General features: G+C 39.3%; 8 protein-coding genes across 8 annotated transcripts in view; 1 reads left to right on the top strand and 7 right to left on the bottom strand.

The window, feature by feature from the left end:
* mogs (mannosyl-oligosaccharide glucosidase) overlaps window positions 1-4545 on the bottom strand; it is an 8228-nt gene extending 3683 nt beyond the window's left edge. Inside the window, exons 1-4 of the mRNA XM_056737371.1 lie at window positions 4483-4545; window positions 3809-4207; window positions 3505-3728; window positions 2298-2491 (exon numbers count right to left, since the gene is read on the bottom strand). Coding sequence (XP_056593349.1) covers window positions 2298-2491; window positions 3505-3728; window positions 3809-4154 — 764 coding nt within the window. The 5' untranslated portion in view covers window positions 4155-4207; window positions 4483-4545. The remainder of the gene's footprint in view (window positions 1-2297; window positions 2492-3504; window positions 3729-3808; window positions 4208-4482) is intronic.
* A 30025-nt stretch (window positions 4546-34570) lies between these two features.
* Window positions 34571-43120, top strand: LOC130436633 (von Willebrand factor A domain-containing protein 7-like). Its single transcript, XM_056767474.1, has 16 exons — window positions 34571-34720; window positions 35283-35555; window positions 36481-36574; window positions 37061-37174; window positions 38111-38297; window positions 38456-38625; window positions 38723-38835; window positions 38930-39046; window positions 39264-39476; window positions 39651-39783; window positions 39853-40005; window positions 40157-40249; window positions 40333-40601; window positions 41442-41735; window positions 42036-42331; window positions 43081-43120. The coding sequence occupies exons 1-16, from the start codon at window positions 34571-34573 to the stop codon at window positions 43118-43120; spliced, it is 2709 nt and encodes a 902-aa protein (XP_056623452.1).
* Window positions 43121-43220: 100 nt separating this feature from the next.
* Window positions 43221-47599, bottom strand: si:dkey-56e3.3 (zinc finger protein 773). The gene is made up of 6 exons (XM_056731139.1): window positions 47220-47599; window positions 46989-47086; window positions 46081-46183; window positions 45698-45801; window positions 45188-45266; window positions 43221-45096 (listed from the first exon to the last, which is right to left on the bottom strand). The coding sequence occupies exons 1-6, from the start codon at window positions 47476-47478 to the stop codon at window positions 44303-44305; spliced, it is 1437 nt and encodes a 478-aa protein (XP_056587117.1). The 5' UTR covers window positions 47479-47599; the 3' UTR covers window positions 43221-44302.
* A 2637-nt stretch (window positions 47600-50236) lies between these two features.
* LOC130411578 (mucin-2-like) lies at window positions 50237-66291 on the bottom strand. Its single transcript, XM_056736314.1, has 18 exons — window positions 66188-66291; window positions 65061-65110; window positions 64917-64956; window positions 53976-64269; window positions 53760-53881; window positions 53616-53677; window positions 53370-53470; window positions 53205-53268; window positions 52947-53098; window positions 52710-52831; window positions 52560-52621; window positions 52068-52168; window positions 51846-51897; window positions 51584-51756; window positions 51205-51326; window positions 51051-51109; window positions 50654-50894; window positions 50237-50481 (listed from the first exon to the last, which is right to left on the bottom strand). Exons 4-18 carry the CDS (start codon window positions 63268-63270, stop codon window positions 50386-50388), a joined length of 10824 nt encoding a protein of 3607 aa, XP_056592292.1. The 5' UTR covers window positions 63271-64269; window positions 64917-64956; window positions 65061-65110; window positions 66188-66291; the 3' UTR covers window positions 50237-50385.
* An 8857-nt stretch (window positions 66292-75148) lies between these two features.
* On the bottom strand, window positions 75149-82656 carry LOC130436628 (mucin-17-like). The gene is made up of 30 exons (XM_056767459.1): window positions 82511-82656; window positions 82274-82395; window positions 82124-82185; window positions 81848-81948; window positions 81680-81743; window positions 81423-81574; window positions 81186-81307; window positions 81036-81097; window positions 80760-80860; window positions 80592-80655; window positions 80335-80486; window positions 80098-80219; window positions 79948-80009; window positions 79672-79772; window positions 79504-79567; window positions 79247-79398; window positions 79010-79131; window positions 78860-78921; window positions 78584-78684; window positions 78416-78479; window positions 78159-78310; window positions 77921-78042; window positions 77777-77835; window positions 77260-77360; window positions 77038-77089; window positions 76776-76948; window positions 76396-76517; window positions 76242-76300; window positions 75845-76085; window positions 75149-75712 (listed from the first exon to the last, which is right to left on the bottom strand). Exons 4-30 carry the CDS (start codon window positions 81930-81932, stop codon window positions 75617-75619), a joined length of 2829 nt encoding a protein of 942 aa, XP_056623437.1. The 5' UTR covers window positions 81933-81948; window positions 82124-82185; window positions 82274-82395; window positions 82511-82656; the 3' UTR covers window positions 75149-75616.
* Window positions 82657-85384: 2728 nt separating this feature from the next.
* Window positions 85385-88100, bottom strand: LOC130436623 (uncharacterized; the record flags this gene model as incomplete). Its single annotated transcript, XM_056767448.1, has 11 exons — window positions 85385-85450; window positions 85539-85660; window positions 85776-85927; window positions 86033-86096; window positions 86201-86301; window positions 86477-86538; window positions 86627-86748; window positions 86864-87015; window positions 87566-87627; window positions 87716-87837; window positions 87953-88100. Coding segments are annotated over 11 exons (1173 nt in total), but the record flags the coding sequence as incomplete, so codon positions are not given.
* A 2725-nt stretch (window positions 88101-90825) lies between these two features.
* LOC130436616 (probable serine/threonine-protein kinase clkA) lies at window positions 90826-123876 on the bottom strand. The gene is made up of 12 exons (XM_056767435.1): window positions 123797-123876; window positions 123403-123558; window positions 96908-97216; window positions 95276-95776; window positions 93641-93853; window positions 92961-93217; window positions 92246-92389; window positions 92031-92152; window positions 91883-91944; window positions 91216-91367; window positions 90979-91100; window positions 90826-90891 (listed from the first exon to the last, which is right to left on the bottom strand). The coding sequence occupies exons 1-12, from the start codon at window positions 123874-123876 to the stop codon at window positions 90826-90828; spliced, it is 2184 nt and encodes a 727-aa protein (XP_056623413.1).
* Window positions 123877-126557: 2681 nt separating this feature from the next.
* Window positions 126558-141654, bottom strand: part of LOC130436611 (serine-rich adhesin for platelets-like) — a 26818-nt gene continuing 11721 nt past the window's right edge. The window contains exons 35-97 of the mRNA XM_056767420.1: window positions 141642-141654; window positions 141368-141468; window positions 141225-141273; window positions 140971-141125; window positions 140757-140878; window positions 140610-140671; window positions 140336-140436; window positions 140193-140241; window positions 139939-140093; window positions 139725-139846; window positions 139578-139639; window positions 139304-139404; window positions 139161-139209; window positions 138907-139061; window positions 138693-138814; window positions 138546-138607; window positions 138272-138372; window positions 138130-138178; window positions 137876-138030; window positions 137662-137783; window positions 137515-137576; window positions 137240-137340; window positions 137098-137146; window positions 136844-136998; window positions 136630-136751; window positions 136483-136544; window positions 136209-136309; window positions 136066-136114; window positions 135812-135966; window positions 135598-135719; window positions 135451-135512; window positions 135176-135276; window positions 135033-135081; window positions 134779-134933; window positions 134565-134686; window positions 134418-134479; window positions 134143-134243; window positions 134001-134049; window positions 133747-133901; window positions 133533-133654; window positions 133386-133447; window positions 133111-133211; window positions 132968-133016; window positions 132714-132868; window positions 132500-132621; window positions 132353-132414; window positions 132078-132178; window positions 131936-131984; window positions 131682-131836; window positions 131468-131589; window positions 131321-131382; window positions 131047-131147; window positions 130904-130952; window positions 130650-130804; window positions 130436-130557; window positions 130282-130343; window positions 130019-130119; window positions 129835-129862; window positions 129562-129734; window positions 129293-129423; window positions 127884-127945; window positions 127478-127718; window positions 126558-127387 (exon numbers count right to left, since the gene is read on the bottom strand). The exon at window positions 141642-141654 is cut by the window's right edge and continues 49 nt beyond it. Of these exons, the coding sequence (XP_056623398.1) occupies window positions 127298-127387; window positions 127478-127718; window positions 127884-127945; window positions 129293-129423; window positions 129562-129734; window positions 129835-129862; window positions 130019-130119; window positions 130282-130343; window positions 130436-130557; window positions 130650-130804; window positions 130904-130952; window positions 131047-131147; window positions 131321-131382; window positions 131468-131589; window positions 131682-131836; window positions 131936-131984; window positions 132078-132178; window positions 132353-132414; window positions 132500-132621; window positions 132714-132868; window positions 132968-133016; window positions 133111-133211; window positions 133386-133447; window positions 133533-133654; window positions 133747-133901; window positions 134001-134049; window positions 134143-134243; window positions 134418-134479; window positions 134565-134686; window positions 134779-134933; window positions 135033-135081; window positions 135176-135276; window positions 135451-135512; window positions 135598-135719; window positions 135812-135966; window positions 136066-136114; window positions 136209-136309; window positions 136483-136544; window positions 136630-136751; window positions 136844-136998; window positions 137098-137146; window positions 137240-137340; window positions 137515-137576; window positions 137662-137783; window positions 137876-138030; window positions 138130-138178; window positions 138272-138372; window positions 138546-138607; window positions 138693-138814; window positions 138907-139061; window positions 139161-139209; window positions 139304-139404; window positions 139578-139639; window positions 139725-139846; window positions 139939-140093; window positions 140193-140241; window positions 140336-140436; window positions 140610-140671; window positions 140757-140878; window positions 140971-141125; window positions 141225-141273; window positions 141368-141468; window positions 141642-141654 (6218 nt within the window). The 3' untranslated portion in view covers window positions 126558-127297. The remainder of the gene's footprint in view (window positions 127388-127477; window positions 127719-127883; window positions 127946-129292; window positions 129424-129561; window positions 129735-129834; window positions 129863-130018; window positions 130120-130281; window positions 130344-130435; window positions 130558-130649; window positions 130805-130903; window positions 130953-131046; window positions 131148-131320; window positions 131383-131467; window positions 131590-131681; window positions 131837-131935; window positions 131985-132077; window positions 132179-132352; window positions 132415-132499; window positions 132622-132713; window positions 132869-132967; window positions 133017-133110; window positions 133212-133385; window positions 133448-133532; window positions 133655-133746; window positions 133902-134000; window positions 134050-134142; window positions 134244-134417; window positions 134480-134564; window positions 134687-134778; window positions 134934-135032; window positions 135082-135175; window positions 135277-135450; window positions 135513-135597; window positions 135720-135811; window positions 135967-136065; window positions 136115-136208; window positions 136310-136482; window positions 136545-136629; window positions 136752-136843; window positions 136999-137097; window positions 137147-137239; window positions 137341-137514; window positions 137577-137661; window positions 137784-137875; window positions 138031-138129; window positions 138179-138271; window positions 138373-138545; window positions 138608-138692; window positions 138815-138906; window positions 139062-139160; window positions 139210-139303; window positions 139405-139577; window positions 139640-139724; window positions 139847-139938; window positions 140094-140192; window positions 140242-140335; window positions 140437-140609; window positions 140672-140756; window positions 140879-140970; window positions 141126-141224; window positions 141274-141367; window positions 141469-141641) is intronic.

Genomic DNA, 141654 nt, shown 5'->3' with positions numbered 1-141654 from the left:
TTAAAAACAAATTGTTCAGGCTTGTTCGATGCAAACTTACACAGAATACCGAAAGCACGGTATCAGGCCTGTAGCAGTGAAAATAGTGTAACAGAGACCAGCGAGAGAGAGCTGTGCAAGTAATCCAGACTACGCTACTTCAAAGGTTGCTCTTTTGACAACTATGGGAGACGCTCGTCACCCATAGTGGATAGACGCTGGTTCGAGATGCGCTAGGATAGAAGTTGGTCATTTTCACTAACAAACAGTATCAAGCCCTGTTTACAGGTATACGTTAATATTTGTTAACTTTATTATATTTATTAAAGTTGAATGATTTATGGCATTTATAGTATATATTAAATATAATTATTGACACCCCACAACAGACCTCACTACTTTTCAAACCCTGGCTACGGCCATGAAAGAACAAACCTTAGGTAATACTGGAGTCATGAGGATTCATGTGTTAAAACAGCCCAGCTTAACTACATGTTTGTTATATAATGTATTAATTAACGCCTCAAAGTAAAACTTACCAAATAGACCCTTAATAAAGAACAAGAGTTCTTCTGAGCATACAAATATTTTAACCTCAAAATTAAATAATAAATGTTGGGGGAAACGATAAAAAATGTCTACTTTTTGAGGCAGAGAACCACCCCTGGGTATTATAATTTTTCAGTATCATGATGTACAAAATGAGTTTAAAAATAAGTTTATCATTTTTTTAAAACAAGTTCAAACTGCGTTTAGAAGCAGACAACGATATTCTTGCACGTGACCTTATGTTTGGTGATTAGGAATCTTGCATTCATCCATGATTTAAATATTTTATTTTGTATTTTTCGATTTACTAACAAACAAAAAATACTTGAATACTGAACTTGTTTCCCTAGCCAAATTATTGACGATTTAATACAGATGCGTGTCATCACTGCATGGCTTTTACATCATTGTTTCAGGCTCTCGTTCACACAGTGTGCTTCAAGGGACTCATCCCATTAATGTTACAAGGTTTCCCTTTCAGGAATCATTTTTCGAATGCGTTTGCATGCACACAGATGGGGTTTAGTTGTACTTGGAAGTTCTAATTAGAAGCACTATCATCACAAACTCTTAGGAGCAGACGTGAATCAATACGTATGGCTTATTTTTTTCCGAATGTCAATACTCCTGACTTACTCTCCTGACATAAACTAACAAATCCCACGTTTCATGTTGCATCTATGTTATTCCCACTGAAAAAAATGTATTATGTGCCTTAGTAGATTTTATGACAATAAATTATTAAAATATGTATTTATATAACATATATAATTATGTTCCTGTTTTTAACAACAACAAAAAAAAACAGTTAAAAAAATGTAAAAATCTTGATCAAGATTTTAATTATTTTCTTTGAGTAATTTTAATTGAACAAATTATGTAAATCCAACTCAATTTGATTATGTTACACCCATTAAATTGGTCAGATTAAGTTTACTTATTTATTTCGTTAGTTTGTAGAAAGATTTACCTTGGCCGTTGACCTGTAGTTCCAATCACGCTTCGCATCTGAACGCTTTAGGAGATTAACTGTCATTAAGATTGTGTTTTTTAGTAAAAAAGAAAGAATTGTTTGTGCTTTTTGTTGATTTATCTTTGATACTATTTTTGGGTTGATAAGTTTTTTTTAAATTGTTACCTTTGATAAGAAGAGCGGTGCTTGTGCCTAGGCTGAGGGAGACACGATATTAGTCATGAAGTGTGTTTTTTCACTTATTGAGCAGTAACTGTGCTAATGCCAGTACAGAGACCACCAGTCTCTTCTAACTTGACTATTATTTTGTGATTTTTTTATATTTTAACATGAAAGTAAGTGATCCGTGAAGTCTGAGTTAGACACTTGTTTTTGAACAGCGTCATTTTTTGGTTTAGCTTAAGTAACATTTACGTGATATTTTAACAAAAACTAAATTTATTTAATACGTAGAAATTACTTTATTCTGGTTAGTAAGTTGTACTTGAATTATAGCAGCAAATTTTACTTAAAAAATGTTTGTGCAAATTTTTATGAGGATTTTATTAAGTAAATTCTACAAGTTACTTTTTTCAGTGCTCTTGGTAACTTTGTTTGATGCTGGACAGGGTTTTTCAAGCAGAAACACTTGTATGGTTTAACGGATATTAAGATATGAAGTGGTAATACTAACAGTTGGAAGTTATTGTCACGGTAAAGCACCAAACTGGTAATCGTTACATCCCTATTGTGTATGCGTGTACAGTGCCCAGTTTACTAAAAGCAATCCACATTTGTGTGTTGATGCACAACATACTTGGCATATTTGCCAGCAGCACCTTCCCCTGCAGTGGGTTTTCCAAAAGTGATCTTGAAGTTGCCTAGCTCTTCAGATGTTCCTGTAACAGAACTCAAGTGATTTTTCTCTTCTACGTGAGCTTGCAAGGAACCTTGAACGTCTGTGGCAGCGTAGAACATCAGTGAGATTACTGGAGCCGTGACAGCAGAGCTCTGTCAATCAAAGACAAAACAAACATGACCAAGCTCTTTGGATAATGAAACTAAATATTCTTTTTTGTTTGTTCATCAAAATTACCCTCAGACATTTTATATTAGTACGAATGTATGAGCTTCGAATTTAATGTTTAAATTTGAGAATTTTATGTGTGATTTTTTGTGGTTGAAATGAAGGCATTTAGGTGAGCAAACAACGCAACACCAATCATCACCTCTGTAATTACAAGACAATGCAATTGTTACCATCAATTATATGTTTTATAACAAACTGGTATACCACTTAAATACATAATACTGGTATTACTGGTTCGGTTGAGTAAGACTATAACCTAAGCTCTTCTTAATCACAAAATTACATTGTTTGTTCTTTGTTTACTAAAATGTGCATTCCAAAGTGAGTGGACCAACTGCTACTCAGGTGAAGACTTGGAAATATAAATGTTATCTTCCTTAGTCAAAGTGCTTAAAGTAAAACTACAAAAGTTACATTCCGCTAATTTCATGCTCTTAAATGGGCTCAAATGTTCATTCTTAAAACCTAAAAATGTTTAAAACGAAATATACTGTATATAAAATTAAGTATACAATAAATACAATTAGAGGAAAAAATGAATACTGACGTCATATCAGTTTTCTATCAAACCAAAGTTTTACACAGAGCATGTCGACATCACACCAGATCACAACCAGCTTAAATGTTTCACTTGATCCCAGTCAACCCCACAGAAATTAAATATTTTAGTTCACAGAACAAATGTATCATGAGGGTCAAATTTTACTATGGCATTAGAAACTGAAAACTTTTGCTTTAGTGTGATACTGCATCTGTACCACTAGGTTTCAGTATACAACAATAAAGCATAACTAAATCCACATGTAAAAGGCTCTAGCATCTGTTCATAAAAAACAACTAGCATCTGATTTGACGAGTCATATCTCATATATCTTTGCTTTACAATACTCTCCAGATTTATATATATCCTCCTAAAAAAATGCTTTCTACTCACATGTTGCTTTGCAGTAATTCTCCATGTCCAGTCACCACCGTGATCTCCACCCATACGCTTCACAAACTCTGTTGTGAGGGTGAAATCGCGGTCATGAATCTCCTGGACTCCAAAAGAGACGCCATCATGCATCAGCCATCCGTAGCCCTGCAAACGGTCCCCTTGCTCACAAGTGTGTCTCAAATTTCCATCAACATCAGCAAACTGACGCATCCACATTAAACCTAAATAAAATGAAAAATAGTCATACATCCCAATTTGAATGCGTAAAACAAAATGTAAGCATCAATGTGCAACACACTACCTGTTACAACAGATCTGGGACTTCTTGTTTTCATTCCAAAGTACACATGGGGGCGGTGTGAACCCCAAAATCTCTCTGGAGACACAGCAGGACTTGAGCTATTTACATTCAGAACCCGTGGAGATGGGTGCAAGGATACGACCCTCTTGGCCAAGGCTGAACGCATATAAAGAGCATAGAAAAACCAGATGAGGCTGAAGATGCACAAACCGATGGATATATTGATGAACACCTTTCCGATGTCAGTTTTATTTTTCTTTTCTCTGCGTGGTGGAGCAGGTGCTTTTTCTTCTCTTGGACTAGGCACTCCATCACCTGTCAATAACCTCTTACGCCGCTTAGTCATCTTTCCTTTGACCTAACCAAGCCTATCTGGGGATGACCGTCATTCAAATGCACCTGCAAGCCACAGACATAATTTGAAATGTAACTACATTACATAAGTTGTGTTATATACCACTGCATTTACTGTAATAATTGACACCATAACGTGACAATAACGTCATCTTAATGCACACAGCGCTCCAAATAGGCAATATGGCCAGCTGAACGCACGAATGAAAGATCGTCCGTAAATATACATATAAATATATACATATTTCACAAATGTAATACTAGTTTATTAATTTAATACGCGCGATTACTGCATTACATTTAATTTTGGTTGACGTTACCTTATCTACGTGTCGGTACACTACTGGACTTCATTATCAGCAGCATGGGCACTTCCGCATTTCCTCACAGTGAAGCTTAAGGAAAAGCACAAATCGACTTTTCTTCAAAATAAAAGACCCGAGCGGTGCATGGTTATAATTTAAAGATAAGTCTTTCAGTCCTTTGGTCTATCCTGATCAGAGGTGTCAAAAGTATTCACATTCATTACTCAAGTAGAAGTATAGATACGAGGTTTTAAAAAGAATTCTGTAGAAGTTGAAGTATCAACTCAAAGTTTTTACCAAAAGTACTGGTTTCAAAACTACTTGAAGTATAAAAGTAATGTGAGGAAAAAAAATCCCATTAAGGACAAAAGCTTAGGCCGCACCACAGGGGTCTATTGTGCACTACCCCACCTACTCAAAAACACATTTTTGTAAAGGCCATAAGACTATAATGTTATATTAAAATGTTAATGTTGAAAAATTCGGGATGCACCAGGCTACCTGTTTCAGCCGCATATATGCCCATTGAAAATGAACACATTTTAGTACAATGCAAATACATTAAAGAACCTAATGTGTGTACTACTGAGCATTCACATGAGTTTTATCAGGCCAGGACAAAAAAGAAGGAAGACCGCATGCACCCTCGCCCAACCCCATCCCCCTAAATAGTCTTTAACATGTTACTTATTAAATGTTACATGATTAAGAACAGGCAACTGTTTGTCAAAAATATATATTTTTCACTTAGCAACACAAACCTAAACTATTATAAATATTGACTGGCAATTTTGTAAATATCAGTTCAAATGTTTATTAGTTAACAGTCACCTAAACAATGTTGACATTTAGGCATTTGGAAGACGCCCAAAGCGACTTACATTGCTTTACCCTATACATTTTACATAGGTATTCGCAATCCCCTGGGGTCGAACCCACAACCTTGCGACGTTAACGCAATGCTCTTCCCACTGAGCTACAGGAAAGCTATATTGAATAAAATAGGTTGATGCTTTGAGCAAATATCATATGCTACTGTCAAATAAAATGGTATTAACAAATGGCACCCCTTGAATAGATTACATTAGGCATACTTTACATTTTATTGTTATCAGCAATAATTAATCAAACAATTGAACACAAAATGTAAAGAAAACAGCGTCCTCAAGAGACTACCATACACAGCCACTAGATGGCGCATTACGTCATTCGTACAGCGTTTGTCCGCATTAATCCGTATGTAATAAAAGGTTCATATTGCGGTATTTATACATTTAAATGTATGCATTCAGTAGAGCCTTCGACGCTTTTATATTAAACAGTGACTAGATCAGCCATTTGTATAGATTAAAGCCATTAAATCGAGGAATGGCCTATTTTAGTCTCTGTATATAGATAATATTAAGCATATCACATAGACGTCTCAACTTCTTGACTCGGGATTTTCTGTATACGTTACAACACCCTGTTCAGTTCCCCACTTAATAAAAAATGACACCACGCACTATTTTGAGTACCAAAACAGCTGTGTTTGGCGTTGATCTTTCAAGGACTCTCAGGATACATAAAGATAGCGCGCAAAAGTATTCGACTGATACTAACAAAATTTCAGTTTACCTCAATATACTTTTTAAATTAGACGGCGAGTTATTGAAAGCCATTAGGTAGTGGTAGTTACTTGGGTGCGCAGAGCATGCAACGCTACAAACCGAGTTGTTTTAATGGTATGTTTATACTTCTCATCCAACCACAATCAAATTCACTCTATCTGGATGGCACGATTTTTTTTTTTGAACGATGACATGCCAGGATGAAAATACGCCGAAATGAAATAGGAGTAACGAGGCTGTTTTTAAAAAGTAGAAAGTACAGATAATTGCATGAAAATGTAAGGAGTAGAAGCAAAAAGTCGGCTGCAAAATACTCCAGTAAAGTAGGCTATAGATACCCAAAATTTCTACATAAGGTTACTTAGTATTTGTACTTCGTAACTTGACACCCCTGCTTCTAATTTAATGAAAGAAAATATTAAGGTATATACTGGAAAGTAAAATGCAATATACAGTAATAAACAATACATTTCCATATAATGGAACCAACTGCTTATATTTATGTTAAGTCCTCCCCTTCAACTGTCAGTCTGCTGGCAGTTTCATTTCAGATTCAATGCAACAGCTGTTTTTACACATCCAATCAATTCGAATGAAAAATGCAAGCAACGCCCACTAATTTTCTCCTTCGAAATTCCTTTTCAAAAAGCCCTTTCACAATGACGTCATTCAACTTCTGCCTTTTCGAAAAGCATTGTATCGCATCTTCTTGTTTGCAACAAACATGAAATATAAGAACAACATCTCGGTTTACTTGGCTGTAGCCCTGAGAGGGTACGAGGGAACGAGATGCTGTGTTTCAAATGATGTTTTATAAACAAAGTTCGGGAGGAGCCGGAGCATATAATCAAACCCGGCTGGTTCGCAATCAGTAATCATGGCTTCCACCCTACCTGCTAAGCGAGCCAGCCCATAAATAAGCAAGACCTCTTACCTGCGACATCTCTTCTGTTTCTAACATGTCTGAGACCCACGAATCCGTCGTTAACGACAGTCCAATCCAGCAAGATACTCCGGCCCCTTCGAGCGCTCGTCAGCGTTCCATCCTCAGCCCGGAAGCTACATCCCAACCTGCAGAGCAAGAACGAGGCCGCCAGCAAAGCCGACCGACTCGTCAAGCCTCCAAACGCAACCGCTCTTCCGTACAGAGCCAGGTTAGGCTCCCTTCCTCCTCACCGGCGTCATCATACGCCTCGGCGCACTCAGCAATCCCAGCCATCGGGAAATGGACAGTCGCAGGACTTCGACTCGCACTGTCCAATCGGGATGTGAACTTGAGCAGCCGGCTAAGCAAAGCCGAGCTGTACGACATCTACGTCGCGCTGCAGTCAGAACACCTACTAGCCGGATCTTCCCCGCAACAGGAAGTTGCTAATGAGCCGGTTCAGGCTTTCAGGCCTCCTTCAGCCCGGGCAGGGCCTTCCGCCGCATCAGCAGGGCAAGTCAGGACAACCCCAGCCCGTCGCAGAAGGATTTCGGCCAGTCTGGGCTGCACGCCGCATGAACAGCACGAGCCGCTACATACTTCTCTCCCTGTGGCTCCCCAGGAAACTCGGCCCGCCCCCGCCAACTTCAACCACCAACATCCAACGAGCCTGCCTCAGCATGCGGTTCCAGATCGCTTCCAACTTTTTCCCCTCACATCCGCAAGCTCTTGGCCAGCGGCGCCAATGTCATCCACTAACGTGAGACCGCCTCCATTAGCGTCACAGGCCCCGGCTCAAAATTTCCCTTACCTCCCCCAGGGCTTCGGCCATCCCTCCTTCCCTCAAGCCCCCGCCCTGGATGCCGCCGCTGTCGCGAGGCCGCCTCCGTCAGCTGCTCCAGCGGCCGCAATTCCCTCCCTCCTCGCTATGCCTCAGGCCCACCCTCAATTTTCATTGGCCTCAGCAGCTCCTATGCGGGTGCCCATCAACGCCCCGGTCCTGGAACCGCCCCCAGTGTCCAGCAACATCAGGACACAGATTCTAGCAGGTGCGGATGTTGATTTATTTCACCTTTTATCTCCACTTTCACCTCCGCCAACGGATCGCCAGATCACATACGGCGATCTAGAATTCACATTTAAAAACACTTCCCACAGTCACTCCCGTACGTTGTCCTTCCCAGAATTTACAGTTGCATTTTCACGATTTTCCGATGTCATATGCACGGTGCTCCCTCACAGGAGACGCGAGCTTAGCGATTATCTTGCCATGGTCGCGGAGCTCGCACTCTCTTATGGGGGGGCCCATTTCTACACTTACCACAAGTTATTTTCGGCGAAATGCGCAATTAGGGTGGCTCAGTGGAACCAGTGCCCTTATTGGGGAGCACTGGACACTGAGCTATACCCCCACGCCCAGTCTCGCCTCATCCCGTTTCAACCGGTCACATTCCGCGCCTGCTAGATCTAAATACTTCAGCAGCTTCCAAAACGCGTTCGCACGACATTTGTATCAGCTTCAATACAGGACGGTGCACCAGGCAGAGGTGTCGGTACTTGCACGTGTGCAACCATTGCGGCGGCGCCCATGCCCGCCTTGTTTGCCCCGTTTACAAAGCTGCAATAAAAAAAATCAAAAAATTATTTCTCGACTCCTGTCAATGTTTTACATTTGTCTGCCGAACTATTACACCACCCTGACCCTTCCTTTACAGAATACCTTGTGTCCGGTTTCTCATCAGGCTTCAATCCTGGCATTGCGAGATCCATTTCCCACAGTCTCGTCTGCCCTAACCTTCAGTCTGCGCTAGCCGAGCCCGAGACCGTAGATCTCGTCGTCAAAAAAGAGATCGACGAAAGGTTTTTGATCGGCCCCTTTTCCGCACCACCGTTCACGGTTTTCCGCGTCAGCCCCATAGGCATAGCCACGCGGAAATTATCGGGAAAAAAGCGTCTTATATTCGATCTCTCATCCCCTCACGGAGCTCCCTTCCCAAGCATTAATAGTCTTATCCCGCTCGAAGAATTTTCGCTACACTACCACGACATTGAGCAAGCCATCACCCTGATTAAAAAAGCCGGTCGCGGAGCTTGGCTGGCTAAAGTAGACATCAAATCCGCGTTCAAAGTAATGCCGATTCACCCAGACTTTTGGCATCTATTCTGCATTCGTTGGCGCGAAAAATATTATTTTTCCGTCCGCCTCACCTTCGGATGCAGAAGTTGCCCAAAAATTTTTGACATGTTATCAGAAGCGATTTGCTGGATCCTATCCAACAATTACGACATCCCTTTTCTCATCCACCTTTTAGACGATTTTCTAATCATCTCGCCTCCTGACTCCGTCCCAGCCGCGCATCTCTCTAAAGTCCAAGACGTCTTCGCGAAACTCGGTGTCCCTGTAGCACCAGAAAAATCGGCGGGACCCAGCACTTCAATCGAATTCCTAGGCATCAAGTTAGACTCGCTCAAATTCCAAGCCTCCTTACCCAAGGGAAAAAATCGACAGGACCATTCTGATAGCCCAATCATTAATAGATACCCCGCAATGCACAAAACGCGAGCTTCTTTCAATACTCGGACACTTGAATTTCGCGATGCGCATCATTCCGCAAGGTCGCTCGTTCGTAGCGCATCTCCTCTCACTCGCTTCTTCCGCCCACGCTCTAGAGGATTTAATCCAGATAACCAGCTCATGCAGCGACGAGCTAAGTTTATGGATCAAATTCCTTAAATCATGGAACGGCATATCTTTTTTCTACAACGACATGTTGTCTCTTCCCGTCGACATCCGCCTTTTTACCGACGCAGCCCCATCTGTAGGTTTCAGGGGATTTTACCATGGACGGTGGTTCGCATCTACCTGGCCGCCCCAACTTGCAACATTACCGCAGCATCTCGCGTCATCAGCCCTCTTCGAACTATATCCATTGGTAGTAGCAGCTCAGTTATGGGGGAAAGAATGGTCCACCTCCAGCATATTGGTCCATTGCGATAACGAAGCAACGGTACAGTGCATAAATAAAGGACGTTCCCACTCGACCACCTTAATGCCCCTTCTCAGACGCCTGACATGGATTTCGGCACGCGATCAATTCATTCTAACAGCCAAGCATATCCCCGGGTCCAGAAATCAGATTGCTGACGCACTGTCCCGCTTTTCATTTCAGAAATTCAGGCAGCTAGCGCCGGATGCGGACCTCTATCCAACACCTGTACCTCCTTATTCAGAATTGATCTTCATCTAAATCACCCTTTAAAAGCCATGCTGGACGTTTCACTCGACGTCATCATTCAAGCTGTCTCCCCCAGGACCATACAGCATTATCTCACAGCCTGGAGAAACTTCAAAGTATTTCATAACATCTATAACCTCCCCTTCCCAGATTTCTCTCTCCTCTCCTATGACTGACGATCATTAACTTACACTGGTAAAACCCGTACTCAGACCCCAATTTCTGAGCCTCCCCAATTACAGGCTTTCAACCAAATGAAAAGGACGAGCAGAGACAAGACCACTTACCAAAAATGTATTTATTTAAGTTATTAAAAAAACACCTGGAGCTCAACATCAGTGATAAAATTTAATAAATATGAAGGAATCATCCCACTGGGCTTTGTTTAGACAGTTCCCCTGGGCCGGCCACCCATACACTGGCCACAGGCACCCAAAAAGAAAAGGAAAAAATATACTTAAAGAAACAATTCACAACAAATAAATTAAAGTTGGTTCCCTTCGTTCACGTTATGTCTTGGCTTAAACACTTCACCACTCCATTCAGAAAACAAAATAAATGCAAATCAAAACACTTCAAACCAACCAAAACCAAAAAGATATAATTAATTTAAACCCACTCAACGCCAATCAGATAACCCAAGGCCAAAAGAGCAACAGAACAAATAAACCACAATTACTAAATTCCGAAATAGAGCGGGATAAATGTAAAGCGAGACAACGAAAGAATACAACCAACCCAAATAAAGAGAGAAACAAACTAAATAGGTAAATAAACAATACCTAATAATAATAATAATAATAATAATAATAATACAATAAAGCAGCGTAACAAAACGAAATTTCAATTTCACTCTGTTACACACACATTTAAACCAAATACACAAACAATTGACTCAAATCAAATGAAAATACGCCAGCGACATGAGCGAGCCCCGATGGCACCAGAGTCAACGGCCACGGGTTTAGAGCGTATCCAACGTGAGCGTTGTATAGGCGTCGTATCCAACGTGTGCGTTGTACAACGTTCAAGGCAATCGCGAGCAGTCCATGCAATCACGAGCGTTCAATGCAACAAGAGAATCCCGCGTCCCAAACAGGAAACGATATTTTAACCACAGCAAAACAGCAGCTAGCAACTTCTGAAAAACAAATAACATTTTCGTTTGCTCCCTCCCCACTCCTCTCAGATTTATAGTCACACAAACCGGGTAAGGGAAACATGATATTACCTTTCACGTGCAAGACACTCACTCACACATGCTCACTAGCAATGTCTGGACGCACCCGACTAATCTAAAATTACATCAAGCAAGCACATTAATCAAACTTGTGAATTAAGTTAAATTCCTACGAACACCCATATTCTAGATTTATATTCCCGTCTATGATCCACCAGTTTAACAGAGCCTACCTTTCTCGTGGAGTGAAGGAGATTCAAGAGCAACACAAACAGGTCACATCGATGCAATGTCATGACGCACTTAACTCACCTGAATCTATATAGGTACGTAATTACCTGACGTACCCACCCACTTAATGTCCCGCTATTTTTAAAGGGGCCACGCAGACTACTCTTAAAAAAAAGGCCATCCCACTACAATCTACCCCAGGATTTTCAATCATTGTCCCAATGATTCACCTTCTACAGCCAAGGGCGGAAATGACAGTCCCTTCCTTGTCCCAGGAGGGGGTTCTCAACCGGTAGTGATAAACTAGCAGACACATCACCAATTACTGTCCTGGGCAAATTATAACGATTCGGATGTTTCCCAGCCGTTGTCCTAGTTGATCTTCGTAAGCCCTGTGCCCCCGAAGTAGAGGCCTCACTAGACGGTGAATTTAAAACGGATACCAGAGGGAAGGTACATTCAGTGGTCACCCTCGGAACAATTTCCACAGAGGCGTCATTTACAGGGGTAGGAGGTGAATGCTCAATAACCACCATCACAGAGTCCCCCTCACACAAATTTTCCTGAAAATCTTGTCCCTGTAAGCCCAGATCAATATGATAAGCCCGTTGTACAGTTTCAGGAGCCAGCTTCAACAGAGACCTATGCACATGTTTTACCCGAATGGGCTCATCCAGTGAAGATATACTATACACCTGACCACCTTCCTGAGGAGCTCTTACAATTTTATACAGAGCAGTTGACCAATGATTCTGAATCTTATTCCTGCCTCGAACTCCATGCTCACGCAAATGGACTAATTGGCCCTCTATCAGTGATTGGCCCCTTACTGTCTGATCGTACAAGTTCTTCCTATGTTCCGCCGCTGCTTCAAGACGACCTTTTACCCTTCCTGGGTTACTCTAAGCCCTTCCTGATGCTCAGCCACCCAATCTTCCACACTACCCCCGACTGGATCCTCAACTCCTGCCAGCAGAAAATCCACCGGCAACCGTGGAGTTTGTCCGAACATCAGAAAATGCGGAGACTCACCGGTGGTATGATGGCACGTGGTGTTATACGTGAAGACCACGTGTGCCAAATGCCGAGTCCAGGAACGTTTCTGTTCGGATGGAAGGGAACGAAGAAGATCGTGCAGTGTTCGATTAAACCTTTCACACTGTCCGTTACCCTGAGGATGGTATGGAGTCGTGTGAGATTTCTGAATCCCATACAGATGACACAATTGGGCAATCACTGCACTCTCAAAGTTCCTACCCTGATCAGAATGAAGTCTGGCTGGCACACCCAACTTATAAAACCATTCCTGTACAAGAACATTGGCTACAGTGGTTGCCCTCTGGTCCCTAGTTGGCACAGCCAATGTGTATTTGGAGAATACGTCTGTTATAATTAAGACATTTTCCCGTCCATCACTAGATGGTTCTAATAAGGTGAAATCAACAGCCAATATTTGGTTGGGCTTCGATGCTAACAAGTGGCCCATGGGAGCACGAGCCACTGGATAACTGGACTTTGAAATTGTACACTGCTGGCAGTTCTGACAATGCTCTCGAACATAGGCACTCATACTTGGCCAATAGCATCTCCTCCGAATTATCTCATAGGTCCGTTCCCTGCCTTGATGGCCATGCCCATCGTGTAACTGCGCAAACACCTCATTCCACAAAACCTCGGGTAATACCAATTGATCTACCTCCTCTCCACCATCAGGAAGATGGAGGTGGCGGTACACCAATCCCTCCTTGACAAACAATCGGCCCCATTGTCGCAAGAGCTCCAACCCAGACTTAGACATTGACTGTCGCTCCACCTTCGACGGATACTTACTTCTGGAAAAAAATGCAAGAAATACCCTCAATGTTGGATCATCCCACTGCATCTGCCGGAGCTCTTCCTTAGAATGAGATGGGTAGGCGACATTAGCATCCTGCTCTGCGCCTACCAACTCACCTTCCTCCTCTTGGCAGATGTCAACTGTGCAGAGTGTCTTGGGCAATGGTGTACTAACGGACTTTGACGGAATGCAAGCGCAATACTGCCTTGACAATGAGTCTGCATTACCATTAACCCGACCAGGGCGATACTTGATTTCAAAATCAAAAATTGCCAACTGAGACACCCAACGCTGCTCAGTTGCACCCAGCTTGGCTGAATTCAGGTAGCTCAGTGGGTTGTTATCTGTATAAACAGTACACTGATGGCCCAGAAGGTAATCCCTAAACTTTTCTGCCATCGCCCATTTAAGGGCAAGAAATTCCAACTTCATGGAACTGTAATTCTCCATATTCTTCTCCGTAGGTCTAAGCCCTCGAATGGCATAGGCCAATGGCCGTAACCTCCCATCTTGCTCCTGACTAAGCACCGCCCCTAGTCCCAAATGGCTAGCATCAAGAACAAAGGGCTTGGCAAAATCAGCATAGGCCAACACAGGAGCGGTCACCAATTTCTCCTTAAGAGACTGGAACCCTTGCTCACACTCTGGGGTCCAACAGCTCTCTATGGGTCTGCCTGAGCCCGCTTTTTCTTTGTGCCGACCAACTCTGCTACCAGGCGATGCAGAGGGGCAGCCAGCTTGGCAAACCCCGCTACGAAGCGCCGATAGTAACTTACAAAGCCCAAAAATGATCGTAACTCTGCAACGTTAAGAGGTCGCCTCCATTCTGCCACCGTACTAATCTAACCGGGATCAGTGGAAACTCCTCTTCTTGACAGAACATGCCCCAAGTAGTGAACCTCCTGACGGAAAAAACAGCATTTCTCCAGTTTGGCCTTTAAGCCCTCCTGCTGTAAGCGGTTAAAAACCAACTCCAATCGCACAAGATGTTGAGCTACGTTGGTCGAGAAGACAATGATATCATCCAAGTACAGCAATAAAGTTTGGAATCGTTGATCCCCAAACATGCGCTCCATCAACCGCTGGAATGTACTTGGGCCATTGCACAACCCAAAGGGCATCCGATTAAATTCGAATAGCCCAAAGGGTGTGCAAAAAGCGGTCTTACCCTTGTCTTGCTCTGCCACTGGAACCTGGTTATAACCACTTACCAGATCAACAGTTGAAAACCACTGCGCCCCAGAAAGGGCATCCAAGGTCTCCTCAATACGGGGCAATGGGAAAGCATCCTTCCTAGTCCTCTGATTTAACTGTCGGTAATCGACACACAACCGTATTCTGCCATCCTTTTTCTTAACAATGACTATAGGGGAAGCAAAGGGACTACTACTTTCCCTAATCACCTGACTTGCAAGCAATTGTTGCACATGTTCTTTAACCGCAACATAGTCAGAGGGAGGAATACGACGATATCTCTGTCTTATGGGAGCAGAATCCAATAGTGGAATCTCATGTGTAATCAGGTTGGTACACCCTAAATCAGAATCATCTGTTGAAAAAACAGATCTATATTTCCCCAACAGACCCTTCACCTGACTCTGCTCCTCTACAGAGAGGTGCGAGAGGTCCATTTGCTGGATCACCTCTTCGACCCCATCAACACTTCCAACTTGCGAGGAAACTACAACTTGTTGGTCATTGGCAGCACCTGGACGAGTAGCAATAATCTCTCCTGGCCAGCTCATGGGCTGGACCTGGCACAATGTTCCCACCACTTGCCGTGGTTGCAGAACGACATCAAGTTCACCTCTGTTAACCATAGGGACTTTAGTGATACCACCTCTTACCGGAACCAGGGCTACAGACGCCAACAAACCGGATGGAAGTGGATTCCCACTATCCAAAGGCTCGTAAAGAGCCATAGACAAGAAGCCGCACTGCACAGCACAAGTATCTGGGACAAATTGAAGGGAGTTGGCCGGAATGCGGACCCCATATCTACCCCTAACACGTACAGGCCCCCCACTAAATTCCGACCTCTGAGAACAACCCATCTGGCAATATTGCATTGCTAATGTCCATGCTGGAACTTCTTTAACTATAGGGAGATCAAACAACTCTGGGCCATGTTGATTAAACAGCTCCTGAAAACACTCACCTATAATATTCATTCCCAATAAACCCGGCAACCCCGACATAGAAAGGACCTGCGGAGGGTCTCTTACAATAAGGACACCCTTATTGTGAATGTGTCTACCCAATATAACAAAATCCAACTCCAGGTACCCTACGAAGGGGATAGATAGACCATTAGCAGCCCGAAGCTGCAACCATCCACAATCATTCAACCGTTCCTTACCCAAGGGTTCAAAATGTGCCAGGAAGAAGCTCTCTGTGACAGTGGTTACCATGGAGCCTGTATCCAATAAGCATGGAACGTTAACCCCACCCATATTAACTATGACGGAGGGGCATTTACCCAACAAAGTGGAAGGTCCACTACGAGCAAGTGCATGAGCACCTGAGCCAGGCCCTTTCCCATCTGAACTGTGGCTCCTCAGTTCAGAGGGTTGCAGTATTCCGCCTGCCCATTAAGAGGCAGTACATTAATATGTGACAAACGACCCTGTTGATCTCTAGACTGAGTCTGTCCTAATGTACAATTTCGAGCAATATGACCAGGCTGATTGCATCGCCTACAAATTATAGGGCCAAGCCGCCTAGGATGGCTTCCTACACTCTGAGACTGTAGTTGCCGTAAACTTTGAGTCAATTCATTAAGTTGTTCCTGCTGAGCCCTCATCATTCTCTTCAGTTCTGTGAGCTCTGAAACATTACCGTCCGATGGGCCAGAGGAATCTATCTGTCCCTGTACTCTATACTGCAAGGCAGAGGAAGATGGGACCGAATGACTCCTCTCCCTCATCTCATAATGAAACCCCTCCTCCACCCATCTAATGGCTTCTTTACGAACATCCAAGAGGGTGGAGTCAGGGTCCAAGCGAACAAAACGTTTGAGCTCCCGCCGTAAGCCACTATCCAGCACATGCTCTATAAACTGGTCTCTAAGTAAAACCACTGAATTAGTCATACCTCCTGGGGCCTGCTGTACCACCTTATCCATTAGTGAAAAAAGGGCATGGGAATACTCTTGCAAAGACTCACCCTCAAGCTGCTTACGGGAAAAGAAGTTTTGCTGTAGGGCAATATAGGACTGTGAACTCCCATAAAGTTCCTTCAGGATGGAAAATACCTGTTCTGGTGTTTCTCTATCTTCCCTTGCCCTATACTTAATCTCATTTTTGGCAGGACCCTCTAAATGATCTAAAACAAATAAGGTCTGTTCAACCAGAGGTAGATGTCGAACCCGTAAGCAAGAGTGTATCTCCTCCACCCACTCAAACACATTGTCTTCCCCTCTACCGCTAAACATACGCCCCCTCCGTTCCCTAGGGACATAGACCACTCGTTCAACTATGGGGCTCGGGGCAGGTAGAACATTCGCAGTTGAGGGGCCCGCAGCTCCCATCGCCTAGCCTGCTTGCTGTTGGTGCAACCGCTCATTTTCTCCCCTCAATGACTGCACCTGTCTTCGCAACTCCTCCAATTCAACTTCCATGTCTACAAGCTTCCCCACAAAAACAAAACAAAAAAAAACAAAACAAAACAAAACCCTTACCACTTAACCAGAGGTTCCTCCACTACCATACTCCTGTCTGCATCTTACCAGCTGCTGTTTTGCTGTAACGGAAACACACCACCAAATAAAATATATATACTTTTTTTTAGTTTTGGTCAGTCTCTGCTAGTCACTTCGAATATCCTGCCGACTACGCCACTTGTGACCGTATGACTGACGATCATTAACTTACACTGGTAAAACCCGTACTCAGACCCCAATTTCTGAGCCTCCCCAATTACAGGCTTTCAACCAAATGAAAAGGACGAGCAGAGACAAGACCACTGACCAAAAATGTATTTATTTAAGTTATTAAAAAAACACCTGGAGCTCAACATCAGTGATAAAATTTAATAAATATGATGGAATCATCCCACTGGGCTTTGTTTAGACAGTTCCCCTGGGCCGGCCACCCATACACTGGCCACACGCACCCAAAAAGAAAAGGAAAAAATATACTTAAAGAAACAATTCACAACAAATAAATTAAAGTTGGTTCCCTTCGTTCACGTTATGTCTTGGCTTAAACACTTCACCACTCCATTCAGAAAACAAAATAAATGCAAATCAAAACACTTCAAACCAACCAAAACCAAAAAGATATAATTAATTTAAACCCACTCAACGCCAATCAGATAAACCAAGGCCAAAAGAGCAACAGAACAAATAAACCACAATTACTAAATTCCGAAATAGAGCGGGATAAATGTAAAGCGAGACAACGAAAGAATACAACCAACCCAAATAAAGAAAGAAACAAACTAAATAGGTAAATAAACAATACCTAATAATAATAATAATAATAATAATAATACAATAAAGCAGCGTAACAAAACGAAATTTCAATTTCACTCTGTTACACACACATTTAAACCAAATACACAAACAATTGACTCAAATCAAATGAAAATACGCCAGCGACATGAGCGAGCCCCGATGGCACCAGAGTCAACGGCCACGGGTTTAGAGCGTATCCAACGTGAGCGTTGTATAGGCGTCGTATCCAACGTGTGCGTTGTACAACGTTCAAGGCAATCGCGAGCAGTCCATGCAATCACGAGCGTTCAATGCAACAAGAGAATCCCGCGTCCCAAACAGGAAACGATATTTTAACCACAGCAAAACAGCAGCTAGCAACTTCTGAAAAACAAATAACATTTTCGTTTGCTCCCTCCCCACTCCTCTCAGATTTATAATCACACAAACCGGGTAAGGGAAACATGATATTACCTTTCACGTGCAAGACACTCACTCACACATGCTCACTAGCAATGTCTGGACGCACCCGACTAATCTAAAATTACATCAAGCAGGGCACATTAATCAAACTTGTGAATTAAGTTAAATTCCTACGAACACCCATATTCTAGATTTATATTCCCGTCTATGATCCACCAGTTTAACAGAGCCTACCTTTCTCGAGGAGTGAAGGAGATTCAAGAGCAACACAAACAGGTCACATCGATGCAATGTCATGACGCACTTAACTCACCTGAATCTATATAGGTAAGTAATTACCTGACGTACCCACCCACTTAATGTCCCGCTATTTTTAAAGGGGCCACGCAGAATACTCTTAAAAAAAAGGCCATCCCACTACAACATCATTTATCTCCTTCCTAAGTACCATTAAAAATCTTCAAGCAAGCTCAATTAAAGGATACTTGAGCGGAATCCAATTTTTCCATAAATTAATTTTCAATGCCCCTTCCCCAGTCATAGCCAGCTCTCAAGCTTCCATGCTTATAAAAGGCATCCAGAGAACCCGACCCGCCCTCCCAGATGCCAGACAACCCATCACTATAGAAATTTTGAGCCAATGTATTACAGCCCTTCGCAGAGGATACCACTCCAAACATACAGCTCGCACGCTAGATGCCATGTTCATTCTGGCTTTCTTTGGATTTCTCCGATGTTCGGAAATATCCACCACAGCAAATTACGATCCCGCAATTCATCCCAACTTTTCAGATCTATCAGTGCTCGACTCAGAAACAATCTCCTTTTTCTTCAAGCAAAGTAAGACAGACCAAGGCAGAAGAGGACATTTTATCTACATCTTCAATCTTCAAACTCCACTCCAGCCATACCAAACCCTCGTAGCCTACCTCCGTTTTAGAAGATCTCAAGTCAAATCACCATCCGAACCGCTCTTCGTAGACGATTCAAACCTACCCGTCACACGATTCTGGTTCCAAAAACACCTGAAGTCAGTTTTGCTCCACTCCGGCATCCCAGCAGACCATTTCTCTAGTCATTCCTTCCGCATTGGCGCAGCAACTACAGCCGCACAAAAGGGCCTTTCACAACGTCAGATTCAAGCGCTTGGACTCTGGTCATCTGAAGCATTCAAGACTTACATCAGGGCTGACCGTGCCCTCATCAGAGAAGCTCACCGGACACTCATCACCAGACTCATCTAAGTACCATCTAAGAAATCCCCAGCCAACCCCAGTTCGGCCAGAGCCCTGTTTCCCCCAACGATCCAACGCAGCAAAAGCGTTTCATCAGAAGCCTCAGGGGCCAATGCTTTCTATACTCTCCCCGTGCTCTGCCGCAGCAGTCACAACCACAATCCAATCCCTCCCATGTCACCTTCCCGAAGCCAGTATCGCCGCAGCGACCGCCCCCGCAGGGGCCCGTGCTTCATCCCGTGCTCTGGCGCAGCAGTCACAACCTTTATCCAATCCCTCCCAGTCACCTTCCCGAAGCCAGTATCGCCGCAGCGACCGCCCCCGCAGGGGCCCGTGCTTCCTCCCCGTCCACTGCCGCAGCAGACACAACCTTAATCCAATTCCTCCCAGCCACCTTCCCGAAGCCAGTATCGCCGCAGCGACCGCCCCCGCAGGGGCCCGTGCTTCTTCCTCATGCTCTGTCGCAGCAGTCACAACCACTATCCAGTCCCTCCAAGTCACCTTCCCGAAGCCAGTATCGCCGCAGCGACCGCCCCCGCAGGGGCCCGTGCTTCCTCCAGTGCTCTGCCACAGCAGTCACAACCATTATCCAAATCCTCCCACTCATCTTCCTTCCCGAAGCCAGTATCGCCGCAGCGACCGCCCCCGCAGGGGCCCGTGCTTCTTCCTCATGCTCTGCCGCAGCAGTCACAACCACTATTCAGTCCCTCCAAGTCACCTTCCCGAAGCCAGTATCGCCGCAGCGACCGCCCCCGCAGGGGCCCGTGCTTCCTCCAGTGCTCTGCCGCAGCAGTCACAACCATTATCCAAATCCTCCCACTCACCTTCCTTCCCGAAGCCAGTATCGCCGCAGCGACCGCCCCCGCAGGGGCCCGTGCTTCTTTCTAGTGCTCTGCCGCTGCAGTCACAACCTTCCTCATACCTTCCTACCCAAGTTTCCCCCCCACAGGGGGCTCGCCCTGCCAACTCACCCTCTCACACAAATAATCAGTTCCCTTTTCCAACCCAGCTATTTCAACTCATCAGGCCAGCTATCATCCACGTCACAGCAGGAACTTGCCCCATCAAGAGTGTCATCCCTTGCACCACAGTTCCATCCACTCTCGCCGGAGCTCACATCAACTACCCACTCGCACACCACGCAGCCTCTAGCCTCGCCTTTGGGGGGTATGCGCTGTCCGGCTGCTGTCTAGTTCTACGCCTTTGGGGGGTTTGCTCTGGGTTCGGGCCGTTTCCGAGCTCTGGACACTCACCCTAGCGGGGGGAGTGTTCCGGGTTCAGAAGGAACCGGCGAGCTCGTAGCCCGCTCCCCGGACAGCACGCCAAACACGCATACCTTTTACACTTCTGATTACCGTTTATTATCTGCATAGGTAAACTCGTGAAATGATGTTTTATAAACAAAGTTCGGGAGGAGCCGGAGCATATAATCAAACCCGGCTGGTTCGCAATCAGTAATCATGGCTTCCACCCTACCTGCTAAGCGAGCCAGCCCATAAATAAGCAAGACCTCTTACCTGCGACATCTCTTCTGTTTCTAACACCCACCCCACCTCCCCAGCTCCTTTCCCGAACTCCCCTGTTAGCAGAATCCGGGGTGTTTACTCTGGGTTCGGGCCGTTTCCGGGACAGCACGCCAAAAACGCATACCTTTTACACTTCTGCTAACCGTTTATTATCAGCATAGGTAAACTCGTGAAACAGTCTTTATTCGACTGATTGTGAAGCACACGTGACAAACTCGCCAACATTTTTTGGCTTTAAATAACCTCGGCAGGTGACGTGGCTAATTATACCAGCACCTGCAGGTTATAAATATGCGTGGCGCTAACGGATCTCCAGGTTCCAACTTTGTCTGAAAGGACGTCCAGGCACGCCTACAGTGCGGCATTGAGGCGCAGCATCTCGTTCCCGCTTTTTCAGGGAACAGGGTTAAGGCCAAGTAACCCGAGACGTTTCCTATCAAAAGCTACACTCAATACTGTTTCTCAAACGCTATGGGAACGAGAATACCAACGCTGTAGCACTGAAAGTGTCTGGACCCCCCAAGGTTGTGTGGTGTATGTGCACAATCCCAGAGGAGGCCCCAGATTTGATTCTGGGATGTAGACTCCAGGACACGTGAGCCTGGAGTAGCATGGACCTCCAGACTATAAAATCTGACAAATGTGTGCGGAAACACACTTGCTGCAAGGGTACACCTCTCGCTAAGGCCATAGAAGATGAAACCCCCCTTGTTGAATGAGCTGTGAATCCTAGAGGTGAAGCTTGACTGTGCACCTCATAGGCCAGAGCAATGGCATCCCTCACCCAATGGGACATTGTTTGGCTGGTGGCATTCGCCCCTTTGTTGCGGCTCCCATAGCATATGAAATGCTGCTCGGAATTGCGCCACAGGCTAGTGCAGTGGACCTAAATCTGAAGAGCACCTACTGTACACAAAAGGTGTAATCGTTCCTGCTCCGACGTCGTGAACGGCGGAGGGCAGAAGGCCTCAGGAACAACCGGATGCATCGTGGAGAAAGGAACTTTAGGCAGAGAACTCGGGTGAGGATGCAGAATAGCTTTGACCATCCCTGGGGCTAAATTTAAACTGGACGGCGAGGTCGAGAGTGCCTGCAAATCTCCAATTCTCTTAAGAGAGGTGATAACCATTAGAAAAAACATTTTAAAGGTCAAAAGCCTGACAGGCGCTGACTCCATAGATTCGAATGGAGTGCTAACCAGACCATTGATCACTATCGTTAAGTCCCATGAAGGGACTGTCTGTCTAGAAGGAGGCATCAGCCGCCTCGCTCCACAAATAAAGAGCCGCCGCTAAGGGGTGTTTTCCCACAGAAACCCCATCAATCAGGGTGTGGAAGGCCAAAATGGCAGCCACATAAACCCTGGGAGAACCTGGGCTTGTCCCCTAGGACAGTTTCTCCCCTGCAGAAACTCCAACGCTAAAATAATCTGGCAGTGAATTGGGTCTGCATGGTGTCCCATGCATCATCTGTCAAAAACGCTCCATCTAAGGGCGTAGCTCCTGCAAGTGGAGAGAGCTCTAGCACTTAGAATGGTCTCTACTACATCAGGCTGAAGCCAAGCACCTCTCAGCTAGTTCGCTTTTTTAGTGTCTCTCCAGGGGGGGGGGGACACCCTCACAGTCCCCGGCACACATGTCTCTCTAGGTAGCCTGAGGGGCGCTGTGTGCGATTCGCCACATTTTCCCTGATGGTCTCCCGCCTCAAGAAGGACGGACCCACCCAAGACTGTGTGCCTGGTCGGGACTGGAGAACTGCTCCAGAGTGGGTGGCCGACACCCTCGGTGCTTGATCATGGTGGGGGAGATGCCTCACAAACAACTCCTTGTGGCAGAAACAAGTGAAGCTTCATTCTCTGTCCGCCCTGAAGAGGTGCCGAAGACGCTTCAGAGGCAGACGCTAGGGGCAGATCCGTCTCCCATCCCACGCAGGGTGAACCCGGATGCCGAGGGCATAGCAGAGTTCGCACCCTCCCTCGAGCCCCAGGGCAGCATGGTCAGCCCCCAAGCATTCAAAGCAAAATTCATGCTTGTTCAGTTTAGAGAGGAACATCTCACAAGCAGGCACACATATCCGCTCTGAATTTGACATGACTTGTTTATTTAACTCGTCTCAAATATACATTTTAAAAGGCTAAGTGACGGAAGTGCTTTGACAATTTATATATTGATATATAGACTTCTTTGTTAAACTCCTTAGTTAAATTCTTTAGTTAAACTCTTTAGTTCTCTCCTTTTTTGCACAAACACAAGACACACATGGACACAAAGAGGTCCTTAAAGACAAAGAAACCTGAAGACATGTTCGCGCCATGCGTATTTATAACCTCCATGTGCTGGTGCAATTAGCCACGTCCCCTGCTGAGGTTATTTAAAGCCAAAAAAAATTGCCGTGTTTGACACGTGCTTCACAACTGGTCGAACAAAGACTGTACTCCCATACCGTTTGAAACGCAGCATGGAATGTAGATATGGATTGGGAACTTCTGTTTTGCTGTCATGCTAGAATTTAACATCAGTGACTAAAAAAATGAAAATGAGACACTGAAAATGAGTGTTCAAGACATCGGTAAGATTAATATTGTGTTTAGTATCAGGCATGTTAATATTTCATATCATTACTGATCATTAATAATTTACCATTCTCTAACTGCATTTTATGTATATGGTTCGGACAGCTAGCGGCAACTTTGACAATTGCTATAGCTAACTTTAGCAACAAAAAAATGTGCATTGTTGCAGGTTGTGCTTTAATAGGTTAATTTAACAATTTAAGTCTTAACTTTTTATATTAATGTATAATCTCTCACAATAGTTTTTTGTTCACAATAGGGTGATCAATAATGCATCTTAATCGACGATGTATGCTACATTAAAGCCATAAAGTGATGTTATGTGTCATCTTGCTCTTTCCTGTTTCTCTCCGTTTGTCTAATAACATGGTGCTATTGTAGTGTTCCTCACTGTTTAAACAGCAAACAAAAATGTCCCATATGAGTTTCCACAATTTTCCAGTGGACCTAAAGTTACTTGTCCATAGGGTAAGGGCAGGGGTCGGCAACCTTTGCGACCAAAAGAGCGATTTTTGGCATTCCCCCACCAAATATAATTTGTCTGGGGCCGCCAAATATATGAAACCTTTAAATTACTAAAAACACAGGTAGTTATGCATGTAAGGTAGTAGTTACCCAGTTGCACAACTAGGTGTCAATATAGTGCGATATTTATTGTTCTCATCCACCCCCGGAGCCCTGCCACCGAGGAGTTTCTTGACTACCTCGGTGACTTCAGCACGGGTGATGGAGCCCTCAGCCTCTGCTTCCTCAATGGAAGACGTGACGGCGGGATTGAGGAGATCCTCGAAGTATTCCTTCCACAGCCCGATGATATCCCCGGTCGAGGTCAACAGCTGCCCCCCACTGTAAACAGCGTTGGTAGGGCACTGCTTCCCCCTCCTGAGGCGCCGGACGATTTGCCAGAATCTCTTCCAGGCCGACCGATAGTCCTTCTCCATGGCCTCACCGAACTCCTCCCAGGCCCGAGTTTTTGCCTCCCCAACCACCCGGGCTGCAGTCCGCTTGCCCTCTCGGTACCCGTCAGCTGCCTCGGGAGTCCCAAATGCCAGCCAGGCCCAATAGGACTCCTTCTTCAGCTTGACGGCATCACTTATTTCCGGTGTCCACCACCGGGTTCGGGGATTGCCGCCACGACAGGCACCGGAGATCTTACGGCCACAGCTCCAAGAGGCCGCGTTCACAATGGAGGTGGAGAACATGGTCCACTCAGACTCAATATCTCCAGACTCCCTCGGCATCTGGTCAAAGCTCTGCCGGAGGTGGAAGTTGAAGATCTCTCTGACAGGGGATTCGGCCAAACGTTCCCAACAGACCCTTACAGTACGTTTGGGTCTGCCGAGTCTGTCCAGCATCCTCCCTCGCCATCGGATCCAACTCACCACCAGGTGGTGATCAGTTAACAGCTCCGCCCCTCTCTTCACCCGAGTGTCCAAGACGTACCGGAGGCCGGAGGTAAGATGAAACAACCACAAAGTCGATCATCGACCTCCGGCCAAGGGTGTCCTGGTGCCATGTGCACTGATGGACACCCTTATGCTTGAACATGGTGTTCGTTATGGACAAGCTGTAACTAGCACAGAAGTCCAATAACAGAACACAACTCGGGTTCAGATCAGGGGGGCCGTTCCTCCCAATCCCGCCCCTCCAGGTCTCACTGTCATTGCCCACGTGGGCCTTGAAATCCCCCGACAGAACAATGGAGTCCACAGTCGAAGCGCATTCCAGCATCCCTCCCAGAATCTCCAAGAATGCCGGGTACTCTACACTGCCGTTTGGCCCATAGACGCACACGACAGTGAGAGACCTATCCCCGACCCGAAGGCGCAGGGAAGCGACCCTCTCGTTCACCGGGGAAAGCTGAGCTGACGATACATACAGCTGGGGGGCTATAAGCAAACCCACACCAGCCCGCCGCCTCTCACCATGGGCAACTCCAGAGTGGTGAAGAGTCCATCCTCTCTCGAGGAGTGTGGTTCCAGGGCCCTAGCTGTGCGTAGAGGTGATCCCAATTACCTCTAGTCGGAATCTCTGAACCTTGCGCACAATCTCAGGCTCCTTCCCCGCCAGAGAGGTGACGTTCCATGTCCCTAGAGCTAGATTCCGCGTCCAGGGATCGGGTTGTCGAGGCCCCCGCCTTCGACTGCCGCCCGGTCCACTAAGCACCGGCCCCTTACGGTCCCTCCTGCAGGTGGTGGGTCCACGGGAGGGTGGCCCCACGTCACTCCTTCGGGCTGAGCCTGGCAGGACCCCATGGGGGGAGAACCATTTTTGGTTCTGAAACCAAAAACCCTGAGTATTCCGTTTTCTGGGGTTGACTTACTCTGAGTTTGCACTTACTCTGCTTTCTGAAATGGGCCCCAGGCCTTTAACAATAATACTGTGTTTCACTTGTTTTTACATTTTCCACATCAAAACTCTTACCCTCCTCCAATCCAAATAGTGGTGAGAGGCTTGGTGCCCTCAAGCCTGTGCAATAATTTCCATATCCCCAGTTGAGGACGTATGTCTTTGTCACTATGTGATTGCACAGAGCTTATGCAGTAGAACAGGAACATGACATTTCCTTCAGTACAACAGGAACTTCTTCAGAATTAAAGGAAATCTGAAAATAGTAATATGACAATGAGTGCTGTTGTAAGTAAGTGTAGAAGCTTTGAACGTCATTTTAACATTACACAAAAATAATTTTCAGTCTACATTGTCCTCAAACAATCCACTTCTCTTTAAAAGAAATGTACAAAGTTATTTTGGAGTTTAATGACACTATACCATTGACATCAGACTAAGAAAAACACTGAACCACAAATGGAACATTGTGGGATACTGTAAAGCAGAGGTTCTCAAACCTGTCCTGGATCCCTTGTACTGCACATTTTTTATGTGTCCCTCATCTTACTCACCTGATTCAACTTATCAGATCATTAAACTGGAAAATCTGTGGTGTGTTAGATAAGGGAGGCACATAAAATGTGTAGTACTAGGGATCCTGCAGGACAGGTTTGGAAACCTCTGCTGTAAAGTCTCTGCAACCGCAGAAAAAAACCCAACAACTATTCTGAGAAACCTGGAGACGATGAACTTCCTAATTGTTACTCATAGATCTGTGACATCGCCCACTCGCCATCACCTCATTAACAACTAAAGTCTAAACTGTGTCACATTAAAGAGGAATACGTTTAATTACTTTTACAATACAAACAAAATTTTCTAATATTGGATTGGATTTTCTAATATAGAATGATAAATTTAGATATTAGCACCTATTGTATTATTGCTCCTGTATGACATATCGCTTATTGCTCCCTGAAATCTCTGTAAGTTGCTTTAGATAAAAGTGTCTGCTAAATGACTAAATGCAAATGGAAATTTAGTTAGTTATAGATCTCATGTTTTTTTTTATATATTATGGGCTATGGTCCTCATTTATGAGTTTAAGCACTTGAACGCCTGCACGCACACCAAACATTTTATAACACTGAGACAGGAACTGCACCTACACCACACATACTTTTGTAGACATGTCATATTTATCGCACACATTCACAGACACTGGGTTGCTCATTATTACACTAAATCATGATCTCATTATTACACTGAACCATGTGCCAGAGTAAAATTGCGATAAATCATGTATCGTCCGATAAGCCCATAAAATGTGTCCGGGAAAAGTGTAGTTTGAAGGGCACATGATATCTGTGTTTTTCTTTTTTAGATCCTTGGAGGCGCTCGCCACCCTTAAATTCTAAAACAGTAGCCCGGAAAGATAACTGTGGCGATCAAGATAGATGGGCCAGGTGGATCCGGTTGAAATATAATAGTGACAAACAAAAAGGGGACGGGCTAATAAAAAGATGATTTCATGTGAAACCTGATTGCCGGACACTGTGAAAAACAGCATGAGATTTCTGAATAAATTGTGGAGGCAGATGTGTATTTGTAAGATCAGTTCAATGAACTTTGAATATCTCACTTTGTTGGCTAGAGCAAATTAAGTTTAAACTCTTGGCATCTGGAACCCTTGTTTGTGAGATTTATTTCATCGTTGGAAGGCTGATTTGCCACAACACTATCTGCGAAAAAACTGACAGAACATTTACTCAAGTACTTATCCTAGCACTTTTGCTAACGCAAAAAAAAGCAGAACACTTACCGTCATAATCAAACAGGTACTGTTCAACAAAGAATTTGTATCCTTTATGTATTGATATTGTCGTTGGCGAAAATTTGTCTGCAAGGCAGCTGTGCAAGGGGCTGGTAAACTCCATCCTAAGGCGCTAGCAAAAGAAACGATATACTGCTTTGCAGCAGAGCGGAAGATGCGGGATGTCATGTGAAAAGGGCCTATCGGGGGTATTCTTTGTCTTACCTGCTATACCTTATTTGGTCATTCTGTGAACCCCTGGACATATGAAACCATCCAGATGTCTTTTGGTGCCTATATAAAGACCTGTAGTTTCTAAAATAAATGAGTTCAAAAGCTGGATGCCTCTGTGTCTAGTTCTTGTCCTCCCACCAGATCTGCATAAGAATTCTCTCACAACATCCAACCTATTTCTGATTCGATTTTAAGGGTAATCCAAAACACAGAAAGAAACTTATAGTTCGAAAAGAACCTGAACTTTAACAAAAAAACATTTTCAGTTTAGCTGCCCAACCCTCTTTATGAAACATTTGAATTTTCTCCAAGGAACATTGTGCTCCTTTGTGCATGACAAGATATTTGTATGAGTTCACCCAGACATTCATATAGAATAGGATTGCCTAATGTGCTCCTAAAATACTTATTTTTAAGAAATTTATCAAAAGTGGCTTGTTACAGTAAGCAACATGACAATGTTTCAGACAAAAATACCATGGAAAGGGGTTTCAGCCCTCAACCTCAATAAATAAACATTTGACAGGGAAGTGACAAAGTTGAGCTTCCAGAAAATGTGTTGAATTAGAAAAGGCTCTCTACCCTTCCAATATGTCATGTCAATTTCGATTGCCCGTTACATTATTTCATTCAATTATGATGTCTACATGTATGCCTTTTGGCGTGGCCATTTTAAATACAATTATAATTTATGCCTAGTCCTCCATACACAGGAATTTTTATTAACAGAGTTTTTCCTTCCGCCTTTAAAAAAACCCCTGCGTTAACACAAAAATGCAAAGACAACTGACGTCAAACAAAAGTGATAGCGTCACGCATTCCAACATCATAAATACTCCAGTAGAGTATAGATACCCAAAATTTCTACATAAGGTAACTTAGTATTTGTACTTTGTAACTTGACACCCCTGCTTCTAATTTAATGAAAGAAATTATTAAGGTATATACTGGAAAGTAAAATGCAATATACAGTAATAAACAATACATTTCCATATAATGGAACCAACTGCTTATATTTATGTTAAGTCCTCCCCTTCAACTGTCAGTCTGCTGGCAGTTTCATTTCAGATTCAATGCAACAGCTGTTTTTACACATCCAATCAATTCGAATGAAAAATGCAAGCAACGCCCACTAATTTTCTCCTTTGAAATTCCTTTTCAATAAGCCCTTTTCACATTGACGTCATTCAACTTCTGCCTTTTCGAAAAGCATTGTATCGCATCTTGTTGTTTACAAAAAACATGAAATATAAGAAGAACATCTCGGGTTACTTGGCTGTAGCCCTGAACGGGTACGAGGGAACGAGATGCTGCGTTTCAAACAGTCTTTGTTCGACCGATTGTGAAGCACACGTGCCAAACACAGCAATTTGTTTTGCTTTAAATAACCTCGGCAGGTGACGTGGCTAATTATACCAGCACCTGCAGGTTATGAATACGCGTGGCGCTAACGCATCTCCAGGTTCCAACTTTGTCTGAAAGGACGTCCGGGCATGCCTGCAGTGCGGCATTGAGGCGCAGCATCTCGTGCCCGCTTTTTCAGGGAACAGGTTTAAGGCCAAGTAACCCAAGACGTTTCCTATCAAAAGCTACACTCAATACTGTTTCTCAAACGCTATGGGAACGAGAATACCAACGCCGTAGCACTGGAAGTGTCTGGACCCCCCAAGGTTGTGTGGTGTATGTGCACAATCCCAGAGGAGGCCCCAGATTTTATTCTGGGATGTAGACTGCAGGACACGTGAGCCTGGAGTACTATGGACATCCAGACTATTAAATCTGACAAATGTGTGCGGAAACACACTTGCTGCAAGGGTACACCTCTCGCTAAGGCCATAGAAGATGAAACCCCCCTTGTTGAATGAGCTCTGACTCCTAGAGGTGAAGCTTGACTGCGCACCTCATAGGCCAGAGCAATGGCATCCCTCACCAAATGGGACATTGTTTGGCTGGTGGCATTCGCCCCTTTGTTGCGGCTCCCTTAGCATATGAAATGCTGCTCTGATTTACACCACAGACTAGTGCAGTGGACCTAAGTCTGAAGAGCACGTACTGTACACAAAAGGTGTAATCGTTCCTGCTCCGACGTCGTGAACGGCGGAGGGCAGAAGGCCTCAGGAACAACAGGATGCATCGTGGAGAAAGGAACTTTAGGCAGAGAACTCGGGTGAGGATGCAGAATAGCTTTGACCATCCCTGGGGCTAAATTTAAACTGGACGGCGAGGTCGAGAGTGCCTGCAAATCTCTGATTTTCTTAAGAGAGGTGATTACCATTAGAAAAAACATTTTAAAGGTCAAAAGCCTGACAGGCGCTGACTCCATAGGTTCAAATGGAGTGCTAACCAGACCCTCGAGCACTATCGCTAAGTCCCATGAAGGGACTGTCTGTCTAGAAGGAGGCATCAGCCGCCTCGCTCCACAGACTTCTTTGTTAAACTCCTTAGTTAAACTCTTTAGTTAAACTCTTTAGTTAAACTCTTTAGGTCTCTCCTTTTTTGCACAAACACAAGACACACATGGACACAAAGAGGTCCTTAAAGACAAAGAAACCTGAAGACACGTCCCCTGCTGAGGTTATTTAAAGCCAAAAAAAATTGCCGTGTTTGACACACGTGCTTCACAACTGGTCGAACACAGACTGTACTCCCACAGCGTTTGAAACGCAGCATGGAATGTAGATATGGATTGGGAACTTCTGTTTTGCTGTCATGCTAGAATTTAACATCAGTGACTGAAAATATGAAAATGAGACACTGAAAATTAGTGGTCAAGACATCGGTTAGATTAATATTGTGTTTAGTATCAGGCATGTTTATATTGTATATCATTACTGATCATTAATAATTTACCATTCTCTAACTGCATTTTATGTATATGTTTCGGACAGCTAGCGGCAACTTTGACAATTGCTATAACTAACTTTAGCAACAAAAATGTGCATTGTTGCAGGTTGTGCTTTAATAGGTTAATTTAACAATTTAAGTCTTAACTTTTTATATTAATGTATAATCTCTCACAATAGTTTTTTTGTTCACAATAGGGTGATCAATAATGCGTCTTAATCGACGATGTATGCTACATTAAAGCCATAAAGTGATGTTATGTGTCATCTTGCTCTTTCCTGTTTCTCTCCGTTTGTCTAATAACATGGTGCTAGTGTAGTGTTCCTCACTGTTTAAACAGCAAACAAAAATGTCCCATATGAGTTTCCACAATTTTCCAGTGGACCTAAAGATACTTGTCCATAGGGTTAGGGCAGGGGTCGGCAACCTTTGGGACCAAAATAGCCATTTTTGGCCTTCCCCCACCAAATAAAATTTGTCTGGGGCCGCCAAATATATGAAACCTTTAAATGACTAAAAACACAGGTAGTTATGAATATAAGGTAGTAGTTACCCAGTTGCACAACTAGGTGTCAATATAGTGCGGACGGACGATTTGCCAGAATCTCTTCCAGGCCTCACCGAACTCCTCCCAGGCCCGAGTTTTTGCCTCCCCAACCACCCGGGCTGCAGTCCGCTTGCCCTGTCAGTACCCGTCAGCTGCCTCGGGAGTCCCACAAGCCAACCAGGCCCAATAGGACTCCTTCTTCAGCTTGACGGCATCACTTACTTCCGGTGTCCACCACCGGGTTCGGGGATTGTCGCCTCGACAGGCACCGGAGATCTTACGGCCACAGCTCCGAGAAGCCGCGTTGACAATGGAGGTGACCCTCTCGTTCACCGGGGAAAACTCTAACACATGGCGACTGTGCTGGGGGGCTATAAGCAAACCCACACCAGCCCGCAGCCTCTCACCATGGGCAACTCCAGAGTGGTGAAGAGTCCATCCTGTCTCGAGGAGTGTGGTTCCAGGGCCCTAGCTGTGCGTAGAGGTGATCCCCACTACCTCTAGTCGGAATCTCTGAACCTCACGCAGAATCTCAGGCTCCTTCCCCGCCAGAGAGGTGACGTTCCATGTCCCTAGAGCTAGATTCCGCGTCTAGGGATCGGGTTGTCGAGGCCCCCGCCTTCGACTGACGCCCGATCCACTAAGCACCGGCCCCTTACGGTCCCTCCTGCAGGTGGTGGGTCCGCAGGAGGGTGGCCCCACGTCACTCCTTCGGGCTGAGCCCGGCGGGACCTCATGGGGGGAGAACCATTTTTGGTTCTGAAACCAAAAACCCTGAGTATTCCGTTTTCTGGGGTTGACTTACTCTGAGTTTGCACTTACTCTGCTTTCTGAAATGGGCCCCAGGCCTTTAACAATGATACTGTGTTTAACTTGTTTGACATTTTCCACATCAAAACTCTTACCCTCCTCCAATCCAAATAGTGGTGAGAGGCTTGGTGCCCTCAAGCCTGTGCAATAATTTCCATATCCCCAGTTGAGGACGTATGTCTTTGTCACTATGTGATTGCACAGAGCTTTTGCAGTAGAACAGGAACATGACATTTCCTTCATGACATTTTCCTATCGGAAATGTCAGAATACGCATATAAAAACGATCACAACTTCCGGTTCACAGGGACTATTCATTTTATTTTATGTAGGCTACTTATCTTTAAATGTGTTTAAAAATTGGATGATCTTTTATATACAATCTTTCTGACCTGAAGGATTAGAAAAAGCAATTGAATGCTAGTAGTCGTTCTTAAAACATTATTTTTATCATCAATATTATCACTTGACTTTTCTTTATTGTGGCACCATTTCACTGTTTGAGAATAAAAAAATCTAACATTACAAATGATTCATTAAAAGTAAAGAGTAATTCAGTGATTAATGACAATTATAGTTCTGTTTTTCAATAGAAGGGTGATGCTTTCACAACATTTCAGGAAAAATGCCATACCGTTTTACTACTAGGAAATGTGGTTAAACTAGTGTTGGATTTCATTTCCGCATAAATGAATAAAAGCCTGCAAACTAATGAATCCTGTATGAAGTTTTTAAGCTTACTGAATACATTCCTGGCTAGATATGGGGGAAGTTGGAGGAAGGGTTTCCCTCTGGCTATTTGGGGGTATTCTTTGTCTTACCTGCTATACCTTATTTGGTCATTCTGTGAACCCCTGGACATATGAAACCATCCAGATGTCTTTTGGTGCCTTTATAAAGACCTTCTCTTACTCTTATAAAGAGTTCATAAGCTGGATGCCTCTGTGTCTAGTTCTTGTCCTCCCACCAGATCTGCATAAGATTTCTCTCACAACATCCAACCTATTTCTGATTCGATTTTAAGGGTAATCCAAAACACAGAAAGAAACTTAGAGTTCGAAAGGAACCTGAACTTTAACAACAAACCATTTTCAGTTTAGCTGCCCAACCCTCTTTATGAAACATTTGAATTTTCTCCAAGGAACATTGTGCTCCTTTGTGCATGACAAGATATTTGTATGAGTTCACCCAGACATTCATATAGAATAGGATTGCCTAATGTGCTCCTAAAATACTTAATTTAAAGTAATTTATCAAAAGTGGCTTGTTACAGTAAGCAACATGACAATGTTTCAGACAAAAATACCATGGAAAGGGGTTTCAGCCCTCAACCTCAATAAATAAATATTTGACAGGGAAGTGACAAAGTTGAGCTTCCAGAAAATGTATTGAATTAGAAAAGGCTCTCTACCCTTCCAATATGTCATGTCAATTTCGATTGCCCGTTACATTATTTCATTCAATTATGATGTCTACATGTATGCCTTTTGGCGTGGCCATTTTAAATACAATTATAATTTATGCCTAGTCCTCCATACACAGGAATTTTTATTAACAGAGTTTTTCCTTCCGCCTTTAAAAAAACCCCTGCGTTAACACAAAAATGCAAAGACAACTGACGTCAAACAAAAGTGATAGCGTCACGCATTCCAACATCATACGCAAAATCTTTGGTTTCACCTTCTACACGAAAACACTGTTTAAGTGATCCAGATAATGCGGTTGCATGTGGATGAATGGCCGATCCATATAGAAAAAAACTGTGACTTTGAAAATATCCTTGTTTGTGTGGACAGGGCCTTAATATCCATCCTTAGTGAGAGAAAGTATGAACAGGGCCTTAATGCCCATCCTTAGTGAGAGAAAGTGTGAACAGGGCCTTAATGCCCATCCCTAGTGAGAGAAAGTGTGAACAGGGCCTTAATGCCCATCCTTAGTGAGAGAAAATGTGGACAGGGTCTTAATGCCCATTCTTTGCAAGAGAAAATGAAGGTATGCAAAAAAAAGTGACGTCAATATTGTGCAACATATACAGTATAAATAACAGGTGTTTTTTCAAGTTGGACATAATTTCACTGAAAGACTGCCTCGTGAACTGAATAACATAAATAGTCCTTCCTTCTGAAACAACAAAATCATTTTAAGCTTTTTGGCCAACATTAAGCTTTAAGGTATGGTATCCATTTCCTGATATTTTTCTGTAAGTTTGTGATTCTGAGTAGTTTATGTGTAATATGATTAATGTGTCTCTTTCTTTATAGGTTGAGCCAAAATGTCTTACTGTTTATTCTGCACGTTTATTCTCATTTTCGCCATGCTGCAAAATGAAAAAGGGACTTGGGCTTTCAAGACTTTGTTCACTAGTTCCTTCAAACACCAACAAATAACGGAAGAAGCAATCTTACAAACAACTACAGAAGTGTGCAGGACTCGGGCAATTCGACAAGGGAAAGATTTTGTACCGGTGAGAAAATGAACAAAAACTGCTTCATTATGATTATATACATAATTCATAATTTTAACAGTCTGGTGGTGTAAATAGATCACTAGATATGCGCAGTGCATATATGACTTACGCCTGCACTCTTTGACCCAGAAACACATTTAATTTTTAAACACATCAAAGAAAAAATGATTTGGTCCGGTTTTACAGAGCTTAGTCTCAGACTAAAATTAATGTGTGACCTGACTTATAATAAATGTCTCAGAAAATGTCTCAGAAATCTTGTTTTGTTTTGTCTCAAGATGCACAACGGTAATGTTTTCTTTTAAGGTATAAAAGCGACATAAATATCTAAATTCAACTAAGTCATAGTCCTGGCTTAAGATAAGCAGTGTCTGTGAAACCGGGCCTTTATTTTTTAAAAGGTGTTTCTAATATTTCTACACTTTGGCACTTTGTTGAGAGAAATTATGTAAATGAATTTTTTTATAATTAGAATGATTTAGTTGCTTTGGATAAAAGTGTCTACCAAACGTGTAAATACAGTGTGTATGCACAGATTCATTTCATGTCTTTTCTTTAGCCCAGCGTTTTGACAGTTGAGTCAGTGACAAAAGCCTGTTCATCTCCTGAATCAGCTAAAGGATTCAAACAAGCTATTTCTCAAATCAACCACGGCAATGCCTGGGTAGACTTTTGGCATGTGTTTCATAGAGAATACCATTTTGATTCTGAACGATTTTTGGAGGGGCGGGACCTCATTACAAAAGGAGTTGAAGCTGTTAAAGCTGCCGCCCAACAGAAGAACTACGAAACAGCACGAGATCGGTTGGGTAAAGCTCTACATACTCTGCAGGTGTGTCATTAGAAAGATCAAGTCATTCATAGTTTCACACAATGATAGAATTAGCTGAATTAAATGTATTACGTGATCCGTATTTAAGACAGGAGTCAAAGTAGAAAAGGAGAACTAACAACCAAAGGAAAATAAAAACAGATCAATTAAAAAAGAATTAAAAGACAATCTAGATACAGTAGAAAAGCAAAGATCTGCAGTATTTGTCTTGTCATGACCCAGTTTGCAGTGATGTTTGGCAAAAGGTGGGGCTAAAATGTATCAGACACTTGTGAGACAGTCTGTGAAAACCGAGCTAGTCATTTTTTGTTATTTACTGTTTTCTAGAAAAATCCTCCTAAATATTGTAAAGAACGTTCTGTGAAATATAAACCATTTCATCAGACGTGCGCGCGCCTGACCCCTAGTTAACTTCTGGTTTGTGTTTGGCTAGCGTCTAATAATAATAATTAATATTTTATGTAATTTATGTTAATATAATTGTATTATTATTTACTGTTTATTAATTGTATTAATTGTTGAATTCTGTTTTAATGTTCATTTTATTAAATTAACAATTTGTCGAATGGGTCCTGTAGTTCGGACGCATTTATCAAACCGTATGGTGTATTGACATCTCAAAAGGATGAAATAATCTACAGGCACTCTTTTGTTTGTGAATGTGTACCCACTGCATGTGCAGTAATTTCTGATTATATTTTTAAGATGAAACCGTCCATAGTCTTGATATCTTTCATATATAGTAAATAAACTCATGTCAAATATTGAAATAAAAGTAAAATCAATATGGTTGAAATACAGCTTCTCAAAATTGGATTTTTAAACATTAGCCTGGTTTTCACAGAACTGCTCACATTTAGGTGTGTGATGTTTTATGTATGCAAATGTTTCTAAATGTTAATGTCTGTCATTGATACTCTTCAAGGATTTCTACAGTCACAGCAACTGGGTAGAACTGGGGAACCAATTTCCGTACTCCAACCTGATCAGACCTGATAGCAAGATCAAAAACATTGCAGGTACATAGACAATGTTAATCACTGACCATCCAGTTAGTACATATGTTGTTGGTCGTCTTTAAGCCTTTTTTTTCAGACTGTTCAAGTGCAAGGACAAATATATGTTGTAATTATAAATAACAAATCAACTACAAAATTCATCAGCAATTACAAGCAATAAAAATACTATAATCTTTTAAATCAGTGGCCATCCTCCTTTGCGGAAATATATAAATGTTCTTCTTCTTTATTTATCCCTGGAATCAAAAGAATTGTTGCTTTCTTTAACTTGTTTTGTGGGAATGTAAATAAAGCATTAACATCAAATTAGTCTGATTTACGTCAGACTTCGTACTTCTGCTCAATTTAAGTTTGCTTCTTAGCGAAGTAGCAGAGTTTGGTATTACCAGGCTAACATCATATAACATCAAATACATGAACACATATCATTTGTTATTGAAAACGGCAGTCACTGAACTTTATTTTTTATGTTCCTTCCATTTCAAGAGCAAGCAACCTGTAGAAGCTGTGATGGAGGCAACTGTTTAAACAACATACTGGAGAATATTATAAGTGAGAAAAAACTGACATCAGGATACTTTGGATTGTCCAAACCATCTGGTATTAAGCTTTGTATTATCACCATGTGTAAATATAAATAATTTTACAATTATTCTTTATATTGGAGTGAGCTGTAGAATATCTTTCCTTTCATATCTTACCTATCTTTAACGATTTTTCGATTAGGATGTGGTATCTATAAGATCCTCAACTTAGATTTAAATGAGATGTACTTCGTAGGACATACTGGCAGAAAAGGAAACAGGGAGTACCACGTTGCTATGACTACACGTTGTACTCACACACACCTGTTAAATTAATTTAAATTATTTCTACGTGATTTTAAGAGGTAAAAAGTTGGTTACTTTCTACTCTTAATAATGCCAAAAGAGTTAAACAAATTTACCATTTGTTACCTTAATATTTTAAACGTTTAAAAAACACTAAACACTTGTAGACATATTTATTACATTAGCCGGCAAAGATGAAAAAATTGTAAACTGTTAGCATTTAAACACCATGTATTTGGATGTGAATCTGTTGCCATTTATTCACATAACAGCCGCTGGCCAACGCAAAGAATTGTGGGTTATATCTGGCAATGAAGGATACACCTCATGTGTCCTCTGAATACCTGTGAAAGTAGGTCATACTTGAAGGGTGCATTCGGAGTGTCCTGTCTGCTTTTATGAAACAGATGACACAGCCTTCGAAACAAGACACAGCTACAATCGCCAACGGATGAATCTAAACTGACAGATGGCCATTTATTTGTCTTAGTCCTGGGCAATGTTAACAACATTTATGGTGCTGTTCAGTAAGCATCATGTGCGTCTGAGTAATATGATTACATTATAGGCATTGCACTCATTTCGAACTATGATCAGACTGACTGGAAGTCTGGAACTACTACAGTTCTTATTGGCTGGAAGGTGTGCATTAAAACCAAGTATTCAGACAGACCATAATGTAAATATTAATGAATCATTATTGCAGGAAAGTGTAGCCATGGAAATTTAGGAGATGCTTCAAGTTTGCTAAATCCTAGAGGTGGAATTAACAAAGATGAAAAGACATCCAGCCATGGTCACCTGCATGACAAAGCTGCAAATATGGCCATTGCTGCAACCAGAGAACTACTGGAAGACATCAGGGGTGTGCTTGGAGACTCTGATTTCCTGAGGTTCATATAAAATAATTCATTTTATACATAATTGTTATTTGGTCCAGTAAAGTTTTTAACAGTTTAATGCAATGCACAAACAAACTACAACAATTCCCTAAAACGCAGCCAGTTACATACTAGATAAATACCTATTTGTGTTTTTGGCTCATTCTTAGATTGATGGGATTCTCACAGAATTCAGTTCTGTGCTTTGTGATCGACACCACAGGAAGCATGGGAGATGACATTGAGGAAGTACAACGTGTCACATCTTACATCATTGACAGTAAAAAAGGCACAGCAAATGAGCCCTTGGAATACATTCTGGTCCCATTCAATGACCCCGGTTAGAGACACAATTTTTACTTTCACAAAGAATGTGTACGCTTTAGAAAACAAAATCAAATGCAGCATGTTTAAATGACATGTTTACTCTTCCAAAGACTTTGGCCCGCTCTTTAGAACAACAAATGCTGACAAATTCAAACAACAAATAAATGCGCTTCGAGCTCGAGGAGGAGGAGACTTACCAGAGCTATGCCTCTCAGGACTACAGGTAAGAGAATTGAATGATAAATCATATTTCAAAAGTCTTTAATAAAAAAGTCAATCTGAAACGTTTCTCTTTTCTGTTTTCTTTGTTTGTCCAGCTGGCTCTCACTGGCTCACCCCCCAAGACAGAGATTTTTGTGTTCACAGATGCTAGTGCAAAGGATATTGAGTTGCTAAACACTGTAAAAGCATTGATTGAGAAAACAAAGTCTGTTGTAAGTAGCCAAATATTATTTAAATTGTATAGTTGTCATTCTCTAAATCTTTATATTCATGTCCATAAAGGTGTTTATAAATACTCTTAAAATACTGAAACATAAAAAAACTAAATCAGAATATTACATATGTTGTAGAGATATGTTTTACGTTAATGATATGTTAAAGTAGATGAGTCGTGAAACCCACTCACATTCTGTCATGCCTCTTGAATAGGTGACTTTCATGCTGACTAATGCTTTTGGAACTCGTCGGAAACGGAGTGATGAACCCAACCAAGGGCAACGTGTCTCCAACAGAATGTCTAATCCTGTCAATGAGATTTATGTGGATTTGGCTCTTGCTTCAGGAGGGCAAGCGATAGAAGTCACCAAAGAGACACTTCCTCAAGCCACCAGCATTATAGTGGACACCTCCGCAACCACCCTGGTAATAGAATCTTAAACTTTGACACAGTATTACAGTTTCGGTTTTTTTTTACACTCAGGTGGTTTACTAACATTCTTCATCCAACTGTTATCCAAATAGTGTGTTTCAAATCTCAATTTTTTTTCAGGATTACAATAAATACTTTTGTAACCATTGTTGTTTTTGTTTCTTAAGGTAACTGTTTTCCAGGCTGTAAGGAACCCAGGAAAAGTGGAAAAGTTCTCTTTCATTGTAGACACTTCATTAAAAAACCTGACAATCTATATTACAGGCAATTCTCCAGTATTTAACATCACAAGCCCGTCAGGTATGTTTGATGTGTACTGGTCGATGCACACTGTTTGTACTTGTCTAATGGTTTTGTTTACCTTCACAGGCAATTCTCAGTCCAGTAATGAATTAAGTGGACAATTGGGGCTGGTTGAGCGTGTGGGTAACTTTTACACAGTGCGGCTGACTGTTATTGACTTAGTAGGCATTTGGAACATAAACATTAGCTCATTACAGTCCTACTCCATCAAAGTCATTGGTAATTTTTTTAATCTATTTCTTACTTCTTACATTTATTTTACAAATGACAGAGGCAGAAGTACTTCATTAAATTGTGAAATGATGTGAATGTATCTAATTGTGACCCATAAACATGAAGTGCTATAATGTTTCTTTAATTTAATAACCAGGCCAAAGTGACATTGACTTCCTTTTCACATTTATTGAACTTTCGGAGAGTGCTCATTCAGGCTACAGTGAATTAAGTGGCAGACCCACAGCAAGTAGGTGTTTATACATATGTGATCAATAACTATCATCTTGCCAGTGTTTACCCTTCATTTCCTCTCTCTCTTTTCTTCTACAGACAGTAATGTCACACTGTTTCTCACTATGGTGGGTGGGGATACTGTCATCCCAACACAGGTAGCTCTTCTGTATGCATTTGGATCTCAGACAATTAATGGAACCCTAGAACACGTTACAGGTGGGGATTATTTAGTCACAATGACTAATGTCCCGACTGGAGAATTTGTTGTTCGTGTGATGGGAGAAAAAAGCTCCCTGCGTTCATCTAACAACATTTTTCAGAGACAATCTGTCACTCAGTTCAGAGCATCCAGTGTGGTTATTACTGTAAGTACTGTGCTGTCTTTTGTTTAAAGTAAAGGTCATATTCAAAACACAAAATGTATAGGCTTCAAATGAATAATTCATTATTTTAAACAAACAAACAAACAAACACAAAAAACAAGTAGGAGTAGAATGCCTAAATAAGCAGGTTTTAATTGTAAAACTACACATTTAAGACCAGCAGATGTTGCCATACACCCTGTTATGTGGCTATGCTCTTAAGCGGATTCACCTTCACATGAAATTCCCATAAATTCCATAATATTCCAGTGTTACGGAAGCTACTCTAATACAAGCTACACAAGCTCTGACAAGCTACGCTTAGATGTAATATATTTATTTTGGCCTTTTAAAAAAAGTATTCAGCTACCTTAAATTTACAAAAAAACTGTATTTTTTAAGATCAAACTCTAATTTTGATCTCCACTGTATATAAAGATCGTTCCTATATCAGATCGTCAATATTTGCATACTTGATTAAAATACATTATGTAGAATTGACAAATGCCATTAAACACAACACTTGCGGCTACATAAGAATACGATGTTCATGTTACACACATTAAGTTTATTGTATAGATAAATATATACAGTTACCACTCGAGCAAGCGATTTTCATCATATTATTTTATTCTTACGACCAAAATTAAGATGTTCTTATGAAAATATTTGAGAATGTTTTAAGGAATGTTTAGGAATTGCACTTATGAACATTCTTACGAACTTCCTATAATTTATCTTACGAAAGTTCTTATATTTTGTCTTTGTCCATTTTCGGACAAATTAAAGATATAACATGTGACATTTTCAAATAAATGATTAAACTTCTTTTTTTACTCATAGGCTCAGATAGATAATGAGTGGGAACCTGGAAAGACACTGAGCATCCCTTTCACAGTAAGTCACGATGGCTCTAATGAACTCCTTAACATTATTGCCAGGAATGATCGTGAGTTTGTCACAGAGTTTCCCAGCACTATGCGCATTGAAAGTGGGAGTAGTGGCAATGGTACAGTCAATATTACTGCACCCACAGCCACTCTTTCAGGCACTGAGGTGACTCTCACCATAGAGGCTACAACACCAGATGGAGGCGATTTTAACTATGCTGTGCTTAGGCTTACAGTTGTTGCCCCGGTAAGGACTTACCTAAATGCAGTCATATTATTTAGTTCAACAATGATAAAAGGTTATAAATTTACACATATTTTACATTTGAAGTTTTCATCTGACTCAGTTGGTAGAGCATTGCATCTGCATTGCAAAATGTGTGGAAACACACATATTAAAAACAGTGTACTTAAAAAAAAGAAAAGCAGTTTCTGGATCACTGGATACAATACTCTGCCAAACGAAAAAAAATCCAATAGTATTTTTTTTCAACTTGGGAGTTTTGAGTGTTAAAATAAATGTATATTTATCTGTTCCCTCCACAAGATTACAGACTTCACTCCTCCAGTGTGTGAGATTGTTAGCATAAATGCTAACTGCACAAGCAACTGTAGCTTATCCTCGTGGGAGCTTACAGCCAACATTACGGATGGAAATGGTACAGGAATTATGAGTTTGACAGTCCGGCAGGGTCTTGGAAACCTCAACACTAGCACCATGCTCGGGGACGGAGGTGTAAATGTGACTCTGGCTCACTACAGAGCTTCCTGCTGCTCACAAGAAATGGAACTGGTTGCTGTAGATGGAGCTGGTAATGTTGGCACATGCTCAAAATCAATAAGGCCAGATGTTGCCCCCACATCCAACACCTTATTTACTTTAACTGCAACACCAATCACCTCCTTATCTACTGTTACTACAACAAACAAAACCACCACAACTTTGTTGTCTTCCACTCATGCCACTACCAACAGTGCCGGACATTCATTGTATGTCTCTTTGTGGGTAACCGTGGAAGCTTTATTGCTTTTCCATGTGTTATGCTTCAAACTGTTTTAGCTTGGATGTACTCCATACTGTACAATCCTTTTTGCAGTGCTTGTGTATAAGTATTTCCTTACAGCAATATGTCCAATAATAATTATAACTAATAACTTTTAAAGATATTAATCACACGGTTGTTTCATTCAGTTTTTGTGTAGAAACTTATTTTAAACATTGAAGCCTAATTAACGCTGAAAAAATTATCAGAGCTTATCATGTTAAGATTTATGTGACCTCAATGTGAAAGCTGCAGTTTATCATTTTTGTGGCGTTAGTAGCATTGTATTGCTTAAATCAAACCTACTATATAGGTGATAGGGGAGGGCTTGTAATAGTAAGATTGATTTGTGACGTCAGCTTTTTTAAAAGCAGGGAATTTTTCCGTAAATATTGTTTTATCATCCGGAATAAAAGCCTTAAAAGTGTAGAAAATCTGTGGTTATTTAATGAATAAATGTTGTTTAACAATGGTTTTATGTCCATAAAAGTCAAACGGGACCAATACTTGTTTACCAACATTCTTCACAATGTCTTCTTTTATGTTCAGTTCCTGTTCTGCAGCAGGAAGTCATACGGGTGTGGAATGACACGACATTTATAATAACAATCTCTAATTAATAATGCACAATAAAATAATAGTCTAAATTAAAAAAATGAAGAGAAACAATTTTCATCTTATGTTGCCTTTAATACACCTTAATTGTTATGAGGATTGCCTCAATGTCCCAGCAATACGAACTATTAAACCAGTTTGACCATTACATTTCATTTGCAAACTATCGAGATGTTAAATATCTGCAACACAAATAAATTTGAGCAGAGAGGATATAGCTCAGTAACACATTTGTGTTTAAATTATAAATATTTCCATTATCAGCACTGCAGTGGAAAATGAAACCATTTATGTACTGGTTGAACCAGATCTTAATGGAGTGCAACTATTAAGTAACGAGAACGATTCGACATGATGGTGGTAAAGCAGTCTAAGTGTGCATGTTGCTTTTCCATCGCGCCAAATCTTTCTTGTTGCTTAATCGTTCCACTCCATGCCAGCAAGTACGTAATTTGTTTCATTTTCCACCCTGTTGACCTGTAATGGTTTTGTCAGTGGTCAATGTCAGTTACGATCAGGGTAAGCGATGACTGATATTAATATAAAAGTGTACAAATTCTGTAATTATTTAATGAATAAATGTCGTTTAACAGTGGTTCTATGTCCATACAAGTCAAACGGGACCAATACTTTCTTACCAACATTCTTCAAAATGTCTTCTTTTATGTTCTGCAGTAGAAAGTCATACAGGTGTGGAATGACCCGACATTAATAATGACAATCTCTATGATTCACTATAAAATGAAGAGTATGCAATAAAAAAATAAAGAGAACATTTTTCATCTTATGTTCCCTTTAATACACCTTAATTGTTATGTAGATTGACAAAATGTCCCAGCAATATGAACCATTAAACCAATGTGAACCAGTATGAACATTACATTTCATTAGCAAACGTTAAACATCTGCAACAGAAATAAATTTGAACAGATTTTTTTGGCTGTCATGGTGTTTCACAGTTTATCAGTTGGAATAAAAAAACAGCCTGAAAGTGATTTCAACATTAAACATTGTTCCACTGTATCATTATTATAGCAATGGTGTGGACTATTCTCTTAAACTTAATTAGAAAATATATACATATTCTTGGTTTGAACATGCCTTAAATATCTTGAGAGAGAAACTTGAGTCTTTTCCACCTTTAAGTCTACATTTGTCAATCAGGACTTAACTGAGACAAACAGTTTCTCTGTTGGTGCTTTACCAGGATGTACTTATATGCAAACATTCTTCCACACCATTCGCACTTGAAAGGCTTTTCACGTGTATGGATCTTCATGTGCGTTTTAAGATTAGATGATTGGTTGAACATTTTCCCGCACTGGTTACAACCATAGGGCTTCTCGCCTGTATGAACATTCACATGCTTTTTGAGGTTACTTTGGTCAGAGAAATGCTTGCCACAGTGCAGGCATCTGAATGGTTTCTCTCCCCTATGAATGCTGTGGTGCCTTTTGAGACTGGATGCCTGACTAAATCGTTTACCACAGAGTGTACAGCTGTGAAGCCTCTCCCTTGTATGGAGCTTCTGGTGCCGAAGCAGAGTACTGGGTTGAGAGAAAGCTTTCCCGCAATGTTTACACAAAAACTTGTCTTTCCTTTCCATCCGAGTGCTGTTCGGCAGTTTAAAAGAAAGGGAAAATGGGGACGGAGAAATGACTACTTTCTCAAGTCCAGAAGCTCCATTGTTGGGCATTATTTGATGCTCCACTTCATGGACAGGCAAATCATTAGAGTCTATCTGAGTTGCATAGGAGCATGTCGGATCTGCGCTCCCTCTGTACATCAGAAACTGATTTACAGAAGGTCCCGCATTACAGTCAGACTCAGTGTATGAGTGATTGTTTGTGGCAACGTCAATTGTACTGGAATCCCATGAGCCGTAGGAGGTGACCGAATGCAGGTTAGACTTTGCCTCTACCTCAGGACCTCTCTCCATTCTGAGTTCACCTATTATGAAATATAACATGCATAAATAGAAATATCGAAAAGACCATTTTTGAATTAAGCCTTTAAAAACATAAAACAACATTTTATTTACCGCCATGCATATGCGATCCTCTAGCAATCATCTCCTCAGGGTTTTCATTTTTCAGGAGATCAGGTTGAATTCCATTAGTCTGACAGGAGAACAAGCGATATTTTTTAAAAGATTAAGATTGATTTTATAAGATCTGTTGCAAAACTGAAGCAAAATGGCCCAGTTAATTTATTTACCTTTATTAATCAATAGATGGCTTTTGAATGTTAGTAAATCCACAATTGTTCTTTGTATCTGTTATTTATGTGGTAAAACTGAGTAACATATAAAGACTGGTTTGATTTAAGATATGATTTCTATTCCATAGAAATACATAGCAACCACTTAACTCTTTAATTGTTCAAAGCGTATGCAGCTTTTTAAAGTAAATTCAAGTCTTCCTACCACAAAATAAGCAAGCATATTCTATTGACACCGCTTGAGAAATATAATTTGTCAGCCAGTACACCAGCTGTACAGTACACAGTTCATTTGCAGGTGTGTTCACATGTTGCCATATCTCATACTGACCTGTTGATGGCAGTGTTGGACACTATTAGTGTTCTGGTCTATGAAGTTATCTCTATTGACTGATACAAAAATCCCTGCATTTCCATACTGGGGGTCCCCTTTTTCTACAAAATGGATGAACCAGAAAATATTAAGTAAACAATGTATAGTTTATAGTTAGCTTTAGTTACAATTCTGCTAGTTTTATTTTATGATACAGCATGTTTATACCCTTTCACTTTTATAAAACTACATTACTGCCTTCATTTATAAATCTTTTCTCATCTGATTTTGTTGCTAATAATTGTGAAAGGCATCAAATAATTACCTACCTGACAACTTGGTTATAAAATTACCCTTAAATGGGTGACACAATTCAAAATAATTACAAATGAATTACTCACGGTTTTCAGTAGTGGTTGCCTCCCTTTCTAAATCTTCACCATTTATGTTGTCAGGTCTTTCCTCTTTGATGATGAGAACATCTGGCTCCTCATCCCCTTCAGACTAATAAAAGATACAATACTGTTATTATATAAGAGCACTTTTCCACCATCATGCTGAACCGCTCTATGCTCAGTCTAGAATTGTTACAGTTATGTTTCCATGTGAGCCTGGTTCGACACGGTGCGATTACAAACTATTCATGGCTCGGAACCGTGCTTATAGAATTCGTGTAGAGAGGTTATAGCTCCATCCTTTGTGTTACCAAGAAAGCACGTAACACGTTTGTGTTTACATTCTAAATATTTCCATTATCAATCCTGCAGTTGAAAATGAAAGCATATGGAGTGCAACTATTAAGTAACAAGAACGATTCGAGGCACTATGGGTGTATGTAAAGAAATACAAAAAAAGTTGCAGTGTTCTGACCCATGCTGTATATTTCAAGAGTCCTGAAGACATATAAATGGTTTTGTATCGGTGATGGTTTGTTTGCATGTGTGTATATTCACTCACAGTAAAAGTAAACAGCTGTGTGTTTGTTGGCTTAACTACATACGACTGAGAGGAGTCAGCAAGACTGATGAATTGAAGGTAACCAGCTTCATGAATTAAAGGCTTATATTTTATTTTATCTACAATAAACCAATTTGAAATTCTTAAATATATACAGCATGAGTGGTGTGGAGTTATTTCATAAAATGTATGAAGGGTTTGAACGAAATAAGAGCAAAAATAGTGAGTGAATATTGACATCCCTTTAAGCAATCAACTGCACGAAGTGTAATTAATTACCAATAAGATGTTGACTAACAGTTATAATCAGACTTTATTCTAGTAAATTACTACGTATGGAATTCATTCAGACCTGATGAAGGTGAAGTATTTCGGGTTGAAGCGAGACCCCCACGGAAGGGTTTGACCTCTCATTATTCAGCGAGCCCACTGTGACTCTGACTGTCCTCTCTGCGAAAAGTCATACATTTCGTTCTTTATCAATAACTGTTACCCACGTTTCATATATACTGTAACATAACTTTGCACAGCAGTTAGTTTAAAACGGGTGTATTGCTTATCCTATTGACTACTGCGCATTTACCTGATGTTTTGTCGCTTGTTTTGGTATAGTCAGTCGACACGTTCCTTAGTTTATGTGCTCTGCGATAAAATGACTCTCGAATTTCTATCATTTTTAATTTCTTTTTAAGGAGATTATTTTCCTTGCGTCTTTGTGATATTTCAAGCTGTAACTCGTTGTAGCTGTCCTCAACAAGTCGGCAGATTTCTGCAACAGCGGCGTTTGCGAGCACTTCCATAACGGACGCTATTTGTGTTTGAAACGTTAAAACATTGGCCATTGCACTGATGTCTACACGCAATGCTATAAAGGTGATACGGTTCTACAATAATACAAGAAAGACAATTCGTAGAATCAATCCTTTGACATGAGTGTATTTACAAAGGCTATGTCGTCGCGTAAAGAACGCGTCGACGACATTCTCTAATAGTTTTCAAAATAAAAGCCCATCGTCATTTGTATTTATTTAGACAGTAAATATTACAATTAGAGCTTGCACTTGCCTTTTAACTTTAACCCCATATATAGTGCTACACATAAGCAAAATGTTAAATTGCTTTAATTATATACCAAGCACAATTAGGCTGTGGTCACACAAGCAGGTGGGACTTGTTATGTAGACTTTAGATTTCAGGTTCACCTGTAGTCACAGAAGACCAGTTATAACATTATCACTGTGTAGACATTTACGTTTTTAGAATAAAGAAATACGTGACAATGCTCCTGTAGTGGGGTTCTGGGTTCAGCCCCGACAAAACGTTTTTTTAAACGTAAAACGGTGGTGCGGTTGAACACCCTGTTGTGAAAAACGCAAGAGTTGAACTATGGCACCTGGAGGGCCATTCTTTGTGTTCTTTTTGAATAATTTTTGGAGCCTGATTAAATTGGTATAAATACATGTTGAATACTGCAAAATAAATCTCTTCTAATATCTTCAATTGTTGCGTATACCGAGCTGCAGAGGACACATTTAAACGACTTTACTTGGATCCATTGTGCGAGTTGTCTCTTTAATACCACATGGGTTATAGACATGTTGCTGCTGATTGGGCTGACATTCTTGACACACCCACAAAATAAGAGAAAATGTAGTTCAAATCCTGTTGCTCACCATTGCAAACCTTTTCCAGGGCTGCGTTCAGCCCTGACAAAACTTTGAAAAAGTTTTTATACAAAAACGGTGGTGCGGTTGAACACCCTTTTGTTATGACGCAAGAGTTGAACTACTGCAGCTGAGAAGGCCATACTTTGTATTCTTTTTGAAGAATTTTCTTTGCCTGATGAATTCGGAATAAATGCTGCAAAATACATCACGTCTAATATTTTAAATTGTTGTGTATACCAAAACATTTAAACTACCTTACTTGGTCTGGAAGGCCGGACGGGACCGGAGCGACAGGACTGGCTCGACGGTGTCTTGAAGGCCGCTGTCTCTGTCATGGTCACAGAGGATTTAATTAAAAAACGTTATAACATTTAATAATACGTGTTCACATTTAAATGGCATGGTTTTTTAATGTTTAAAAAAGATCTCTTAAACAAAGTAAGGCTTGAAAATATCAGAGCTTTTACATTTTTTTAAACGTTTTTATAATTAGTATTGTTTAGCTGAGCATTTACAACCTGAGTACTGCTGCTTTACATAAACTGTACTTCTATTTCTAATTTATTTTTCTATTATTCTTCTCTTTTTCTCACATTTTTAATCAATTTTATTGCTGTTTAATTCTTTCTTAATCTAATTTGTGATCTTAAATAATTAACATTTTATAGATCGTTTTATTTCTCTTTGTCAATCATTTTATGTAAAGCACTTTGAATTGCCCTTGTGTATAAAATGTGCTATATAAATAAACTTGCATTGCATTTCCTTGCCTAAGACGCACCTATTAACGAATTGTTCAAGGCAAATAGGAATTAGGGAATTCCAGACCTCAAATCCAGAAGTAAACGTTTTGCAGCACGAAATGACATGAACAAACTCTTTTTGTAAACTTTTTTAATATATTAAAATCTAATCGTTTTGGCTATCTTTAATATGCCCCGACGCCGCGTGATTGACAGGAAGGCATTTATTCTGGGACATAATATCCGAGGTCTGAGTTTACACATTCATGGCATAACAATTCGTGAAAACATCACCTCGAAAGGTGAACAGGACACACATGCGCAGTAACGAATGCTTGACTACATCACTTTAAGGCACATGCGCGCAAAAGCATGCATGACGCCAACGTGCATGACGTCACCGCACTACAGGCTGCGCCGAGGGGTATCTCAAAATGTGCTGAGGACAGGACCATATTCATCTGAAAGTGGCGGTATATTCCGTGACTTAAGTCTTAAAAAACAAGTGCTTATTTACATTTATAAAAAATTGTATTCAGTGTTTATTTGGTGACCCTAACGTCTTGTTTCCCCTGGGCAAATGTGTAAGAGGTGAGAATTTTAATACCTATTGCTTATCAGAAACATGTGGGAGAAGCCTAAGTAACAAAAGTCGGCACACCAGAGCTCCAAAAATATAAAGAAAACTTTATTATTTAAAAACTGTCATATGGTGCGTGATGTTGAGGACTAATATGACTTATAGATGACTCATAATTTCCGGCGGTTCTGAAGTGCCATTTTATGATATATAACATAACAATATAACATAACAACAGTAAACAAAATTATGCAAACACAATCTTTTATATTGTTACATCTAGTATTTTTATTGAAGTTATATATAGTTTAAACATGTTTTTAAATTGCAAATGAAGAATATTTGAACACATTTTCTTCACAAGGTAAATACAACTTTAAACAAAAAAGTGGCCCTTTTAAATTAAATATTAATTTGAAATTAATATTTTTTAAGAGAATATACATTTATACGTTGTTAAATTGGAAGAGTATAAATAAATACAAATAAATATTTGTCCATTCTATACTACAAAGACGGTCTGAGATGGTGTCACAGTATGTCTCTTTTATGGCGATCCTGTATGTCCAGCAATACAGGCACATTCAAATAAATAAATCGTAAAGCAAGCTCAGTTTGTTCATTTTAATATATTGAAAAACATTAAAATAGCTAATTTCCAGTTTTCAATTTATTTCCAATTTTTATATAATGATTTTTTATTGTTGAGTGCAATTTCCATTCTTGATTTTCCTGATTTGTCTCAATGTTTCAGATTTTTTAGAAGAGGCTGTGTCGTGTTGTAGACTGCACATTATATGACTGTCTCCTGTGCCAGCGTCGCCTTATTCGACCACAGCAGCCGCATAGCAAACACTAAAGAGAGAAATAGTGTGAGAGTCAATGTCTGGAATTTACGAAACATTTGCTCTGCAAACAATCATAAATCTTAAATTGTTGATTTAATTACAAGCAGAACACATCCCCTGCTATACTCAATTCATGCAATAACTAATGCACATTTTATCGTCAGCCATCTAATACTTACACATAGGAGAATCCAGCAAGGTATAAGCAAAATGGCTATAGCACAGGGTACAATTATAGCCACGACCCACGCTGCACTAGTGCTGTTGTTCACTAAAGTGGGGTAAAAGGTGGTTGCAGGTGCAGGAGTGGTAATGACTCCATTGATTTTGAGAAGTTCTTCAAGGAACTGGCTGGGTGCACCGATGTCACCTTCTCTGAAAACGTACTGCACATTAGCTCGAATCTCGGTTGAAGTACCCCTGTTTGAAGATTGAAATATATAAGATAAGATAAATATCTAAACAGGACTTTACGCCCTTATCGTCACAAGCTACATGTTCTTAAACTTTCGCACTAAAAAAGCAAAGATCCTAAGATACTTGCTTGATAAAATGTAAACAGTAGTCAGGACTTACTGAAAACTGGCTGGGAACTTGAATGTAGCTGCTTTGGGGTCATTTAGGATCTTGCTCAGCTGAAATGTAAGTACAGGTATATTAATATGTATAGGCTATTCCGATTATGAAAGATTTCAGGGCAAACAGTAAATGATCAGTCTGTCATACTTACCAATTCATTTATTTTGTCTTGTACAATTTCGTGGGTGTTGTTCCTGAATTCAAATTTTTCAGACATAGATACATTGCCGATTTCAAATCCAAAGGTTAAGGAATATTGATTCTCAGTAATTCCTTGAAACATAAACATAACAATATTTAGTGATGTGTTGTTTCACATGATTGTTCAACAAAGTCAAACAAAATGTCATTTAAGTTATCGTTTCATTAAAATTCTTTTGAATTTTCTCTTAAAAATCACTAAAGGTATACATGGATCTTTACACTGATCTGTATGCATGGTTTAATTCATTTGCGTTCAAAAGTTATAGTACAACAAGCAGGCTAAAATTGTATAAAACAGTTAAGTCTTAAAGGGAATGAAAACTTACTCTTATAGGTGATGTTCATAAAGCTGACAGGATCTTTCAGTGTTTGGACAGCTCGTCTGGTTCTCAGTTTTGCATCTAGAAGACTGTTTGCTATCTGTAGAACACTGTTCTCATTTGGAGCAGGGCCCAGTGTGAAAAACACCAGTTCAATGTAAATGATTGCAGTTCCAAGGCTGTAAAAATGGTAAAAAACTGAAATTTTAAACACAAAAAATGAAAGCAACTGTCTTTGATCTGACTGAACTTGAATAATTGGTCTTACACAATAGGTGGTAGAGTTGTGCTTGCCGGCAGAGTGTTGATAGTTGTTAAGCCTGGAACATTATAAAATGATATCGGATTACGGGTAATTAACGGAGGAGAATCATGCTTTCAATTTAAGTGTTTGTGTTTCTTAAGCAAGCTTTCATGTGACAAGATTCGGATGATACATAAATGTAGTCTCTTTCAGGATATTCAAGATTTTGGAATTCTCTAGACATACCAATAGGTAACTGAAGCAGATTTAGGAAGCTGACTGGTCGTATGGCATCTGCATCTTGGAAGGTGTAATCCATATTGCCATGAATTTGGTCTGATGTGCTCCTGTAGAAACAACAGACAAGATATTTGTAAATGCATCACTGTACATATGTGAAACAGTTTTTATTCAAACTTTTTGGGGTGGTTTCCTGGGCAGGGCTTGAGACTAGTCCCAGATTAATTTAAATGTTAGAGGTGTTTTAATCGAACACTATAAAATAAATCACCGTGATTGTTGTCTCAAGATGGACACCAGTAATGTTTTCTTGCAAGGTATGCTTTTATAAAATTACTTAAATATCCTATTTTAACTAAGGCTTAGTCCTGGTTTTAACTAATCCCTGTTCGGGAAACTGCCCTATGGGCTTTTTAAATTTCAATGGAAAATGTATTTTACGTGCAGGAAATCAAAGACTGAATATAATTCATGGACGGAAGTCGAAGGTCATCTTACGTGAAGTCTGAGGTCTTGGGTTGAAGAACCAAACTGGTAGGCTCATTCAGAAGAGTGTTCAGCTGTTAGTGAGAATAAAATCATTCATCAATGCCAGGGAAGATTTTCATTGGATATAATTCTTTGATTGGATGAATCGAGAATGCTTACCGCATTATTAGCAATATTTTGTACTTGACTGAACGTGTTGTTCCTTAGTTCTGGGATGACTGGAATGCTGATGTTACTCAGAGTAAATGTTATGACGAGCGCATAGGAGGTGTCCGAGATTTCTGTTTGAAAGATATATTTATTTTAATTTGTGCCACAGCCTGACATTCAGCACCGGTCCACACCTTTGTATCATGATGTAGAAATTGCTTTTTAATTGAAAATGCTGGCACTCACTTTCGTAGGTGAAATTCACCACTTTCACTGTTTCGTTGAGTTGAGATTCTCTTGAGTTCCTGAGAGTGGTGATGGCACTGAGCACCAGATCTTCACTGGGGACTGGAGATGAGTTGAACACCAGTCTGGTTGTCACCACTGCTGAACCAAATCTGCCAAAGGTATTACTTGCATTAAATACAGATCAGGGCTTGGGAGTAGAATATTGACTATATATGAATGGTCTTGACTTCTCATTAATAATATTCAATGCCTTACACTTGATTTAGAGATGTCACAGGGAACATGCTTGTTTTCACAGGAGACACTGTTGTTGTTGATCCTACAGTTAAAGTTAGATGGAAAAAATACCATTGAAATCATTTAGATGACGCAACTTTCTTTTCAAGATATTCATGGATCAGGTGATCAAAAATGACATACCAATAGGTAACCGAAGTAGATTTAGGAAGCTGACCGGTTGTATTGGATCTCCATCTTGGATGGTGTAATTTATCATGCCACTAATTTGGTCTGATGTGCTCCTGTAAGATAAACATACAAAAGTTTTCTAAAAGTTTTAATTAACGTGTGAAACAGTTGAGTTGTTTCACTTTCTTAGAATGTTTTCTTGCATGCAAGAGAACATTATGAAAAAACGTAATAGGCAGAAAACTAATATCATCTTACGTGAAGTCTGAGGTCTTGGGTTGAAGAACAGGACTGGTAGGCTCATTCAGAAGAGTGTTCAGCTGTTAGTGAGAATCATTCATCAATGCCAAGAACAATTTCATTGGACATAACTTTTTGTTTGGATTAATTACAAATGCTTACAGCTTTGTTGACAACATCCTGAACTTGCTTAAAAGTGTCATTTCTGAGCTCAGGGTTCTCTGGCATGCTGATGTTACTCATAGTAAATGTAAAGGTGACTGCATAGGTGGTTTCCGAGATTTCTGTTTGCATAAAAATGTTTTATGTTGCTTTATTCCTTAGCATGTTTAATACTTTGACATTTAAAATTCTTCAAAGTAGAATGATTAAACTTACTCTCATAGAGGACATTCACCAGCTTTACTGATTCATCAAGTTGTGACTGTCTGGATATGTTGAGAGTGTTGACAGCACTGATGACCAAACTTTCAATGGGGACCATAGATGAGCTTATAAATATCAGTTTGGTTTTTACTACAGCTGCAGAAGTCACATTTGTTGATGGTGAATTTGTTTTAAGTATGGTAGAAGCTTCTGGTTGCAAAGTCGAAGATGTTTGAAATGATGAGACACCTGCATTTGTCATAGTGTTCAAAGGTGTAGCACTGCTTGTTGGATTTTCAGTTTGCGTTTGTAATGGAGTGTTTGAGCCTGGAACTTTTGTTGAGGTTGAGGGAAATTCATTTGCTGTAGTTGTTGAGGATTGGGTTGCTAGAGAGAGGTTAGAGGTTGGAAATGGTGATGTCCCAGTGGAGGCTGTGGTTTTGTCTGTTAGAATTGCATGTGTTGTTTGAGGTACAACTGAGGTCTTGGCTAATATTGTGGTTGTAAAAGGTATTTTTGCTTGGTTTGAAGTTGTTTCTTGAGCTGCAGTTGTGGCTAAAGCTTTAGGTGTTACAATTGTAGTTGCAATCATTTCAACTGGGATTGTTGATACAGATAGTGTTGTAAGTGTTGTACGTAGTGTTATAGATGTCGTTGGACCTGATGTCATAGTATGTTTAGATCCAGTTGTAGATATTGGAGGTTTAGAAGGAGTGACTGCTGATGAAAAATATGGTGTTGTAGATTTAGCTGCAATTGTTGATGGCACTGTACTTGTTGTACTTGGTGTTTCAGATAATGCTGAAGCAGACCTAGTTAACACAGCACTGGTTGTCGCAATTGATGATTGTTGAACTATTGCTGTAGCTGTACCTGAAGCTTTAGTTGTGCCTGTTGCACCAGCAGTTATAGTTACTAAAGCTGTAGCAAGGGTTGATGGACAATTTGTGCTTTCTATGGTTACAAGGGTTGTTGTGGATGGACTTGTAGAAATAGTGGTATGTGCCACAGGTGCACTTGTAGTTTTTGAGGAAATTGCTATAATTTCTGTTTTCACAGCTGCTGTTGTGGGTGGAGTTGTACTTGATGCAGCAGTTGTGGTTATTGCATATGAAGTTGTTTCTTGAGTGGAAGGAGTTGTTGAGGAAAATGTCATGCTTTCTGTAGTCACAGCTGTTGTTGATGTTGTATGTGTGGGTGATGCATTTCTTGTTGTTATTTCGGGAGTAGTTGGAGTTGTTGAGGTAAATGTTGTACTTTCTGTGGTCAGACCTGGGGTTGTTGGTGAAGTTGTACTTATTGCTGCAGGTGAAGTTGTTGTTTCCAAAGTGGTTGGATTTGTTGAGGAAAATGTTGTGCTTGCTATAGCCACACCTGTTGTTGTGGGAGAAGTTTTACTTGTTGCTGCAGGTGAAGTTGTTGTTTCTGGAGTAGTTAGAGTTATTGAGGAAAATGTTGTGGTTTCTGTAGTCCCACCTGTTGTTGTGGGTAAAGTTGTACTTGTTGCTGCAAGTGAAGTTGTTTTTTCTGAATTGGTTGGAGTTGTTGAGGGAAATGTTGTTCTTTCTTTGGTCATAGCTGTTGTTGTGGGTGCAGATGAACTTGATGCTGTAGTTGTGGGTATTGCGGATAAAGGTGTTGTTTCCAAAGTGATTGGAGTTGTTGAGGTAAATGTTGTACTTTCTTTAGTCACACCTGTGGTTGTTGGAGAAGTTGTACTTGTTGCTGCAGGTGAAGTTGTTTTATCCAAAGTGGTTGGAGTTGTTGGGGAAAATGTTGTGCTTTCTGAAGTTACTGCTGTTGTTATGAGTGGAGTTGTATTTGAGGCTGAAGTTGTTGTTTCTGGAGTGGTAAGAGATGTTGAGAAAATGTTTGTGCTTTCTGTAGTTACTACTGTTGTTGTGGGTGCAGTTGTACTTGATGCTTCAGTTGTTGTTTCTGGAGTGGTAAGAGATGTTGAGAAAATTGTTGTGCCTTCCGTAACCATAGTTGTTGTTGTGGGTGGAATTGTACTTGATGCCAAAATTGTGTTTGTTGTTTCTGGTTTGGTTGGAGTTGTTGAGGACATTTTAGTGCTTTCTGTAGTTACTGCTGTTGTTCTGAGTGGAGTTGTACTTGATGCTGCAGTTGCGATTGTTGTTTCTGTAGTGGTAAGAGATGTTGAGAAAATTGTTGTGCCTTCTGTAACCATAGCTGTTGTTGTATGTGGAATTGTATTTGATGCCAAAATTGTGCTTGTTGTTTCTGGAGTGGTTGGAGTTGTTGAGGACATTTTAGTGCTTTCTGTAGTTACTGCTGTTATTGTGAGTGGAGTTGTACTTGATGCTGCAGTTGTGGTTGTTGTTTCTGGAGTGGTAAGAGATGTTGAGAAAATTGTTGGGCTTGCTGTAGTTCCTGCTGTTGTTGAGGGTGAAGTTTTACTTGATGCTGCAGTTGTGGTTGTTGTTTCTGGAGTGGTAAGAGATGTTGAGGAAATTGTTGTGCTTTCTGTAGTTACTACTGTTGTTGTGGGTGCAGTTGTACTTGATGCTGCAGTTGTTGTTTCTGGAGTGATAAGAGATGTTGAGAAAATGTTTGTGCTTTCTGTAGTTACTGCTGTTGTTGTGAGTGGAGTTGTACTTGACGCTGCAGTTGCGATTGTTGTTTCTGTAGTGGTAAGAGATGTTGAGAAAATTGTTGTGCCTTCTGTAACCATAGCTGATGTTGTGGGTGGAATTGTACTTGATGCCAAAATTGTGGTTGTTGTCTCTGGTGTGGTTGGAGTTGTTGAGGACATTTTAGTGCTTTCTGTAGTTACAGCTGTTCTTGTCAGTTGAGTTGTACTTGATGCTGCAGTTGTTGTTTCAGGAGTGGAAGGAGATGTTGAGAAAATGTTTGTGCTTTCTGTAGTTACTGATGTTGTTATGGGTGGAGTTGTACTTGATGCTGCAGTTGGGGTCGCTGTTTCTGGAGAGGTAAGAGATGTTGAGAAAATTGTTGTGCTTTCTGTAGTTACTGCTGTTGTTATGGGTGGAGTTGTACTTGATGCTGCAGTTGCGGTTGTTGTTTCTGGAGTGGTAAGAGATGTTGAAAAAATTGTTGTGCCTTCCGTAACCATAGGTGTTGTAGTGGGTGGAGTTGTACTTGATGCTGCAGTTGCGGTTGTTGTTTCTGGAGCAGTAAGAGATGTTGAGAAAATTGTTGTGCCTTCCGTAACCATAGGTGTTGTTGTGGGTGGAGTTGTACTTGATGCTGCAGTTGCGGTTGTTGTTTCTGGAGTTGTAAGAGATGTTGAAAAAATTGTTGTGCTTTCTGTAACCACAGCTGTTGTTGTGGGTTGATTTGTACTTGATGCCAAAATAGTGGTTGTTTCTGGAGTGGTTGGAGTTGTAGAGGACATTTTAGTGCTTTCTGTAGTTACAGCTGTTGTTGTGAGTGGAGTTATTCTTGATGCTGCAGTTGTTGTTTCTGGAGTGGTAAGAGATGTTGAGAAAATGTTTGTGCTTTCTGTAGTTACTGATGTTGTTATGGGTGCAGTTGTACTTGATGTTGCAGTTGCGGTTGTTGTTTCTGGAGTGGTAAGAGATGTTGAGAAAATTGTTGTGCTTTCTGTAGTTACTGCTGTTGTTATGGGTGAAGTTGTACTTGATGCTGCAGTTGTGGTTGTTGTTTCTGGAGCAGTAAGAGATGTTGAGTAAATTGTTGTGCCTTCCGTAACCATAGGTGTTGTTGTGGGTGGAGTTGTACTTGATGCTGCAGTTGCGGTTGTTGTTTCTGGAGTGGTAAGAGATGTTGAAAAAATTGTTGTGCCTTCCGTAACCATAGGTGTTGTAGTGGGTGGAGTTGTACTTGATGCTGCAGTTGCGGTTGTTGTTTCTGGAGCAGTAAGAGATGTTGAGAAAATTGTTGTGCCTTCCGTAACCATAGTTGTTGTTGTGGGTGGAGTTGTACTTGATGCTGCAGTTGCGGTTGTTGTTTCTGGAGTGGTAAGAGATGTTGAAAAAATTGTTGTGCTTTCTGTAACCACAGCTGTTGTTGTGGGTTGATTTGTACTTGATGCCAAAATAGTGGTTGTTTCTGGAGTGGTTGGAGTTGTATAGGACATTTTAGTGCTTTCTGTAGTTACAGCTGTTTTTGTGAGTGGAGTTATTCTTGATGCTGCAGTTGTTGTTTCTGGAGTGGTAAGAGATGTTGAGAAAATGTTTGTGATTTCTGTAGTTACTGATGTTGTTATGGGTGCAGTTGTACTTGATGTTGCAGTTGCGGTTGTTGTTTCTGGAGTGGTAAGAGATGTTGAGGAAATTGTTGTGCCTTCTGTAACCACAGCTGTTGTTGTGGGTGGAATTGTACTTGATGCCAAAATTGTGCTTGTTGTTTCTGGAGTGGTTGGAGTTGCTGCAGACATTTTAGTGCTTTCTGTAGTTACAGCTGTTGTTTTGAGTGGAGTTGTACTCGATGCTGGGGTTGTTGTTTCTGGAGTGGTAAGAGATGTTGACAAAATGTTTGTGCTTTCTGTAGTTACTGATGTTGTTATGGGTGCAGTTGTACTTGATGTTGCAGTTGTTGTTTCTGGAGGGGTAAGAGATGTTGAGAAAATTGTTGTGCCTTCTGTAACCACAGCTAGTGTTGTGGGTGGAATTGTACTTGATGCCAAAATCGTGATTGTTGTTTCTGGAGTGGCAAGAGATGTTGAGAAAATTGTTGTGCCTTCTGTAACCACAGCTGTTGTTCTGGGTGGAATTGTACTTGATGCCAAAATTGTGGTTGTTGTTTCTGGAGTGGTTGGAGTTGTTGAGGACATTTTAATGCTTTCTGTAGTTACTGCTGTTGTTGTGAGTGGAGTTGTACTTGATGCCAAAATTGTGGTTGTTGTTTCTGGAGTGGTTGGAGTTGTTGCGGACATTTTAGTGCTTTCTGTAACTACATCTGTTGTTTTGAGTGGAGTTGTACTTGATGCTGCAGTTGTGGTTGTTGTTTCTGGAGTGGCAAGAGATGTTGAGAAAATTGTTGTGCCTTCTGTAACCACAGCTGTTGTTGTGGGTGGAATTGTACTTGATGCCAAAATTGTGCTTGTTGTTTCTGCAGTGGCTAGAGTTGCTGCAGACATTTTAGGGCTTTCTGTAGTTACAGCTGTTGTTTTGAGTGGAGTTGTACTTGATGCTGGGGTTGTTGTTTCTGGAGTGGTAAGAGATGTTGACAAAATGTTTGTGCTTTCTGTAGTTACTGCTGTTGTTATGGGTGCAGTTGTACTTGATGCTGCAGTTGTTGTTTCTGGAGGGGTAAGAGATGTTGAGAAAATTGTTGTGCCTTCCGTAACCATAGGTGTTGTTGTGGGTGGAGTTGTACTTGATGCTGCAGTTGCGGTTGTTGTTTCTGGAGTGGTAAGAGATGTTGAGAAAATGTTTGTGCTTTCTGTAGTTACTGATGTTGTTATGGGTGCAGTTGTACTAGACGTTGCAGTTGCAGTTGTTGTTTCTGGAGTGGTAAGAGATGTTGAGGAAATTGTTGTGCCTTCTGTAACCACAGCTGTTGTTGTGGGTGGAATTGTACTTGATGCCAAAATTGTGCTTGTTGTTTCTGGAGTGGTTGGAGTTGTAGAGGACATTTTAATGCTTTCTGTAGTTACTGCTGTTGTTATGGGTGAAGTTGTACTTGATGCTGCAGTTGTGGTTGTTGTTTCTGGAGCAGTAAGAGATGTTGAGAAAATTGTTGTGCTTTCTGTAGTTACTGATGTTGTTATGGGTGCAGTTGTACTTGATGTTGCAGTTGTTGTTTCTGGAGTGGCAAGAGATGTTGAGAAAATTGTTGTGCCTTCTGTAACCACAGCTGTTGTTCTGGGTGGGATTGTACTTGATGCCAAAATTGTGGTTGTTGTTTCTGGAGTGGTTGGAGTTGTTGAGGACATTTTAATGCTTTCTGTAGTTACTGCTGTTGTTGTGAGTGGAGTTGTCCTTGATGCCAAAATTGTGGTTGTTGTTACTGGAGTGGTTGGAGTTGTTGCGGACATTTTAGTGCTTTCTGTAACTACATCTGTTGTTTTGAGTGGAGTTGTACTTGATGCTGCAGTTGTGGTTGTTGTTTCTGGAGTGGCAAGAGATGTTGAGAAAATTGTTGTGCCTTCTGTAACCACAGCTGTTGTTGTGGGTGGAATTGTACTTGATGCCAAAATTGTGCTTGTTGTTTCTGGAGTGGCAAGAGATGTTGAGAAAATTGTTGTGCCTTCTGTAACCACAGCTGTTGTTGTGGGTGGAGTTGTACTTGATGCTGCAGTTGCGGTTGTTGTTTCTGGAGTGGTAAGAGATGTTGAAAAAATTGTTGTGCTTTCTGTAACCACAGCTGTTGTTGTGGGTTGATTTGTACTTGATGCCAAAATAGTGGTTGTTTCTGGAGTGGTTGGAGTTGTAGAGGACATTTTAGTGCTTTCTGTAGTGACAGCTGTTGTTGTGAGTGGAGTTATTCTTGATGCTGCAGTTGTTGTTTCTGGAGTGGTAAGAGATGTTGAGAAAATGTTTGTGCTTTCTGTAGTTACTGATGTTGTTATGGGTGCAGTTGTACTTGATGTTGCAGTTGCGGTTGTTGTTTCTGGAGTGGTAAGAGATGTTGAGGAAATTGTTGTGCCTTCTGTAATCACAGCTGTTGTTGTGGGTGGAATTGTACTTGATGCCAAAATTGTGCTTGTTGTTTCTGGAGTGGTTGGAGTTGCTGCAGACATTTTAGTGCTTTCTGTAGTTACAGCTGTTGTTTTGAGTGGAGTTGTACTTGATGCTGGGGTTGTTGTTTCTGGAGTGGTAAGAGATGTTGACAAAATGTTTGTGCTTTCTGTAGTTACTGATGTTGTTATGGGTGCAGTTGTACTTGATGTTGCAGTTGTTGTTTCTGGAGGGGTAAGAGATGTTGAGAAAATTGTTGTGCCTTCTGTAACCACAGCTAGTGTTGTGGGTGGAATTGTACTTGATGCCAAGATTGTGATTGTTGTTTCTGGAGTGGCAAGAGATGTTGAGAAAATTGTTGTGCCTTCTGTAACCACAGCTGTTGTTCTGGGTGGAATTGTACTTGATGCTGCAGTTGTGGTTGTTGTTTCTGGAGCAGTAAGAGATGTTGAGAAAATTGTTGTGCCTTCCGTAACCATAGGTGTTGTTGTGGGTGGAGTTGTACTTGATGCTGCAGTTGCGGTTGTTGTTTCTGGAGTGGTAAGAGATGTTGAAAAAATTGTTGTGCCTTCCGTAACCATAGGTGTTGTAGTGGGTGGAGTTGTACTTGATGCTGCAGTTGCGGTTGTTGTTTCTGGAGCAGTAAGAGATGTTGAGAAAATTGTTGTGCCTTCTGTAACCATAGGTGTTGTTGTGGGTGGAGTTGTACTTGATGCTGCAGTTGCGGTTGTTGTTTCTGGAGTGGTAAGAGATGTTGAGAAAATGTTTGTGCTTTCTGTAGTTACTGATGTTGTTATGGGTGCAGTTGTACTTGACGTTGCAGTTGCAGTTGTTGTTTCTGGAGTGGTAAGAGATGTTGAGGAAATTGTTGTGCCTTCTGTAACCACAGCTGTTGTTGTGGGTGGAATTGTACTTGATGCCAAAATTGTGCTTGTTGTTTCTGGAGTGGTTGGAGTTGTAGAGGACATTTTAATGCTTTCTGTAGTTACTGCTGTTGTTATGGGTGAAGTTGTACTTGATGCTGCAGTTGTGGTTGTTGTTTCTGGAGCAGTAAGAGATGTTGAGAAAATTGTTGTGCTTTCTGTAGTTACTGATGTTGTTATGGGTGCAGTTGTACTTGATGTTGCAGTTGTTGTTTCTGGAGTGGCAAGAGATGTTGAGAAAATTGTTGTGCCTTCTGTAACCACAGCTGTTGTTCTGGGTGGAATTGTACTTGATGCCAAAATTGTGGTTGTTGTTTCTGGAGTGGTTGGAGTTGTTGAGGACATTTTAATGCTTTCTGTAGTTACTGCTGTTGTTGTGAGTGGAGTTGTCCTTGATGCCAAAATTGTGGTTGTTGTTTCTGGAGTGGTTGGAGTTGTTGCGGACATTTTAGTGCTTTCTGTAACTACATCTGTTGTTTTGAGTGGAGTTGTACTTGATGCTGCAGTTGTGGTTGTTGTTTCTGGAGTGGCAAGAGATGTTGAGAAAACTGTTGTGCCTTCTGTAACCACAGCTGTTGTTGTGGGTGGAATTGTACTTGATGCCAAAATTGTGCTTGTTGTTTCTGGAGTGGCAAGAGATGTTGAGAAAATTGTTGTGCCTTCTGTAACCACAGCTGTTGTTGTGGGTGGAGTTGTACTTGATGCTGCAGTTGCGGTTGTTGTTTCTGGAGTGGTAAGAGATGTTGAAAAAATTGTTGTGCTTTCTGTAACCACAGCTGTTGTTGTGGGTTGATTTGTACTTGATGCCAAAATAGTGGTTGTTTCTCGAGTGGTTGGAGTTGTAGAGGACATTTTAGTGCTTTCTGTAGTTACAGCTGTTGTTGTGAGTGGAGTTATTCTTGATGCTGCAGTTGTTGTTTCTGGAGTGGTAAGAGATGTTGAGGAAATTGTTGTGCCTTCTGTAACCACAGCTGTTGTTGTGGGTGGAATTGTACTTGATGCCAAAATTGTGCTTGTTGTTTCTGGAGTGGTTGGAGTTGCTGCAGACATTTTAGTGCTTTCTGTAGTTACAGCTGGTGTTTTGAGTGGAGTTGTACTTGATGCTGGGGTTGTTGTTTCTGGAGTGGTAAGAGATGTTGACAAAATGTTTGTGCTTTCTGTAGTTACTGCTGTTGTTATGGGTGCAGTTGTACTTGATGCTGCAGTTTTTGTTTCTGGAGGGGTAAGAGATGTTGAGAAAATTGTTGTGCCTTCTTTAACCACAGCTGTTGTTGTGGGTGGAATTGTACTTGATGCCAAAATTGTGGTTGTTGTTTCTGGAGTGGCAAGAGATGTTGAGAAAATTGTTGTGCCTTCTGTAACCACAGCTGTTGTTGTGGGTGGAATTGTACTTGATGCCAAAATTGTGGTTGTTGTTTCTGGAGTGGTTGGAGTTGTTGAGGACATTTTAATGCTTTCTGTAGTTACTGCTGTTGTTGTGAGTGGAGTTGTACTTGATGCCAAAATTGTGGTTGTTTTTTCTGGAGTGGTTGGAGTTGTTGCGGACATTTTAGTGCTTTCTGTAACTACATCTGTTGTTTTGAGTGGAGTTGTACTTGATGCTGCAGTTGTGGTTGTTGTTTCTGGAGTGATAAGAGATGTTGAAAAAATTGTTGTGCTTTCTCTAGTTACTGCTGTTGTTATGGGTTGAATAGTACTTGATGCTGCAGTTGTGGTTGTTGTTTCTTGAGTGGTTGCAGTTGTTGAGGAAATCATTGTGCTCTCTGTAGTTACTGCTGTTGTTTTGGGTGGAATTTTACTTGACACTGCAGCTGTGTTTGTTGTCTCTGGAGTGGTTGTTGTTGAAATAATTGTTGTGCTTTCTGTAGTTGTTGTTGTTGTTGTGGGTGGTGTTGCACTTGATGCTGCAGTTGTTTCCAGAGTGGTAAGAGATGTTGAGGGAATTGTTTTGCTTTCTCTAGTCACAGTTGTTGGTGGAATTGTACTTGATGCCCCAGTTGTGGTCGTTGTTTCTGGAGTGGTTTGAGTTGTTGAGGAAATTGATGTGCTTTCTGTAGTCACAGTTGTTGTTGTGGGTGGAGTTGTGCTTGATGCCCCAGTTGTGGTAGTTGTTTCAGGAGTGGTTAGAGTTGTTGAGGAAATCGTAGTGCTTTCTTTATTTACAGCTTTTGTTGTGGATGGAGTTGTAATTGATGCCCCAGCTGTGGTTATTGTTTCTGGAGCGGTTAGAGTTGTTGAGAAATCGTTGTGCTTTCTGAAGTCACAGCTGTTGTCGTAGGTTGCGTTGTACTCGATGCTGTTGTTGTGGTTGGTGCAGCTGAAGTTGTTATGTCTGGAGTGGTTGTAGTTATTGAGGAAATCGTTGTGCTTTCTTTAGTCAAAGCTGTTGTTGTAGGTGGCATTGTACTTGATGCCGCAGATGTGGTTGTTGTGCTGTTTGTAGTTACAGCTGTTGTTGTAGGTGGAGTTGTACTTGATGCTGTAGTTTTGGTTGTTGTTTCTGGAGTGGTTAGAGATGTTGAGGAAATTGTTGTGCTTTCTGTAGACAGAGATGTTTTTGTAGGTGGCGTTGTTCTTAAAGCCGCAGTTGTGGTTTGTGTGGTTGAGGTTGTTGTTTCTGTTGGGGTTAGAGTTGATGAGGAAATCGTTGTGCTTTCTGTAGTCACTGCTGTTGTTTTGGGTGGAGTTGTACTTGATGCTGCAGTTGTAGTTGTTGTTTCTGGAGTGGCTGCAGTTGTTGAGATAATTGTTGTGCTATTAGAGTAAAAGTGAAAGTTACCAATTTGTGACCCAAACCAGTGAGTAGTGAACACACGCACAGCAAGTCGTGAATACACGTACACGTTGTGTCAACAGAGAGAATTAATGTTTTTATGTGTTATATATCTAACTGTCCCCATTCAGAAATTTGAGAATCTCTGTGTACAGAGCATTTTTGTAGTAAACATCATACATCAAAACTGTTATTTTTTATTTTCATAAAGTAGTCAGCATTAGTTTGGCCTAGTATGTCCAAAAATGTACCCTTGCTATTTCGTCAAAGTACAACCCAGTGGTTGTACAGTAATACATTTTTTATAAAATATTTGTAACAAAATAAATATATTTGAACAATGTATATGTTTATCCACATTACTACTTTCAAACATAAAAACCCGACCAAATTCATAAAAATAATTTCAGTCAAGTGTCTTTTTAAACTTTTGAATAGTAGGATATGTGGACAAATACCCTACTTAAGCCATACAGTATTTAAACATACATTCTGCTTTTAGTGACAGGATGTTCTTCAGAAATATGAATTTGTCATATATTAACTATATGAAATAACAAAAATATTGTTACTATAGGTTTGATTGGCATGATTGAGAATACTAAGAATAGTTTTTAAATCTACTTACTTTGATGCAGTTGGCGATAGAACTGTGCACCACAAGCACACTGTCAAAGGAAACACCATGCTTAGTAACTGTTTATTATAGTTGAACAATTTTTGTATTACTGAAAAAATCCCCATGAATATATTCTTAATTGTGTATACTTACATAATGAGAGTAAAATTCTCCTTCTGCCATCATGCTTTGAAAGACAAAAACTAGTAAAAGAAAATACATTCCGTTATTTTCATTTTTCCGACCAACAAAATCTTGCAAAATATTCCTGATGGAGACAAAGATTAGCAATTTAAAACCTGTATAAAAACAAAATGATAGACTAACAATTTTCTGATTATCAGCAAGACTATGGGCCATATCATTAGTAACAATTCTATCATAGAAAATACTTAATTCAAATGACAGTAGAAGAATTTTCGCACTCAATGCAACTATGAAAACTACGGCAGGGTGGAACACTCCTTTTAAAATATATATTTATATAACTGCGATTAACTGGCTATGAAATTTGCCTGTAATGTCTTGTAAATCCAGTCCAATCACTAGCACAGACTGCAGAGTATTGTTTAAAAACATAAAAAAACACTTAAGCCTATTGGATAATAACAATAATAATGCTATAAAGTTTGTTTATACAGCTCATACAGTTTATTTTGTGTCATTTGGTCTTGAACAATGAGAATGATCCGTTGAGACAAATAGACTTATAACAAGACTTAAATAGTAAATAGATAAATATGAAAAAACATACAGATCTCTACATATGTTTGATTGTCTTTTTATAAGGTTTTATAAGTTGCTTCTAAAGTTTATATTTTTTAATAATTATGTTTGCTTGCTTTGAAAATAGATTTGATGCCGATTGTTTATTAGCCTATTGCCTATTGATTGTCAGCATCAAGTACAACACAACCCACAACAACAACAAAGACTACAGAAAGCACAACGATTATTTCAACAACAACCACTCCAGAGCCTATCTAATTTAATTAACTTCTTGCTTGTAAAACAACCAGTTTAAAGGCAGTTTCACTGCCTTTAAACTGTAGCCTCTTATTTAAGAAACACTTTTTCTAATAAATACAGCAGTGTAATGTAATTTAAAACGTGACATTAATTATTGCTTGTTCATTCGATGTATGAATGCAAATAATAAATTGTTGAATAAAGTTGCCTATCAGTGTAGCAAAAGAAATGGTTAATTATTTATTATAAAACTCAACAATTTGCTATTTCTCTTAGATATTTCTAAATTCATTATTAATTCAGGAACTTACCTTTTCATCCTCTTCAGAGTCATAACCATGTACAGCAAAATATATAATATTCCTTGCAATACGATGTGCGTCGTGTTCAGCTCAGACGTTAACTGACTAACAGGTGCTACATTTGGCCAGTCATATATGTAACGTGTGTTGACGTTTGTATGGTGTGGTGACGTGTGGAATTTAGTGTGGAATCTCTGCATCGCGCTATACAGCATCAGATTGACGGTGATGTTTCCTTTTAACAATAAAGGGAGTTAGTGCTGATTAGTGCTAAAATGAATGTTAGGAATTTGTCTCGGTAATGACAGATCATATTTCCAAATATAAATAAATATTACTTTGTATACAGAGAGAAAGAGGTCTGCATATGATATTTTTATATTTAGTTGAAACTAATAAAAACCAACTAATCAGAGAGAGAGAGAGAGTGAGAGAGAGAGAGAGAGAGAGAGAGAGAGAGAGAAAATACTTTTAATTAAACATACAGAATTTAAATATAAAACATTTAACACATACACATGTGACAAACACAATTAATTTATTACTAATAAAAAATAATAAACAATAACAATTCTATCTAACACCTGGACTAATAAAAAAATAATAAAACAATAACAATAACAACTAACACCTGGACTATGGCAACCTTAACTGAAATAAACAGGATTATTTTAAAATAGCCTCAATATTAATATTTTCATGCTTTATTATGTCCTTTATTGGCATCCCTGATCCACCTTATTCCAGTCTGCATAGGCTTCTTTTTTATTAAACCTTGTCATGGAAATCACCTGTTGACATCTGCCAAGAAAATCAGTCTAAAGCACATTATAATGTGGAGTTTACGTGTATTTCAGAATCGTTAATTTATTGCTAAACACCTGTTCAATCATATTTCATAGGTCACATGATTTGATTTCTGGTGGGCCCAAGTAAGGGAACATTTAAAAAAATATATACAAAGTCAAATCTCTTAACAGTTATTGATTACAACTATCTCTCTCTCGCTCTTTCTCTCTGGCTCTCACCTGCTCTCTCTTTCCTAACTTTTAAGATGGATTGTTGAGTGGTTTGTGCACATTCCGAACATGTAGTACTCAAGCGCAAACAAAGAACCAGTCACATACTTCATGAGTACAAAATCTTCCTCTTTCGCAATATTGTTGAACATGCTTTCCTCTATAGGGTGTGGAAAGTTGCATACAAATATTCACAAACACACGCACAGACTCTTATCACATCTCTCTTTCTCTCTAATTGACAGACGCACAGACACACCTTCATTACTATCATGTCGAACAATGCATCCCTGTCTCAACTGACATCCTTAATTTGGACAATTTTCCCATGTACCCCCAAATTTGATTGGACCTCAAAAAGTAACAGAGAGCAAGTTTCCATTCGACGTCCTAAACAGTTTATTGCTGCAAAGTATGGTGTAGGGTCAATATATTGTCTTAATTAGTTACGTAAAAGTAGTGTCATAGGGCTGTTAAAGGTGTAATTTACCTAGAAGCTATATAAAATGGTTTAGACCATTAGATCTAAATCTTTTAAACCACATAGACCCAATATAATGTTAAGATGAATGACAAAATAATAAATATAGACAGAGATACTGCACTCATTCCATATCTGTACACCTGACTATTTAAAAAAAAACCTGATCTTCAGGCTTTTGTGTTTAGTCTACACCCACACCCTTTTATTTTAGTTTGTTTTGAAGGAATGAGCCACGATACCTGGGGCCTGTACCATGAGGCCTATTTAGGTGACTAGGTAAAAATTGATTTTAGAGATAACATTTGCTGGCTTTCCCTTACACTCACATAAAATAACATTTATTTATATTCCATTCTTTTATTGTACTACAAACAGTATGTATTTTGTTTGCATTACATTTTTTACATTCTTTTTGTGGTGCAAAACATCTAGGAAAACGTTCAGTTTCACTGTGTTGAAAACATTTTTTTCTTTTGCCACTAAAGAAACCTTCTATTAAACAACTACAGTAAGATACAGACAAAACCATTACCAAGTGATATCACATATCTTTTAACACAGCTATTTAATCTTTTTTTATCAAGTTACACTTAGAATTCACCTAAATAATGTATTATACAGTTTAGGCCTACATTTTAAAATGTGTAAGACGTTTTTAATACTTTAATTCCCTAATGCATCTGTGTTGTGTCAGTGCTTTAAGGAAGATAAAGTAAATGGGGAACAGTACAAAACCCTTTAAATTAATTAAATATGTGACTTAATTTCAAACTTCAATACAATCTTCTCTTCATTGTTCTATGACAGGACTGTTTGATAGCCTGTTGGTGGGAGACAGGGGTTCCCACGTATGCCAGAGGTTTTTGCTATCCTGATCAAAAAAACACCTCCACATGCAGGGATGGGCAGTATTTCAAATACATGTATTTAAAATACGTATTTGAAATACAAAATAGTATTTTGTATTTTGTATTTTAAAGCCTTTGGAAAAATCTAATGTAATTTGTATTTAAATACATTTAAGATGAGTATTTTTGTATTTTCAAAATACTCAAAATACTTTGAGCCAGTCAACCTTTTTATTAGGGGGTTTTCGTGCATCAACCAACATAATTCAGGCCAGACACGCCCTTCCCCCAGCAATCATGCACGTGAGCTTCAGCTGTAGATACAACCCAGCATTGGATCTGCGACTTTTCTAGAATAATGTGAGGATTTCATGGTCAATTTTATTTGTGTTTAAAATATTAACGTTACTGCGTGTTAGGTATGGGTGATGTCATGACAACATCAACATGTCGTAGATTCGTAGCGATTATATAAATTGATTTAACTTTTTTTAAATAGTTTATAGAGCTATTGGGGTAAGTAAATATTTGTGTTTACCTTTTAGTGGGCAGGAATAATTGGAACATGAGAGTGGAAAAAGAAACAAGTGTGAATGAATAATTGTGATTTGTTATTAAAAGGAAAGGAAATTCTAATTCTCACTTTTTGTGCACTCCGAGACGGAGAGTCACGTGTGACGCGGTAAGCGTTGGAATAAGCGCACAGTTGCCGCTTTGTCTTGTAGTTTTCTGCAGTTGAAGCCTTGTTTATACTTTACAATTCACATAAATACTCCGCGAAACTGTTTACTGCGCGCACTCCTCATTAAACCGACGAGGCTTTTATGCTTGACGTCCTCTCCGTTGTATAAATCTGTGAAACGACGGGCAGCGACTCTGATAAATTCTTCTCCAAATCATCAAAAAGGAGCGATGAGAGAAAGTCATTTGTTTGCCGAATAATTTGTGAAACACTCCTCTCGTGATTAATGGATTTCTTCACATATAAATTGATTAGATTTTGGGTCATTTTTAGGTCATTATGTGAAAAAGGTTTTGAGTACACTTCTTAAACCCTCAGTAAAACCCAGTTAACTTCAAATTGTGACATTATAACAAAACATATCAATATATGATAACATTAAACACTAAATTGAAAAATACTGTCTTATACATTTTTAAATGCATTATTTTCTTTTAATTAACGATTGTATTAAACAAAATAATCTCCATCAGTTTAGTGTATTGATTGTGTGCATCTGTGATGACACTGATGAATGATACACAACACAAAATCTTTATCTTTCAGTAGAAAAAAAACAACTTTGGGCGAATAATGCCAAATTCTAATTTTATTTATTTTTTATTTTAGACAAAATTTCTATTTTTGTTACTGAGTTCGAAGTTATGATGGTGATAAAACATAATAAAATAAAAACATTTATAAAGTGTCTTTTTTTGTAGATGCGTATTTCCTACCGGGCAGGGGAAGGGAAGCGGTAAATAAAATGAAAACGAAAGTTTCTTAGCAGTTAAACACATCATGCTTTTGGCATTTAGAATAGGCCCAGAAAGATTTCAGCCTAATAGGGGTACCTGCACTGAATCACCAATTTCACATGTATTTTGAGTATTTTCAAAATACAAAATACTGTATTTGTATTTAAATACATTTTTCCACACAGTATTTTGTATTTGTATTTAAATACACTTTTCCACTCAGTATTTCGTATTTGTATTTTAAATACATTTACATGTATTTATGCCCATCCCTGTCCACATGCCCCTCAGTCAAACCAGAGTCAGGATTGAGATGACCATCAGATTTTTAAATGTACACTTCAAGTGACAACTAAATTCACACACTTCCGCACATTTTTTTAGCCTTCTTTATTTAGAATCAGCTTCCCTAGTGTGTTTTGTTCACATTTCTTCTGTAAACTATGGAGGTAGACACTGTAAGGCTGGTGCCAAGGTGCCCACACCAAAAGGGCACCACATCCTGAGAAACAGAACTTTATCCAATACAATGGAGAGTTTGTGTCTCCATCTCAGACAGCATACAACAATGAATGATTATTACCAACTCACACCTTTACATCTGTTCTGTTCTACCCCTCTCCTCTTCCTCTCCAACCGAACTCAGAGCACTTCAAAGCTCACCCATTAACTGGATATGACAAATACCATATCTCAGTTGTGCGCGTCTAAGACTTGTAGACTTATCTTTGAGGATTTAATGTTTTGTTTTCGTATTCTCTGAATTGAATTGTAATTGGCAAGAAACATTTACCTGACTAATAAATTGTCATATTTGAAATTGTTCCGCAGTATTCTGAATTTATAATCACGTTTTTATATTATGTATTCAGTATAAGAATTATATTGTATCCTGTAACAATCCCCGCTCTGGTAAGTAACGGACTAGAATCCGGTTAAGGTGGCAAAGACATACCAGCTGAGAATTTTAGTGATCCAGCTAACAACTTGGCATTTGTTTAAGTGTACTTAGATCTTAGAGGCTGTTAATGTGAATTTTCATTTAGAACAACACAAGCGTTGTCTGACCAATTATTTTTTTCAGCTAAATATAAGTGAATTTGCGCTTTTCAAACGGCTGTTACTTTTGAAACCAGTTATGTAAACATTGTACTTGGCACAAGTCATTCACTCATCACACTCATTGCATTCCATGCGTTACACTAAGACTCTGCCCATTACAGTGGCGGCCGTCTTGAAAAGTACAGTTTTGCTCTATTTCGTTTACATCCTATAAATTGTGACCAATTGTCACGAAAATCGTCTGAGATGAACTTTGTACTGAGCCACATAGACATGATGCTCTGGAATGGAGATTTTTGCGGTTGCTTAAAAGTTACGACTTCGCAAACTTTACAAAGTTGACCGGAAAATGTATTGGAGGCTATAACTCGGCCAATGTTCGATTCATTGATACAACACTTGTTATGTGTCAACTACACCTCATTCTGGGGGTCCTTGCCAAAAATTGGGAACAAACCCACCAATGAGACGAGAGATTTGAAAAATTGCTATTTTTGCTCGTAACTTTTGAAATTTGATTTCACTCACCGAGATCTCGGTATCTGCGGATTCTTCATGTCATGTCAGATCATACGATTACGATTTTGTAAAGATTGGATGATCGGCCTGTCAGCCATTTGGAATTTTGTCATAAATTGCGATATCTTTTGAACCGTATGATATATCAGCACCAAAATTGACACACCTCACCAATCTATAGTCCCAGACGTACCCTGGAAGTTTCAAGACAGCGCCACCCAGTGTTCATGAGATATTACTCTTATATATGTGTTTTGTATTACCCTTGAACACTGCTAAGACAAAACCGCCAACTGACTGGCACACCTGAGAAATTATAAGTCTCGGGTGGCTGATTCCAACTTAGTGTTTCACATTAACACATTTAAATTTGCAAATATGTGCATAAATAGTGCAAGTATGTCAACAAACAAAATGTAATGTCACTTTAGTAATGAAATAAAATAGAGTGCGATGTATTTTGTGCAACTTCAAGTGGTTTTATAAAACATGTAAATGTATTATAAATGTTCAAAATGACATTATTTCATTGTCACTTCTGACATCTGTCATCAATACCTGCGTTTGTGAGATATTACTCTTTTATATATTTGTATTATCCTTGAACGCTGCTGGGTGAAGCTGTGACCCTACACTCTTGACAGAGGAACGATGCCACAACCGATAGTGATATAAAAAGTTTAATGCAAAAAACAAGGCAAAATCCAAAAGTGTAATCCACGGTGTAACAGATGACATGGAAAAACCGGTAGCAATGGCACAAAGAACTGACTAGGAATATAAACAGCCTACAATGGGTCGAGACTAGATGGTATAACATACAACTAGACCTGAAAAAAGAACACAAGAGAAGGCTGGGTATATATACAGTCCAGGTGATGAAGTTCAGGTGCAATTATGACGGGTGCAAAGGATGATGGGTTATGTAGTTTGGTAATGTCAAAAGTCCGTTGAAAGAGAACGGGTACATCTGGGATGCGATGATGATGGAGAGGGCATGGCTGACCAGTGAGAGGAGTTTGTTTCAGAAGCAAGCCAACTGAGTGGTGCACCTTCTAGATTTGAAAGTCTCGTGTGCAAGAGTTCGCTGGTACAAACCCTGTGTTGTGCATTTATTCATTTCAGTTTGCAAGAATGTGCACAAATACGGCACAAGTAGGCCAAAAAACGAAACGTAATGTCATTTTAGTAATGAAATAAAATAAAATAAAGTGTGATGTATGTAGTGCAACTTAAAGCGGTTTACAATACATGTAAATACATATGAACAGAAACAAGCTAAGCCATCTTGCTGTCCTTTTAAACCTTGTAGCCATCTCCATATTTTTTTTTTTTTTAAATAAATGTTTTATTAATCATAATTATCTCTTTCACTTTCACTAACCAATAAAAACGATTAAAAGGTGCTTGTCAATAGGTTTTTTAATCATTTAAAAAGTAGGCGTACAGTGTTTTTTACGTATGCTGAAAAACAGCGAAATTGGTCATTTGCGGCATCGGTAGGACAGTGACGATATAGGCATCATTTTATTGTTTGCATTCATTTATTCATATTTTCAGTAGGCTACACATCTCTCTATGACTTCAGAGATCCTTCATATAAAATGATTCTTTTTTTTTGTGATTGAGCTTCTCTCTGATAGGCTACTGGTAGGGATTTGCACCCAAATATAAAGTTCATTACAACTTGCAGTGCATGTGTGTCAGAATGTCTTGGGCAGGCGGCTTGAAGAGCAGAAGTTTGATGACAGCAAGACCGCAAAACAGCTTCTGACTCTACAAAGTTAAAGGCAAGCTGGCAGATTGTGTGGTATCAAAATTTGACCGTCAGTCAGGTCTTGTAGCCACACACAAAAAAACTACAAAAAAGATGACAGACAGACATTTCACAAGTTTGTGCAGTTTAATATTAAATATTTTCATTATCTTTTTATCTCATTGCCTGTGCCAACAGTTTCTTTGCCATAGTTACATTGAGAGTGTAAGATGACTTATAATTGTCGGCAGTTCTGAAGTTCCCTTTTATGATGGCAGCCAGGGGCGATTCTAGGATTTTCATTTTAGGAGGGCTCAGCCCCCAATGAGGGTATGATTAAAAAAATATTATTTGACTATTGGGGTAGGGTTGTATACTACTAGCCTTATTGCTATTCACTATTTCATTGTATCCCCTGTATTCCATATATGGTAGGAGTACTGACTGAGCCATATACAACACTGTAAACAAACTTTGAAACATTTAGATGTGAGAAGACTTCCTGATTCATTATTTACTGTACAAACACAAGTAGACTACACACGTTTAATTAAAAGTATCAACATGAATTATCAATTTGCCACTTCTATAAATCAATTACCTAAAATAAAACACAAATCCCTTTACTCTACTCTTACTCTTATGTACCATGATACACTAATGATTTATTATTACTTAATACAAAAAAATCTATTTATTAAAACAAAACAAAATAACTCCACATGATGTTTCTCTCTCTCTGCCATTTGTTGCTTTCAGACGATGATCAGTGTATTTAACAATTTCTGTGCATGATGGCAACATAATGTAATGCCGAGATACACCTTAATATGTTTTAAATGTTAAAAAGTAAATTAAAAAATAAATCATGATTGTTTTCTAAAGTATGTTTGCATGGGTGTTAATCGCTTCATTTTTGTTGGAAGAAAAACAACTATCACACTGTGATAAGGGCTGAAGTGAACGCAGCGAAAACGCACAGGAATTGGATGAGAAACCGAATCGTGTATTGGTCCAGTAACATTATGTAAACTGCAATTACAATAACTGCACCGATGCAGATGTCATATCATAGCAATCTATCAATAAATGCACACTCACACCTTGTACTCTCTGATGTTCGCTCCGCTCGGCGCCCCTGCGGATTGAATAACGCGCTGAATCCATGCAGACTTAGATCAGGGGAGGAGCCGAAACTTGATGCATCGTGCAGCTGTTTCAAAGTAGTTTTTAAAGGGGAACTGAAGCAATCACAAATTAATTAATGTAATAATTTTTAGGGGGGCTGGGCAGATGTTTAGGGGGGCTAAAGCTCCCCTGAAAAGGGTCTAGTGACGCCCCTGATGGCAGCAATGGCTGCTCACTGTTCTGGGTGTGTGTTCACGGTGTGTGTGTTACTCACTGCTGTGTGTGTGTGTGTGTGTGCACTTGGATGGGTTAATTGCAGAGGACAAATTCAGAGTGGAACACTATACTTGGCCTCACATCACATCACATGATTTGTTGTTTTGTGTGTGACGTGTGTGTGTGTGTGTGTGTAATCATGTGTTTTTGTACAAGATTTTTATTAATGACACTGCCTGTATTATGGGTTATTTATCTGTATAATAGCTGTAGAAAGCTATTAATTAATATTCCCATTATTGAGATTTCACTCACTATCTCCCCTTATCTTTACTTTAGTCATCAATGACTGATAATTTGTACTTTTTCTGGCAAATTGCTTCAATATAACATAAACAACAGTAAACTTCACATTCAAATTACATTAAGAAACAAAATGATGCAAACACAATCTTTTATGTTGTTACATCCAGTATTTTTATTGAAGTTATAAATAGTTTAAACATGCTATGTCTTTTAATTGCATATGAAGAATATTTGTACACATTTTCTTCATAAGGTGAATAAAACTTTAAACGACAAAAGTTGTCCTTTTAAATTAAATATTAATTTGAAACAAATTATTTTTTAAGAGAATATACATTTGGCAGAGTATAAATAAATACAAATAAATATTTGTCCATTCTATACTACAAAGAAAGTCTGAAAACAGGTCACAGTATATGGCTCTTTTATGGCGATCCTGTACGTCCAGCAAATAAATATTCAATACAGGCACATTCAAATAAATAAGTCATAAAGCAAGCTTAGTTTGTTCATTATAATAAATTGAAAAACATAAAAATAGCTAATTTCCAGTTTTCATCAATATCTTTCAGATTTTTTACATAATGTCCATTCTTGATTCTTCTCAATATTTCAGATTTTTTAGAAGAGGCTGTGTCGTGTTGTATACTGCACATTGTATGACTGTCTCCTGTGCCAGCGTCGCCTTATTCGAGCACAGCAGCCACATAGCATACACTAAAGAAAGAAAGTGAGTGAAATGATAAATCATAAACTGTTGATTAAATTAAAGCGAAACACATCCCCTGCTATACTCAATTTTTATCAACAACATTTTCAACATTTTGTCGTCAGCCATCTAATACTTACACATAGAAGAATCCAGCAAGGTACAAGCATAATGGCTATAGCACAGGGTACAATTATAGCCACGACCCACGCTGCACTAGTGCTGTTGTTCACTAAAGTGGGGTAAAAGGTGGTTGCAGGTGCAGGAGTGGTAATGACTCCATTGATTTTGAGAAGTTCTTCAAGGAACTGGCTGGGTGCACCGATGTCACCTTCTCTGAAAACGTACTGCACATCAGCTCGAATCACGGTTGAATTACCCCTGTTTGAAGATTGAAATATGTAAGATAAGATAAATGACTAAACAGGACTTTACGCCCTTATCGTCACAAGCTACATGTTCTTAAACTTACCCACTAAAAAAGCAAAGATCCTAAGATACTTGCTTGATAAAAAGTAAACAGTAGTCAGGACTTACTCAAATCTGGCTGGGAACTTGAATGTAGCTGCTTTGGGGTCATTTAGGATCTTGCTCAGCTGAAATGTAAGTACAGGTATATTAATATGTATAGGCTATTCCGATTTTGAAAGATTTCAGGGCAAACAGTAAATGATCAGTCTGTCATACTTACCAATTCATTTATTTTGTCTTGTACAATTTCGTGGGTGTCGTTCCTGAATTCAAATTTTTCAGACATAGATACATTGCCGATTTCAAATCCAAAGGTTAAGGTATATTGATTCTCAGTAATTCCTTGAAACATAAACATAACAATATTTAGTGATGTGTTGTTTCACATGATTGTTAAACAAAGTCAAGCAAAATGTCATTTAAGTTATCGGTTCATTAAAATTCTTTTGAATTTTCTCTTAAAGATCACTAAAGGTATACAAGGGATCTTTACACTGATCTGTATGCATGGTTTAATTAATTTGCGTTCAAAAGTTATAGTACAAGAAGCAGGCTAAAATTGTATAAAACAGTTAAGTCTTAAAGGGAATGAAAACTTACTCTTATAGGTGATGTTCATAAAGCTGACAGGATCTTTCAGTGTTTGGACATCTCGTCTGGTTCTCAGTTTTGCATCTAGAAGACTGTTTGCTATCTGTAGAACACTGTTCTCATTTGGAGCAGGGCCCAGTGTGAAAAACACCAGTTCAATGTAAATGATTGCAGTTCCAAGGCTGTAAAAATGGTAAAAAACAGAAATTTTAAACACAAAAAATGAAAGCAACTGCCTTTGATCTGACTGAACTTGAATAATTGGTCTTACACAATAGGTGGTAGAGTTGTGCTTGCTGTCAGAGTGTTGATAGTTGTTAAGCCTGGAACATTATAAAATGATATCGGATTACGGGTAATTAACGGAGGAGAATCATGCTTTCAATTTAAGAGTTTGTGTTTCTTAAGCAAGTTTTCATGTGACAAGATTCGGATGATACATAAATGTAGTCTCTTTCAGGATATTCAAGATTTTGGAATTCTCTAGACATACCAATAGGTAACTGAAGCAGATTTAGGAAGCTGACTGGTCGTATGGCATCTGCATCTTGGAAGGTGTAATCCATATTGCCATGAATTTGGTCTGATGTGCTCCTGTAGAAACAACAGACAAGATATTTGTAAATGCATCACTGTACATATGTGAAACAGTTTTTATTCAAACTTTTTGGGGTGGTTTCCTGGTCAGGGCTTGAGACTAGTCCCAGATTAATTAAAATGTTAGAGATGTTTTGATCAAAAACTATAAAATAAATCAGTGTGATTGTTGTTTCAAGGTGGACACAAGTAATGTTTTTTTGCAAGGTATGCTTTTATAAAACAATGTAAATATCCTATTTTAAAGAAGACTTAGTCCTGGTTTAAACTAATCCATGTCTGGGAAACCGCCCATTGGGCTATTAACCTTTCAATGGACTTTTATGTGGGTTGTTTCAATATCCCAAAATGTCTTTTACATGAGGGAAATCCAAGAAATAATATAATTTAGAGACATAAGTCAAATTTCTTACTTCAAATCAGAGAACTTGGGTTGAAAAATATTGGTAGGCTCATTCAGAAGAGTGTTCAGCTGTTAACGAGAATGAAATCATTCATCAATGCCAGGGAAGATTTTCAGACATAGTTATTTGAATGGATGGTTTGAGAGCACTTACTGCTTTGTTGACAATATTTTGCACTTCATTGAAAGTGTCATTTCTAGATTCTGGGTCCTTTGGCATGCTGATGTTACTCAGGGTGAATGTAAAGATGACTGCATAAGATGTGTCCGAGATATCTGTTTGGAAAGATATATTTAATTTAGATTGTGCCACAGATTGACATTCACCACTGGTCCACACCTTTGTATCATGATGTTAAAATAGCTTTTGATTTGAAAATGCTGCCACTCACTTTCATAGGTGAAATTCACCACTTTCACGGTTTCGTTGAGTTGTGATTCTCTGGAGTTCCTGAGAGTGGTGATGGCACTGAGCACCAGATCTTTACTGGGGACTGGAGATGAGTTGAACACCAGTCTGGTTGTCACCACTGCTGAACCAGATCTGCCAAAAATATTACTTGCATTAAATACAGACCAGGGCTTGGAAGGAGAATACTAACTATATTTGAATGATCTTGACTTCTGATAATAATACTCAATGCCTTACACTTGATTTAGAGATGTCACAGGGAACATGCTTGTTGTCAGAGGAGACACTGTAGTGGTTGATCCTGCAGTTAAAGTAAGTTGGGAATAATACCATTACATTTATTTTGATGAAACAAGTTTCTTGTCAAGATATTCAGGCATCTGATGATCAACAAAAATGACATACCAATTGGTAACCGAAGTAGATTTAGGAAGCTGACTGGTTGTATGGCATCTCCATCTTGGAAGGTGTAATTTACCATGCCATTAATTTGGTCTGATGTGCTCCTGTAAGAAGAAAAGACAAGATGATGCTTCACATTACATGAAACAGTTTTCTGGAAATGGTAGGCACATGCACTTATGGAGTTGGGTGGTTTCAATTTCATTAAATGTTTTGTTGCTTGCAAGAGAACATAATAAATAATTGTATTTCAGGGACTGAAGTCAAATGTCATCTTACGTGAAGTCTGAGGTCTTGGGTTGAAGAACAGCATTGATAGGCTCATTCAGCAGAGTGTTCAGCTGTTAGTGAGAATAAAATCATTCATCAATGCCAGGGAAGATTTTCATTGGATATAATTTTTTGATTGGATGAATCGAGAATGCTTACCGCATTATTTGTAATATTCTGTACGTGACTGAACGTGTTGTTTCTGAGTTCTGGGTTCACTGGAATGCTGATGTTACTCAGAGCAAATGTAATGACAAGCGCATAGGAGGTGTCCGAGATTTCTGTTTGGAAGATATATTTCGTTTAGATTGTGCCACAGATTGACATTCACCACTGGTCCACACCTTTGTATCATGATGTAGAAATAGCTTTTGATTTGAAAATGCTGCCACTCACTTTCATAGGTGAAATTCACCACTTTCACTGTTTCGTTGAGTTGTGATTCTCTGGAGTTCCTGAGAGTGGTGATGGCACTGAGCACCAGATTTTCACTGGGGACCGGAGATGAGTTGAACACCAGTCTGGTTGTCACCACTGCTGAACCAGATCTGCCAAAGATATTACTTGCATTAAATACAGACCAGGGCTTGGGAGGAGAATACTAACTATAATTGAATGATCTTGACTTCTGATAATAATACTGAATGCCTTACACTTGATTTAGAGATGTCACAGGGAACATGCTTGTTGTCAGAGGAGACACTGTAGTGGTTGATCCTGCAGTTAAAGTAAGTTGGGAACAATACCATTACATTTATTATGATGAAACAAGTTTCTTGTCAAGATATTCAGGCATCTGGTGATCAACAAAAATGACATACCAATTGGTAACCGAAGTAGATTTAGGAAGCTGACTGGTTGTATAGCATCTCCATCTTGGAAGGTGTAATTTACCATGCCATTCATTTGGTCTGATGTGCTCCTGTAAGAAGAAAAGACAAGATGATGCTTCACGTTACATGAAACAGTTTTCTGGAAATGGTAGGCACATGCACTTATGGAGTTGGGTGGTTTCAATTTCATTAAATGTTTTGTTGCTTGCAAGAGAACATAATAAATAATTGTATTTCAGGGACTGAAGTCAAATGTCATCTTACGTGAAGTCTGAGGTCTTGGGTTGAAGAACAGCACTGGTAGGCTCATTCAGAAGAGTGTTCAGCTATTAGTGAGAATAAAATCATTCATCAATGCCAGGGAAGATTTTCATTGGATATAATTTTTTGATTGGATGAATCGAGAATGCTTACCGCATTATTTGCAATATTCTGTACATGACTGAACGTGTTGTTTCTGAGTTCTGGGTTCACTGGAATGCTGATGTTACTCAGAGCAAATGTAATGACAAGCGCATAGGAGGTGTCCGAGATTTCTGTTTGGAAGATATATTTCGTTTAGATTGTGCCACAGATTGACATTCACCATTGGTGCACACCTTTGTATCATGATGTAGAAATAACTTTTGAATTGAAAATGCTGCCACTCACTTTCATAGGTGAAATTCACCACTTTCACTGTTTCGTTGAGTTGTGATTCTCTGGAGTTCCTGAGAGTGGTGATGGCACTGAGCACCAGATCTTTACTGGGGACTGGAGATGAGTTGAACACCAGTCTGGTTGTCACCACTGCTGAACCAGATCTGCCAAAGATATTACTTGCATTAAATACAGACCAGGGCTTGGGAGGAGAATACTAACTATAATTGAATGATCTTGACTTCTGATAATAATACTGAATGCCTTACACTTGATTTAGAGATGTCACAGGGAACATGCTTGTTGTCAGAGGAGACACTGTAGTGGTTGATCCTGCAGTTAAAGTAAGTTGGGAACAATACCATTACATTTATTATGATGAAACAAGTTTCTTGTCAAGATATTCAGGCATCTGGTGATCAACAAAAATGACATACCAATTGGTAACCGAAGTAGATTTAGGAAGCTGACTGGTTGTATAGCATCTCCATCTTGGAAGGTGTAATTTACCATGCCATTCATTTGGTCTGATGTGCTCCTGTAAGAAGAAAAGACAAGATGATGCTTCACGTTACATGAAACAGTTTTCTGGAAATGGTAGGCACATGCACTTATGGAGTTGGGTGGTTTCAATTTCATTAAATGTTTTGTTGCTTGCAAGAGAACATAATAAATAATTGTATTTCAGGGACTGAAGTCAAATGTCATCTTACGTGAAGTCTGAGGTCTTGGGTTGAAGAACAGCACTGGTAGGCTCATTCAGAAGAGTGTTCAGCTATTAGTGAGAATAAAATCATTCATCAATGCCAGGGAAGATTTTCATTGGATATAATTTTTTGATTGGATGAATCGAGAATGCTTACCGCATTATTTGCAATATTCTGTACATGACTGAACGTGTTGTTTCTGAGTTCTGGGTTCACTGGAATGCTGATGTTACTCAGAGCAAATGTAATGACAAGCGCATAGGAGGTTTCCGAGATTTCTGTTTGGAAGATATATTTCGTTTAGATTGTGCCACAGATTGACATTCACCATTGGTGCACACCTTTGTATCATGATGTAGAAATAACTTTTGAATTGAAAATGCTGCCACTCACTTTCATAGGTGAAATTCACCACTTTCACTGTTTCGTTGAGTTGTGATTCTCTGGAGTTCCTGAGAGTGGTGATGGCACTGAGCACCAGATCTTTACTGGGGACTGGAGATGAGTTGAACACCAGTCTGGTTGTCACCACTGCTGAACCAGATCTGCCAAAAATATTACTTGCATTAAATACAGACCAGGGCTTGGAAGGAGAATACTAACTATATTTGAATGATCTTGACTTCTGATAATAATACTGAATGCCTTACACTTGATTTAGAGATGTCACAGGGAACATGCTTGTTGTCAGAGGAGACACTGTAGTGGTTGATCCTGCAGTAAAAGTAAGTTGGGAATAATACCATTACATTTATTTTGATGAAACAAGTTTCTTGTCAAGATATTCAGGCATCTGGTGATCAACAAAAATGACATACCAATTGGTAACCGAAGTAGATTTAGGAAGCTGACTGGTTGTATGGCATCTCCATCTTGGAAGGTGTAATTTACCATGCCATTCATTTGGTCTGATGTGCTCCTGTAAGAAGAAAAGACAAGATGATGCTTCACGTTACATGAAACAGTTTTCTGGAAATGGTAGGCACATGCACTTATGGAGTTGGGTGGTTTCAATTTCATGAAATGTTTTGTTGCTTGCAAGAGAACATAATGAATAATTGTATTTCAGGGACGGAAGTCAAATGTCATCTTACGTGAAGTCTGAGGTCTTGGGTTCAAGAACAGCACTGGTAGGCTCATTCAGAAGAGTGTTCAGCTGTTAGTGAGAATAAAATCATTCATCAATGCCAGGGAAGATTTTCATTGGATATAATTTTTTGATTGGATGAATAGAGAATGCTTACCGCATTATTTGCAATATTCTGTACATGACTGAACGTGTTGTTTCTGAGTTCTGGGTTCACTGGAATGCTGATGTTACTCAGAGCAAATGTAATGACAAGCGCATAGGAGGTGTCCGAGATTTCTGTTTGGAAGATATATTTGCTTTAGATTGTGCCACAGATTGACATTCACCATTGGTGCACACCTTTGTATCATGATGTAGAAATAACTTTTGAATTGAAAATGCTGCCACTCACTTTCATAGGTGAAATTCACCACTTTCACTGTTTCGTTGAGTTGTGATTCTCTGGAGTTCCTGAGAGTGGTGATGGCACTGAGCACCAGATCTTCACTGGGGGCTGGAGATGAGTTGAACACCAGTCTGGTTGTCACCACTGCTGAACCAGATCTGCCAAAGATATTACTTGCATTAAATACAGACCGGGGCTTGGGAGGAGAATACTAACTATATTTGAATGATCTTGACTTCTGATAATAATACTCAATGCCTTACACTTGATTTAGAGATGTCACAGGGAACATGCTTGTTGTCACAGGAGACACTGTAGTGGTTGATCCTGCAGTTAAAGTAAGTTGGGAATAATACCATTACATTTATTTTGATGAAACAAGTTTCTTGTCAAGATATTCAGGCATCTGGTGATCAACAAAAATGACATACCAATTGGTAACCGAAGTAGATTTAGGAAGCTGACTGGTTGTATGGCATCTCCATCTTGGAAGGTGTAATTTACCATGCCATTCATTTGGTCTGATTTGCTCCTGTAAGAAGAAAAGACAAGATGATGCTTCACGTTACATGAAACAGTTTTCTGGAAATGGTAGGCACATGCACTTATGGAGTTGGGTGGTTTCAATTTCATAAAATGTTTTGTTGCTTACAAGAGAACATAATGAATAATTGTATTTCAGGGACGGAAGTCAAATGTCATCTTACGTGAAGTCTGAGGTCTTGGGTTGAAGAACAGCACTGGTAGGCTCATTCAGAAGAGTGTTCAGCTGTTAGTGAGAATAAAATCATTCATCAATGCCAGGGAAGATTTTCATTGGATATAATTTTTTGATTGGATGAATAGAGAATGCTTACCGCATTATTTGCAATATTCTGTACATGACTGAACGTGTTGTTTCTGAGTTCTGGGTTCACTGGAATGCTGATGTTACTCAGAGCAAATGTAATGACAAGCGCATAGGAGGTGTCCGAGATTTCTGTTTGGAAGATATATTTCGTTTAGATTGTGCCACAGATTGACATTCACCATTGGTGCACACCTTTGTATCATGATGTAGAAATAACTTTTGAATTGAAAATGCTGCCACTCACTTTCATAGGTGAAATTCACCACTTTCACTGTTTCGTTGAGTTGTGATTCTCTGGAGTTCCTGAGAGTGGTGATGGCACTGAGCACCAGATCTTCACTGGGGGCTGGAGATGAGTTGAACACCAGTCTGGTTGTCACCACTGCTGAACCAGATCTGCCAAAGATATTATTTGCATTAAATACAGACCGGGGCTTGGGAGGAGAATACTAACTATATTTGAATGATCTTGACTTCTCATAATAATACTCAATGCCTTACACTTGATTTAGAGATGTCACAGGGAACATGCTTGTTGTCACAGGAGACACTGTAGTGGTTGATCCTGCAGTTAAAGTAAGTTGGGAATAATACCATTACATTTATTTTGATGAAACAAGTTTCTTGTCAAGATATTCAGGCATCTGGTGATCAACAAAAATGACATACCAATTGGTAACCAAAGTAGATTTAGGAAGCTGACTGGTTGTATGGCATCTCCATCTTGGAAGGTGTAATTTACCATGCCATTCATTTGGTCTGATGTGCTCCTGTAAGAAGAAAAGACAAGATGATGCTTCACTTTACATGAAACAGTTTTCTGGAAATGGTAGGCACATGCACTTATGGAGTTGGGTGGTTTCAATTTTATAAAATGTTTTGTTGCTTGCAAGAGAACATAATGAATAATTGTATTTCAGGGACTGAAGTCAAATGTCATCTTACGTGAAGTCTGAGGTCTTGGGTTGAAGAACAGCACTGGTAGGCTCATTCAGAAGAGTGTTCAGCTGTTAGTGAGAATAAAATCATTCATCAATGCCAGGGAAGATTTTCATTGGATATAATTTTTTGATTGGATGAATCGAGAATGCTTACCGCATTATTTGTAATATTCTGTACGTGACTGAACGTGTTGTTTCTGAGTTCTGGGTTCACTGGAATGCTGATGTTACTCAGAGCAAATGTAATGACAAGCGCATAGGAGGTGTCCGAGATTTCTGTTTGGAAAGATATATTTCGTTTAGATTGTGCCACAGATTGACATTCACCACTTTTCCACACCTTTGTATCATGATGTTAAAATAGCTTTTGAATTGAAAATGCTGCCACTCACTTTCATAGGTGAAATTCACCACTTTCACTGTTTCGTTGAGTTGTGATTCTCTGGAGTTCCTGAGAGTGGTGATGGCACTGAGCACCAGATCTTCACTGGGGGCTGGAGATGAGTTGAACACCAGTCTGGTTGTCACCACTGCTGAACCAGATCTGCCAAAGATATTACTTGCATTAAATACAGACCAGGGCTTGGGAGGAGAATACTAACTATATTTGAATGATCTTGACTACTCATAATAATACTCAATGCCTTACACTTGATTTAGAGATGTCACAGGGAACATGCTTGTTGTCACAGGAGACACTGTAGTGGTTGATCCTGCAGTTAAAGTAAGTTGGGAATAATACCATTACATTTATTTTGATGAAACAAGTTTCTTGTCAAGATATTCAGGCATCTGGTGATCAACAAAAATGACATACCAATTGGTAACCGAAGTAGATTTAGGAAGCTGACTGGTTGTATGGCATCTCCATCTTGGAAGGTGTAATTTACCATGCCATTCATTTGGTCTGATGTGCTCCTGTAAGAAGAAAAGACAAGATGATGCTTCACGTTACATGAAACAGTTTTCTGGAAATGGTAGGCACATGCACTTATGGAGTTGGGTGGTTTCAATTTCATGAAATGTTTTGTTGCTTGCAAGAGAACATAATGAATAATTGTATTTCAGGGACGGAAGTCAAATGTCATCTTACGTGAAGTCTGAGGTCTTGGGTTGAAGAACAGCACTGGTAGGCTCATTCAGAAGAGTGTTCAGCTGTTAGTGAGAATAAAATCATTCATCAATGCCAGGGAAGATTTTCATTGGATATAATTTTTTGATTGGATGAATCGAGAATGCTTACCGCATTATTTGCAATATTCTGTACATGACTGAACGTGTTGTTTCTGAGTTCTGGGTTCACTGGAATGCTGATGTTACTCAGAGCAAATGTAATGACAAGCGCATAGGAGGTGTCCGAGATTTCTGTTTGGAAGATATATTTCGTTTAGATTGTGCCACAGATTGACATTGACCACTGGTGCACACCTTTGTATCATGATGTTAAAATAGCTTTTGAATTGAAATTGCTGCCACTCACTTTCATAGGTGAAATTCACCACTTTCACTGTTTCGTTGAGTTGTGATTCTCTGGAGTTCCTGAGAGTGGTGATGGCACTGAGCACCAGATCTTCACTGGGGACTGGAGATGAGTTGAACACCAGTCTGCTTGTCACCACTGCTGAACCAGATCTGCCAAAGATATTACTTGCATTAAATACAGACCAGGGCTTGGGAGGAGAATACTAACTATATTTGAATGATCTTGACTTCTCATAATAATACTCAATGCCTTACACTTGATTTAGAGATGTCACAGGGAACATGCTTGTTGTCACAGGAGACACTGTAGTGGTTGATCCTGCAGTTAAAGTAAGTTGGGAATAATACCATTACAATTATTTTGATGAAACAAGTTTCTTGTCAAGATATTCAGGCATCTGGTGATCAACAAAAATGACATACCAATTGGTAACCGAAGTAGATTTAGGAAGCTGACTGGTTGTATGGCATCTCCATCTTGGAAGGTGTAATTTACCATGCCATTCATTTGGTCTGATGTGCTCCTATAAGAAAAAAAGACTAGATGATGCTTCACGTTACATGAAACAGTTTTCTGGAAATGGTAGGCACATGCACTTATGGAGTTGGGTGGTTTCAATTTTATAAAATGTTTTGTTGCTTGCAAGAGAACATAATGAATAATTGTATTTCAGGGACGGAAGTCAAATGTCATCTTACGTGAAGTCTGAGGTCTTGGGTTGAAGAACAGCACTGGTAGGCTCATTCAGAAGAGTGTTCAGCTGTTAGTGAGAATAAAATCATTCATCAATGCCAGGGAAGATTTTCATTGGATATAATTTTTTGATTGGATGAATCGAGAATGCTTACCGCATTATTTGCAATATTCTGTACATGACTGAACGTGTTGTTTCTGAGTTCTGGGTTCACTGGAATGCTGATGTTACTCAGAGCAAATGTAATGACAAGCGCATAGGAGGTGTCCGAGATTTCTTTTTGGAAGATATATTTCGTTTAGATTGTGCCACAGATTGACATTCACCATTGGTGCACACCCTTGTATCATGATGTAGAAATAACTTTTGAATTGAAAATGCTGCCACTCACTTTCATAGGTGAAATTCACCACTTTCACTGTTTCGTTGAGTTGTGATTCTCTGGAGTTCCTGAGAGTGGTGATGGCACTGAGCACCAGATCTTCACTGGGGGCTGGAGATGAGTTGAACACCAGTCTGGTTGTCACCACTGCTGAACCAGATCTGCCAAAGATATTACTTGCATTAAATACAGACCAGGGCTTGGGAGGAGAATACTATCTATATTTGAATGATCTTGACTTCTCATAATAATACTCAATGCCTTACACTTGATTTAGAGATGTCACAGGGAACATGCTTGTTGTCACAGGAGACACTGTAGTGGTTGATCCTGCAGTTAAAGTAAGTTGGGAATAATACCATTACATTTATTTTGATGAAACAAGTTTCTTGTCAAGATATTCAGGCATCTGGTGATCAACAAAAATGACATACCAATTGGTAACCGAAGTAGATTTAGGAAGCTGACTGGTTGTATGGCATCTCCATCTTGGAAGGTGTAATTTACCATGCCATTCATTTGGTCTGATGTGCTCCTATAAGAAAAAAATACAAGATGATGCTTCACGTTACATGAAACAGTTTTCTGGAAATGGTAGGCACATGCACTTATGGAGTTGGGTGGTTTCAATTTCATGACAATTTTTTGTTGCTTGCAAGAGAACATAATGAATAATTGTATTTCAGGGACGGAAGTCAAATGTCATCTTACGTGAAGTCTGAGGTCTTGGGTTGAAGAACAGCACTGGTAGGCTCATTCAGAAGAGTGTTCAGCTGTTAGTGAGAATAAAATCATTCATCAATGCCAGGGAAGATTTTCATTGGATATAATTTTTTGATTGGATGAATCGAGAATGCTTACCGCATTATTTGCAATATTCTGTACATGACTGAACGTGTTGTTTCTGAGTTCTGGGTTCACTGGAATGCTGATGTTACTCAGAGCAAATGTAATGACAAGCGCATAGGAGGTGTCCGAGATTTCTGTTTGGAAGATATATTTCGTTTAGATTGTGCCACAGATTGACATTCACCATTGGTGCACACCTTTGTATCATGATGTAGAAATAACTTTTGAATTGAAAATGCTGCCACTCACTTTCATAGGTGAAATTCACCACTTTCACTGTTTCGTTGAGTTGTGATTCTCTGGAGTTCCTGAGAGTGGTGATGGCACTGAGCACCAGATCTTCACTGGGGGCTGGAGATGAGTTGAACACCAGTCTGGTTGTCACCACTGCTGAACCAGATCTGCCAAAGATATTACTTGCATTAAATACAGATCAGGGCTTGGGAGGAGAATACTAACTATATTTGAATGATCTTGACTTCTCATAATAATACTCAATGCCTTACACTTGATTTAGAGATGTCACAGGGAACATGCTTGTTGTCACAGGAGACACTGTAGTGGTTGATCCTGCAGTTAAAGTAAGTTGGGAATAATACCATTACATTTATTTTGATGAAACAAGTTTCTTGTCAAGATATTCAGGCATCTGGTGATCAACAAAAATGACATACCAATTGGTAACCGAAGTAGATTTAGGAAGCTGACTGGTTGTATGGCATCTCCATCTTGGAAGGTGTAATTTACCATGCCATTCATTTGGTCTGATGTGCTCCTGTAAGAAGAAAAGACAAGATGATGCTTCACGTTACATGAAACAGTTTTCTGGAAATGGTAGGCACATGCACTTATGGAGTTGGGTGGTTTCAATTTCATTAAATGTTGTGTTGCTTGCAAGAGAACATAATGAATAATTGTATTTCAGGGACGGAAGTCAAATGTCATCTTACGTGAAGTCTGAGGTCTTGGGTTGAAGAACAGCACTGGTAGGCTCATTCAGAAGAGTGTTCAGCTGTTAGTGAGAATAAAATTATTCATCAATGCCAGGGAAGATTTCATTGGATATAATTTTTTGATTGGATGAATCGAGAATGCTTACCGCATTATTTGCAATATTCTGTACATGACTGAACGTGTTGTTTCTGAGTTCTGGGTTCACTGGAATGCTGATGTTACTCAGAGCAAATGTAATGACAAGCGCATAGGAGGTGTCCGAGATTTCTGTTTGGAAAGATATATTCCGTTTAGATTGTGCCACAGATTGAGATTCACCACTGGTGCACACCCTTGTATCATGATGTAAAAATGGCTTTTTAATTGAAAATGCTGCCACTCACTTTCATAGGTGAAATTCACCACTTTCACTGTTTCGTTGAGTTGTGATTCTCTGGAGTTTCTGAGAGTGGTGATGGCACTGAGCACCAGATCTTCACTGGGGACTGGAGATGAGTTGAACACCAGTCTGGTTGTCACCACTGCTGAACCAGATCTGCCACAGATATTATTTGCATTAAATACAGACCAGGGCTTGGGAGGAGAATACTAACTATATTTGAATGATCTTGACTTCTGATAATAATACTGAATGCCTTACACTTGATTTAGAGATGTCACAGGGAACATGCTTGTTGTCACAGGAGACACTGTAGTGGTTGATCCTGCAGTTAAAGTAAGTTGGGAATAATACCATTACATTTATTTTGATGAAACAAGTTTCTTGTCAAGATATTCAGGCATCTGGTGATCAACAAAAATGACATACCAATTGGTAACCGAAGTAGATTTAGGAAGCTGACTGGTTGTATGGCATCTCCATCTTGGAAGGTGTAATTTACCATGCCATTCATTTGGTCTGATGTGCTCCTGTAAGAAGAAAAGACAAGATGATGCTTCACGTTACATGAAACAGTTTTCTGGAAATGGTAGGCACATGCACTTATGGAGTTGGGTGGTTTCAATTTCATGAAATGTTTTGTTGCTTGCAAGAGAACATAATGAATAATTGTATTTCAGGGACGGAAGTCAAATGTCATCTTACGTGAAGTCTGAGGTCTTGGGTTGAAGAACAGCATTGATAGGCTCATTCAGAAGAGTGTTCAGCTGTTAGTGAGAATAAAATCATTCATCAATGCCAGGGAAGATTTCCATTGGATATAATTTTTTGATGGATAAATCGAGAATGCTTACCGCATTATTTGCAATATTCTGTACATGACTGAACGTGTTGTTTCTGAGTTCTGGGTTCACTGGAATGCTGATGTTACTCAGAGCAAATGTAATGACAAGCGCATAGGAGGTGTCCGAGATTTCTGTTTGGAAAGATATATTCCGTTTAGATTGTGCCACAGATTGAGATTCACCACTGGTGCACACCCTTGTATCATGATGTAAAAATGGCTTTTTAATTGAAAATGCTGCCACTCACTTTCATAGGTGAAATTCACCACTTTCACTGTTTCGTTGAGTTGTGATTCTCTGGAGTTCCTGAGAGTGGTGATGGCACTGAGCACCAGATCTTCACTGGGGACTGGAGATGAGTTGAACACCAGTCTGGTTGTCACCACTGCTGAACCAGATCTGCCACAGATATTATTTGCATTAAATACAGACCAGGGCTTGGGAGGAGAATACTAACTATATTTGAATGATCTTGACTTCTGATAATAATACTGAATGCCTTACACTTGATTTAGAGATGTCACAGGGAACATTCTTGTTGTCACAGGAGACACTGTAGTGGTTGATCCTGCAGTTAAAGTAAGTTGGGAATAATACCATTAAATTTATTTTGATGAAACAAGTTTCTTGTCAAGATATTCAGGCATCTGGTGATCAACAAAAATGACATACCAATTGGTAACCGAAGTAGATTTAGGAAGCTGACTGGTTGTATGGCATCTCCATCTTGGAAGGTGTAATTTACCATGCCATTCATTTGGTCTGATGTGCTCCTGTAAGAAGAAAAGACAAGTTGATGCTTCACGTTACATGAAACAGTTTTCTGGAAATGGTAGGCACATGCACTTATGGAGTTGGGTGGTTTCAATTTCATGAAATGTTTTGTTGCTTGCAAGAGAACATAATGAATAATTGTATTTCAGGGACGGAAGTCAAATGTCATCTTACGTGAAGTCTGAGGTCTTGGGTTGAAGAACAGCATTGATAGGCTCATTCAGAAGAGTGTTCAGCTGTTAGTGAGAATAAAATCATTCATCAATGCCAGGGAAGATTTTCATTGGATATAATTTTTTGATGGATAAATCGAGAATGCTTACCGCATTATTTGCAATATTCTGTACATGACTGAACGTGTTGTTTCTGAGTTCTGGGTTCACTGGAATGCTGATGTTACTCAGAGCAAATGTAATGACAAGCGCATAGGAGGTGTCCGAGATTTCTGTTTGGAAGATATATTTCGTTTAGATTGTGCCACAGATTGACATTGACCACTGGTGCACACCTTTGTATCATGATGTTAAAATAGCTTTTGAATTGAAAATGCTGCCACTCACTTTCATAGGTGAAATTCACCACTTTCACTGTTTCGTTGAGTTGTGATTCTCTGGAGTTCCTGAGAGTGGTGATGGCACTGAGCACCAGATCTTCACTGGGGACTGGAGATGAGTTGAACACCAGTCTGCTTGTCACCACTGCTGAACCAGATCTGCCAGAGGGCAACACTTTGCATTAAATACAGTTCTGGGATGGTGAGTAGAATAATGACTATTGAATGATCTTGACTTCTGATAATAATACTGAATGCCTTACACTTGATTTAGAGATGTCACAGGGAACATTCTTGTTGTCACAGGAGACACTGTAGTGGTTGATCCTGCAGTTAAAGTAAGTTGGGAATAATACCATTACATTTATTTTGATGAAACAAGTTTCTTGTCAAGATATTCAGGCATCAGTTGATCAAAAATGACATACCAATTGGTAACCGAAGTAGATTTAGAAAGCTGACTGGTTGTGTGGCATCTCCATCTTGGATTGTGTAATTTATCATGCCACTAATTTGGTCTGATGTGCTCCTGTAAGATAATCAGTCAAAAGTTTCTAAAACGTTTTAATTCACGTGTGAAACAGTTGAGTTGTTTCACTTTCTTAGAATGTTTTCTTGCATGCAAGAGAACATATTGAAGAAACGAAATAGACAGAAATCGAATTTAATCTTACATGAATTCTGAGTCCTTGGGTTGAAGAACCAAACTGGTAGGCTCATTCAGAAGAGTGTTCAGCTGTTAGTGAGAATCAAATCATTCATCAATGCCAAGAACAATTTTATTGGACATAACTTTTGTTTGGAATAATTACAAATGCTTACAGCTTTGTTGACAACATCCTGAACCTGCTTAAAAGTGTCATTTCTGAGCTCAGGGTTCTCTGGCATGCTGATGTTACTCATAGAAAATGTAAAGGTGACTGCATAGGCGGTTTCCGAGATTTCTGTTTGTAAAAAAAAGGTTTATTTTGTTTCATCCTTACGATGTTAAATACTTTGAGATTTACAAGTCTTTAAAGTAGAATGATTTAACTTACTCTCATAGAGAACATTCATCAACTTTACTGATTCATCAAGTTGTGACTGTCTGGATATGTTGAGCGTGTTGACAGTACGGATTACCAAACTTTCACTGGGGACTGGAGATGAGCTTATAAATATCAGTTTGGTTTTTACTACAGCTGCAACAGTCACATTTGTTGATGGTGAATTTGTATTTAGTTTGGTAGAAGCTTCTGGTTGCAATGTCGAAGATGTTTGAAATGATGAGACACCTGCACTTGTCATAGTGTTCAAAGGTGTAAGACTGCTTGGTGAAGTTTCAGTTTGTGTTTGTAAAGGTACTGTTGTCTGTCCTGGAATTGTGGGAAGTGGATATGTTTTGTTTGTTGAAGTAGTTAGAGATGTAATTTTTGATACTGGTTCAGTTGTTTTGGTGTAAGTCAGCTTGGTTGAAGCTGGAGCTGTGGTAGTATAAGCTACAGTTGATGGCCTTGCTGTGCTCGGAACATTGGTGGTTGTTGTGCTTGGAGCTGTAGTTGAAATCTGGAATGAAATAGAAGTCCTTGGTACAGTCATCGTTGTTATTGATGCAGTTATGATTTTTGGAGGCTCAGTTGTTTTCGTTGTAGTTATAGTAGTTGTCCTTGAAGTAATTGTAGCACTTACTGAAGATGTTGGCCTAATTGTCACATCTAATGTTATGTTCGTAGGAGACACACTTGTAGTTGCTGCAAGTGAAGTTGTTTTTACCGAAGTGGTTAGAGTTGTTGAGGGAATTTTTTTGCTTTCTGTGGGAATAGCTGTTGTTGTTGGTGAAGTTGTACTTGATGCTGTAGTTGTGGGTATTGCAAATAAATGTGTTGTTTCCAAAGTGATCGGAGTAGTTGAAGTAAATGTTGTTCCTTTTGTAGTTGGAGTTGTACTTGATGCTATATGTGCCGTTGTTGCAGATGAAGTTGTTGTTTTCGAAGTTGTTGATGTCAATGTTGTACTTTTTGGTGTCACACCTCTGGATGTTGGAGAAGTTCTACTTGTTACTGCAGGTGAAGTTGTTGTTTCCGAACTGGTTGGAGTCAATGAAGAAAATGTTGTGCTTTCTGTGGTCACATCTGTTGTGGTTGGAGTGGTTCTTGTTGCTGCAGGTGGAGTTGTTGTTTTCGAATTGGTTGGAGTTATTAAGGGAAATGTTGTGCTTTCTGTAGTCAATCCTGTTGTTGTGGGTGGAGTTGTACTTGATGTTTTAGTTGTGGGTGTTTTTTCTGGAGAGGTTGAAGTTGTTGAGGAAATTGTTGTGCTTTCTGTAGTCAGAGCTGTTGTTGTGGGTGGAGCTGTACTTGATGAAGCAGTTGTTGTTTCTAGGGTGGTTGGAGTTGTTGAGGAAATTGTTGTGCTTTCTGTAGTCAGAGCTGTTGTTGTGGGTGGAGCTGTACTTGATGAAGCAGTTGTTGTTTCTAGGGTGGTTGGAGTTGTAGAGATAATTGTTGTGCTTTCTGTAGTCACACCTGTTGTTTTGGGTGGAGTTGTACTTGATGTTATTGTTGTGGTTTCTGGAGTGGTTGGAGCTGATATGGAAATTGTTGTGCTTTCTGTAGTTACAGATGTTGTTCTGGGCGGAGTCGTTCTTGATGCAGCAGTTGTTGTTTCTGGAGTGGTTGGTGTTGTTGAGGAAACTGTTGTGCTTTCTGTAGTCACAGCATTTGTTGTGGGTGGAGCTGTACTTGATGATTCAGTTGTTGTTTCTGGGGTTTTTGAATTTGTTGAGATAATTGTTGTGCTTTCTGTAGTTATAGCTGTTGTTGTGGGTGGAATCGTACTTGATGCTGCAGTTGTTGTTTCTGGAGTGGTTGGAGTTGTTGAGGAAACTGTTCTGCTTTCTGTAGTCACAGCTGTTGTTGTGGGTGGAGCTGTACTTGATGTTATGGTTGTGGCTGTTGTTTCTGGAGTGGTTGGAGTTGTTGAGGAAATTGTTGTGCTTTCTGTAGTAACAGCTGTTGTTGTGGGTGGAGCTGTAGTTGATGCTGCAGTTGTTGTTTCTGGAGTGGGTGGAGTTGTTGAGGAAATTGTTGTACTTTCTGTAGTCACAGCTGTTATTGTATGTGGTGTAGTTATGGTTGTTGTTTCTGGAGTGGTTGGAGTTGTTGAGATAATTGTTGTGCTTTCTCTAGTCACAGCTGTTGTTGTGGGTGGAGCTGCACTTGATGTAATGGTTGTTGTTTCTGGAGTGGTTGGAGTTGTTGAGGAATCTGTTGTGCTTTCTGTAGTAACAGCTGTTGTTGTGGGTGGAGCTGTAGTTGATGATGCAGTTTTTGTTTCTGGAGTGGGTGGAGTTGTTGAGGAAAACGTTGTACTTTCTGTAGTCACAGCTGTTGTTGTGGGTGGAGCTGTAGTTGATGATGCAGTTGTTGTTTCTGGAGTGGGTGGAGTTGTTGAGGAAATTGTTGTGCTTTCTGTTGTCACAGCTGTTGTTGTGGGTGGAGTTGTACTTGATGTTATGGTTGTCGTTTCTGGGGTGGTTGGAGTTGTTGAGGAAATTGTTGTGCTTTCTGTAGTCACAGCTGTTGTTGTTGGTGGAGCTGCACTTGATGTAATGGTTGTTGTTTCTGGAGTGGTTGGAGTTGTTGAGATAATAGTTGTGCTTTCTGTAGTTACAGCTGTTGTTGTGAGTGGAGTCGTACTTGATGACTCAGTTGTTGTTTCTGGGGTTGTTGGAGTTGTTGAGGAAACTGTTGTGCTTTCTGTAGTCACAGCTTTTGTTGTGGGTGGAGCTGCACTTGATGTAATGGTTGTTGTTTCTGGAGTGGTTGGAGTTGTTGAGATAATAGTTGTGCTTTCTGTAGTTACAGCTGTTGTTGTGAGTGGAGTCGTACTTGATGCTGCAGTTGTTGTTTCTGGGGTTGTTGGAGTTGTTGAGGAAACTGTTGTGCTTTCTGTAGTCACAGCTGTTGTTGTGGGTGGAGCTGTACTTGATGTTACGGTTGTGGCTGTTGTTTCTGGAGTGGTTGGAGTTGTTGAGGAAATTGTTATGCTTTCTGAAGTCACAGCTGTTGTTTTGGGTGGAGCTGTACTTGATGATGCAGTTGTTGTTTCTGGGGTTGTTGGAGTTGTAGAGGAAACTGTTGTGCTTTCTGTAGTCACAGCTGTTTTTGTTGTTAGAGTTGTACTCGATGATGCAGTTGTTGTTTCTGGGGTGGTTGGAGTTGTTGCGATAATTATTGTGCTTTCTGTAGTCCCAGCTGTTGTTGTGGGTGGATTGATACTTGATTGTGTAGTTGTGGTTTCTAGAGTGGTTGGAGCTGTTGTGGAAATTGTTGTGCTTTCTGTAGTTACAGATGTTGTTGTGGGCGGAGTCGTACTTGATGCTGCAGTCGTTGTTTCTGGAGTGGTTGGTGTTGTTGAGGAAACTGTTTTGCTTTCTGTAGTTACAGATGTTGTTGTGGGCGGAGTCGTACTTGATGCTGCAGTCGTTGTTTCTGGATTGGTTGGTGTTGTTGAGGAAACTGTTTTGCTTTCTGTAGTCACAGTTGTTGTTGTGGGGGGAGCTGTACTTGATGTTATGGTTGCTGTTTCTGGATTGGTTGGAGTTGTTGAGGAAATTGTTGTGCTTTCTGTAGTCACAGCTGTTGTTGTGGGTGGAGCTGCACTTGATGTAATGGTTGTTGTTTCTGGAGTGGTTGGAGTTGTTGAGGAAACTGTTGTGCTTTCTGTAGTCACAGCTGTTGTTGTGGGTGGAGCTGTACTTAACGACTCAGTTGTTGTTTCTGGGGTTGTTGGAGTTGTTGAGGAAACTGTTGTGCTTTCTGTAGTCACAGCTGTTGTTGTGGGTGGAGCTGCACTTGATGTAATGGTTGTTGTTTCTGGAGTGGTTGGAGTTGTTGAGGAAACTGTTGTGCTTTCTGTAGTCACAGCTGTTGTTGTGGGTGGAGCTGTGCTTGATGACTCAGTTGTTGTTTCTGGGGTTGTTGGAGTGGTTGAGGAAACTGTTGTGCTTTCTGTAGTCAAAGCTGTTATTGTGGGTGGAGCTGTACTTGATGTTATGGTTGTTGTTTCTGGAGTGGTTGGAGTTGTTGAGGAAACTGTTGTGCTTTCTGTAGTCACAGCTGTTGTTGTGGGTGGAGCTGTACTTGATGTTATGGTTGTTGTTTCTGGGGTTGTTGGAGTTGTTGAGGAAACTGTTGTGCTTTCTGTAGTCACAGCTGTTGTTGTGGGTGGAGCTGCACTTGATGTAATGGTTGTTGTTTCTGGAGTGGTTGGAGTTGTTGAGGAAACTGTTGTGCTTTCTGTAGTCACAGCTGTTGTTGTGGGTGGAGCTGTGCTTGATGACTCAGTTGTTGTTTCTGGGGTTGTTGGAGTTGTTGAGGAAACTGTTGTGCTTTCTGTAGTCACAGCTTTTGTTGTTGGTGGAGCTGTGCTTGATGACTCAGTTGTTGTTTCTGGGGTTGTTGGAGTGGTTGAGGAAACTGTTGTGCTTTCTGTAGTCAAAGCTGTTGTTGTGGGTGGAGCTGTTCTTGATGTTATGGTTGTTGTTTCTGGAGTGGTTGGAGTTGTTGAGGAAACTGTTGTGCTTTCTGTAGTCACAGCTGTTGTTGTGGGTGGAGCTGTACTTGATGTTATGGTTGTTGTTTCTGGGGTTGTTGGAGTTGTTGAGGAAACTGTTGTGCTTTCTGTAGTCACAGTTGTTGTTGTTGTTAGAGTTGTACTCGATGATGCAGTTGTTGTTTCTGGGGTGGTTGGAGTTGTTGCGATAGTTGTTGTGCTTTCTGTAGTCCCAGCTGTTGTTGTGGGTGGATTGATACTTGATTGTGTAGTTGTGGTTTCTAGAGTGGTTGGAGCTGTTGTGGAAATTGTTGTGCTTTCTGTAGTTACAGATGTTGTTGTGGGCGGAGACGTACTTGATGCTGCAGTCGTTGTTTCTGGAGTGGTTGGTGTTGTTGAGGAAACTGTTTTGCTTTCTGTAGTTACAGATGTTGTTGTGGGCGGAGTCGTACTTGATGCTGCAGTCGTTGTTTCTGGAGTGGTTGGTGTTGTTGAGGAAACTGTTTTGCTTTCTGTAGTCACAGTTGTTGTTTTTGGGGGAGCTGTACTTGATGTTATGGTTGTTGTTTCTGGAGTGGTTGAGGAAATTGTTGTGCTTTCTGTAGTCACAACTGTTGTTGTGGGTGGAGCTGTACTTAATGACTCAGTTGTTGTTTCTGGGGTTGTTGGAGTTGTTGAGGAAACTGTTGTGCTTTCTGTAGTCACAGTTGTTGTTGTGGGTGGAGCTGTACTTGATGATTCAGTTGTTGTTTCTGGGGTTGTTTGAGTTGTTGAGGAAACTGTTGTGCTTTCTGTAGTCACAGCTGCTGTTGTGGGTGGAGCTGTGCTTGATGTTATGGTTGTTATTTCTGGAGTGGTTGGAGTTGTTGAGGAAACTGTTGTGCTTTCTGTAGTCACAGCTGTTGTTGTGGGTGGAGCTGCACTTGATGTAATGGTTGTTGTTTCTGGAGTGGTTGGAATTGTTGAGGAAACTGTTGTGCTTTCTGTAGTCACAGCTGTTGTTGTGGGTGGAGCTGTGCTTGATGACTCAGTTGTTGTTTCTGGGGTTGTTGGAGTTGTTGAGGAAACTGTTGTGCTTTCTGTAGTCACAGCTTTTGTTTTGGGTGGAGCTGTGCTTGATGACTCAGTTGTTGTTTCTGGGGTTGTTGGAGTGGTTGAGGAAACTGTTGTGCTTTCTGTAGTCAAAGCTGTTGTTGTGGGTGGAGCTGTACTTGATCTTATGGTTGTTGTTTCTTGAGTGGTTGGAGTTGTTGAGGAAACTGTTGTGCTTTCTGTAGTCAAAGCTGTTGTTGTGGGTGCAGCTGCACTTGATGTAATGGTTGTTGTTTCCGGAGTGGTTGGAGTTGTTGAGGAAACTGTTGTGCTTTCTGTAGTCAAAGCTGTTGTTGTGGGTGGAGCTGTACTTGATATTATGGTTGTTGTTTCTGGAGTGGTTGGAGTTGTTGAGGAAACTGTTGTGCTTTCTGTAGTCACAGCTGTTGTTGTGGGTGGAGCTGTACTTGATGACTCAGCTGTTGTTTCTGGGGTTGTTGGAGTTGTTGAGGAAACTGTTGTCCTTTCTGTAGTCACAGCTGTTGTTGTGGGTGGAGCTGTACTTGATGATGCAGTTGTTGTTTCTAGGGTGGTTGGATTTGTTGAGATAATTGTTGTGTTTTCTGTAGTCACAGCTGTTGTTTTGGGTGGAGCTGTACTTGATGATGTAATTGTTGTTTCTAGGGTGGTTGGAGTTGTTGAGGAAATTGTTGTGCTTTCTGTAGTTTGAGATGTTGTTGTGGGGGGAGCTGTACTTGATGTTATGGTTGTGGTTGTTGTTACTGGACTGGTTTGAATTGTTGACGAAACTGTTGTGCTTTCTGTAGTCACAGCTGTTGTTGTGGGTGGAGCTGTACTTGATGTTATGGTTGTTGTTTCCGGAGTGGTTGGAGTTGTTGATGTAACTGTTGTGCTTTCTGTAGTCAAAGCTGTTGTTGTGGGTGGAGCTGTACTTGATGTTATGGTTGTTGTTTCTGGAGTGGTTGGAGTTGTTGAGGAAACTGTTGTGCTTTCTGTAGTCAAAGCTGTTGTTGTGGGTGGAGCTGTACTTGATGACTCAGCTGTTGTTTCTGGGGTTGTTGGAGTTGTTGAGGAAACTGTTGTCCTTTCTGTAGTCACAGCTGTTGTTGTGGGTGGAGCTGTACTTGATGACTCAGCTGTTGTTTCTGGGGTTGTTGGAGTTGTTGAGGAAACTGTTGTGCTTTCTGTAGTCACAGCTGTTGTTGTGGGTGGAGCTGTACTTGATGACTCAGCTGTTGTTTCTGGGGTTGTTGGAGTTGTTGAGGAAACTGTTGTGCTTTCTGTAGTCACATCTGTTGTTGTGGGTGGAGCTGTACTTGATGACTCAGCTGTTGTTTCTGGGGTTGTTGGAGTTGTTGAGGAAACTGTTGTCCTTTCTGTAGTCACAGCTGTTGTTGTGGGTGGAGCTGTACTTGATGATGCAGTTGTTGTTTCTAGGGTGGTTGGATTTGTTGAGGTAATTGTTGTGTTTTCTGTAGTCACAGCTGTTGTTTTGGGTGGAGCTGTACTTGATGATGCAGTTGTTGTTTCTAGGGTGGTTGGAGTTGTTGAGGAAATTGTTGTGCTTTCTGTAGTCACAGCTGTTGTTTTGGGTGGAGTTGTACTTGATGTTGTGGTTTCTGGAGTGGTTGGAACTGATATGGAAATTGTTGTGCTTTCTGTAGTTTGAGATGTTGTTGTGGGGGGAGCTGCACTTGATGTTATGGTTGTGGTTGTTGTTACTGGACTGGTTGGAGTTGTTGACGAAACTGTTGTGCTTTCTGTAGTCACAGCTGTTGTTGTGGGTGGAGCTGTACTTGATGTTATGGTTGTTGTTTCTGGAGTGGTTGGAGTTGTTGAGGTAACTGTTGTGCTTTCTGTTGTCACAGCATTTGTTGTTGGTGGAGCTGTACTTGATGATTCAGTTGTTGCTTCTGGGGTTGTTGGAGTTGTTGAGATAATTGTTGTGCTTTCTGTAGTCACAGCTGTTGTTTTGGGTGGAGTTGTACTTGATGTTGTGGTTGTGGTTTCTGGAGTGGTTGAAGCTGAAATGGAAATTGTTGTGCTTTCTGTAGTTACAGATGTTGTTGTGGGCGGAGTCGTACTTGATGCTGCAGTTGTTGTTTCTGAGGTGGTTGGTGTTGTTAAGGAAATTGTTGTGCTTTCTGTAGTCACAGCTGTTGTTGTGGGTGGAGTCGTACTTGATGCTGCAGTTGTTGTTTCTGGAGATGTTGGAGTTGTTGAGGAAATTGTTGTGCTTTCTGCAGTCACAGCTGTTGTTGTGGGTGGAGCTGTACTTGATGTTATGGTTGTGGTTGTTGTTTCTGGAGTGGTTGGAGTTGTTGAGGAAATTGTTGTGCTTTCTGTAGTTACAGATGTTGTTGTGGGTGGAGCTGTACTTGATGTTATGGTTGTTGTTTTTGAAGTGGTTGGAGTTGTTAAGGTAACTGTTGTGCTTTCTGTAGTCACAGCTGTTGTTGTGGGTGGAGTCGTACTTGATGCTGCAGTTGTTGTTTCTGGAGATGTTGGAGTTGTTGAGGAAATTGTTGTGCTTTCTGTAGTCACAGCTTTTGTTGTGGGTGGAGCTGTACTTGATGTTATGGTTGTGGCTGTTGTTTCTGGAGTGGTTGGAGTTGTTGAGGAAACTGTTGTGCTTTCTGTAGTCACAGCTGTTGTTGTGGGTGGAGCTGTACTTGATGTTATGGTTGTTGTTTCTGGGGTTGTTGGAGTTGTTGAGGAAACTGTTGTGCTTTCTGTAGTCACAGTTGTTGTTGTTGTTAGAGTTGTACTCGATGATGCAGTTGTTGTTTCTGGGGTGGTTGGAGTTGTTGCGATAGTTGTTGTGCTTTCTGTAGTCCCAGCTGTTGTTGTGGGTGGAGCTGTACTTGATGATTCAGTTGTTGCTTCTGGGGTTGTTGGAGTTGTTGAGATAATTGTTGTGCTTTCTGTAGTCACAGCTGTTGTTTTGGGTGGAGTTGTACTTGATGTTGTGGTTGTGGTTTCTGGAGTGGTTGGAGCTGATATGGAAATTGTTGTGCTTTCTGTAGTTACAGATGTTGTTGTGGGGGGAGCTGTACTTGATGTTATGGTTGTGGTTGTTGTTACTGGAGTGGTTGGAGTTGTTGAGGAAACTGTTGTGCTTTCTGTAGTCACAGCTGTTGTTGTGGGTGGAGCTGTACTTGATGTTATGGTTGTGGTTGTTGTTACTGGAGTGGTTGGAGTTGTTGAGGAAACTGTTGTGCTTTCTGTAGTCACAGCTGTTGTTGTGGGTGGAGCTGTACTTGATGTTATGGTTGTTATTTCTGGAGTGGTTGGAGTTGTTGAGGTAACTGTTGTGCTTTCTGTAGTCACAGCTGTTGTTGTGGGTGGAGCTGTACTTGATGTTATGGTTGTGGTTGTTGTTTCTGGGGTTGTTGGAGTTGTTGAGATAATTGTTGTGCTTTCTCTTGTCACAGCTGTTGTTGTGGGTGGAGCTGTACTTGATGTTATGGTTGTGGTTGTTGTTACTGGAGTGGTTGGAGTTGTTGAGGAAACTGTTGTGCTTTCTGTAGTCACAGCATGTGTTGTGGGTGGAGCTGTACTTGATGATTCAGTTGTTGCTTCTGGGGTTGTTGGAGTTGTTGAGGAAACTGTTGTGCTTTCTGTAGTCACAGCTGTTGTTGTGGGTGGAATCGTACTTGATGCTGTAGTTGTTGTTTCTGGAGTGGTTGAAGTTGTTGAGGAAATTGTTGTGCTTTCTGTAGTCACAGCTGTTGTTGTGGGTGGAGCTGTACTTGATGTTATGGTTGTGGCTGTTGTTTCTGGAGTGGTTGGAGTGGTTGAGGAAATTGTTGTACTTTCCGCAGTCACAGATGTTTTTGTGGGGGGAGCTGTACTTGATTTTATGGTTGTGGTTGTTGTTTCTGGAGTTGTTGAGGAAACTGTTGTGCTTTCTGTAGTCACAGCTGTTGTTGTCGGTGGAGCTGTACTTGATGTTATGGTTGTTGTATCTGGAGTGGTTAGAGTTGTTGAGGAAATTGTTGTACTTTCTCTAGTCACAGCTGTTGTTGTCGGTGGAGCTGTACTTGATGTTATGGTTGTGGTTGTTGTTACTGGAGTGGTTGGAGTTGTTGAGGAAACTGTTGTGCTTTCTGTAGTCACAGCTGTTGTTGTGGGTGGAGCTGTACTTGATGTTATGGTTGTTTTTTCTGGAGTGGTTGGAGTTGTTGAGGTAACTGTTGTGCTTTCTGTAGTCACAGCTGTTGTTGTGGGTGGAGCTGTACTTGATGTTATGGTTGTGGTTGTTGTTTCTGGGGTTGTTGGAGTTGTTGAGATAATTGTTGTGCTTTCTCTTGTCACAGCTGTTGTTGTGAGTGGAGCTGTACTTGATGTTATGGTTGTGGTTGTTGTTACTGGAGTGGTTGGAGTTGTTGAGGAAACTGTTGTGCTTTCTGTACTCACAGCATTTGTTGTGGGTGGAGCTGTACTTGATGATTCAGTTGTTGCTTCTGGGGTTGTTGGAGTTGTTGAGGAAACTGTTGTGCTTTCTGTAGTCACAGCTGCTGTTGTGGGTGGAGTCGTACTTGATGCTGCAGTTGTTGTTTCTGGAGTGGTTGAAGTTGTTGAGGAAATTGTTGTGCTTTCTGTAGTCACAGCTGTTGTTGTGGGTGGAGCTGTACTTGATGTTATGGTTGTGGCTGTTGTTTCTGGAGTGGTTGGAGTGGTTGAGGAAATTGTTGTACTTTCCGTAGTCACAGATGTTGTTGTGGGGGGAGCTGTACTTGATTTTATGGTTGTGGTTGTTGTTTCTGGAGTTGTTGCCGAAACTGTTGTGCTTTCTGTAGTCACAGCTGTTGTTGTGGGTGGAGCTGTACTTGATTTTATGGTTGTGGTTGTTGTTTCTGGAGTTGTTGAGGAAACTGTTGTGCTTTCTGTAGTCACAGCTGTTGTTGTCGGTGGAGCTGTACTTGATGTTATGGTTGTTGTATCTGGAGTGGTTAGAGTTGTTGAGGAAATTGTTGTACTGTCTCTAGTCAGAGCTGTTGTTGTGGGTGTAGCTGTACTTGATGATTCAGTTGTGGTTTCTGGGGTTGTTGGAGTTGTTGAGGAAACTGTTGTGCTTTCTGTAGTCACAGCTGCTGTTGTGGGTGGAGTCGTACTTGATGCTGCAGTTGTTGTTTCTGGAGTGGTTAAAGTTGTTGAGGAAATTGTTGTGCTTTCTGTAGTCACAGCTGTCGTTGTGGGTGGAGCTGTACTTGATGTTATGGTTGTGGCTGTTGTTTCTGGAGTGGTTGGAGTGGTTGAGGAAATTGTTGTACTTTCCGTAGTCACAGATGTTGTTGTGGGGGGAGCTGTTCTTGATTTTATGGTTGTGGTTGTTGTTTCTGGAGTTGTTGCCGAAACTGTTGTGCTTTCTGTAGTCACAGCTGTTGTTGTGGGTGGAGCTGTACTTGATGATGCAGTTGTTGTTTCTAGGGTGGTTGTAGTTTTTGAGATAATTGTTGTGCTTTCTGTAGTAACAGGTGTTGTTGTGGGTGGAGCTGTACTTGATGCTGCAGTTGTTGTTTCTGAAGTGGTTGGTGTTGTTGAGGAAACTGTTGTGCTTTCTGTAGTCACAGCTGTTGTTGTGGGTGAAGTCGTACTTGATGCTGCAGTTGTTGTTTCTGGAGATGTTGGAGTTGTTGAGGAAATTGTTGTGCCTTCTGTAGTCACAGCTGTTGTTGTGGGTGGAGCTGTACTTGATGTTATGGTTGTGGCTGTTGTTTCTGGAGTGGTTGGAGTTGTTGAGGAAATTGTTGTGCTTTCTGTAGTTACAGATGTTGTTGTGGGTGGAGCTGTACTTGATGTTATGGTTGTTGTTTCTGAAGTTGTTGGAGTTGTTAAGGTAAATGTTGTGCTTTCTGTAGTCACCGCTGTTGTTGTGGGTGGAGTCGTACTTGATGCTGCAGTTGTTGTTTCTGGAGATGTTGGAGTTGTTGAGGAAATTGTTGTGCTTTCTGTAGTCACAGCTGTTGTTGTGGGTGGAGCTGTACTTGATGTTATGGTTGTGGCTGTTGTTTCTGGAGTGGTTGGAGTTGTTGAGGAAATTGTTGTACTTTCTGTAGTCACAGCTGTTGTTGTGGGTGAAGCTGTACTTGATGATTCAGTTGTGGTTTCTGGGGTTGTTGGAGTTGTTGAGGAAACTGTTGTGCTTTCTGTAGTCACAGATGTTGTTGTGGGGGGAGCTGTACTTGATTTTATGGTTGTGGTTGTTGTTTCTGGAGTTGTTGCGGAAACTGTTGTGCTTTCTGTAGTCACAGCTGTTGTTGTGGGTGGAGCTGTACTTGATGTTATGGTTGTTGTATCTGGAGTGGTTGGAGTTGTTGAGGAAATTGTTGTGCTTTCTGTAGTCAAAGCTGTTGTTGTGGGTGGAGCTGTACTTGATGATGCAGTTGTTGTTTCTAGGGTGGTTGGAGTTGTTGAGATAATTGTTGTGCTTTCTGTAGTCACAGCTGTTGTTTTGGGTGGAGTTGTACTTGATGTTGTGGTTTCTTGAGTGGTTGGAGCTGATATGGAAATTGTTGTGCTTTCTGTAGTTACAGATGTTGTTGTGGGGGGAGCTGTACTTGATGTTATGGTTGTGGTTGTTGTTACTGGACTGGTTGGAGTTGTTGAGGATACTGTTGTGCTTTCTGTAGTCACAGCTGTTGTTGTGGGTGGAGCTGTACTTGATGTTATGGTTGTGGTTGTTGTTAATGGAGTGGTTGGAGTTGTTGAGGATACTGTTGTGCTTTCTGTAGTCACAGCTGTTGTTGTGGGTGGAGCTGTACTTGATGTTATGGTTGTTGTTTCTGGAGTGGTTGGAGTTGTTGAGATAACTGTTGTGCTTTTCGTAGTCACAGCATTTGTTGTGGGTGGAGCTGTACTTGATGATTCAGTTGTTGCTTCTGGGGTTGTTGGAGTTGTTGAGGAAGCTGTTGTGCTTTCTGTAGTCACAGCTGCTGTTGTGGGTGGAGTCGTACTTGATGCTGCAGTTGTTGTTTCTGGAGTGGTTGAAGTTGTTGAGGAAATTGTTGTGCTTTCTGTAGTCACAGCTGTTGTTGTGGGTGGAGCTGTACTTGATGTTATGGTTGTGGCTGTTGTTTCTGGAGTGGTTGGAGTGGTTGAGGAAATTGTTGTACTTTCCGTAGTCACAGATGTTGTTGTGGGGGGAGCTGTACTTGATTTTATGGTTGTGGTTGTTGTTTCTGGAGTTGTTGAGGAAACTGTTGTGCTTTCTGTAGTCACAGCTGTTGTTGTCGGTGGAGCTGTACTTGATGTTATGGTTGTTGTATCTGGAGTGGTTAGAGTTGTTGAGGACATTGTTGTGCTTTCTGTACTCACAGCTGTTGTTGTGGGTGGAGCTGTACTTGATGATGCAGTTGTTGTTTCTGGGGTTGTTGGAGTTGAAGAGGAAACTGTTGTGCTTTCTGTAGTCACAGCTGTTGTTGTGGGTGGAGCTGTACTCGATGATGCAGTTGTTGTTTCTGGGGTGGTTGAAGTTGTTGCGATATCTGTTGTGCTTTCTGTAGTCCCAGCTGTTGTTGTGGGTTGATTGATACTTGATTGTGTAGTTGTTGTTTCTGGAGTGGTTGGAGCTGTTATGGAAATTGTTGTGCTTTCTGTTGTCACAGCTGTTGTTCCGGGTGGAGCTGTACTTGATGATGTAGTTGTTGTTTCTGGAGTGGGTGGAGTTGTTGAGGAAATTGTTGTGCTTTCTGTTGTCACAGCTGTTGTTGTGGGTGGAGTTGTACTTGATGTTATGGTTGTTGTTTCTGGAGTGGTCGGAGTTGTTGAGGAAATTGTTGTGCTTTCTGTAGTCACAGCTGTTGTTGTAGGTGGGGTTGTACTTGATGGTATGGTTGTTGTTGTTGATTCTGGAGTGGTGGGAGTTGTTGAGGAAATTGTTGTGCTTTCTGTAGTCACAGCTGTTGTTGTGGGTGGAGCTGTACTTGATGATGCAGTTTTTGTTTCTGGGGTTGTTGGAGTTGTAGAGGAAACTGTTGTGCTTTCTGTAGTCACAGCTGTTGTTGTGGATGGAGCTATACTTGATGTTTTGGTTGTTGTTTCTGGAGTGGTTGGAGTTGTTGAGGAAAATGTTGTGCTTTCTGTAGTCACAGCTGTTGTTGTGGGTGGAGCTGTACTTGATGATTCAGTTGTTGTTTCTGTAGTGGTTGGAGTTGTTGAGGAAACTGTTGTGCTTTCTGTTGTCCCAGCTGTTGTTGTGGGTTGATTGATACTTGATTGTGTAGTTGTTGTTTCTGGAGTGGTTGGAGCTGTTATGGAAATTGTTGTGCTTTCTGTAGTTACAGATGTTGTTGTGGGCGGAGTCGTACTTGATGCTGCAGTCGTTGTTTCTGGAGTGGTTGGAGTTGTTGAGGAAATTGTTGTGCTTTCTGTAGTCACTGCTGTTGTTGTGGGTGGCGTAGTTGTTTCTGGAGTGGGTGGAGTTGTTGAGGAAATTGTTGTGCTTTCTGTTGTCACAGCTGTTGTTCCGGGTGGAGCTGTACTTGATGATGTAGTTGTTGTTTCTGGAGTGGGTGGAGTTGTTGAGGAAATTGTTGTGCTCTCTGTTGTCACAGCTGTTGTTGTGGGTGGAGTTGTACTTGATGTTATGGTTGTTGTTTCTGGAGTGGTCGGAGTTGTTGAGGAAATTGTTGTGCTTTTTGTAGTCACAGCTGTTGTTGTAGGTGGGGTTGTACTTGATGGTATGGTTGTTGTTGTTGATTCTGGAGTGGTGGGAGTTGTTGAGGAAATTGTTGTGCTTTCTGTAGTCACAGCTGTTGTTGTGGGTGGAGCTGTACTTGATGATGCAGTTTTTGTTTCTGGGGTTGTTGGAGTTGTAGAGGAAACTGTTGTGCTTTCTGTAGTCACAGCTGTTGTTGTGGGTGGAGCTATACTTGATGTTTTGGTTGTTGTTTCTGGAGTGGTTGGAGTTGTTGAGGAAAATGTTGTGCTTTCTGTAGTCACAGCTGTTGTTGTGGGTGGAGCTGTACTTGATGATTCAGTTGTTGTTTCTGGAGTGGTTGGAGTTGTTACGGTAACTGTTGTGCTTTCTGTTGTCACAGCTGTTGTTTTGGGTGGAGTCGTACTTGATGCTGCAGTTGTTGTTTTTGGAGTGGTTGGTGTTGTTGAGGAAATTGTTGTGCTTTCTGTAGTCACAGCTGTTGTTGTGGGTGGAGCTGTACTTGATGATGCAGTTGTTGTTTCTGGAGTGGTTGGAGTTGTGGAGGAAATTGTTGTGCTTTCTGTTGTCACAGCTGTTGTTGTAGGTGGAGTTGTACTTGATGTTATGGTTGTTGTTTCTGGAGTGGTTGGAGTTGTTGAGGAAATTGTTGTGCTTTCTGTAGTCACAGCTGTTGTTGTGGGTGGAGCTGTACTTGATGATTCAGTTGTTGTGTCTGGGGTTGTTGGAGTTGTTGAGGAAACTGTTGCGCTTTCTGTAGTCGCAGCTGTTGTTGAAGGTAGAGTTGTACTTGATGTTATGGTTGTGGTTGTTATTTCTGGAGTGGTTGGAGTTGTTGAGGATACTGTTGTGCTTTCTGTAGTCACAGCTGTTGTTGTGGGTGGAGCTGTACTTGATGATGCAGTTGTTGTTTCTGGGGTTGTTGGAGTTGTTGAGGAAACTGTTGTACTTTCTGTAGTCACAGCTGTTATTGTATGTGGTGTAGTTATGGTTGTTGTTTCTGGAGTGGTTGGAGTTGTTGAGATAATTGTTGTGCTTTCTCTTGTCACAGCTGTTGTTGTGGGTGGAGATGTACTCGATGTTGCAGTTGTGGGTGTTGTTTCTGGAGTGGTTGGAGTTGTTGAAGGAATAGTTGTGCTTTCTCCTGTTGATTTGGATGGTACTGTACTTGTTCTGAACAGAGAGAATTATTGATTTTTTGGGCACTTCATGGGCTTTCGCACAAGGGAAACATTGTTGTAGCAAACTGTCATAAAAACCCGACCAAATTCATAAAAATAATTTCAGTCAAGTGACTTTATAAACCTTTGAATAGTAGGATATGTAGACAAATACCCTTCTTAAGCCATACAGTATTTGAACATACAATTTGCATTTAGTTTTTACAAAATAATTTGTGACAGGATGTTCTTCAGAAATAATAATGTGTCATAAATTAACTTTATGAAATTAAAAATACTATTACTATATGTTTGATGGACATGATTGAGAATACAAAGAATCAATTGTAAATGTACTTACTCGAATGCTGTTGCAGATAGAACTGTGCACCACAAGCACACTGTCAAAGGAAACAAAATTCTTATAAACTGTTTATTACAGTTGAACAATGTTTGTAGCACTGAAAAAAATCCCTCTTATAACCTCATTAATACATTTTTACTTTTATATACTTACATAAGGAGAGTAAAATTCTCTTACTGCCATCATGCTTAGATAGAAAATAACTAATAAAAGAAAATACATTCAGTTATTTTCATTTTTCTAACAAACAAAATCTTGCAATATGCTCGTCATCTTTCTGATCAAGACAAAGATTATGCATTTAAAACAGGTATAAAAACAAAACGATAGACTAACAATTTTCAGATTTATAGCAACACCATAGGCTATATACAATCACCTAAAGGATTATTAGGAACATCTGTTCAATTTCTCATTAATGCAATTATGGTGGTGGTGTAATGGTGTGGGGGATGTTTTTTGGCACACTTTAGGCCCCTTAGTGCCAATTGGGCAACGTTTAAATGCCACGGCCTACCTGAGCATTGTTTCTGACCATGTCCATCCCTTTATGACCACCATGTACCCATCCTCTGATGGCTTCTTCCGGCAGGATAATGCACCATGTCACAAAGCTCGAATCATTTCAAATTGGTTTCTTGAACATGACAATGAGTTCACTGTACTAAAATGGCCCCCACAGTCACCAGATCTCAACCCAATAGAGCATCTTTGGGATGTGATGGAACGGGAGCTTAGTGCATCCCACAAATCTCCATCAACTGCAAGATGCTATCCTATCAATATGGGCCAACATTTCTAAAGAATGCTTTCAGCACCTTGTTGAATCAATGCCACGTAGAATTAAGGCACTTCTGAAGGCGAAAGGGGGTCAAACACAGTATTAGTATGGTGTTCCTAACAATCCTTTAGGTGAGTGTAAAATGTATTATCATAGCAAATAATTAGAACAGAAGCAGATTTTTCGCAATTATCGCAAGTGTGAAAACTAAAATAGGGGCGCACACTTCTTTTAAAAATGATTTCAATATAACTGCAATTAACTGGCTAAGAAATTTGCCTGTAATATCTTGTAAATCTAGGCCAATTGGTAGCACAGACTGCAGAGTATTGTTTAAAATGAATAAAAAAACACTTAACCCAAATTTTGCAGACTGTGTACATAATAATCATGATAATGATAAGTTTGTTTAAACAGTTCATACTGTTTATTTGGTGTCATTTGGTCTTGAAAAATGGAGAATGATCCATTGATACAAATAGACTTATAACATTACTTAAATAGTAAATATGAAAAAAATGAGTTTTTTTTTCTCCATTAATCAATCATTGGAGTTTGGGTTCCTCGCCACAGCAGGGCAGTGTTGGCATGCTCACCAGGAGACTGCATTTATTTAGTTCATTATTTATTTATTAGATATTATTTATAATGATATTTCTTGTTCTAAGAACACCAAGCACTGTGCTGTGTTTTTCCTTTCTGTGTTTTTTTCTTATTTGCTCCTATAAAGCTGCTTTGGAACAATGCACATTTTGAACAGCGCTGTATAAATAAACTTGAATTGAATTACATTTGTTTAATTTTCTTTTCATAAAAGTTTCTTCTTAATTTGTTAATTGGGAAACCATTGGCCACATTTTATGTTTGCTTGTTTTGAAAATAGCTTTGATTCTGATTGTTTATTAGCCTACTGCAGCTAATATAATTAACTTATTGCTTGTAAAATACAAGTGTCACTGGCTTTAAACTGTAGCATCTTATCTAAGTAACACTGTTGATAATAAATAAAGCCGCGTGAATTAATTTAAAACTTGGCATTAATTATTGCTTGTTCATTCGATGAAGAATAAATAATAAATTGTTGAATAAACTTGCTTATCAGTGTAGAAAATTCTAAGATAAAAAGCAGGATGCTGCAAATTTTAAAAGCGACTGTGAAGTTGTTAATTATTTATGGTAAAACTCAACTATTTGCTATTCATTTTTGATATTTCTAAATTTGTTATTAATTCAGTAACTTACCTTCTCATCCTCTTTAAAGTCATAACCATGTACAGCAACTGGTATTATATTCCTTGTAATACGATATGCGCTGTGTTAAGCTCAGACGTTAAAAGACTAACAGGTGCTACGTTTGGCTTGTCATATATTAAAGGTGTGTTGACGTTTGCAAGGTGTGGTGACATGTGTAATTTAGTGACGAATCTCTGCAGCGCGCAATACAGCATCAGATTGACGGTGATGTTTCCTTTTAACAATAAAGGGTGTTAGTGTTGATTAGTGCTAACATGAATGTTAGGAATTCGTCTCGGTAATGACAGATCATATTTCCCAATATAAATAAATATTACTCAGTATTCAGAGAGAAAGGGAGAGAGAGGTATGCATATGATATTTTAATATTTATATATTTAGTTGAAATTCTAACTAACAAAACACAACTAATCAGAAAGAGAGAGAGAAATTTACTTTTAATTAAAAATACAGAACTTAAATATAATGCATTTAACACATACACATGTGACAAACAAAATTATTTTATTACTATTAAAAAAACAATAATACTATAACAACAACTAACACTTGGACTGTGGCAACCTGAACTGAAATAAACATTTATATTTTAAAATGACCTCAATATTAATATTTTCTTGCTTTATTATGTCCTCTATTGGCATCCCTGATCCACCTTATTTCAGTCTGCATAAGCTGCTTTAAATGAATCGTTTTTTATTCTTCTTCAGGTCTCTGTTGTCCATATGTTAGTAATTGTACCTATTATGTGTATCAGGAAACCATTTTGAAGACATGATTAATAATAAATATTAAGGCTACTCCTGACTTATTAAACCTTGTCGTGGAGCTGTTGTAATCTTCCAGGAAAAGAAGTCTAAAGCACATTATAATGTGGAGTCTACATGTATTTCAGAATTGTTAGTTTATTGCTAAACACTTGCTCAATCATAATTTATAGGTCACATGATTTGATTCCTGGTGGGCCCAAGTAAGGGAACATTTATCACAAAAGATACAAAGTCAAATCTCTTAACAGTTTTTGATCACAACTATCTCTCTCTTGCTCTTTCTCTCTGGCTCTCGCCCGCTCTCTTTTTCCTTACTTGAAAGATGGATTGTTGTGGGGTGTGAACACATTCAGAACATGTAGTACTCAAGCAACAAAACAGAACCAGAAACAATCACATACTTCATGAACACAAAATCTTCCTCTTTCGCAATATTGTTGAACATGCTTTCTTCTATAGGGTGTGGAAAGTTGTATGAAGATATTCACAAACACACGCACAGACTCTTATCACATCTCTCTTTCTCTCTAATTGACAGACGCACAGACACACCTTCATTACTATCATGTCGAACAATGCATCCCTGCCTCTGTGACATCTTTTATGTGGACAATTTTCCCATGTACCCAAAAATTTCCTTTCAACATCTTAAACTGTTTATTGCTGCAGAGTTATGTAAGGTCAAACAACCTTTGTGTTTATTTTATTTTTATTGTTCTGTTTTTAGTCTATAAAATATATTGTCTTAATTAGTTACATAAAAGTACTGTCATGGGTCTGTTAAAGTTGTAATTTACCTAGCAGAAATTTAAAATGGTTCAGAACATTAGATCTGAATATTTAAATCCATATTGACCCAATATAATGTTAAGATGAATGACAAAATAATAAATATATACAGAGACACTGCAGTCATTCCAGATCTGTAAACCTGACTATTTAAAAAATACCTGATCTACAGGCTTTTGTGTTTGAAGTCTACAGCAACACCCTTTTCTTTAGTTTATTTATCCAAACCTGATTTGTCACTCTGGGTTATTTTTACTCTATCATTTTACCTCTATCAACTTCTTTCCACATCCTGCCTTGATGCCCGAGTACTCCTGAGATAGGCACAGGCTCCCCGTGACCCGAGGTAGTTCGGATAAGCGGTAGAAAATAGAATGGAATGGAACTTCTTTCCACTTAATATAAAATAGTAGCTAGATTTGAAAAATCTATATATTTGCTTCTAACTTTTGAAATGTTTGTCAGAAACGGGATCAGGGTGTCTACGGATTCCTCGAATCTTGGTGGATATGATGAGTTGAACTATTGGCTCTTGCCCGATTTTAAAAATTTGCCAAAAATCACAATATATTTTGAACCGTGTGATATATCGCAACCAAATTTGACACGCATCACCATCTTGTAGTCCTAAACGTACCCTGGAAGTTTCAAGATACCTAGCGTCCGTGAGATATTACTCTTTTATATTTTTTATAACCATTGAGCGGTGAAACTGATAAAGTCGCAAGTTGGATGCAAGTGGTTGCTGGTTCGAACCTCGTGTTGAACATTCATACATTTCTATTTGCGATTATGTGTATTTACACAAATGGTGCAAGTATGTCAACAAACAAAATGTACGCAGTGCAACTTAAAGGGGTTTTTAATATATGTAAATATATTCGAACATAATCTGTTCCTGCAATTCACTGTATTTCTGATACTTTTACTTTACTGTCTCCTCTCGTGTTGTCGGTATGCTTGGGAAGTATGGACTTGGTGTGGGCCTGGTGTGGTGGGTACGCTGGTTGAAGCGGCGCAAAGTGTAGGCTTGGCCCCGGTGGACAGGAACAGAGAGGGTTTATTCAGATCATAAGGTCCATTTCATGTTTTTCAAAATGCACAATGCAGTCAGTCATAATAATCTTTTTGGCCAATGATTCACACTCAAGATATGATTGCTGGGAGGCAGAGAGAGAAAGACTCTTAAAGGACAACTCCGGTGAAAAATGAACCTAGGGGTAATTAACACATCATTACCGAGTACATCGTTCTCTGGGATGCGTTTTCATGAAAATCGAATGCAAAGAGTTTTATCTCTAAAAACAGATTAGCTTATAGCGCTAGTATATGGAGCATTAACTAGCGATTTAATTTTACTTACTCTGTGCCCCATACTAGCGCTATAAGCTTATCTGTTTTTAGAGATAAAACTCTTCATGAAAACGCATCCCAGAGAACGATGTACTCGGTAATGATGTGTTAATTACCCCTAGGTTCATTTTTCACCGGAGTTGTCCTTTAAGGCAAAATTCTTCATATTCATCTTTTGGATGACTCAAAAGTGGCTGAGTTTGGCATTCTGTGTTGACATTGTTGCAGTCTTCAAAGTGGTGATGCTAAGTCGAAAGTTATATTTAAGTTCTATTAACCCAGAGAATATTTATGTTTGAACCAATAATGCTTTAAAACAACCCAACCTAGGAACATAATAACCCGTATTGGGTATGTCCTTTTTCGACCCAACTCTGGGTTGAAATAACCTTGCATTTCTTAGTGTACAATTATTAGAAAAACTCAATACTGAAGCCCCACCCCTAAAACAAATGTCACTGTCACGAAAGTAAGTAGTACTAAACGGTACAAAAATGATTGTGAGAATTCATATGATTTTGTCACCTCACAAAATGGTAATGCATTCATGCGAGATGTTTTTTTTTACAACTTATGCCTAAAGTGTGTAAAATAATGTAAAAACTTGCAAGTAATGTAATTTCATCCCTGTAGCCAACTGCTTAAACTGATGATGTTACTGTCGTTTCAAAACAACTAATTTTCCCTTAGGTAATCAAGCAAAAAGTAAAGGTTTCAGAAATATTTTTTTGCAGTGAACTTAGCCATTTGCACATTAACTTACATAAAAAATGGAGAACTCAGTAAATCTAGCTAAACCTGTGGGGGATGTAGACAGTTCTTAACAACTTCGAAACCTGATTTTTTTCTTAGGTCATTGAGTGTATATGTTGTGTCATGTAGGTCACTGGTGTCACCCCCATTCCAGACCATGGGGATATGTATATAAGAGTCCAAATCAGTTTCTCATAATTACAACATTCTTGCCATTTTGACAGATCTAAGCAATTGGTAGATTTGAGTGTAGCAGTGCAGATGTGAGTGACTAGCATAATAAAAAAAGGCTACGCTGTTTTAAAATGGTTCCAAACATGCCTGAAGCCTTTTATTTGTATCTTAATTATAGACCTACATATTCTGAGTGGCTTATTTACGGTTGTTAATTAGCTGAGATCCAAGAGGGTGTTAAACACAACTATTTCATTCTTAAATGTGATATGATGATCCATATAAGAAGCATTTCCTTAATCAAGAAAACAATTCCAGGTGGGGCTGCTGTTATCAGTCTACACATACCTTGATACAAAAGGTAAGTTCTGTCATCATTAAGAATTTTAAATCAAAGAATCTTTACCCGGAGATATTCAAAGCGTAGTGACTCCACAAAACTTCATACAAATGCACTTTGGTATTTAGCAGCATTCCATGCCACGATGACCACAAACTCACCCAAAACCAGGTTACATAAAAACAACAAAACAAGAGACACATGAGGGGTTATACACATAGTAAGTCAAAGGCTACAATAGACACACCTCGGCGAGAGAAACAAGGAGAGAACAATGAAACAGACATTGAAGATAAAACGAGTTTCAATATAAAAGATGATCTCAAACAAAGAAACCTTAACAAACAAGCACAAACACGAAAAAACCTGTTGCAGACAGCTTGAGCCCTCTTAAAAAAACCTGTTTGATATATTTATCTTTTATTTACGAGTAGTCTGTGACGTGCTCATCAACGTCTTTCATTAAACAAACAAAAATCTGGGTCGAAGTTGTTGAGCAAGTTAACTTTGTCAGTGAAATAAAAACAAAGACCTTACGCAAATGTTACACAACCTAACTTCTATAAGAAATACAGATGTAAATGTGTCTTTTATTTGGAAAGTTTCAGTACATAGCTGAAGGTCTTTACGCTGTTCAGAGTCTGCTGAGGTCACACTTGCGTAGGTCCTTATACACAATTTAGACCACGTTTTTTCTACTGTTCAGGTGCAAGCTCTTCAAAGGGGAGTTATTTTGGTATTTGATCATATAGACTCTGTAATACAAACTACATCTTATGTAAATTTACATTTTCACAGACACTACTGGGGCTGTCGTGCTAAGATGTATCTTTACATTTAGTGTCCAAAGTGAGAATATATTTCTACAGTAGGCTATGTGTATTCAACCTGTAACTCAACCCGGAAACTCAATCTGTAAATCAAAAGAAAACATACTTTGATGCCCCAGGCCTTATTTAGGCGTGAATGTTTAATGTCACATCACATTATGAGTGTTTAAAAAGCATGTTAGATAAAATGATTTGTTTCTGCAGGACGGCAGAAATCATGAGGTTATGTCAAACCAAGATTGGGTCATAAAGGGACAACCCCAACCACTGGGTTAAATTAACCCCAAATAATGTTTATATGTAACCCAACATTGGGTTGAAACAACCCAACATTTGGGGCTAAACAAACGATCATAGGTTAATTTAAACCCAACGGTTGTATTTGTTCTTTTTTACTCAACTATAGGTTGAAAATAACCCAGCATTTTTCTGAATGAAGATTTAGATCCAGTTAACTCGTTTTTTTAACTAAGATAAAAGATCTTTTAACTCATGTGCAAAGGAATATTCTCATAATTACAAACGTCAAAAAGATAAAGTTGTAGTATCATGACTACATTTATAAATCTAAAACTACTAAGAACACATAGAATAATTAAAGACTGTTATTACTAATGAGATTGTTGTATTGGCAGATTTTTACAAGGATTTGAATGATGAGGCAGGAAAGGAAGTGATTAAAAGTAAGCTAGTAATTTTGATCGCAAAATATTATTCAACAATTTTTATAGTGAACAAATAACCTTTTAAGCACCTTCATTTTTATGTTCTTCACATCAATGCCATAGAAGTTCAGGATGTCATAGCTTCGTAATGGCACCATTTAGGAGAAAATAATCATCTATGGCTTTGTGAAGCACCTTTATTTTTAAGTGTATAGATTATAATATACCCACATAATAAAGAAATATTTCAACCTCCTAATTATTTTTCTATGTCTAAACAAAACGGTTTTGTTGGTCAAACATTTCATTGTTATCTGAAGTCTGGTCTGGTTGTGTATGTTTTTATGTATGTCTGGTTGTTTCTGTTAATACGCTCTGGTTGTGTTTAACTGAATATGCTCTTATATGATTCTCTGTGCTATATATTACATGGTCATGTCATGGTTTTATTAACTGCAATTAATCCACCAGGGAAGACAGATGAACATAGAATGTATAACAATTGTCACATATACCGTACATCATGTATCTGGTGCTCATTTATTGTGCATGCCCCTCTAAAAACATACAGAATAGTTTTCGCAAAAGGTCCTGGTAAATCAGTATTCATGATGAAATATAAATTAATATATTAGTAAACAGATAAGAATAAGAAATGAAATGTGGCTTGACCCTATGTGAAAGCAAATGTAGACAAAGTAGGCCTCTATTCAGAGTAGTGGCTGTAGTACTGGAATCTGGCCTCAGACTTTTTTATGGTCTCAGACTTGTCTTGGACTCGCTAGTATTTGCACTCGGACTTGGTCATCGGTCTCCCAAATGTTCTAGTCGGTCTAGTCCGAGTCCAGCAATATATGTTTTATTTCTCCTTCAAAACAAAACAATGACAGACCAATATTCTCGTTATCCGAAAACGAATGATCCGAAAACTGTTGCCGACTCTCGACTCAAGAACGAGGCCTGCGTGTGCTCATAAGTTCTCTCTTCACACAACAGTTCAACTCAGTTTGTGCTGTTGATGTAACTAAATAACTCCGGTATATTGGTTCAAGTCCGCGGTACTGTCATTCAAGCCAGAAACTGAATAACTGAATGAATTTGTGAATAATATTAAGTGTTTACGGGAGCCGCTAAACACGAACGATTCAGCTGAACTGGTTTGACCGGTTCACTAAAAGAAAGAACCTGTTCCAATGAATGATTCGTTCACGTTGCGAACCGGAGAGCATCAATCATTCATCAGGCACGATGTCAAACCATAAAGAATTTATCAACAGTGCGCTTTAAAGGAAACTTTTTGCCAAAAGACTTTCTCAGAAATCTGTGTGACAACATTCAATTTGGTAAGACACCTGCAAAGGCATCACAAAGAGAAGTAAGTTATGCCATGTTTCAGAGTTTGCATTGTATTTGAGTACTTTTATAAGATTAGAAAGTAGGGCTTAAAGATAAGATTTATCGTATTTTTATTGTCTTTGTGATATGAACATGTAATTAAAGGATAGGCACCGAAACCTGCTTTTAAACGAACCGTGGGGCCTCTGCTCTTTCTGGCTGGTCCTCTATCGAGACATGCACGAGCACGCACACACACACACACACACACACACACACAAAGGTGTTTATTGCTGCACAGGCTTGCTGCTAGGAGGTCTGATTAAAAAAGTTCAAGAATGTGAACATATTCAAGTTTTTTGCTGGTTATTTACATTTTCTATTGGCAGAATAAAATTGCTACACTTCAATAAAAAAATGTGAGTTACACTTCGGCTTTTTGACTTAAGTGCTATACATAAAGTATATAAAATGACCTTATATTATCTGCTATTTGATCATTACAAACAATAATGAAAATGATTATCTTAGAATAGATGATATCATGTCTCTTGCATCACATAAATGATCAATAGTTAAGTATGTGGTCTTGTAGTCAGTATCTTAAATGTCTCAATTGGACTCAGTCTTGACTTGGACTCGGCCTTGACTAGTCATGGTCTTGGATTGGACAACGGTGGACTTGACTACAGCCCTATGGCTGAGGTGTTTTATATCACTCCAGTCCGTCTAGAGGTTCTGGATTCACAGGGTAAAGTATTGTCCTTTAACAGGAATATCTGATGCTCCTAATATCACATAAATCTGGATGACTAGATGTCTTTGCAATGTGGCCTGTGACGTTTGGTGATCATCGAAAACAACCCAGAGAATTGGGGCTGTCCAGCGTCACATTATTGGCGGCAACCCTGTTGTTTTGCATTCTTTTAGAAACAATTACTATCGCTCAGTCCTTTTGTGATATGTTTATTAGTATGGAAGAAATAGTTGAGGGATGGATGGCAGCAATGTGTTAAACTGTAAAACACACTGACATTCGTAGGGTGTGACTTGACCTTTTTTTTCAAAGGGGTTATAGAAAAACAATGTCATAAAAGATGATCACCAGCAACACCACACAACACAAACTGCATAGGTCTACCTGAAAAACCACATCGTGTCAGTTATCAATGTGATACATCATTACATGAAAATCATTTTCAGTGATGTCAGATAAGAATACCATTTAAATTCCTTGCACACACCCAGTCAGTGCAATTGATAGCAAATGGGGTATTTCTTTGATGAAACACTTTAAAGCACAAATACAGGAATGTGTCCTTACTTATTTCCACATCTTGGGTAAATTGTTAGTACGCAAAAGGCTTTATTCATATGGGGTGTAATATTCTCAAAACATTACTATCACTTTATTCTCGTATCCTTGATTTTATTCTCTAAATGGTGATTTTAATCTCATATAGCTGACTTTATTCAAGTTATTTTTAAATTGTTACAACTGTATTATAATTTCTTGTAAACGTATGTTTTTTTAGCATGGCACTAAAACATTATCATAGGCCCGGTTTTTCAAAAGGTTTAATCCGGATAAAATTGATCCGGATTTAGTAATCCTTTTTTTGCGATCCGTGATCACGTAATCCAGCTTACTTTTGGAGCCAGTTTTTTAAAGCAACATCGGATTGGATCAATCTGATCCGATAGGAACTTTTCAGGATCACCAAATCTGGATAACCAGTGCTGGATAACCTCCTACCATGGCTGATGACTCCTTTTCTAAGAGCAAAAACACCGACGCAGGCACGCTTCAACACTGCTCATTGCAGAGCAAGATGTGCAATTGCCCGTTTAAATGGAGTTCTGAAGAGACGCTTTGCATGCCTTAACTCCCTGAGAGCAGAACCACAGAAAGCATGCAACATAACCCTTGCCTGTATTGTCCTGCACAACATCGCCACTAAGCGCAATGTCCCTCTCTTTGCTGACAATGATGCACCTTAGGCCCTTGGAGACCCTAACCAACCTCCTGCATTCTGCCAGAACGAGCAAACAGGACGTGCAACAAGGGACGCAACAGTTAGACACTATGTCTGATCTGGATTTGTATTGGATATCAAAAATCAGTGATTGCCATTCTTTGCATTTTTTTGGTTATTCTGTAATCATTGCATGCATCACTAATACATATTCTAAAAACAAAAATATTTCGATTGTGATGAATATATATATCAATTAGTGACAGAATAAAATGTATTGTTTTTGGTCAATTTTGACAGCTGTTTGGAGGATTATTTTATGAGGCCAAACTCTTTCTTTTTGCTGTAGGCATATACTGAAAGGCTGAATACATTAAAGCCTACCTAATCACTGTAGCCTGATGGATGAACAAATAATATTAAAAACTTATGATTCATATTTACCTCTTAAATTTACAAGAACCACAAATGTCTTCAAATTTGCCTACACATTTCAAGCACAACTGTAGAAATTTCGAAATATTCTGTCTTTAGGCTGATTGCTGCTAAAGTGGACCATCCGGTATAATAGGCCATTTAAGGTTAGAGCATGATTGTTCTGTCATGTTCCCCCTTTAAAACATAAAATGCTGAAAATATTTTAACATCGTTATTTTATCTGTTTAAAGAGACTTTATTGGTACATGCGCAAGGTGAGTTTGGCAGGAGCCTAGTCTTCAAAACGGTGTGACAAATCAGGTATTAATCTCAAATTATGTAACTTTACTCTGTATGCCAAAAATACTCAAGTTACAGGTAATCAATTCATTTTAAAGAGTTGAGGTTTTTAAATAAATGCAGTTTACAATTGTCATTTGACAAAATATGGCCACGTCTCAAATTGACTTTCAATCCATCTTTAATCCGATCCATTGACAAAAAAGAAAACAAACAATTACATAAAACATATAGCATTTTGATTTAAACGGTTAAATGGTTATTAATTGCTAGACATAATGCAAAAAGAAAGAAGCCTGAACACAACACAATGGTTACATTTCTAGGATTCCCATCAAGCTGATGTAATGTTTAAAAGTAAACTGAGCGAATTTTGTTTTAAATTAAAAAAGACTGCAGGCATTTAAGCCGTCATCTTAAAAAATGGGCTAAATTTTGCAAAATGTATTGGAATGATGGCGCAAGAAGGAAGTGGTTTAAAGCTAACAAGTAATTTTGGTTTTAAGAGATTGTCACGGCACAATACCTGTGACACTAGAACCATCTAGTGGTACATAAGTAATAACCCCAATTGTTTAGCCATTACTTTGGTTTAACTATTACATCTGGTATGAAGTGATAATTTTATCAAATTCACCAATAAACAGATTAATAAGACACACAAATTTTCCTCTAGGCCTGTTGCACCAAGCAGTGATGCACGCCTGATCCCCAGTTAACTTCCAGTCTGTGTTTGGCAAGTGTAATATAACTATTTATATTGTATTTAATGTATGTTAATATTAATTTGTATTATTAATTTATTGTAGAATGATTGTATTAAATGAACGATTTGTTGTTTTTTGTTGTATATGTTCATTTTATTAAATAAACAATTTGTTGAATGGGTCCTGTAGTTTAGATACGGTACATTGAAATCTACTGGGCCCGGTTTTTCAAAAGTAATCCACTAGGATTTTGGATAAGGGATTGAATCAAATCTTGAAAATGTGTTTTTCAAAAGAAAAAAAGGATTACATAATCGGATCAGATCACGAAATCCAATCTTGGTTTTGATCCGGATCAAACCTTTAGTTTGGGTTTTTCTGAACTTTTTTGTAGGATTTGGATCACTTTGATCCAAAAAATCTGGATTAAACTGATCCCATCAGAAGGGTGGATTCAGCGTGGAATCAATGCCCAAAATGTAATGAAAACTTAAAAAATGTATCAAATAATACTATATTTGGATCATGCAGTATCTTACAAGATATCCTATTTATTCATAAGGTTTTAATTATATTTGTTCATCCGTCGGGCTACAGTGATTAGGTAGGTTTTAACGTATTCAGCCTTTCAGTATAGGCCTACAGCAAAGTAGAAAGAGTTTGGCCTCATAAAATAATCCTCCAAACAGCTGTCAAAATTGACCAAAAACAATACATTTTATTCTGTCACTAATCGATATATATATTCATCACCAGCGAAAATATTTTTGTTTTTAGAATATGTATTAGTGATGCATGCAATGATTACAGAATAACCAAAAAAATGCAAAGAATGGCAATCACTGATTTTTGAAATCCAAAAAATTCCAGATGAGAAATAGTGTCTAACTATTTCATCCCTTGTTGCACGTCCTGTTTGCTCGTTCTGGCAGAATGCAGGAGGTTGGTTAGGGTCTCCAAGGGGCTCAGGTGCATCATTGTCAGCACAGAGAGGGACATTACGCTCAGTAGCGATGTTGTGCAGGACAATACAGGCAAGGGTTATGTTGCATGCTTTCTGTGTTTCCGCTCTCAGAACTCCATTTAAATGCTCAATTGCTCAATTGTTTGTGTTGTAGGTCTCAGAGGGCACTGTGTGTGTTCTCATTTCAAATAAAAATAAACTTATATTGACCCCACACTGGCTATTCTACTTGTTGCTCTTTACATATCTATAGTTCTACATTGTGATTTCCTATCCTGTTTGAGCACTGGTTATCCAGATTTGGTGATCCTGAAAAGTTCCTATCGGATCAGATTGATCCAATCCGATGTTGCTTTAAAAAACTGGCTCCAAAAGTAAGCTGGATAACGTGATCGCGGATCGCAAAAAAAGGATTACTAAATCCGGATCAATTTTATCCGGATTAAACCTTTTGAAAAAACGGGGCCTGATGGTGGCTTTCAGGAGTGAGCATCCCACATTATATGTGTCATATATGGATTTATTTCACCGTAGCGTTTTGGAAAAATATACTTCTTACCAAATATACCACTTTAAGTGCCTATAGAAACATAATTTCTAATAAGTAGAAAAAGCTGATGGTGTATTTCAGTAGTGAGCATCCCACACTATATGCACAACATATATGGGGACAGCATTTTGGGGACATACTCAATTTTTCAGCTCAACTCCCTATAGAAACTTTATTTCTAATAAATTGAAAAACTGATTGTGGCTTTCAGTAGGAGCCATCCCACACTGTATGCATATGTTCTATGGATGTATTTCACAGTAGGATTTTGGAGAAAAAATCTGTCAGATCTGCTCTTTCTCAGGTCAGGGGTGCCCTTTGGGCAGATCTCGAAGCACGGGCTGCATTGGTACATCAACAACCTGGAGCTTCTGACAGTGCTTCTTGCCCTGAAAAGCTTCTTACTGTTAAATCAAGGCAAGCATGTATTGGTCCGGTTATGGCAATACACCTACAGTAGCGTACATAAACCATCAGGGGGGTATACGCTCATGTCCATGTCACAGCTCACCTGTCGCCTCCTCCTTTGGAGTCTGCAGAGGATCAATTTCCTGATTTTCTTTAAACTATACTCATAAATACGCTAATGAGGGTTCTGGAGTGTTTTTTGATCTGCTTTTGACAACCGCCACAATCGGAAGTGACACAACTAGAGGAGTGCAGTCGATGTAGACAATAGGAAAACAATGGATCGCGATGACAATGAGAGTTCGGAGGAAATTGTAAATGTCTATTCACATTCGTATGATGGACCACAGCAATACAATTATAAACCTGCCATGCGGATAAGAGAGCAGGTACAGCACGGGTTAGACAAAAGGGTCAGAGGAAACTGATTGAGTTGTTGTGCGAGGAGATCAGTGGAGAACAGGGCAGGTGTCTTGGTGAGAGACCAGTGTTAGCTTATAGATACATACACGTTAGGTATGTATCAGTGCTAAGATCACAATATTGCATATATAATTATTATGTATCAGCCAAAAGCAAAGCTGGTATTAGTTATCTATGAGTATTGATACTTAACAATACCAGAAACAATAATAAGTGTTGATCAGTCATACGTCACACTCGTTTATGATCATATATATATGTTAAGCAGGTATGCATTCATTGTTAATTCAATTCAATTTTGTGTATTTACATTACACAAAATCATAAGAAAAGTTATCTCATAGCACTCTTAATACCTGACTCACTTCCACAACATTGCATTTGTTAAAATAAACTATTGAACATTTGATGTGGATCAAAATGTTTTTTCATTAACTTTTTTGTTCCACTTCAAATGTTGACTACTGTACAGACAGTATGTAGATGTACCAAACATACACAACTGAAAGAACCAAATACCATCTGACCCATTGAAAAAGATGATTAATGACTTGCCCAACATCTACAGTGTGTGGGCCTCACATTAACCCTTTGTTAACTTGTGTTAAATCGTGAATGCTGTGTGAGATACGCTCCAACAGCCTCATCCTTGTTGATCCTCTGGAGGGATCCGGAAAGGGGAGCAGATGTATTGGAAGACAAGACGGAGAAACTTTCTTGTAGAGCCTTTGGTGACCTCGAGTATTCCACTCTCTGAGACTCCATGAGGGCTGATGCATAGTGTATGCTGGGAGAAAGAAGAAAAAGATTAATTCATCTTTCAAAAAATAACACAGCGGTGGCAAGCTGCCAACATTCTTCAAAATATCTGAGGGTGAGTGAGGGATGACACAATTATGCTTCTCCTTAAAATGATAGTTCACCCAAAAATGAAAATTGCATGATCACAATGTGGTGGGACGAGTGTCGTGTTCATGGATATCCTGAGCATGGTAAACCATGCTTTTCCACCTTGTGTCCATCACATCTCCGTCTCCATAAGAAGTGGAAGCTGCAGTCCAGTAGAGGTGGTTAAGAACATCTGGCCCCACACTCCCAGCAGCATCTTAAAGGTGTAATGAACTACCCTTGTTTATTCTTTTATACTGTTATATGAGGTCTAGTTATGACATTTGCATCAAACATTAACATCAAAATCAATAAGTAGTAGGCTATCTTTATCACTGGTTTTGAGGCCAGCTCTGCAAATGCTTGGTTTAAATGGGCTGCCACACTGAAGACACTTATAAGTAAATGCCCACCGCTTTGACCGGATAGCAGTTTGCGTAGTTGCAGGCTTCTGTGAATTTGGTTCGAGGTACAACGTGAGGTTACACCTATAAGCACCATTCACAGTTTCCGCAGGGTATTAGTATTCTCTGGAGACCACATGTGATTTGTTAATGACCTCCCTTCTTCAGTATTTCATGTGATGCAATCGCACGAGAGGATTTTACTCAAATTTACTGACTTATTTCCCTGATGTCATGGCAAGGCTTTGCGTATGGTTTGTATAGACTATACTTGTATTGCATTTAATGATAAATGACGGTACCTGTCAGTATTTGAGACCAGTGATCCCGAGCCAGACAAAAGATCACCGAGACCGCGGGTCTCAAATGTTACGAGAGTTTCCATGATACACAATCAAATGGGAGACAACCGGTTACGTATGGATATCACCCTGCACCCGAATAAGCATGCATTTGAGAGGACGGCAAAATATGAGGTCCGGTCCTTTTGTTTGGATCGCAGCCTTTGGGTGTGCTCTCGTTGTTATTTGTGTCCTGAGCAGGTAGGCTAAGTGAATGTTGTTTTTATGGTCACACAGCCTTGTTTGAAAGCAAAAATCTTGTTTAATGCAGATACATGCGTCACTGACTTATAGACCATCGGAAATGCTGGATGGTTTGAGGAAATCGGTTCAGTGTTGACGGCAGTGTTGCAGGTAATTGAAACTGTTTTTATGTAGGGTTGAAAGATTTTATAGGTAATGATTAAAATAAATATCTGTATTCCCTCCATTTTCTACCGCTTATCCGGACTACCTCGGGTCACGGGGAGCCTGTGCCTATCTCAGGAGTCATCGGGCATCAAGGCAGGATACACCCTGGATGGAGTGCCAACCCATCGCAGAATATCTGTATTGTTATTTGAATTATAAAGTGTATTTCTGCGGCCGAAGCACATGATGACGGGTGGAACTGCACCTGCTCTGAGTGCACTTGGTTCTTACTATGGCATCTCATATTGAACTTCATCATATCACCGGGATGATAATCTTCCGATGTAAAGAGAACGCTACACACCACCACGTTTTTTGCGAAGCAGATGCAGAGGCGAAGTCCTGACTCTTCAACTGCACAAAACGCAGGCACTCATACGCACCCCCATCCTGTTTCATGTCAGGAAACCTGTGGACATCATTTCCTGACAGGCAGGAGTTTGTGCAACCTCCACAAACAAAATAATTTACCATGACGATGATAAATCAAAATAACTAGCTAAAACACACTAGCTTAGGACCGCTCCTACTGAATCCCAACATATTCTGCATACATTGAGCTAAGGCAAAGCGCGGCAAACTTCTCCATCTCGTGACGTCAAAGTTGAAAAAGATACTTTTTTTAAGACTGTCAAAGAAACTGTCACTTCTTCCACTTAATTTGTGCCCTCATGTTTTGAAAACATTTTATCTTTTGGATTAACTCTCACACAGTATTTTTTAAACAAGGTTATGTATTCATTTCATTAAAAAAATACCCTGCAAGATGCAATTTAACAACGAAAATACCCTATATACACTTATATAAGAATGTTAGCAGTTTAAAATAAACAGGTAGGATAAAAACGAGCTAAAGATTACGTAGTATTGATGTGTTTATGCCAGGTAGGACAATCTGAAATTTAAGGACACCTGTTCGCCACCTTAGATGCATAAATAGAAGTTTGGAAGAGCCAGGATAAATGATTATAACTCTGACTGTATTTGTCTGAAAGAAGAAAGTCATATACACATAGGACGCCTTGAGGGTGTAAAACATCGGGTCATTTTGTTTATTCCGTGTACTATCCCTTTATGACAGACATAATTGGATCATGACTAAAGAACTGTAAGTGCAATAGTAAATGTATCATAAATCATTATATACGCTTAAAAAATACCCTTAACTGTGATTTTGTCTACTTCCCTTTTTTAATAACACATTTTGTCAATAAAGTCTTCAGAAACAAGGAACTAAACACACACACACATATATATTATTACATTTACTTATTCAGCAGATGCTTTTAACCAAAGACACTTGCATTGCATTGTGCTACACATATTTGAAGACTATGTGCAATCCCATGGGATTAATCCCATGACCATGGCGTTGCTAGCCCCATGCTCTAACCACTGAGCCATGTATATATATATATGTACACAACATAGATGCTGATTAGAGATAAACACATGTCAGTGGTCATAATGTTATGTCTGAATGTACAAGTATATTATATATACATAGAGAAAAACTGCACAGACCTCTATTTCTACATCCCAGATTTTTTTGCATTCCATACTATGCATTGTTATATATGTGCCAAATATAATGAATTTAAACTTTTAGAAAAAAAAAATAATGTTATGGAAATGTCACTATTTCTATGCTATTTTTAGGTCCAACGATTTGTAAAAACATGATATTTTAACACCAAATAGGCCTTTATGGTAAAGGGAAACAAGAACAGACAGAAACAATATCGATATGTCATTATTCATTTTTATTTGAGATAAATGGTTCATTTCTTTGCACAGAATTTCTTAACATATTTCACATTGCACAAATGTGGCTGGTAAAATGCTCCGCTGTGTAGATGCTACAAAAATTTTGAACTCCAAGAACAACTGTAAATATCTTGGATTTATGGCCGATGAAAGTTATTGTGAGAAATGCTTCCGAATTCATAGGTGTCCACATGTCCCATGTCAAATTAACAGATTTGGCATTTTTAAATTATAGCATGTATCTAAACGAAGCTTTTTAAATAACATGAACTTAAATCTTGTAAAGTGGCATTGTGGTGTATTTTCCTCTGTTCTCTTTGCACATGTTAATGCTTTTTTGATCTATTTGCGACTTTTGTTAAGGTTACAATACATTACACACATGAATAATAGCTAGAAATTTGTATGTTTTTGTTAGGTAGATAAAGTGCTTTTTTGTTATGTAAATAAAGTGTTATCATAAACACACTTTACATTTGTCGCCCTAAATACATGTTTTAAATACACAGTTAAATAAATAATTATTTAAACAACAAGATCAATAGTAATTTACAAGACATAATTATTAAATAAATAAATCCTTTAGTAGCAAAAAATAAAGTCACATCAATTACAGTCTTGTAGACGTCCTGAATGCACAGCAATACAGGAAATGTATTTTTAACACATGTAAAAGGATTTTAGTTTTGATTTTTAGTTTTTGTATCTGAACTTTTTAGAGGTTGTGAATATAGTAACGTATGTTGTATGACCGCCTTCTTTCCCAGCGTTGCCTTACTGCTGCACAACAACCACAGAGCAAACACTAAGGAGAGAGAAAGTGGGCGTATGTCATGAAATGGAATAAAAAAACATTTAATAATTGTAAACTGCATTTAGAAATTGTGATACTTACACAAAGCAAAATCCAGCAAGGTATAAGAAGGATGGCTATAGCACAAGGTACAATTATAGCCACGATCCATGCTAGACTAGTGCTGTTGTTTGGTCCTGAAGTGTTTATCACCGTGGGGGAAAAGGTGGTTGCAGCTGCAGCTGCAGCATTTCTAAGTTCTCTAACAAATATGCTAGGTGTTGTGATGTCACTGTCTAAGAAAATATACTCTATATTGGCCAGAATCACGGTTCCGTTATCCCTGTTGAGAGATTACATTCGCACAATTAGAACCACACACAAAAGTGCCTACCAACTGATATAACCAAGGCAGATTTTTTGAAAACATCACGCTTTTCTGCTCAGAATTTTTTTGTTCTAATTTACTTTGATATAACATTTACAATGAATTAAAAAAAAAACTTACGTGAAACTGGCTTGTTTGAATTTAAAATCCTTAGTTGAGGGGGCATTTAAGATCCTGTTCAACTGAAAAGCAAAAATTACAAAGATTTGTTGGTTTCCTAATATGCTCAGAATACTGTGATTACGGAAGGATTTTTGTACTGACAAATACATAATATACATAATAATTCATGAAATAGAAACACTTTACAATAAGGTTGTATTGGTTAATGCATTAGTTAACATTAACAATGGATTCTTCCGAAGCATTTATTAATCTTACTTCATGTTGATTTCAACATTTACTAATACGCTAAAAAAATCAAAAGTGTTAACTTGTCTTTGAACCTCAGAGTCATATTTGCTGAACAGCTGTCCTTCAGTTATCACATTGTAAAGACAACGCGGACTTAAGGTTAAAACCAATCTCCAGGCTCTAATAATCTCAAAATTGGACTACTGCAATGCTCTCCTTGCTGGTCTTCCTTCTAACACTGTCAAACCGCTCCAGCTGGTCCAGAATTCAGAAGCACGCCTCGAGTACCAACAGCCCAAAGGGACTCGTGTGACTCCCCTTTTCATCTCTCTACACTGACTACCGGTTGAAGCCCGTATCAGATTCAAGTCACTAATGCTTGCCTACAGGACCATCACTGGATCTGCACAGGCATACATTCACACCCTACTACAATCCTACACACCCCATCAAGATCCCTGCGTTCAACAAACCAGCGGCGTCTTGTGTTGCCTTCCCATAAGGGCAGTATATATCTTTCTCACTCATTCTCATTCAAAACTTCTTCCTGGTGGAACATTGTTCCTAACTCAGTCCGGTCAACCACATCTCTCACAACATTAAAAAAATACTTAAAACCTATCTCTCAGTGAATACTAGACAGACAAATGTTTTCTAAAAAACTATCTCGCTCTTTATTAGTTAAAGGAGCTGTGTGTAATTTTTTTATGGGATCTATTGACAGAAATGCAATCTCATATGTAAACTATGTCTATAGAGGTGTTTAAAGGCACAATGAACATAATGCTTACATAATCAACGTTATAGAGTTTTGTTCTTTTATAGCCTTAGAATGAGCTTTTTCTATATACACACTGCGGGTCCCCTGCATCGAATTTGCCATGTTGTTTCTACAATAGCCCTAAATGGACAAACTGCTCTAAGAGCTCTTATCCTAAATTAGTTATCTCCATCTGCAAAGAAGCAAAAACATGACAACATTTTAGTCCTGTGTAAGCCACAGTAGTGCTTTGAAAGAGAGGGGTCGAGTAAGCCCTTCGGATCAATTCCCAACCTCACTACTAAATGCCATTTGATTTCATACACTGGACCTCTAATGTGAGCAAATGCATTTACTAATGTTAACAAATACAACCATATTGTAATGGGTTAACCATACAATTCCTTATACTCACCAATTCATCTATAGATTGCTGAATTGATATCAATGTCTCATTCTTGATAACAGGGTCATTAATCATTGTCTTATTATTCTGATTGTCGATTCGATATTCGAAATTGAGGGCAAATTCCTTGTCAGAAATTCCTTAAGAAAATCGGAAAATAAAAATTAGTCGTGTCATTAAAAGCTGTCCATTCATTGTAATAGTTGGATTTGAAATTTGTTTGTACATGATGAAATTTTACACCTGACAATAACCAGGAACAGGAGAAGAGAACTCACCCTCATATGTGACATTCACAAATTTCACATCTTCCTTCAGAATATGTGTGCTTCGTTTGGTTCTGAGGCTTGGCTCTAGATAAGTCTGAGCTAACTGCATAACAATGCTCTCACTCGGAAAGGTGCCCACTGTGATAAACACCAACCTAATTTTAATAATCACTCTTGCAAGCCTGCAAAGATGGCAAATGACAGTATTGTAAGAAAACATAATGTATATCAAAGGCATCTACAATCTACAATGCAAAATATGGTAAGAATCATAAGACTTACGGAGTTCCCTTTGTCGTTGGAGTAATAGCTGTAGTTTCAATAAAATAAACATATTTTTTAAATAAAAAATAAACTTAGTTTAAAACTACCGTGATTTAAATGTATTTACAGTATTTGGAGATCTTAAATATGCTAATAGTATTATTCTTTATATTTGATGGGGAAAGATTTTTTTATTACTTACCCATGAGTGACTGGAGCTTTTGTAGGTAGCTGACTGGTTGTATACTTTCTCCTTCTTGTATGATGTAATTCAAAGAACCATTTATTAGGTTATATGAGTTCCTGAAAAATGTTGTTATAAGCTTCAGTTCATGTGTTAGAAAAAGTTTAAGAAAACATATTAGAAGCACAAGTTATGTTGTTTCAATGTCCTGAAATGATGTGTCTTTAAAAAGACAGTTATGCTGAATTGTGATCTAGATAAAAAGTCAATAGAACTCTTACTGGAAATTGGTTAAAACGGGGATCAAAGTAGTATTTCCAGGGTCATTCAGTACAATGTTCACCTACAGGGAATCAAAACAAACCATTCATCAATTTCTGAACAAGTCTTGCATTAGATGACCCATATTTAATCAGTTTAAACGTGAAAGCTTACTGCATATTTGACCATATCCTCCAGATTTTTATGGGGGTTATTTCTTTGCTTAGGATCCATCGGCATGGTGATGTTACTCACAGCAAATGTTAATATCACATTATATGAGGTTTCTGAGATTTCTGTTTGAAAATAAATGTACATTTATAATTTTGTTCCAGAACTAATTTAAGTTTGACACTTGCATGTTGTTAAACCATATGATGAGACTTACTCTCATAAGTGTAATCTGTCAGGTTGACTGAGGCATTGAGTTGTGCTTGTCTTTCATTCCAGAGATCAATTATAGCTTTCAGGACCAGAGCTTCACTGGGGACTGGAGATGAGGAGTTGAACTGTAATATGCTTTTCACCACTGCTGAACCAAATCTGTGTAGGTCACAACATTCATTTCATATAGTTCATGATTTTTAAACACATCAATGACTCAATTTAAGTGAACCTTAGGCGAGTCAAATATTTACTTACACAAGGTTTTCAGATGTTGTCAATGGTGGTACTGATGTAGTGGACGATACTGGAAACAAAGGCAAATGAAAACATTTAGATAAAAGCGGTTTATTTACTGCTCATGGATAATGAAGCTTTTACCACGGTAAAAATTGACATACCCATGGGTGACTGGAGCTTTAGAAGGAAGCTGACAGGTTGAATGGCTTCTCCATCTTGGAATATGTAATTCAAGGTGCCATTTATTTGGTCTGACAGGCTCCTAAAAGAAAGCGAAAATAAAACAGTTGCTTCAGTTTAGTAAAAAAATATAATTCAGTTTGTATAAAACATTTGTATTTTCTTGCTTTGGCAAATGGATTAAAGTTAAGATTTTTTATATCCTGACATGTCTAAAAGAGCATTATGCAGGATTATTATCCATTTAAATCTTACTGGAAGTCGGTGGAGTTGGGCTTCAAAAGTGGTTTGCCAGGCTCATTCAGAATAATGTTCACCTGCAGAAAGAAAACACTGATCAGACTCTGAACAAGTCTTGCAATGGACAAAAACTATTTCACTGATTTAAAGGTGAGTGCTTACTGCATTATTGACAATGTCCTGCAGATTTTTCAAGGTGTCGTTTCTTTTCTCAAGATCCACTGGCATGGTGATGTTACTCACAGCAAATGTTAATATCACATTATATGAGGTTTCTGAGATTTCTGTTTGAAAATAAATGTACATTTATAATTTTGTTCCAGAACTAATTTAAGATTGACACTAGCATATTGTTAAACCATACGATGAGACTTACTCTCATAAGTGTAATTTGTCAGTTTGACTGAGTCATTGAGTTTTGCTTGTCTTTCAATCAGGAGATCACTGATAGCATTCAGGACCAGAGCTTCACTGGGGACTGGAGATGAGGAGCTGAACTGTAATACGCTTTTCACCACTGCTGAACCAGGTCTGTGAAGGTCACAACATTCATTTCATATAGTTCATGATTTTTAAACACACAAATGACACAATGTGAGTGAACATGAGGAGAGTAAAATAAATACTTACACGAGATTTAAAGATGTTGTCAATGGTGGTACTGATGTGGTGGACGATACTGGAATCAAAGTCAAATGAAAACATTTAGATAAAAGCGGTTTATTTACTGCTCATGGATAATGAACCTTTACCACGGTAAAAATTGACATACCCATGGGTGACTGTAGCTTTAGAAGGAAGCTGACAGGTTGTATGCCTTCTCCATCTTGGATGCTGTAATTCAAGGTGCCATTTATTTGGTCTGACAGGCTCCTAAAAGAAAGCGAAAATAAAACAGTTGCTTCAGTTTAGTAAAAAAATATAATTCAGTTTGTATGAAAACATTTGTATTTAGTTGCTTTGGCAAATGGATTAAAGGTAAAAAAATGTATATCCTGACATGTCAAAAAGAGCATTATGCAGGATTATTATCCATTTAAATCTTACTGGAAGTCGGTGGAGTTGGGCTTCAAAAGTGGTTTGCCAGGCTCATTCAGAATAATGTTCACCTGCAGAAAGAAAACACTGATCAGATTCTGAACAAGTCTTGCAATGGACAAAAACTATTTCACTGATTTAAAGGTGAGTGCTTACTGCATTATTGACAATGTCCTGCATATTTTTCAAGGTCTCGTTTCTTTTCTCAGGATCCACTGGCATGGTGATGTTACTCACAGCAAATGTTAATATCACATTATATGAGGTTTCTGAGATTTCTGTTTGAAAATAAATGTACATTTATAATTTTGTTCCAGAACTAATTTAAGATTGACACTGCCATATTGTTAAACCATACGATGAGACTTACTCTCATAAGTGTAATTTGTCAGTTTGACTGAGTCATTGAGTTTTGCTTGTCTTTCAATCAGGAGATCACTGATAGCATTCAGGACCAGAGCTTCACTGGGGACTGGAGATGAGGAGCTGAACTGTAATACGCTTTTCACCACTGCTGAACCAGGTCTGTGAAGGTCACAACATTCATTTCATATAGTTCATGATTTTTAAACACACAAATGACACAATGCGAGTGAACTTGTGGAGAGTCAAATAAATACTTACACAAGATTTAAAGATGTTGTCAATGGTGGTACTGATGTGGTGGACGATACTGGAAACAAAGGCAAATGAAAACATTTAGATAAAAGCGGTTTATTTACTGCTCATGGATAATGAAGCTTTTACCACGGTAAAAATTGACATACCCATGGGTGACTGGAGCTTTAGAAGGAAGCTGACAGGTTGTATGCCTTCTCCATCTTGGATGCTGTAATTCAAGGTGCCATTTATTTGGTCTGACAGGCTCCTAAAAGAAAGCGAAAATAAAACAGTTGCTTCAGTTTAGTAAAAAAATATAATTCAGTTTGTATGAAAACATTTGTATTTAGTTGCTTTGGCAAATGGATTAAAGGTAAAAAAATGTATATCCTGACATGTCAAAAAGAGCATTATGCAGGATTATTATCCATTTAAATCTTACTGGAAGTCGGTGGAGTTGGGCTTCAAAAGTGGTTTGCCAGGCTCATTCAGAATAATGTTCACCTGCAGAAAGAAAACACTGATCAGACTCTGAACAAGTCTTGCAATGGACAAAAACTATTTCACTGATTTAAAGGTGAGTACTTACTGCATTATTGACAATGTCCTGCAGATTTTTCAAGGTCTCGTTTCTTTTCTCAGGATCCACTGGCATGGTGATGTTACTCACAGCAAATGTTAATATCACATTATATGAGGTTTCTGAGATTTCTGTTTGAAAATAAATGTACATTTATAATTTTTTCACAGAACTAATTTAAGTTTGACACTGCCATATTGTTAAACCATACGATGAGACTTACTCTCATAAGTGTAATTTGTCAGTTTGACTGAGTCATTGAGTTTTGCTTGTCTTTCAATCAGGAGATCACTGATAGCATTCAGGACCAGAGCTTCACTGGGGACTGGAGATGAGGAGCTGAACTGTAATACGCTTTTCACCACTGCTGAACCAGGTCTGTGAAGGTCACAACATTCATTTCATATAGTTCATGATTTTTAAACACACAAATGACACAATGTGAGTGAACATGAGGAGAGTAAAATAAATACTTACACGAGATTTAAAGATGTTGTCAATGGTGGTACTGATGTGGTGGACGATACTGGAATCAAAGTCAAATGAAAACATTTAGATAAAAGCGGTTTATTTACTGCTCATGGATAATGAACCTTTACCACGGTAAAAATTGACATACCCATGGGTGACTGTAGCTTTAGAAGGAAGCTGACAGGTTGTATGCCTTCTCCATCTTGGATGCTGTAATTCAAGGTGCCATTTATTTGGTCTGACAGGCTCCTAAAAGAAAGCGAAAATAAAACAGTTGCTTCAGTTTAGTAAAAAAATATAATTCAGTTTGTATGAAAACATTTGTATTTAGTTGCTTTGGCAAATGGATTAAAGGTAAAAAAATGTATATCCTGACATGTCAAAAAGAGCATTATGCAGGATTATTATCCATTTAAATCTTACTGGAAGTCGGTGGAGTTGGGCTTCAAAAGTGGTTTGCCAGGCTCATTCAGAATAATGTTCACCTGCAGAAAGAAAACACTGATCAGATTCTGAACAAGTCTTGCAATGGACAAAAACTATTTCACTGATTTAAAGGTGAGTGCTTACTGCATTATTGACAATGTCCTGCATATTTTTCAAGGTCTCGTTTCTTTTCTCAGGATCCACTGGCATGGTGATGTTACTCACAGCAAATGTTAATATCACATTATATGAGGTTTCTGAGATTTCTGTTTGAAAATAAATGTACATTTATAATTTTGTTCCAGAACTAATTTAAGATTGACACTGCCATATTGTTAAACCATACGATGAGACTTACTCTCATAAGTGTAATTTGTCAGTTTGACTGAGTCATTGAGTTTTGCTTGTCTTTCAATCAGGAGATCACTGATAGCATTCAGGACCAGAGCTTCACTGGGGACTGGAGATGAGGAGCTGAACTGTAATACGCTTTTCACCACTGCTGAACCAGGTCTGTGAAGGTCACAACATTCATTTCATATAGTTCATGATTTTTAAACACACAAATGACACAATGCGAGTGAACTTGTGGAGAGTCAAATAAATACTTACACAAGATTTAAAGATGTTGTCAATGGTGGTACTGATGTGGTGGACGATACTGGAAACAAAGGCAAATGAAAACATTTAGATAAAAGCGGTTTATTTACTGCTCATGGATAATGAAGCTTTTACCACGGTAAAAATTGACATACCCATGGGTGACTGGAGCTTTAGAAGGAAGCTGACAGGTTGTATGCCTTCTCCATCTTGGATGCTGTAATTCAAGGTGCCATTTATTTGGTCTGACAGGCTCCTAAAAGAAAGCGAAAATAAAACAGTTGCTTCAGTTTAGTAAAAAAATATAATTCAGTTTGTATGAAAACATTTGTATTTAGTTGCTTTGGCAAATGGATTAAAGGTAAAAAAATGTATATCCTGACATGTCAAAAAGAGCATTATGCAGGATTATTATCCATTTAAATCTTACTGGAAGTCGGTGGAGTTGGGCTTCAAAAGTGGTTTGCCAGGCTCATTCAGAATAATGTTCACCTGCAGAAAGAAAACACTGATCAGACTCTGAACAAGTCTTGCAATGGACAAAAACTATTTCACTGATTTAAAGGTGAGTACTTACTGCATTATTGACAATGTCCTGCAGATTTTTCAAGGTCTCGTTTCTTTTCTCAGGATCCACTGGCATGGTGATGTTACTCACAGCAAATGTTAATATCACATTATATGAGGTTTCTGAGATTTCTGTTTGAAAATAAATGTACATTTATAATTTTGTTCCAGAACTAATTTAAGATTGACACTAGCATATTGTTTAACCATACGATGAGACTTACTCTCATAAGTGTAATTTGTCAGTTTGACTGAGTCATTGAGTTTTGCTTGTCTTTCAATCAGGAGATCACTGATAGCATTCAGGACCAGAGCTTCACTGGGGACTGGAGATGAGGAGCTGAACTGTAATACGCTTTTCACCACTGCTGAACCAGGTCTGTGAAGGTCACAACATTCATTTCATATAGTTCATGATTTTTAAACACACAAATGACACAATGCGAGTGAACTTGTGGAGAGTCAAATAAATACTTACACAAGATTTAAAGATGTTGTCAATGGTGGTACTGATGTAGTGGACGATACTGGAAACAAAGGCAAATGAAAACATTTAGATAAAAGCGGTTTATTTACTGCTCATGGATAATGAAGCTTTTACCACGGTAAAAATTGACATACCCATGGGTGACTGGAGCTTTAGAAGGAAGCTGACAGGTTGAATGGCTTCTCCATCTTGGAATATGTAATTCAAGGTGCCATTTATTTGGTCTGTCAGGCTCCTAAAAGAAAGCGAAAATAAAACAGTTGCTTCAGTTTAGTAAAAAAATATAATTCAGTTTGTATAAAACATTTGTATTTACTTGCTTTGGCAAATGGATTAAAGTTAAGATTTTTTATATCCTGACATGTCTAAAAGAGCATTATGCAGGATTATTATGCATTTAAATCTTACTGGAAGTCGGTGGAGTTGGGCTTCAAAAGTGGTTTGCCAGGCTCATTCAGAATAATGTTCACCTGCAGAAAGAAAACACTGATCAGACTCTGAACAAGTATTGCAATGGACAAAAACTATTTCACTGATTTAAAGGTGAGTGCTTACTGCATTATTGACAATGTCCTGCAGATTTTTCAAGGTGTCGTTTCTTTGCTCAGGATCCACTGGCATGGTGATGTTGCTCACAGCAAATGTTAATATCACATTATATGAGGTTTCTGAGATTTCTGTTTGAAAATAAATGTACATTTATAATTTTTTCACAGAACTAATTTAAGTTTGACACTGCCATATTGTTAAACCATACGATGAGACTTACTCTCATAAGTGTAATTTGTCAGTTTGACTGAGTCATTGAGTTTTGCTTGTCTTTCAATCAGGAGATCACTGATAGCATTCAGGACCAGAGCTTCACTGGGGACTGGAGATGAGGAGCTGAACTGTAATACGCTTTTCACCACTGCTGAACCAGGTCTGTGAAGGTTACAACATTCATTTCATATAGTTCATGATTTTTAAACACACAAATGACACAATGTGAGTGAACATGAGGAGAGTAAAATAAATACTTACACGAGATTTAAAGATGTTGTCAATGGTGGTACTGATGTGGTGGACGATACTGGAATCAAAGGCAAATGAAAACATTTAGATAAAAGCGGTTTATTTACTGCTCATGGATAATGAACCTTTACCACGGTAAAAATTGACATACCCATGGGTGACTGTAGCTTTAGAAGGAAGCTGACAGGTTGTATGCCTTCTCCATCTTGGATGCTGTAATTCAAGGTGCCATTTATTTGGTCTGACAGGCTCCTAAAAGAAAGCGAAAATAAAACAGTTGCTTCAGTTTAGTAAAAAAATATAATTCAGTTTGTATGAAAACATTTGTATTTAGTTGCTTTGGCAAATGGATTAAAGGTAAAAAAATGTATATCCTGACATGTCAAAAAGAGCATTATGCAGGATTATTATCCATTTAAATCTTACTGGAAGTCGGTGGAGTTGGGCTTCAAAAGTGGTTTGCCAGGCTCATTCAGAATAATGTTCACCTGCAGAAAGAAAACACTGATCAGATTCTGAACAAGTCTTGCAATGGACAAAAACTATTTCACTGATTTAAAGGTGAGTGCTTACTGCATTATTGACAATGTCCTGCAGATTTTTCAAGGTCTCGTTTCTTTTCTCAGGATCCACTGGCATGGTGATGTTACTCACAGCAAATGTTAATATCACATTATATGAGGTTTCTGAGATTTCTGTTTGAAAATAAATGTACATTTATAATTTTGTTCCAGAACTAATTTAAGATTGACACTAGCATATTGTTAAACCATACGATGAGACTTACTCTCATAAGTGTAATTTGTCAGTTTGACTGAGTCATTGAGTTTTGCTTGTCTTTCAATCAGGAGATCACTGATAGCATTCAGGACCAGAGCTTCACTGGGGACTGGAGATGAGGAGCTGAACTGTAATACGCTTTTCACCACTGCTGAACCAGGTCTGTGAAGGTTACAACATTCATTTCATATAGTTCATGATTTTTAAACACACAAATGACACAATGTGAGTGAACATGAGGAGAGTAAAATAAATACTTACACGAGATTTAAAGATGTTGTCAATGGTGGTACTGATGTGGTGGACGATACTGGAATCAAAGGCAAATGAAAACATTTAGATAAAAGCGGTTTATTTACTGCTCATGGATAATGAACCTTTACCACGGTAAAAATTGACATACCCATGGGTGACTGTAGCTTTAGAAGGAAGCTGACAGGTTGTATGCCTTCTCCATCTTGGATGCTGTAATTCAAGGTGCCATTTATTTGGTCTGACAGGCTCCTAAAAGAAAGCGAAAATAAAACAGTTGCTTCAGTTTAGTAAAAAAATATAATTCAGTTTGTATAAAACATTTGTATTTTCTTGCTTTGGCAAATGGATTAAAGTTAAGATTTTTTATATCCTGACATGTCTAAAAGAGCATTATGCAGGATTATTATCCATTTAAATCTTACTGGAAGTCGGTGGAGTTGGGCTTCAAAAGTGGTTTGCCAGGCTCATTCAGAATAATGTTCACCTGCAGAAAGAAAACACTGATCAGACTCTGAACAAGTCTTGCAATGGACAAAAACTATTTCACTGATTTAAAGGTGAGTGCTTACTGCATTATTGACAATGTCCTGCAGATTTTTCAAGGTGTCGTTTCTTTTCTCAAGATCCACTGGCATGGTGATGTTACTCACAGCAAATGTTAATATCACATTATATGAGGTTTCTGAGATTTCTGTTTGAAAATAAATGTACATTTATAATTTTGTTCCAGAACTAATTTAAGATTGACACTAGCATATTGTTAAACCATACGATGAGACTTACTCTCATAAGTGTAATTTGTCAGTTTGACTGAGTCATTGAGTTTTGCTTGTCTTTCAATCAGGAGATCACTGATAGCATTCAGGACCAGAGCTTCACTGGGGACTGGAGATGAGGAGCTGAACTGTAATACGCTTTTCACCACTGCTGAACCAGGTCTGTGAAGGTCACAACATTCATTTCATATAGTTCATGATTTTTAAACACACAAATGACACAATGCGAGTGAACTTGTGGAGAGTCAAATAAATACTTACACAAGATTTAAAGATGTTGTCAATGGTGGTACTGATGTAGTGGACGATACTGGAAACAAAGGCAAATGAAAACATTTAGATAAAAGCGGTTTATTTACTGCTCATGGATAATGAAGCTTTTACCACGGTAAAAATTGACATACCCATGGGTGACTGGAGCTTTAGAAGGAAGCTGACAGGTTGAATGGCTTCTCCATCTTGGAATATGTAATTCAAGGTGCCATTTATTTGGTCTGACAGGCTCCTAAAAGAAAGCGAAAATAAAACAGTTGCTTCAGTTTAGTAAAAAAATATAATTCAGTTTGTATAAAACATTTGTATTTTCTTGCTTTGGCAAATGGATTAAAGTTAAGATTTTTTATATCCTGACATGTCTAAAAGAGCATTATGCAGGATTATTATCCATTTAAATCTTACTGGAAGTCGGTGGAGTTGGGCTTCAAAAGTGGTTTGCCAGGCTCATTCAGAATAATGTTCACCTGCAGAAAGAAAACACTGATCAGATTCTGAACAAGTCTTGCAATGGACAAAAACTATTTCACTGATTTAAAGGTGAGTGCTTACTGCATTATTGACAATGTCCTGCAGATTTTTCAAGGTCTCGTTTCTTTTCTCAGGATCCACTGGCATGGTGATGTTACTCACAGCAAATGTTAATATCACATTATATGAGGTTTCTGAGATTTCTGTTTGAAAATAAATGTACATTTATAATTTTGTTCCAGAACTAATTTAAGATTGACACTAGCATATTGTTAAACCATACGATGAGACTTACTCTCATAAGTGTAATTTGTCAGTTTGACTGAGTCATTGAGTTTTGCTTGTCTTTCAATCAGGAGATCACTGATAGCATTCAGGACCAGAGCTTCACTGGGGACTGGAGATGAGGAGCTGAACTGTAATACGCTTTTCACCACTGCTGAACCAGGTCTGTGAAGGTCACAACATTCATTTCATATAGTTCATGATTTTTAAACACACAAATGACACAATGCGAGTGAACTTGTGGAGAGTCAAATAAATACTTACACAAGATTTAAAGAAGTTGTCAATGGTGCTACTGATGTAGTGGACGATACTGGAAACAAAGGCAAATGAAAACATTTAGATAAAAGCGGTTTATTTACTGCTCATGGATAATGAAGCTTTTACCACGGTAAAAATTGACATACCCATGGGTGACTGGAGCTTTAGAAGGAAGCTGACAGGTTGTATGCCTTCTCCATCTTGGATGCTGTAATTCAAGGTGCCATTTATTTGGTCTGACAGGCTCCTAAAAGAAAGCGAAAATAAAACAGTTGCTTCAGTTTAGTAAAAAAATATAATTCAGTTTGTATAAAACATTTGTATTTAGTTGCTTTGGCAAATGGATTAAAGGTAAAAAAATGTATATCCTGACATGTCAAAAAGAGCATTATGCAGGATTATTATCCATTTAAATCTTACTGGAAGTCGGTGGAGTTGGGCTTCAAAAGTGGTTTGCCAGGCTCATTCAGAATAATGTTCACCTGCAGAAAGAAAACACTGATCAGATTCTGAACAAGTCTTGCAATGGACAAAAACTATTTCACTGATTTAAAGGTGAGTACTTACTGCATTATTGACAATGTCCTGCAGATTTTTCAAGGTCTCGTTTCTTTTCTCAGGATCCACTGGCATGGTGATGTTACTCACAGCAAATGTTAATATCACATTATATGAGGTTTCTGAGATTTCTGTTTGAAAATAAATGTACATTTATAATTTTGTTCCAGAACTAATTTAAGATTGACACTAGCATATTGTTTAACCATACGATGAGACTTACTCTCATAAGTGTAATTTGTCAGTTTGACTGAGTCATTGAGTTTTGCTTGTCTTTCAATCAGGAGATCACTGATAGCATTCAGGACCAGAGCTTCACTGGGGACTGGAGATGAGGAGCTGAACTGTAATACGCTTTTCACCACTGCTGAACCAGGTCTGTGAAGGTCACAACATTCATTTCATATAGTTCATGATTTTTAAACACACAAATGACACAATGCGAGTGAACTTGTGGAGGGTCAAATAAATACTTACACAAGATTTAAAGATGTTGTCAATGGTGGTACTGATGTAGTGGACGATACTGGAAACAAAGGCAAATGAAAACATTTAGATAAAAGCGGTTTATTTACTGCTCATGGATAATGAAGCTTTTACCACGGTAAAAATTGACATACCCATGGGTGACTGGAGCTTTAGAAGGAAGCTGACAGGTTGAATGGCTTCTCCATCTTGGAATATGTAATTCAAGGTGCCATTTATTTGGTCTGTCAGGCTCCTAAAAGAAAGCGAAAATAAAACAGTTGCTTCAGTTTAGTAAAAAAATATAATTCAGTTTGTATAAAACATTTGTATTTACTTGCTTTGGCAAATGGATTAAATTTAAGATTTTTTATATCCTGACATGTCTAAAAGAGCATTATGCAGGATTATTATGCATTTAAATCTTACTGGAAGTCGGTGG

The sequence above is a fragment of the Triplophysa dalaica genome, chromosome 2 (genome assembly GCF_015846415.1).
Source record: "Triplophysa dalaica isolate WHDGS20190420 chromosome 2, ASM1584641v1, whole genome shotgun sequence".
NCBI lineage: Eukaryota > Metazoa > Chordata > Actinopteri > Cypriniformes > Nemacheilidae > Triplophysa > Triplophysa dalaica.
This window is presented reverse-complemented; position numbering and strand designations above follow the sequence as displayed.

Coding starts and splice junctions, on each gene's coding strand:
- LOC130436616 (XM_056767435.1), bottom strand. CDS start 123,876: ATGCTGCTGGGAGTGTGGGGCCAGATGTTCTTAACCACCTCTACTGGA. Junction 91,368..91,882: donor CCCAAGGACTCAGAATTCAT/GTAAGATTAAAT, acceptor GCCCTCTGGCAG/ATCTGGTTCAGCAGTGGTGA. Junction 91,101..91,215: donor GGTGAATTTCACCTATGAAA/GTGAGTGGCAGC, acceptor TCTTCCAAACAG/AAATCTCGGACACCTCCTAT.
- LOC130411578 (XM_056736314.1), bottom strand. CDS start 63,270: ATGATTTCCTCAACAACTGCAACCACTCAAGAAACAACAACCACAACT. Junction 53,678..53,759: donor AGGATGTTGTCAACAAAGCT/GTAAGCATTTGT, acceptor TCTCACTAACAG/CTGAACACTCTTCTGAATGA. Junction 51,327..51,583: donor TATGAACATCACCTATAAGA/GTAAGTTTTCAT, acceptor TTATGTTTCAAG/GAATTACTGAGAATCAATAT.
- LOC130436628 (XM_056767459.1), bottom strand. CDS start 81,932: ATGAATGGCATGGTAAATTACACCTTCCAAGATGGAGATGCCATACAA. Junction 81,308..81,422: donor GGTGAATTTCACCTATGAAA/GTGAGTGGCAGC, acceptor TCTTCCAAACAG/AAATCTCGGAAACCTCCTAT. Junction 80,487..80,591: donor GTGACATCTCTAAATCAAGT/GTAAGGCATTCA, acceptor TATCTTTGGCAG/ATCTGGTTCAGCAGTGGTGA.
- si:dkey-56e3.3 (XM_056731139.1), bottom strand. CDS start 47,478: ATGGCCAATGTTTTAACGTTTCAAACACAAATAGCGTCCGTTATGGAA. Junction 45,267..45,697: donor TCCAACACTGCCATCAACAG/GTCAGTATGAGA, acceptor TTCTCCTGTCAG/ACTAATGGAATTCAACCTGA. Junction 45,097..45,187: donor AGGATCGCATATGCATGGCG/GTAAATAAAATG, acceptor ATTTCATAATAG/GTGAACTCAGAATGGAGAGA.
- LOC130436633 (XM_056767474.1), top strand. CDS start 34,571: ATGCTGCAAAATGAAAAAGGGACTTGGGCTTTCAAGACTTTGTTCACT. Junction 39,047..39,263: donor TTGAGAAAACAAAGTCTGTT/GTAAGTAGCCAA, acceptor CCTCTTGAATAG/GTGACTTTCATGCTGACTAA. Junction 39,477..39,650: donor ACACCTCCGCAACCACCCTG/GTAATAGAATCT, acceptor TTGTTTCTTAAG/GTAACTGTTTTCCAGGCTGT.